Below are 143,342 nucleotides of genomic sequence, written 5' to 3' on the forward strand. Positions count from 1 at the left end.
TGCTGAGCAGGAAGGGCAGAAAAATCTGGAAAGCTTGCAGAGAGATAAGACAAACATGTTCTTAAAGCGCTCTGCAGACAGATGATCAAGTGACACAGAGTTTCTAAACCTCTTTCAGTTGTTTTTTTTATCATCCCTGCAGCCACAGACTTGTGGATTTATGCCTTCCTGTTATGATCAAAACAAACGCCACTCATTATTGTTGCCCTTGTCACCCCTCTCCTCCTATTGTGTCCAGGAAGACTCGTCCTCAGGGAGATCTCGGATGCCCACAGTGTGTTTGGTGGGGATCTGAACCCTGGCCTGGTGTCAGATTGAAATGGCATGGCGCCCAGGCTCATTATCAGCCTGATTAACCACACTAATTAGCTGATAATAAAAAGAAAGCAGGGGCCACGGTGTGTTTGGCTGATGCTCGTAGACATCCAGTTGCTCAGGTGCTGTTGCTGCCCAAGACAAGATGAAAGAAAAAAAATTTAGTGGAGCATGATCTTGACCCAAAATAGAATATGCATTTAAGATGCGCTAGTACTTTAAAGATCCCTTTTGTGGCAAGCATGCAGCATCATTTAAATTTAGTGAAGAGGAATCTCGCAAAAACGTTCGCAAAAGCGAAGAAGCTTGCAGTCATTTAACAGCACCATGACTGATGCAGCGCAACACAGCAGGGAGTCGAGGTTTGCAACCAGGTTAATAATTTATTCATGGCTTTTATTTAGTAGAGAGAATGTTTCCTCTCATACTGTCACAGTGTTAAGTATGTGGCATTAAGTGCAATATAATTTATATCCATGATATATCCTGAATCTTGACTTTGATGTTGAGGGTCACAGACGGTGAGAGGTTAATTACACTATACGGTTTATAATTAGCCCTGTAAAGCCTGAACCATTCTAATTTTTTGAATATGGAGTGGTTATTATACCTAATGTCACATTAAAAAAAAAATTTTACATTTAAGTTTTGTTTTGTATCATATTTGATACATTCGGACTTTACTGCAATGTTTTGTCCACATCATGTTTTTTTAAAACAAAAATAAACATGCAGAACACAACATGTTTAAATCCTTTTATCATCATCAGCATCATCATCTTCCCCTAACTGCTCCATGTCACTTGAATTGCCACTCATAATCAGGATATCTTCAATGCTGTACTTTTTTGCCATTTACAAAATACAAACCAAACAAATTACTGCGTATTTCTCCTCTGAATTTAGTCAATTTTTATTTAAAATCAATGACCAAAAGACAATTATTATGAAATGAGTCATGGAAACATCCAATTAGACATTTAGCATCTCAATATAGCAGGAAAATACAATATAGGCTACAAAATTTCTCAATTTCTGCTCTAAATATACCAAATTATGCCGTTAATTAGTTTACTTAAATAATTAAAAGAGTGTATGTAGCTTAAAAGAATGCATAATGAAGGATATGCAATAAAACTATGATTTACAGGTGTATACATAAATTACCTTATATACCTGCTGTATCTAATTTGATACACACACTTTCAACTCAATATTACTATAAAATAAGTTAAATATAGAGTAACTATACATTGCTTCAATCCAGTAAATATTCATATTAGTATTCAAAACAATTTGAATGTTTTTCTCACCTTAACTCCTTCAAAACTGGCAAAATCTTCCTTGCAAAACAACCTGTAGGTCACAAATTGACAACCTCCATTTTGGCTGTCTCAATTGAAGGACCTACAGTATGTTAGACGAATTTCGGCCCCCTGGTGGATTATCCGTGCATTGCATGTATCTGATTGTATACACCAGGTTTTTTTTGGGGGGGGGGGGGGGCTCTAAAACTCATGTATCATAGATGATACGCTTGGCATTACAGGGTTAGAGTACATATTCAGGTGGACGGGTAAAAGCTGCACTTAAATTATTTTTCTTATATTTTATGGCGACAATATCCACGTGCAAAACATACATTTGAAAATTTGGCAATCTTGGCACAAGCCCTATTTTGCGGGTCACACAATAAATCTAAATACTCAGCCACAGCTCTAGCAGTATAGGTTTCAAATACAGTGTGCATCATATTCCTCATTCTTCATCACTTTTACTTATTCACACAGTCTTTAGTGACTGGTTAAGGTCACAGAAAAGCCCAAGTGAGCACATGTAATCAGGCATAAATTAGGTCATCTTTCTGTCCCTCTGAACTATGAAGTCATCCTGCAAGCATGGTGGTAGGTACACTGCAAACATGACACACTGCACATGTTTCAAAGAGCCATGGAATTAAAGTAACCTTTTGCTTTTTGCCAGATGTGTTTGTGCTTTCTGCTCTGTGTTGCAGCAGCATTGTCATCTAATGTGTTGCTTGTTTCATTTTTGTCATGATCATTACCTAAGTTCAAACAAGCTGCTTACCAACATCACATCTTTGCTTTGCTGCAGCCTCCAGTCTGAATATTGCATGTTATATACTTGAGTGCAGACAAGATCCTCAGGCTTTGCAAGAGTAAGTCAAATTATATTTAAGTAGGGACCCTCAAATTCGATTATTGAGAGATTTATTTGCTGCAAGGCAGTGCATGTTTGTTCTCACGCAGGTCATAAACAAATACTAGACTGTCTCTGTGATTAGTGGATCTGAAAAACAAGCTTGAAAGCTTTTTAATTAGGATATTGTTGATGAATGCTACTGTACTGTACTTATTTGATGAAGAAGGCTGCTAAACTTTACTAAAAGCCTGTGGCAGAAAATGTAATATGCGCTCGGAAACTCTCAGTTTGAAAAGAAGGGAAGGTTGTTGGACGGGTGACAGTTTATATATTTTGGTAAAACTGTCTCATAGCTAAAATTATATAAAATTTCAGGTTGCTTAGGCTAATATGCGACCAAATAGTAATGTTCTTTTCTGTGGTTCACACAGAAAATTAAAATGTTATTATTTGTAGCCTGAATCATTAATCAGCATTTAACATATAGTTTTTCATTTCTACAGTTTTTGGTTTTGCCTGAAATCATTATTTTTGAGCTTGCAGCTTGACAATGGTAGTAATCACTGCTTTACGTTCTCTCCCTGTTAATTATGCGCCATGTTAAATGCTGCCGGATTAGGCCAGCAGTCAGAATGAGCTTAACCAGCCCAGAATGTTTGAGTTTTTAATTGCAATGCTTAAAGACATGCCATTTTCGAGCAAGAAGCTTATTTGTTGTGCCTTTTTGATCAGGGAATACTAGGCCTATCTTACATAGTCCCTTCATACAAATACTAACAATGTCTTTGTTACATAAGGACGACAGCGGCATGAAATAGTGGCATTAATTCTTGTTTGACACAGGTGGCTGCTGAGGCAGTCCGTCTGACGTGACAGTGTTCGTTGTTCTTACACACTCTCCGTCAGCTCGGAGGCGTTCGGTTAGATTCATTGTCATCCCCCAGCCCAAAACAAAGGCTGTGATTAACTGGTTCCTCCTCCGTTGATTTACTGCATGTGTTTCATAGGCCTTAGAGAAGCACACAGGTCATTAAGCACAGCAGTGACATAAAAGCCCTGATATTATGTCCTACTGCTGACTAACTCGGAGGAGCTGAACCTGAAGCAAACCTCATGGTCTCCGTCCTCGTCTCATAAATCAGCATCCATTAGATCACCATTTCCAGGTGTAATATGTTGAAATACGGGTGACCACAGCGTGTTTGCTGGGTCACTGCGGACATTTTAACTGCCGTCTTCACTCCTCACTCTTACTCAGGCAAAACCTGAGCATGGCATGGAATATTTTTCTGGAAAAAGAAGTATAAACAGGCCATTTAAAAAGAAAGAGTAATCTGCTTATGCAGGGGCCTGCTATACAGAAAATGTTAAGTGTGGATTAGTGTCAGCCTTTCTCTCTGTGCATGTTTGTTATGTGCGTATGTGTTGTGCTTACCACTCTTAATTAACTCTGTGCTGTTGCAACAATATAAAAAAGCACAATGTAAATGGGACGCACCCTGATTTCAGTTTTTTTAAAAGCCTTTTCTCAATCTGGTATCCATTTGTGAATATTATCTGTAGCGTGCCAGAGACACTAACAAGAACAAATAGTTTTTTCCTTCAATTATTTTGTCAAACAGATGTAAAGCTTCGCAGAAATAATCTGAAAATAATAACAAAAAGGGGAGTGGTGAGAGCAGCATAACATCTTTTCCTCTAAATGCTTTCATGAAATAAAAAGTCAGACAAACATTGTATCAACCTCAAATCAATCTCACTGTCTGTGGGATATCTACAAGTACATTTACTAAAGTACTGTACTTAAGTACAACTTTAAGGTACTTGTACTTCAGAACTCATAGTACAATTGTACAATATTGTACTTTTTACTGCACTTATTTAATTAAAAAGCTAATTTAATTAAAACTAATTTGCTATAGTTAATTTACAAATTAAGATTTTACATACAAACATTGCTATAGATTAAATTACCGAACAGTGTACACAGCAGTTCAAATTTGCTCCACCTCGACCAGCTACAACAATAAAATGCTACTTACAAATTAATGCATCAGTAATAATAATTAAATTATATAACTGTGATAGGGACCATTTTTCTGAATTGAGTTCCTTTAATTTTGATACCTTGAGGACATTTTGCTAATATTACAAGGTTTTACTTGAGTAACATTTTTAATTGTGGACTTTTACTTGCAATAGATCGTTGTTCCTTGGTGGTATTGCTACTTTTACTGATGGAGAAATCTTCTTCCACTACTGATAAAAATGTTAGAGCTTTGGTTGTCTCTTTTTCAAGCTTGCAACAGTTACTCGTAGTGACAAATGCTGCTTGGGTTGCTCTTAATCCTAACAACAATATCCTATGAAATCATCAACTTTTCATGAATCAGTCTCTTTGGTCACCAAAAGGCGAAGTGACATCCTGGATGGGGTCTTTTACTCTACCACCTGTCCCTCAGGTTGTAGCAGCTAGGACAGCAATGCGGCAGGTCTAATCCTCCTTATCTTAATGGCATCCACCACCACTATCGCTTGAGTGGTGGGGACAATCGACCCTTTCCCTTCCTTTATAAGCAAAAACCACTTACCTCACCAATCCTGGGTGGATGTGTACCTTGGCTCCAGGTTGTTTTCATTCGCCTTCTAATATTCCCACTGTGACGATGGCCACTCTGCAACAAGGGAGTCAACAGAGACTTTTCAGATCAGATAAAAAAGCAGAGACAGCTGCTAGCAGCGGACCATGTGGCAATATAAAGTTTTTTTTTCAAAGCTCACAAACTCTGGTTTCCCTGGACAATTGCTCAACTTGAGATAAGTGTGGAATTTGCTTTTCAAAGTCATTTTATTTTTGTCCCATACAATATGTACAATGAAACCCAGCGTGCTTTACTTTGAAACTATATTTACTCAGATAGATCTTGACTGAGTGGGTTAACGTGATGTAAATAAAACCAATAGCTCAGCCTAAATACAATTTCACTGCATTATCATATCATTATCTGTCTTATCATTCCCAGTGTGTTTCTCTTTCTTTATCCTCCACTGGAAACTAGAGATAGTTGAGGTGAAAGTGCATCACTTTCTAATCTAATCTAATAGAAGAGGATATAAAACATTGTGCTAAGAGTCCTGACTGTGGACAATAATTACTGATGATTTGATACAAACCCTCAATTTATACTGATTGTACTGTTAAACAATGTTAAACAATCAGCAGCAGTTGGTAATCTTGTCCTGTTCTATATGTATAACGGCTTATTCCAAAAATTACTCCAATACCAGACATTTAGCTAAATTCTCTGACTGGGATATATACTGAGAACAAGTCCCAGGATGGTAAAGTGAATAAATAGGGGAATTTCACCTGTGTTTTCACATTATGTTGCAGAAATAAATGTTGTGATGGATGAACTCATGCACTTAGGTATTTTATCCTTCCTTTTGTTCAGTATTTCTGTATGTTCTTTTGTTGCCATGACCTGTAACTACACAGGACAAGACCCATGCCCGAGAGTTAGAGATAATCAAATTGCATAATGGTTTATGATGGGTGATGGGATCCTGCCTGAACACAAAATCGTCTTTGTGCTCTTCTAACTGGTTTGAAGTGGGTAGGATTCGGTTGCAAAAAGGTGATGTCATGTACGTTCATGCGGCACCAATCCGAAGTTAGTGACATTTAAATGAAAATCTGATGACAGTTGTGGAGTTGTTTGCTTATGTTGTCAGGTCACATTCAGATCTGATCAAGCTACAGGCCTGATGAAGCAGATTAGAGTCTGAAAGTGATTAAGTGATACACTCCTATGTTGTTGTTTTTTAACTTTAACTTTGATTCTTATTTATTCAAGAATATTTTAAGTTATAGGGAAACAACTAAGAATTTGAAAACAAGTTTTAAGACACAGTATAGTATATCAGGAGCTCCATACAAAGTTGAACTGTGAAAAAATATCCTACCTACATCACTGTGTTGCCCTCTTTATGGGTGTATGTAGATGATTACAATTTGTTCTAATAATATATTACTTTTAGAAGATGTAGAGATAAATTATATAAAGTATTGGGCTAAGACTGTCAGTCAGAACATGGTTCTGTCAGATGGCATGTGGTTTTGGAAAATCAGCTGTAGCTCTACCTAGACCTACAGCCTATTTTTCTATTTCCTTTTGGGAATACAATACTAAATGTACAATATAGGGGCCCCATTGCACAGGACAGGAGTTTGAAATACATTGAACAAGACAAAAAGACACATATAATATTCATCAATCTTAGGGGGTGGTGATGGTGCAGTGGATAAGACACATACCTCTGATGTGAGAGTCCCTGAGCAAGACACTCAACCCCTTGTTGCGACCTCTGACATTTATAGCAATTGTAAGTTGCTTTGGATAAAAGCGTCAGATAAATGTTAATGTAATGTGCTGCTGCTGCCTAACTTTTCTCTGGATTATGTGAGTCGTTTTCCAATACTTTTGCCGGCTTTCTCCTAAACACAACTTTGATTTCATCAAAATCAAAACATCCAAATAAATTGTTGGAGATATTTTGTTTTTTAGCAGAAATAAGTAATTCCGCTTTTTCGTTTGTTTTTGTTGTTGATGTGTCCGTTATCTGTGCCTAATGAACGATGAAGCGTTCTGGCGGCAGGCAGTAATTGCTTGGAGCCCAACAGTGGGGGTGTAATTAGAGAGACAGGGAGGAGTATATGGCTTCATGACTGGCACCGTTTAATGATAATGGGGTGCAACTCCACACTACTGTGGTCAACTAATCATACTGGACTGGCCTGGACAGCTCTCAATGCAAACAAGCCGTGACTGGAATACTGAACAGCAGCTCGCCCACACGGTTCCACACCATTCACTCCACAGGGGATCAGGCATATGATTATGGCTGTGACCTTGCACCACCTGCATCACTGTCATTACTGCCACCACGGATGGACAGGTTTAATGTAAATAAACTAAAGTCATTAAGCCACCCAGCAGAGGATGAATATGTACTACTGTCGCCACTTTTACAAGCACTGGTTGTCCTTTAAGAGAGAAACAGTGCGGTAAAAATCAACATCAATCAACTATCAGGCAACATAAAATAGGGAATCAGAAAGAAATTAGGAAATGATCTGCATCTGCTAGTATCTCAGCATTCATGCATCTGATAAAATACCTTCAACTTACAGCGGCAACATGTACAGAATATGCAGATTTGGTAATGTGCAGCACTTCTTACTAACTCACTCTCACAACGTACAAGCACTCTAACCTATCAAAAAGTTCAAATGGAGATATTACATTCAAAAATGGAATCAAACTGTAATGTGCATGTGCCTTTGTTTTCTGATGTTATTTTCAGATCATCTGTACAGCAGGAGGCAACTGTATGTGCATGTATGTGCGTCATGAAATATGTACAGATTCACATAAACATATGAAAACACAAGTGGATTAGAAAAAGTGCAAGCAGAGTCTTCCGAACCATAAAATGCCTAAATCTGTCACAGACAAATGTATTGGTTAGATACAGTTTGGCCATTCAGCTAACAATGCATAACCTGATGATGTGTGGCGTAGTCCTAGAGTAATCGGTGTAAATGGAAATATCTAGTGTTTGGACTGACTGTTTTCAAAAGCAGCGTCTGACTTTTTTTCCTAATAAAATAAACTCAGAAATTTGTAATACAATTTAGGTCGGTGTGTAAACTAAGAGAAATCCACCCTACTGCTGTAAGTATGGATGTTTGAGTCAACTGGCACTATGAAATGATGTCTGTATTTTCAGTTAGGGATGTGTTCAGTTATAGATTGTATATTTTCAACCTTACTTACTTTTTACAGCTGCAATAATTGATTTTTAGCAGTGGATCAATTGTGTAATATGTGTAGTAGTAGTTGCTCGCATTGATGAACCCACACTGGCTCTGCTGTTCCCCACAGCTCTAAGGAGCATGTTATCCTCTTTTAGCTCATTGTTGTTGGTTTGGTTCAGAGAGAGAGATCCAAATATTCCCCTCATACGTTGTTGGAAACCAAAACAGTGCTCAAGGTGAGTGAATACTGGATTTATAGACATCAGGTTGCCTGAAAAACAACTCTGAATTAATGGTCCCACTGTGTATGCTGGATGTCTAAATAATGACAGTTTGCTAACAACTTCACAAAATGACTTTAGAAGGTAAAACTACAGTATGTCAATGTTGTTTACTGTAGGTTATTGTGACACATAAACATAGACTCTTTATTAGGTACATGTGCAAAAATTGAATGCAGTCCAAATCAACCACACTCTGCCAGGCCATGGTAGTAAATGAGAATTTGTTCTTAACTAACTTGCCTGGTTAAATAAAGTTTAAATAAAAAAATAAATAAAATAAAACATATTCCACCCTTACAAAGCTTACAATGGCCAGTATTTGTACAAACAAAAACAAAAAACTTTCAGAACAGTGGTAATTCAACTATATATTTATTTCTATGGTCATTATGAGTGATGTTGTTGTACTGGACTGCATTATATTAAATTGTGTATATTAAAGATTGTGCAAAATGTGTGAACACCTCTTAATATGATACAGACCAGTAACATTACTATGTTTGTAAAGGTAGAATTTATTACTGGGCTGTTTTATTGGATCACATTCGATGTTACAGGTGTGCTTAATAAAGTGGCCACTGAATGTAAAATTCAAAAGGTTGCACTGGAATAACTTAAAATGGAAATGTAATGCCACTGTCTAGGCTCTGCTGTCATTTAAAGGCATTTGGATATATGGGGGTTGTTGAACTTCACATCTGAAATTTCAAGACTCAAGTTTGAGTTCTTTCTCACATGACCCCCTGAGAAGTAGGATGAAGTGGATTTTAGTAGCTCTCTGGCAGTGCACAGTTAAAGTTGCTTTGGTCTTCTGATAGGGTGCACAAAAGGAAAGTATGTAGTATTTCTCTACATGCTATAAATCTCTGAGCAAATATGATTTTAGACTCTTATTCTCACAACTGTAACTTAAATTGACCATGAAAGGAATAAACTTGAATTGTGAAGATATGGTTTTATGGTTGTTGTTGTTGTTGTTGTTGTTGTTAACCTTGTTCAGTAGTTATGTATTTTATGTTACTCCCGGACTCATTATTTTGTTCTGGCACTCTTGCAGCTGTCCTCGTAGGAGTTTCCTCTTTGAACTGCCTGGCCTGAGGTGAATTCTTTCTTTCTACCAAATATGGTTTTCTTTTAGTATTATGTCCCCGTTCTCTGTCCCAGGGGTTGTAGTGGTACTGTTTAGGCTTAACTGGGCTTTGAAGGCTTGTTATGTCTTCAGCTGGCTATCTTGTTCTTTGTTTTGTTGTCTTTAGGTAAATTTAGTTGGGTTCAGTTTTTGTTCAAATCTTTGAAAGATGCTTCATGAATTAATTTGACCTGACAAGATTAATAATATAATTGTGTGCATAGACTGTTATTTGTAATAGTAATTATTCTATTAACCAATGGTAGAAAGATAGTCACAATAAGTAGCAACTGAGACTTAAGCATAGGTGCTATACCTAAGTACAATGTTGAAGTGCTTGATCCTGTCCACTCATTCATTTCACTACATTGTTTTAACAGCTGTGGTTTACTCTGCCGGTCTAGATGATTATTGTGCTTGGTTTTTTTGTGCTGTGTCGATATGTTTTTGTGCTGTGCCCCAAATTGCCTCTCTGAGGACATTCAAGTTTAAGATTCAGATGTTACTACAAAACATATGTTATTCTAATATAATATGATGTATGACTATAAATTTGCTCCTCCCTGACTAGCTGTAACATCTGAATGCTTCACTTACATGTAGACATTTTATTTTTGTTGGTGGTCAGTAGTGCTTTTTAATTTACTTTTATATATATTATATACACCTATTTTTTCACATAATAGTCTTATGTATTCCTTTACCTTTATTTGTTCAGCTTTGTTGTCCTTGTTCTTAGCTGTTATGTCTATTTCTGTGTAAGTACAGTGAGATCATTGAAAAAACTGGCATCAAATTCCCTGTAGGCCTGTGTGTACACATACTTAGACGATAGAGCTGATTCTGATTCTGATTCCGCACCAACACATAGGTAATTATAAAACAATAATATGACATAATAATATAACATTATTATTTCACAATATGAAATAGGAAACAGTACAGAATTAGTACTTTTTTACTTTCATCATGGACAGCTGATAGTATTACACAAAATAAATACACATTTTCAGGTGAAGCATTTGTCTCTGTGTAAGACTTTACTTACAGCATTGAAGGATAAGGCTGGCAATACTCTATATTTTTGTTACTGTCAACAAATCCCACTAAAAGCCCCCAAATAACGTTGGTTACTCCGAGTTTCTGTCTGTGGCATTCAGTCCCAAAACCATCGACCATCATCAACTTTGTCCAGTGTCACTAATCAAGTAAATAGCGCCCTCTGTTGTTCAACATCACGCCCTGTGAATGTGTGTCTGTCACTTTAAGAAAACCCTCGGATGGTTGCAAAGCATGATGGGTAGAAGGTTCTCAGCCAATCAAGTCATTGTTGTCAACGCGTTGTTATGGAGCTGCCGGAGTTTTAAATCACAAAAGAAACTCGCTGTTTGAGTCACCCTCAGTTAGATAAACGTGATTTTAACGTGGTTTAAACTTTTTAAAAATGTCCTCGACGGACCGACTGGACGTTTTACGAGAGCGTAACAAAAATTTATTGAAGCAGTTGAAGCAGCAGAGAGAGAAACTGGAGCTGCTGGGCGGCTGCAGTCCCAGCCGCAAGAGGGAGAGAGAGGACGAGGCTGAGGTAGGGAGAGACCCCGCAGAGATCCGGACCCTGACTGACGGAGACCGCGGGGCTGCCATGGCCGCACTCGCCAAACCTACCGTGAGATTTGCGGGTAATTACACAGTTTGCTGACAGAAGACCATTGAGAAGTCTGCAGCTTTTAGCTAAGTGAGCTACCAGATAAGACTTGCGTTTTTTATATACAATCTATGGTTTCAGGATGTGCCAATCGTCCAATAGGTCCTTATTTGTAAGTCTCTGCACTAAAGTCAGTCACGTGAAGTAAAAACTATTTAGTCATGCTTGAGCTTGACTCAACCAACACACAGTAAACACAGAGCTTACTAAGTGTATTTTAAAAGGTGTAAAACAAGTAGCTAAATGTAAATTAATTTTAAAGTGATGATAAATATAGTTAACTCAAGGTCCACTTTCTTAGCTTTATATTAAAGCATATTAAATGATTCGGTTGAAAGTTCCGGAAAAGTAACTGATGATATGTGATTGCTTTTTATTCATTCATTCATGTTATATATAACTGTTAGAGGTGGCCCGAATGTCATTTTTTTCAGCTTCGACGCTTCGATAGTAATTAAGAGCGAATAATCGAAGCTTCCCATTTAGTTCATTTAGTTTTGCCTTTGATGTGAACTGGAGCGTTGCCTTCACTGTTGTCGGCGGAGGTCAGGCGCGCGAAAAAACCCTCAATAATAGAATCCAATAATTGAAAATCGAATGTGTACCCAACGGTCGAATATTCGGGTCCAGCCCTATTTACATATTTAGTTTTTTTGACGTTTCACTGCAAGCCTGTCATGTGCACGTGACGAATAACAAAATCCTGTATGTTATTGATAGAGAAATATCTTCCTCTGTGTCGCCATCAGATACATGCCAGAGACAAACATCCAGCATCCAGCGCACTATTTCAACACCGTCTTTGATTTCCAAACACAGAGGCGGGACTGTTGAGCATCCAACATACAGGCTGCGGGAAAAGAGGCCAGCCAGCACCAAGTCCTGTCTAGCAAATCACAGCAAAGAGGAGGTAAGAAAAAAGAGGCGAAGACAGTCCACTCAAGATTGTCTCTGTTGTCACACACAGCCTACAGTAGAGTCTGGGAACAGACACAGATTGAACAAAAGGGCTAACACTCTGCATGTTACAGTGGGTCTAGATTTTGTGTGAACCTATATTTCACAGTAGGATGAATTATTTCTTTTACCAGCAGGTAGTGACCACTATTAGACCACTAATAGTCTGCACCACTTGTTTGGTTTTGTAGAGGGAGATGCAGAGTCGAGTCACATTTCAGTCTGATGAATGCAAAGAGATATCTGTCTCCGATAGGCGTAATTTGAAGCCTTTACTGGGGTATGACTGGATAGCAGGTACGCCTTTTTGGACTCTCTGTTTGCCTATTTCTTCCTTATACGCACAATCGTCTGATGGAGCCCTAACAGATGATGTGTGTTCCCTCTAAGGAGTCCTGGATGCTGAGGACTCCCTGATAGAGCGCTCTGACGAGTTCTTCAATGACCTGCGCATGTTTCGATCGCTCAATAAAGACGAGTGTGTCCACAGCCCACAAGCAGAGTGAGTGCTTCACACTTGATTGCGACTGATTATGTGTGCCAAGTTTACCTGTGATTGATGATGGCTTCATGAAATTACAATTAACTGACTGTCCTCATAGATTTTCTGAGGAGAACCATTCAGTCCTGCCACTGCTAACAGATAAGGACGGTCCAGAGGCTAACATGGACACTCATCAGTGTAAGAGGGGTTATTTATTTGAATAGGGTACTCTCATTTTTCTTTTTCATGATAGCTGAAGTAATTCTCATCTCTGCGTGCTCACCTTTTGTTCAGGTACATTCTCTTACAGGATTAACAGCAGACTGTTCCCCGTCCCACTTCACTCTCAGGAGTGCTGCCCGGTGTGCAAAAACCACAAATCCTCCCACCCTCACACTACTGCTGAACCAGCACTCATCAGGTAATGATGATGTGCACTTTGACTGCCTTTATCAACCACTTAAAAGCCCTTAATTTGTACCAGCCAGCAGATATTTTTAATTTGATGTACTTTGAGACCTTTTATACTGTGTTATATTATTGCAGTCTGAAACAAGCTTTACTTCTATGTATGTGTCTCACTGTCAAATAAAAGTACCTACAGTCATTGTGGCGGTTCTACCAAGGCAGTGGGTTTAGGCATCCTCAGGGATTCCCAGGAGTCACCACTAAAATTTAAGTTTAATAATAGTCTCATTTTGTTTAAATATATTTACTTGAGATTTTCCATTTTTGAGAAAGACTAATACAGTATTAGTCCTTGTGTAACACTTTTTAACATCAAAAATCATGTGATAGGTTGATGAGACAAAATTGGGTGTGGCCTAAAATGTGTCTATTTGGTGGACCATGTCATGAAAATACTTGAGAATTCCTGCTGAAAGAGGTTGGTTAGGGTTTTAAAACCAATGAAAACCTTTTACAAAGATTTTTTTTTAACAATCCATAATCAGTTTTCAAATCATCACATTTTACCACTGTAGCAACATAGATACTGTCTCATGATTTTTCTTTTTGTTTAATTTGCAAGGGTCAGCATACCTCGCTCCGCCCTCTTGCCACCTTACGAGTACAAAGCTCATCGGCGATGCAGTTTTGATCCTTCTGATAGTTTGGGGTTACCATCGGTGAGTAAAGCTGATGATAGATGGGGCAACTTTTTGACGGGGCAGTCTTGGTAGTGGCAAGTCCATTTTGAACGGATAGTGGCGGTACGGGGCAGGTGGCGGAGTGGTGGGGCAAGGGGATTACGGTAGTAATCTTTACTCATTACCATTGACGGCTACATTACCCTGTACGATTGCTCTGAAAGTTGCTCTGTGTATCATCAGCTTTAGTGTTTGAATTTGCCCACTGCATGACAATTTATGACTACTAAGTTTACCTCTGTACATCCTGTGTTAACATCTCTACGTTTAAATTAAAATAGTACGTTTTATCAATGTACCACAGTCTTCTTTTTCCATCTTCATGGATGTATCGGGTCTTGTTCAGCACTGTCTTTCAGGCTGGTCGAACACAGGTCAGGGCACGCTGCCGCCACCCAGCGGCCTCGATCTGAGGAGCAGTCTAAATATGAAGAGCTCTGCTGGGTCACAGAACAAAGAACTGGAGGTGAGACACTGCAGGCTCCCTACTGGATCTAAAACTATAATATTGGAGACCTTTTTTTACAGCAGACATTTTGACTTGTCATAGCAGGAAAAGCAGAGGTGGAACTTCCAACATTATTGATTGTTCAGTTCTATTAACGGATAATTTTTTGGTATTTTTAAAGGTGGACACTATTTTCACATATTTTGGTGTCGAAAAATGACATGTTTTGGAATCCGTGCAGTAGGTGGCTTCAGCCGGCTGCAGTGGCTGCAACATATTCTTTTGGTGAAATTGCACTCGCCAAAATTCCATCCATTTAAAGTACTAATTATTGCCATGGACAGGCTCAGACTGCTATTTGAGGTATCTGACAACATCATGGAAAGGATCCCTGTGACTCACTCCCGGGTACACGCTATAACAAGAAACTGAAGTCTCACTCAAAGACAGTTCTCCTTCTGAAACGTCATGAGAGGCGAGTTGTTGCAGGAAATGCCGGTGGAAACGATGGAGAGGGAGTTTGTTGTGTACAAAGAGGAACTGCTAGCTAGACTTATTTCCTAACGTTACTCCAACACAACAAAATCCTCTCTCCAACTAGGGCAGGACAATACAAACAATATGATAATTACCAAGATATTATCTTCCTCAATAACAGTATAACAAATGTTCAATAAATGTTTGACTCTAGTGAGATTTTAGAGGGAGATTTGCCCTTGAGCAAGACTTCTGTTTCTTGTTAAAAACAAATGGTGTCACTGGGAGTCACTCGTAGGGATCCTTTCCATGATGTTGGTAAACACCTTGTATAACAGTTTGAGCCTGTCAATGGCAAAAAGAAGCACTTTAATGGACATAATTTTGACAGGTGTAATTGGAAGGATACGCTGCCGCTTCGCAGTTGAATCCATCTACTGCACGGATTCCAAAACCTTTTGTACCTACTAGTAATTTTGACTCCAAAATATGTGAAAATAGGGCTCAGGTTTTAAAATACTTAAATTAACCTTTAAGTGTCCGAGTAAGCAATGACACTGAACCAGCCTGCACAATAGCAAGGCCCTTTAACTGGCTGATCTAAATGGAATTCAGGTGTTATTAATGCTGTTGATTACACCTGTGCTTTACCTACTGTGACATGTCAAAATGTCTGCTATGAAAAAAAGATCTAAATGGCCGATTCTCAAATGGTGTTTTTAAAATATTTTTCAGGGTCTCTCTGTGCCCAAAGTGTCCGGTAACCAGATCTCAGATATGTCTCGCTTGGCTCGTCACAACCTCCAACACTTCTCTCCCAAACGAAAACTAGGAAGCACATCTTACCCTTTGCACTGACAAACCAATAAAGGCTATTTTTAAGTGATTGTAACAGTTCCCATTTGATGCTGACCAAAATCATGTTTTAAATGTCTGTATTGTATTTTTTGTAAATGTTTTATTTCAATAGTGCTTTTCTGTATTATCTCTGCTAAATGTGAAACCAAAATAGTTGATTTTTCAATATGAAACAAACACTCCATGATCTAAATGGAGAATGGCATGGGTGCATCAACATTTCAACACAAGTGATCTTAAATAGATTCATTTGAAACATGAGATAATGTGTTTTCAAGAAAGTAATGAGTCAGAGAATGAAATGCTACATGTTAGGCTACATAATACATAATGTGATCATGCTAGCTTAATGAAATAGGAATAATTTACTTGACAGAGCAGCACATTTGTTTTATTCCAGACTAAAGATTGGACACATTTAGACTCCACATGTGACTGTCAGCAGCATTGTGGATGTGAAGCAAGAGATCATAACATTACACCACAGTGGAAAGAAAAGACCTTCAACTCATGCAAACTGTTTTAGAAACATTTCTTGTGCAACATTAAGGAAGTAATTTTTAGTCATTCCTGTTGCTGAGACACCAGTTTGTGTTTCCCTTTCCAGCTGTTTGCTTTGGCATGCATGTTCAGGCATACCAGTACTTCTGTTTTTAACTTCCTTTGGCACTTTACTGTGGAACTGAAAACACTATAGAAGCAAACACTGAGGCCAGAGTACTGTAAAGGTTGCCATTCACAGGAAACCGCAGCCACCTTTCTTAATGTCAAAAACTGTAGCGATCCCACCTATGACACATTGATATTTCCAGTTTGTGTCTTGCAGGCTAATGTATTTGAAGAAGTTGGACATTTTACACAAAATGTATCAGGCGGGTCCAGTTAAATCAACAAAAATGACCAATGTAAGGAATTTAAAGTAAAGGAAATGTAATTTTATTGTCATCATTTGTTAGGATTCAAGTTCAGTAGGAATTTATCTATGATTTTTTTATTCCTGTTGTTGTGTATTGAAGCTGCAGTACTTTTATGTCTTGTAGGACAAGGGTTGGCTTGTTCAAAGCCAAGCGTCAGGCTGGTGCTGTTATCTGCCAGGCAAGAGCGACGCTATGTTTAAGATGAGGCTTTGTGATACTATTTGATTATCTACCACAAACAGTTGTTAAGGGAAATGATGCTTCTGAAGCTCATATCATCATCTCATCATATCTTCAAATCCTCAAACAGGTGTTTTCACACTCGCTTATTTTCATGGGACAGCTACGTTGCAGTGATGCAAGCTGACTTGAAACTATGACATCCTACTGAGAGACCTTTGTCAATAACTGTAATCTAACACTCAGCAGCGATCAGATGCGCAAGTCAGACACTGACATTTTTCTGACAGATTGTTTGTTGTTGCTATCCAAGGTAGATAAATCAGGTAACACAGGAGATTTACTTTACTGTTAAATACTGGAGTCTGCAGATAATGACTATACCAGTGTCTTTGCATGTTTTAGTCAAATTATTTCAAATCATGACTACTACAAACCAGTTTTCAAAGCATGCTGTACTGTTGTACATTTAAATTGAATGTATTTTTGGACCTTTGGGTTGCCATTGGTTTCCATCTCACACAGTTAGAGAAAAAAAAACAAGATTTGATCATCCCTGCTTTACTACGCAGTAAGAATTTAAGACTGTAACTTAAGCAAAAATAAAGCCAGACAGTATGTATGTTTATACCTAAAATTACTCAACAATAAGGTACAGACTACAAGATCATTGTACCAAAACATGAGGAATAAATCATTTTCCTCTAAAACCAGTTTCACTTCTACTGGTCACGTTTTATGTTGTAACAACAAATGCAGTTAAACACTGAAGGTGTGACATTAAACATCACCTCAGAATTACACGATAAAAGCAATTCACTATAACAGACAAAACTTAACAAGACCACAGTGGACAACGGGGCTGCTACTGCTGTACTTTAGCACCAGAGAAATGTAGAGGATGTGGGAGGGGGAACTTTATTATGAAATGTCAACGTCTTTCACAGGAACAAAAAAGAACAGGGGCATTAATGTAGGCATGACATCAGCATGTACAGTACTGCGGCTGAATTATAATGAGACGACAACAGTCAGTAGTGGGTAGAGTACTATTAAGTAAACATTTTTGCCTTTGACTTTATTCACATGTCTCCCCACAGAGGTGGGATGAAAAGTTGGAGAGGATGTTCATGCAAATGCAAATCCTGGACCTCCAGTTTGAAAGGCGGTTCCTGTAATCATGAATGTGGAACAACAATAGCTCTATAATCTAACTATCAGCTACAATATCCTGCCAGAGCATAAAAAACAGAAGCACGGATCAGTTCTTCAAAAACACATAAAATTCTATCGATATCCTGATTTTAATGCTGCGATACTTATATACAATTGCTTCTGCAGTTGATGATGAAAGCTGGGATTTGTAGGACTGCATATGACATGTTTGTGTGTAAACAAGAAGGGGAAATATAATAGTCCACTTCCTGTTTGGGTAGTAATTTTCACATTTCATTTTTCTTCAACTAAGTAAAGTAAGTAAGTTGAGACAATAACTTGCCATGAAGGGGCTAAATATTTTGAATTCTAGTCATGGGACCACATTATTGGCATTGGATTTAAATGATTTCTGTATTGTGTTTTTTTTTGTGTGATTTGCAATGATACTGACTCACCAACTGTTGGACTTTCCAGACTGAAACCCCTTGACTGCAAGCAGGTTATCTAAATTTTACTAATTAATTGTGTGGCTACTTAAACCAGCCTGCTGCAGCAGCAATAATTTTTATGTTTCCTGTTAAAGGGGGTGAAGATTGGCACAAGTGAATCATTTAGATCCTTTTGTGGAGACCTGCTTTCTCCCGAAAAGGTGTCATTTAATCTACTTTAATTCAATGTTGTAAAACAATAAAACAGGGAAACTTCTAAGTGCGTCTGAATACTTTTTACAGGCACTTTATCTTCCCTCTAAACAGCTGCAGGGCAAACAAAGATGAATTCATTGTATTTTCATGATATGTATATATAACCTATAATATAAATGAGCTGTCTAACATGTGGACGTACACAAACAGCTTTACACTCATTTAAATTCTCGTCTAATGGCATGGTTCACATTAGCACAGTGAATGTAGGGTAGAGCCCGTCTTACTTCCTTCAAACACTCAATTCGAGGAAATGTTATGCTGGCCCGCCTTTGTAAAATGATCAGTGGCGTGCACATGCCAGTAGCTGTGTCCTCTACGGTCTATAATTTGCTTTAAAGAAGCAATGAAGGACATACTTTTACTGCTGGTTCTGCTGAATGCCCGAACTACCAAGGTAGGCTTTGTGTCCATCTATAAGTCTGCCATGCCTGTGTGGTGTTTGTCAGGGACTCTGGATATCAGTGTCGGGAATTCATCCGATGACCACCAACTGCTTGTAAATGTTAGTTTAAATTTCACTTAAGCTACTTGGATTACTTTAGGGCCCGTGTAGGTAAAACGGGCACTTACTTTCAAAATAAGCAAAATGTGTAAAAGGACTTTTGTGTCATAATTGTGAAACATTTTAGCTTTTAACAAGTTTCAACTCCGGCTTACTTTTGTCTCCAGTCATGGCGCCAGCAAATTTCTTATTTCTCATAAAACAATTTCTTTATTAATATCAGTTTAGTCCTGAGTGTCACAATGTTAGACTAGAGTAGAAAGTCTTACTTTAGAGATAGCATAGTTATCATAATTGTGTGGGTGAACCTATATGAATTTGGTTTCGTTTGCTTGGAGTCTGGTGAAGTTTCAGTCTGAATGTCTCAGATACCCAGTAATGAAATGATGTAGGAACCTCTTTCTACTGTATTCCACTATAACCGTGCATTTCTGATAAAGAGGATATGTTAGTTTAGGTACATGGCCAGGATAAACATGAATAAACAGTCAGTAAATGATAACACAAAGCTCCACAGAAGTCTCTTTGTCGTTGCATCGTAGCAGCAGTGGTCACGCCACATAAGACGCCAGTGCTTCTGAGCCGAGGGCTTCTAGGTTGCCGCCTCTGTTTCCTGTAATACGAGAAATACTCTGCTGCTGTCAGCATATTCCAACTTTTGCTTGTCATTGGAGGGCACTGTGGTGAAAGGCGTTCTCTCATGCACAGGACGTGTGTCAGCAAATGTACACTGTGTCATGACTTTTCAGCACACCAATACTGTGGTTCAGGTAGATAATATTTTGGTATGCGCGCGTGAGAGACAAGTCGAACCTGAGTTACTGCATGGATGCATGTGTTCAATGCCCAGAGCCTAAAGATTTTGAAGGGCCCCACAGAGAAGAGAGATACTGCCAAGGTGAAATGCACCTCCTACAAATTCAAAACAATGACTGCTTGTTTTGCTATGTGTGCAGCTCAGGCCAGCAGCATTACCAGAAGAAAAAAGGTGGGCGCAGGTGTGGGTGGTCTGATACTACTTTAAGCTACTGTTTAACTGGGTTTAAAAAAAAAATTACCATTCACTGGTTATCTTGTCCATTTCCTTCCAACCAATGACTAAATTGTTGATTTTAAAATTACTACCTTTACTGGTTGAATTAGGTGTACGCTTAAGATTTACCTCAGAGCAGGTGAATTTCAGGGAAAGATGTCTGGCTGATACAAAAGTGGACTGCAAATATTTTCCACCTACAGTAATTTCAAAACCACAAAAGTTACCTTGGAGCTCAAGGCCCCCCACAGTCTCAGTGCAGCTCATGTGTGTCAAACGGTTGTGTAAAGACTTATATGTTCTTCACTATTCTCATCTGAACAGCTGAAGATGAGTTACTTAAGTTTTGACTCTCTTCCCAATAGGTCTGCTCTCAGCCCTATGAGCCAGACTCAAATGGAACCTGTCGTGACCGAACAACAGAGTACCTGTCAGATGAATCTAACCGCTGCTGCAAGAAATGCCACCCTGGTACGTGCTGTCCTGTAAACACAGCAAAGGACTGCAATTTGTAAAGTTTCTTAAATAACGCACTTCACTCATACAAATGATCAGTTACTGTACTGAAAGACCAAGCTGCCTCAGTATAGAATAAAAGATGAATGTTATTTACAGTCACAGATATGTTGGTAAAAGCTTGGGCGTGGAGGTGTGAAAGAAGCACCTACTGTAGCTAAAGATCAGTTTTCTTGTTTCATCCTGAGAGACAAGGAAGCAAATGTATTGCGTACACTATTCATTTGAGGAAAATTGTTTAAAGTATAGCTAGATAGATAAATCTATCTATAAAGAAATATGATATCATATATATTGGTATTTGTGTAAAAGCCGAGAGGTGATGAGAAACTGCAGTACAGAAATTCCTAAAGAGATTTGAGGTAGTTTAGAGACAGTGGCACCTACATCACTATTGCAGCTTAAGTAATTACCATCAAAATATACTAAAAATGCCAAGAGTAAAAGTACAAATTCTGCAGAATGGTATATGAAAAAGTATTAAATGATTTATACTTTGAATTACTTATCTGAATCTGATCAACTAGTAACTCAAGCTGTTTAAATAAATGTAGAGTAAAAAGTACAATATTTCCATCTGAAATGTAATTTAAGTATAAAGTACTATCATATGGAAATAAGTACAAGGACCTCAAAATTGTACATAAGTACAGTACTTGAATAAATGTTATTTTGCACCACTGAAGAGTTTGCTTTTTTTACCCCAAAATGTCCCATGCAGTATATCGTGGTCACCATGGTAAACTAGCTAGTCAAGCTAACGTTAGCTCCATGAGGTGGTTGAAAATGCTTCTCTCCGACTGGGTCTTGAATGTTTCCTGTAAATGTTTTAAATATGCACTTAATTGCTACATACATGATATACTGGTAGAAGACATAGACTAAAGTTGGCAAAAAGTCAGCAACCTTGCCAGACATGGAAATAAAGAAACAGATTTGTTCTTGTATTGCATCTTAGAGCTAATAACAGTTGTAGTATAAGAAGACATGTCAGATCAGGCTTTTATTTTTTTTTTTTAGCATAACTGTTTGGCTGCTTACCTAACATAATTCATAATTAAACACTGTTTTACTAAAAATGTTACAAGGGAATAGGCTTTAAGGATGACATCTAACCAATGTGTTTGGCAAATGTAACCCTCTTGGGTAATGTTGCTGTGGTGCTAGAGTGTAAGCCGTTAACGTTAGCCTAATAGCTTCCAAGATCAGCTACTCTACCACTCAGTATGGAAATACTACACAGTGGATATGCTAACCCCACAAACTAAAGTAATTAGTTGATGATGTGCTCCTTGGCATTGTAAGTCACACTCTTTTAATCTATTCATCTGCTGTTAGAAATATTGCCAGTATAATGCCCACATTTAAAGTGTATAATGTTCATGTCTATATCACAACAGGACAGCGACAGAAAGAGAAGTGCACTGAAACTACTGAGACCGTGTGTGAACAATGTCCAGCAGGCCAGTACATGGAGAGCTTTAACTATTCTCCAACCTGCTTCGCCTGTGACAAATGCAAAGCAAGTCAGTAGCACCATTAATCTCTGTAAAAAAAAAAATTGAAATTAAATTATTTATAGTTTTGTTTTTAATACAAGCAAAACATATTTTTTCTACATACAACCAGACAAAGGTCTGCAGCCTGGCCAAAAGTGCTCCTCTACCACAAAATCCAAGTGTGTGTGCCAGCCTGGGATGTACTGCGTCTTGGGATTTGATGACCCGTACTGCACAGAGTGTAACAAGTACAAGACATGCAAAGTTGGTTTTGGCGTGTCTCAGCCAGGTACAGCAACTTCTATTTTTCAGTAATTCTTACCCTTTTCAAATTTACGGTTAAACCCTTTGTGTGATGCGTCATCTTGTTTCCATGAGGTTCCCTTATAATTATTGCAAATTGCACATATCAAGAACATAATTACAGTTTGAATAGTATGGACTCCAGTAGTGTTGTAGTCAAGACCACCCAAACCGAGTCAAACCCAAGACCAGAGTTTATCAAGACCGAGACAAGACCAAGACTTTTAGGGGCTGAGAGCAGTCGAGACCAAGACCGAGGGAGGGCGAGACCGAATCAAGACAAAGACCAGTTCCCTGCATTGCATGGCACGCAATAAAATGTGGACTGAGATCATAGGTACTTCTAAAAGTGATCTGAAATATCCACTTTCCAATTAAAACACCCACATACAAACACTAAGAGCTGAAATCAATGTAAGCATCGCGGGGAGGGGTGACAGTTGTTAACGGGAACAACACATGTTTAATTGGGGTTATTGGTTGCATTTGAAGCAATACGTTTTACTTCCAATCAAAGTTAGGATGTTAACAAATCAGACAATGCAAAAGCAATTTATTAATATTCCCATAGTTATGGTCTTGACTGGTCTTGAAATAAAATGCCAAGTCCTCAGTGACCGAGACAAGGCCGAGTACAAAGGCGGTCGAATCCGAGACGAGACCAAGACAATCAAAAAGACCGGTCTCGAGTACTACAACACTAGACTCCAGTATAAATTTTATACGAACCACATATACTATAAAAGTTATACATACTGTATGTGTCATCAAGTTAAAGTGTAATAACTGACAACATGTTTGGGTGTTGTTCTCAGGGACGGCAAACTCAGATGTGAAGTGTAAACGATGCCCTGATGGAACGTTCTCCGATAAAGACTCGGACACAGACCCCTGTCAGCCTCATACCAAGTGAGCAAATGATAGTCACATCTGTATACAGCTGTTTGGAGCTCAGATCTTTGACCTTGCCCTCTGTTTCTGTTCCAGCTGTTCCAGGAGTGGTGTTGTTAGAAAAGGCAACGCTACCTCAGACAATGTGTGTGCTAAGCCAAATGATCAGTTCACTGAGACACTGTTCAAAACTGCAAGTACAACAACAAACAAAGTCTTAGCAACCTCAGACTCCAAGGCTCCACATGGACCGACAAACCCCACGCCGTCTATCAGCCATCTGCCATCTACCGTTTCAGAGACAGTACTTGTACTTTCAACAAAAAGCCTGCCAACAAGCCCAGGATTTGACAGTATACTGGGTACGGTAACTTATTTGGTGTTTCTAAGCAGTCATTATGAGAAAGCCGAAGTCTAATCATTTCTCTCTTTGTGCCTCCGTGTTGTGTTTGTGTTTACCTCTGTTAGCTGCAGCTATTCCCACTATCATTGGATCAATACTTCTTTTCATCATCATTATTCTGCTGTGCCTTTGTAAACCCATGTGTAAGAAAGGTAACTGTATCCTGCTGTTAAATGCATTAATCATGTTATTTTTTTGAGGAAACGATATGATTGTATCTACATTATATTTAACTTGAAATGCAGTGATAATGACATTGATAAATAATGGTCATTATCAGGAACAGTTTGTTGTAGATTTTCACTACCTTACTCACCGTTACTGCATGTACACTCTGCTTTTTTTGCCCAGATGCTGAAAATTATTATCCTTCAGTAGATGCAAATGGAAATGTTGAAAGTAGCGATAAAGTGAGTCTCCCTTGGTTTTTCCTCTTGAATCCTTCTCAATTTAGTTGTGGCCATACAGAATACTGAGAATAAACCTTTTCATGTCTTTCTGCTGCAGATCAATCAGGGTTATTTGGGTAAAACCCAGTTGGATTCATTCACTGTTATGTCACCAGAACAACAGTGTCTGCTGGAGAAAGGGGAAGCCTACAGTGACCACAGTCAGAGCAGTAACAATACTGAAACTTTAACCAGAACAAACGGCTGCAGCAGCTTCGAGTCCATCGACCCTTTGCAATCCACCATACCTCTTTACAATCCATGCTCTGCTCTGTCACAGCCCATGGCTTTACTTTCCAACGTGGAGCCTGTCACTCCCCAGCCCAGCGTCCAAACACAGTCCTCCTCTCAGCCCACCAGCCCACAGATCATAAGCCCCGTGACCACCAGCCCCCACGTCAACGTCAACATCACTTTTCACATAGGAAATGGGACCTGCGGGACACCGTCTGTCCTGCCCACAGACTTGATGCAGGGAGAGTCTAAACTCCCCTTTGGAGAGGAAGAAGAGTCCTTTAGCATCCCACAGCAAGAAGCCGGCAAACAATCCCTGATGTCAGTGCAGGAGGAGAGTGCAAGTTATAGTGCATGAAGAATCCCCTTTATGAAAGACTGATAAAGCCATTTGTTTTGGCTTTGTGTCATGATACAGCATTGAAAACAATCTCACAACAAATGGCTTAACGCTTTCTTCTGTTTACATAACAAACTCATCAACTGCTACTTTGTGTGTTTATATGTATATACAATATGCTATAAATAAAGATGTGCATTTTGTCTATCCTTCAGTGAGGTAGTGCAAGTACAGGTAGTTGCAAATTAAAAAGGGATATAAATTATGACCTGTAGTCTGCAGTCATCATAAGGTAACAAGCGTTAAAATCAAAACTTTAATATTTTTACAAGAGTTTTAAATTACATTGTCACCTCTGACTTATCCAATATAAAATATATCTCACTCATGCTGTAAAAAGTACAATTTGTGTGCTTGATTTAGAAATTACAAAATTGTGTACAAACAACACAATGTTTACTTTGTGTGAAAAGATAATACTTTCATCCGATAAGATTTCACATAACGTGTTGTATATGGTAGTCAGTTGTGGCATGGCACTAGTTTTTAAGTACAGGTGTGCAAGGAGCAAAATATACTTGTTCTCAAAAGTAAAAGTACTCATTAGGCAGCAGAAAGGTTGTGTGATTGTATTAGATTACTACTAATAATGCATGACTCTGTAAGCAGCATTTTAATTGTGTAGCTCTTTGATTTAGGAATAACAAATGACTGAATGGGAAATCCTCTTGGTTAGTTTTATTGATAAAATAACATACTATTCAAAGTAACTACAGCTTTACAAAATTGTAGTGGAGTAAAATGTACAATATTTCCATCTGAAATGTAGTGGTGTCATAGTACATAGTAGCATTAAATTGAAATACTCAAAGTACAAGTATGTCAAATTTGTACAAAAAATTGATTGTAGGTTAGTTACATACAACACGTGTAGCTTATGTGATACTAAACTGGCGTCATATGTATGTAGACATTAAATTAAATTAGATAGAGATAACAGATTTTACCACATATACAAACCTGTGATTTCCCCATAATTCTCTATAAGGGAGTCTCCCTCAGCTGCATGTGTGAGTGATGAGTTTACAGGGTGTGGATGTTCTTGCTCTCCGCCTGTACTGGGAAGTGTTTTCTGCGGACGCTCCTGACACCTGCTGGCTGAAGGCTGACACTGCAGCCACGGGAAGCCGCTCTCGGTCGGCTCATTAAAACGTCTCCAGGAATAGCGACAGTCTATTTTCATGGCATTTCCTACACTTGTTTAGTTTTAAGTCAACACGTTTGTTACCCAGCCGCTGTTCGTGTATTTTAGTGAGTTTGTTTGTTGTAATCAAGGTAGCTAGGTAGCGATGCTAACCGGGAGAATGGGCAGAGAGGCGGTCTGAGCCACTCTGTTATTAGAGGGAGACAAAACTTTATAGTTATTTTATTTAAGCAAAGCCACCCACCAAAAAAACTCGAATCCCTAAATTAAATATAAATGAACTTATATTCCCTTTCGTAACGTATTTATCGACGAACTGCCGTTATCTTTTCAATATAATGTTTGAACCCCCCCCCCATCGTTCAGTTAAGTTGGTTGCGTCTGTTGCCGCTGTGTATTGCTCTCCTTCCTGAAAGACACTTGCGTTGGAGCAGCTGAAGTCGCCGGTGAGTAGAGGCTGTTTTTTCTCTATTCCTATCCATTCTGTCTTTTATGAATTGTCATATTCAAATACCCTCACCTCTCATATGCTTACTCCGGATTCAGCTTTTTTTAAATGTAGCTTACTAAATTAGTGTTTTGCCCCTTTTTTGTAGCCTCTGCCCCCTCTCATCCTCCCGCTGTGGTTTGCTGGTGGTGTCGTGGTCCTGGTTGCTTATGTTTACAAATCCAGTTTACAAGCAAGGTAGAGGAAGCCAATTAAATAGCATATATGCTAAGCTACAGCACAGATGTTGACTCTACAGTTTGTGGTAGATGGTGAGAATTAAAAATCTCAGTCCGGGCTGTTAAAACCTCTTTTCATAAGGGAATTTAAAAGGACGCTTCTTCACACCAGGGTGGGAGGAAGAGATAATACCGCTGCAGGTGTTTCCCTGTTGGTCGGTGCAAACAGTTGACTGTGAGAATCAAGAAATCCTCCACAATGTAAGAGGAAATTGATGTAGAAAGGGGAAGAAGTATTTTGATAAAAGCATAAACATGTTCAGGTGTTTGCCCAGGGAATGAGGAAGCTACCAAAGTGAAACTGGAGTGTGTCTGCACCTTTTGTTAAAAGCTTAATCAAAGCATTATAATGGAGTTTAATGTTGTTAAGAAAGCAAGAGCTCTGTAGGTTCTGTCCAATATATTATTAGATTGTTCTGGGTTTTAAGGTGATTTGATAAACAACACTAAGTACTTGAGTGAAAGTGCTTTCAAAAAGGACCACAACTAACAACTATTTTAATTAGCCATTAATCTGCAGATGGGTTTCCTCAACTAAATAATCATTTGATCTATAAAATGTCAGAAAGTTGTGAAAAATACCCTTCAAATACCCTAGGTGACATATTTACATTAGTTTTTGTTGATTAAATGTCCTAAACCCAAAGGTATTCATACTACCATATGAATTGACTTCAATTTAAATCAATTTAACAACTAGTTGTTCAAACCCTACTTTCAAATTTAGCCACTGTCAGCAGTGTGACAGCTATGACAGCCCACAGAAAACCTACTCATAAGATTATATGTTTAATGGGCTCTAATTGAAGCCCGTTTTGTCAATGTGTAACTAAAAAGAATCTGCTCCTGTTAATGATTTCTTTGTTATAAATGAATCAGACTGTGCACTGGGGTATCTTATTGTTGTTATTTGCCATTTTTCAACAGAGGCATTAAAGGCACAATCCCAAGATTCCTGAAGATCTCGTCAGTCACTCCCACATGGCAGTGAATCACGCATATGAAAATTAAACCAAGTATACTCCACACCAGAGAATTGCCCTCTTAGATGCGGCTCAGTCTCCATATTTGCAAATGGCTTGCTGTCTGAAGGACGAGCTCCTCTGTTCCATCTGCCTCAGCATCTACCAGGACCCCGTCAGCTTTGGCTGTGAGCACTACTTCTGCAGAAAGTGTATTACCGAGCACTGGAGCAGGCAGGAGCCTCACGGAACACGGGACTGTCCTGAGTGCCGGAGGACCTTTGCAGATCCCCTCCTCTCGCCGAGTCTCAAGTTGTCCAACATTGTGGAGCGCTACTCGGCCTTCCCTCTGGACGCCATCCTCAACGCCCAGAGGAGCTCCTACCCCTGCAAGGACCACGAGAAGGTGAAGCTCTTCTGCCTCACCGACAAAAGTCTGGTGTGCTTCTTCTGCGACGAGCCGGCACTACACGAGCAGCACCAAGTAACCACTATTGACGAGGCCTACGAGGAGATACAGGTCAGTTATAGCACACGCACTCTTGACAGCTTATTAGCAAGGGTGAGACTGACATTTTCTTAAAACCCATCAGCACTCTGTTCCACATTCAGGCAGTTGCACTCATTCACCCCGTGGGAGCTGCCCAGACAGTTCAGCCTCAGTCCTTTACTGCCACAGAGCGGCTCCACTAATGCAGCTTGGGGATTTTGTGCTTGGCTCGTGAGTACTTTGGGTACTGAGGAAGGACACCTATCTACTTTACCTTTCTCTCCCTCATGCCTACATTACCTGGCTCACCTGTGAGTTCAGTTGGGCGTCCTTCTGAAGTAAAGTTTTTGTTTTATATAGAAATACATGTGAAACCTGCCGTTTATTTTACCAGCAGTGGTTATTTTAAATAACAGATTTGTTTAAGTGTTTTAGATGTATTTTAGAGACATGTCTCAGTGAAGGGCTTTTGACTCTGAAAGTAAGGAAGCCTAAGTGCACCGAGCAGATGTAAAGTGTTTGTTGAAATGAGAACGAAAAAAGTTTAGATCAAGAATATTTTCCATGACAGTGACTTGGAAGATATGAGCTTCCTCATGAAGCTTATGTTAATGTGTCATAAGTGTTTACACCGTGTCATATTTTCCATATTAACAGGAATTGTTCAGTGTTTGCTTTCCTCTCGGTGTTTGGGTAATTCCATTCCCACAGAGCCAAAATCCAATAACTGTGAAACAAAGCTCCTAATCCTGTTTCGTCTTTGCTCCGGTGTGCAAAGAAACACATTCCAGTCTAATTTCATATAGTCTGTCTCATTTCTGCTGTTGCCGATGTAGATATTCACATCTGCTCTCTGTGACATAAAAACATTTGATTCCCAGTTTTCTTGGCAGACAGCGAGGTGAACTCTTTGATAAGAAACAGACTAGAGCGTTGATGGTTAACACTCAGCTATGCAGTTATTAAGGGTGTACATTCTCCCACTGCAGTTCAACACCAACACTTAGGCCACATCAGATGTAACACTAACATAATCTGTGCTTGTGGTTTCACAGTTTTGGTGATTCATAACTTTGAGTTTAATGTTATACTATCATCTTTGCTATATGTCCACCTTTTTTTTAAATGCCACAGACTCTGTAACTTTGAGCTGTACTCCATTACTCAGAGTCCTGCAGAGACGGTATCAGTGTGATTGACTATTCATTACACTGACCTCTTAAACTCCTCTGGAAATGTATCTTTGACACTGGCAAGCTCCTTTTGCCCTCTCTGCTCTGAGTCAGAGAGTAGGTTTATATGCAGGCTGCAGCTGAATAATAAACTCCATCTGATGGAGAAATATTGAGACAAAATTGATAAAAGACATTTGCTTTTGTCTTTTTTTTATGACCATGAATGGCAGAAAGTTGCTCATATCACAGTTATCAATCAATTGCCTATATCCCACATATTTAAGCTGAGAACATGTACAACAACCAATGCCATTTAACCTGAAGCTCAGCCAGTCTATCAGCTGACAGTCCAGAAGTTCATTGGTCATTCTGTAATTATTGGGACAAATAAGAAATGGCATCTTCATCCATCGTCAACCGCTTAACCTGCGTACAGGGTCGTGGGAGCCAATCCCAGCTTACATTGGGCGAAAGGCGGGGTACACCCTGGACAGGTAGCCAGTCCATCGCAGGGCCACACATAGACAAACAACCACTCATGCTCACATTCACACCTAAGGACAATTTCGGAGACACCAATTAACCTAGCCTGCATGTCTTTGGATGGTGGGAAAGAACCCACACAGACGTGGGGAGAACACGCAAACTCCACACAGAAAGGCCGAGGCAACTTGGGTTTGAACCCACAACCTTCTTGCTGTGAGGCGACGCCACCCCCTATTTAACTTATCTAAGTAAATATTGTTTAACTATATTTATGTTACATGTATATTTATTGTTCTAGATTTTAGGTCATGTTGCTCAGCCCTAACATCTATAGGCTGGTTACAGACCTCAGAAGCTGACGGCACCTCAGATTTTTCAAAGATTGAAGTAGGTCTGGTGTTGTGCTGATTGACCGCTATTAGAAAAGCCAAGCCATTCAGAGCTTTGTAAACTAGATTAAGAATTGGGACATCGGCTTCCTATGCCAGAGCCAGAAAAATGGCCATGAAAATAACAACTAGTGTAAATGAGATTGCGCAGCCATACAGGTTGTTGGAAGTGGACTCACAGTAATCGAGTTATCTGCTGCGAGCATCTGTTACTGCAGCTTTTCTGTTGACTGAAAATTAAGTTGCATGACAGATACTTTATTTATCTAAACCACTGATTACACATTTCAACAACCACACAGAACCTTACTTACTCTGTAGTATAAATTGCTTTTGTGTATTTCGAAGCTGTTGTTATCTTCTTCAGCTATCTTATCTTGTTTTTCTCTTATTGCAGTCTTACTTCTTTACGTTGCTTTTCTGACACCTGCACCAAAGCAAATACTTTGCACACATGAAATAATTCATCATCAGGCTTAATATCAGTTGCTTTTAAATATTAGTTTTTAGGAAAACTTATTCTAACCAATTAACTCCATGGTGGTGGTTGTGAGGAGAGACTTAAGAATTGAACCATGAAATAAAAGACCTGTACAATGAATTCACTTAATAGATTACATGCAACGTAGAGAGGCGGTTAGTGGGTAGTGTAGACCTACAGTTGTGCCCTCCTGTGTTCTGCATTAAATATAATTAACAGCGCTGTGAGCATCAATGTTGTCCTCGTTAATTTACAATCAGGCTCTGCGCTGAATGCCAGAGAAAAGTCAAAACTCTGTAATCCTGGAGCAGAAGTAATTAGGCCCAGCACAAGATGTTTCTCCTTTCTTGGATACCAGCTTGTCCCTCTGCTTGAAACTCTTTTCAAGGCGGTGATCTGGTATTTTGTATTCTGGCAGGAGCTTTGGAGGCATCCCAGATCTACAACAATGAAAGACAGTATGAGTACACAGAGGCCCCATCGGAAACAACCATGTCCCATGACGAGCTTGGCATGCTCGCCTTTTTACATCCACAAGTGGGGTGGTTTGTTACTTAACATCCCGTGCTTAACCAGACAAACACCAACATGAGAACAAGGCAGCAGATGGTATTTCTGTCGCATTTGTTTGCGATCACAAAGTAAATTTGATTTGTAACGTGTATTCTGTCACTGTGAACTTTATTCTCTGAATTAATTTGTTGCAGCCCATGTAAGTTATACTCTGTGATATTAATCAATGTACAAGTTAACTTACAATTTCAGTTTTCTTTCCAGTGAGCAGACAGGAGCTGTGTGTCAGATAGAAACTAATGTGTGAGAGCTGTGCCTGCAGGCAAAACTTCACTTTTAGCATGAGGCTCAACAATGCTTAACTAAAGTGCCAAAACAACAGGATGTGTTAAAGTGCAGCAGCCATTAACTCCTGAGTTTTGACTATCTGTGCCAGACAGGGTACATGCCATGCCAGCTTGGTGGCATTTTATGAAAACCCTTTTTAAAATGAACCTTTTTTTTGTAGGGTGGGAAAGTTTGTAGATGAGGGGGAGAGGATTTGGTAGGTCGAGAGCCAAAGCTGGGCCTTTTTGTGTTGAATTGTTTGACACTTTGGCACATGGGATTTGGGATTTGCCTAAATTGTTTCTGCTTCTGTGTCTCTATATGTTGATCTCTCCTCTGCCTACTTTTAACGTGATGTAACTTATCACTTGTGTGGTTTAACTCTTCTGTAAGAAGAGGAGGAGGAGGAAAATGTGTGGTCTGCTTAAAATTGAGAAGTGTGCTGTGAGTCATTATTTTGTTCTCATTGAAGACGAAAGGGGGAAAAAAAAAACCACACTGATGTCTGAGTAATAATGGTATACTATTACAGTCCATTTTCACAGCAATGTTTGCTTTTAGGTTACGTAATCCTCTCACCTCATCACCGGCTAGAGGAGTAGGATGACACAGACACCTTGTGGTTTTTAACCCATATGTCTTCATACAGCAGAACACTGACAATTATTGTGTTTCACAATCAGAGAAACAAGGATGACAAACTCAAGTGTCAGCATCTACAGTGAACCAACCCCTACACAACCATGATGAAATACAGAAACACAAGACATAGTCTGTCGTGACCCAGAACTGCTGTGTGAGTTCTTTGTCATGTCTCACTTGCCAAACAGATCTGGGTCTCAATGAGACTTGCTGAATAGGAAAAACCCTAATTTCAGTGTAATGAGGAGCACTTGAAATGTAAATACAGAATTTCACAATGTGTATGCATTCGTGGCTTATATTTTACATAAGCTTTAATCCACAGTTACAACACATTTCAGCATTCAAAGCCTTTGATTTGATATCCTCAAACAGACTAGATTCCAGAGGGTTCAGATATACAACACACTTGTGTTATGTCATGGCACCACTGCCTTAACTCTGTGTTGACGGTGTGTTTTGCTGGCCAGTCTGTACTGATGATGGCAGCCTTTGGTTGGTCTGCAGCAGGCTGTAATCTCCTTAGCCTGGCATGTCACTCCGCTGACCTCAGGCCCTGAGTCTTGTTGCTGTGTTGAGAGCTTTACCTCCTGCCGATTTGCATCCTTTTACCCCGCAAAACGGTCCTGTGGCCAAATTTGTAATACACAAACACATCCAGCACCCGACTGTTGCAGGGTGACATGCACACACATCTGGCAAACATTCACCCAACACGTAATTGCTTGCTTGCGCACATTTCTCAGCATAAAGGACATTAAGGTAGGATCGAGTAGGATTTGTCTGCGGCTCTGCTATTTGCTTCAGGGAGCAGAAATTTCACGGGGAACTAATGCATTCTGATTAGGAGGGGTTTTATTCCACCAATGTTATTGGACGGCATTAAACACCATTTAAACGTAATGTACAAGAGTAGAAAGCACTCTTAATGCAAAATGATTGCGACGTATTTAAGTAAATCATTAAACTGAGCCACAATCAGCACTGGAAATCTCCAGATTCTTAATACACACCAAGCAGTCTCATCATTTTAATCCTCTGTTATTTTGGCCTTTTCAGTTTTACGTTGAACTCATTAAATGAGGTTATAACCAGAAAGCCAGACATTCTTATCTACTGAGCCACATCCTTCACCCTGTAAAGTTCGTGCTTTATGTTCCGGGAAATAATGCCTTTTATTTTAGGCAACATGGTTAATGGTGATGAGATTAGTTTCCTCCCTCAGTTATGCTACACTTGGAGTGCTGGCGCCATTTTAAATAGAGGTTGGCTGGATCGCTGTAACCCTGATTGGAGCTGGACGAGGCAGTGCACTTATTATCACACTACTGTGGCCTGAAGTTGGCAGTCAACTCCTGCGGAGGACAATGTAGAAGCCGCAGTAACCACTGTGCCTTAATTGTGATGATCGAGACTGTCAGTGGGCTGTGTGCGACCACAGTATTGCAGGGCTAGACACTCTTCCTGCTGTCTGCTTGCCCTAGGGACTTGTTTCCGCTCTACTTGACAGCAGTGTATGACCAGATGAGAAGGGAAGTAAAACTGCAGCCCCTGGTTATCCATGCATACTTGGGGACCAAACTTTGTTCCACTGATACTATAGATTGTATAGCAGCAGGCAGTTGTGCAGTGATGCTGGTCTGAGTTCGACTAAAGCCCACGCAGCTGAAGAATTAAATGACTACTGTGGTGTTGAGTCACCCACACAGACCTGTGTCCAGATGCACCTGCATGCTGTCCCTGCTTAATTCTTTCTTATACCTAGTTATTTATCGAACCACAAACTTGAGGGTTAGTCCTGAAAACATATTAGTACGTTTCTTGTCTACCTCGCTGTAATGCAGGGCCATGTTTGAATAGGCAGAACGAGCATGCCAGCCTTTGAAGTGTTCCTCTGGTGGTTTGAAAGCAGGGCTGTCTTTCACTCTCCGACTGTCAGAGCCCAGCCGAGAGCTCTCTCTGAGCCTGCCATCAACACGCATGGCAGTGTTGCTGCAGTAATGAGTCAGGCAATTTCAAGGGCACCCACGGCTGCCATCTCCCCTGTGGCTCTCCTCAGTCTGCTCTCTCTCTCTCTCTCTCTCTCTCTCTCTCTCTCTCTCTCTCTCTCTCTCTCTCTCTCTCTCTCTCTCTCTCTCTCTCTCTCTCTCTCTCTCTCTCTCTCTCTCTCTCTTTTCTCACCTGTGTTGTCTTCTCTCTCACATTAATTTTCTCGTTTCTGAGGTATGCTTTGTTGAATACCACAGATCGTGTTTGGTAACCAATTCTTTAGAGGGGGATAGTTCCCAGTCCCCCACCTTGCTAATTTCCCACACACCCAAAACAAATGAGTTTGTCCAGCCTGGCGGTCAGTCAGGGTGGTGTGGCAGAGCCGCTGCATTCATGCGGAAATGGAGCCATGGGGAAAGACAGAACAGTCATGTTCCATTAGAGGAGTGCTGGCATAATATCCTCATCCAGAGAGAGGCAGTAGCTTGTACTGCACTTATTACTGATATCACTGATGATGCTTGAGGCAGGACCGAGCTAGGCTCCATGTTTACTTAAGCTTGTGCTGTTGGTAGATTAGCAAATGAGCAGCTGCATTGATTGGAGAAAGTCCAGCTGATGTTACGTCCATAACGAAGAACATTTTGTCTTGTTTAGTACTTTGGCTCGTGCCTAAGTTAAGTGAGTCAAATGTCGGTACATCTGTTGTACATTAGAAATGTTCATGTAGGCCTTCTGCACAGAGGAGTCTGTTTTGCAATTTGCCATATGTTTTCTAGTCAGTCAGTCAGTCAAGGTTTTTCTTAAAGTGCAAAATGACCAAAAGACATAGTCCCTATACACTTTACAAAATGCATTGAAATTAAATAAAATAAACCATAAAATACAGAATGCATGTAATAAAACACAAGATAAAATACAATCAGAATAAAACCAAAATGATTGAAAAGTGCTCACTTTAAAAAGTTTAGTTACATACTGTAGGTACCAGAGACTCGTTTCCCAAAAAGGAAGTAAGTAGGCTAAGATGATCTTAAAATCTATTTTATGAACCGTCTTAAACCTAACAGGTTTGTCCCCAAAGCATTGTAACTTAAGATACTCTTGATGGATGTACTAATGAGTACCTCCCCACCAGATAGGTAAAGATGTCTTAAGAAGCTCTTTTCAGTTTTCATATCTTCTCTTTTCTTTCATGTTGCGTTTGTTGTGTTGCCACACACTAGGTCTAATACAGATTTAAACAGTTTTAGAGAGGTGTTGATTCAACTTTATAATAATTTTGGAGGATGTGGTTTGTGGTGCTGTTGAAGTGTGTTGCATTATACTGAGACGTGTTTCTAATCTAAACTACTACTACAACTACAGAATCTGAAATGACCATACGGTAATCAACACCTCTCTATCTAATGGTTTTGCATCATCTTTCATATGAAGGTAGGATTTATTGCTGGGCTGTTGTATTAGACTGCATTAATTAGACTAAATTAGTAAATTTGAAATTCTTCTGAAGAGGTGTGTTCTGCTGAAGTGTAATTCAGCTTCTCCCACACATGACTCTATCCCAGTGAGTCATTATAAATGAATGCATTGTTCTCTGTTGTATAATATCAATATGCAACCATGTATCTGCCAGTTAAACCTGGAGGTCACACGGGTGCCGTGCGTGCTGTAACTGGTCTGACAAGCCAGAGTGGGAGATGGAAGGATCACAGGAGGGGAGAGATTTGCTGTTCCTCTCAGTGAATGAAAGTGCTGTCCTTAAAGTTTTGTGACTTAAAGCGAGGCATAATGCTGAGCCCCGGCCTCCCTAATGTGAGGCAGATCAGCAGGGAGAGCTTGCACACCAGTGACATTGCTACAAAGATGTCATTAAATGAGAAAGACTAGGCAGCGAAAGATGTTGTATAAATGGTTACTTCTTCTGCAACTTCCTTAGAGGTAGAATAGCCTTTTTAAAAAGTGGTGAATGTGAAATAAGAGGTTGAAGAAGATGAGTTTTGGGCAGAGACAATTTGAGATCTTAGTAAATGTTAAAAATACTTGAGTAGCGAGTGATTGCAGAGCACCTATTCAGGCTTCTCTGCGTTTTGGTTTGGTTTCAGTTTGATATTTGGGTGGATGTGAACAGCTGTACCACTGCAGCCATGAGCCCTGCGCTGCTTGATTAGCGGGGGAATTAAGACTGATTGTAGTCCATTGTTTTGGTGGTCTGGGCAGTGCTGGACCAGGCTGTAATCTCTTGTAATGCCTTGTCTCCATGATTTGCTGGAGATGATTTAATTAGACGTGCTCTTGATAGGAGTCCTCTTGTACAGCTTTCAATCAGCCAGACTCAGGTCTGATCCGCTCCCTGAGCTAACCAGTCGCTTGGAACCTGATGATGTTTACCTGTTAAATGCCTCTTTTGTCTAAATTAGAAAGTCAAACTGTATTCCGGTTTACCCGCAAACCTGTGATTCTCGCCCAGGTGCAGAGGGACAGGAGGTGACTGATAGGCAGGCAGGTGCTGGGAAAGCTCTGACATGCTTAGTCTCAGTCTAGTTTTAGCGCTGAGATTTGGGAAATAGTGTGAAATGAAACACAGTTCTTTCTTTGAGTAAAGAAAAAAGCTTGTTAAGTAATCACTTTAAGTGATTATGTGTGGAATCATTAAACACCCAATGAAAGACAATAAAAGTTTTGCAGGACTGCCCTGGTTTGGCCTGTATTATAATTGATATCCCCATTAGCTGTTGTAAACACCATAACTCCTACATTTCTCGTTTATGTGATGTATGGCCAATTCAAGTTCTTCTGGCCAGGCATTCTCAGAACTTGTTTATTTTCCATAATGCAGTTAGCGTGCATCTGGGGTCAGGCTGATCAGCGGGGAGCAGACAGCTGGATTGTCTATCCGGGTTCCTCTACTCATCATCGCTCCCAGTCTGCACATCAACAGAGGTTTCTGGCTCTAGCAGCTGTTTACAGTTTATGCAATCAGCAGAAGCTCTTATCCACTTCTGCTTACAATAACTGCCGCTGTAAAACAAGTGAGCTTTGTCAAGCATTGAAAGTGTAAAGCTGTCAGATAGTTTAGAGGGCTGTGGAAAGTGTTGCAGCTTTAATCAGGAAAAGTCAAGCAAGAACATCTGTCTTATTACCTTTTTTTTTTTTTTAAGCTTTCAAAAGCTCACTCTACCTTTTCAAACTTATGGCCCGGTAAATGGTCTGTACTTGCATAGAGACATTCTAGTCTTCAACTTCTCTATGAACTTTTACACTACATCACATTCACCCAGGTCCTGTTCACACACATTCATACATTGGGAGCAATTTGGAGTTCTTTCCCAAAAACACTTCGACATGCAGACGGTGGATTGAACAACCGATTTTCCGATTAGCGGGCAACCCACTCTATCTCCTGAGCCACAGCCGGTAGGGACTGCTCTTTTAAGGGAGCTGGATCTTATGGCTCCGTTCCTTTCCAAGAGCCATCTCTTTTGGCTAACAAACAGTTTTCACTGCCTGAAACTGGAGATGCACTGGATCCGTTGACAGATGTCAGGTCTATAGATTCTATTATATTTTCTCTGGAGAGCTGGAGAACCGGCCACGCAATACATGATGGATACGCCGCGGCGATGATTAGCAAGATGTCTGTGAAGGTTCTCAGTCATCCAGGTCCTAGCTATCCAATGAAGGTTGAGGTCAAGGGCAACTGGACTTGGTTGAAGATTCTAGAAGATGTTTCATCCCTCGTCCAAGAGACAGCAGACTGAAGAAATCTCTTGGAGTTGCCCTTGACCTCAACCTTCGTTGGATGACTCCCTCTCAACTTTATGCAATTTAGTCCATCCAACACAAATCAGCGGGCCTCACAAAACTCACCGCAAACTGTCTATGAAGATTCTCAGTCATCCAGGTCATAGTTATCCAACGAGGGGTTAAAATGAAGGGCAACTGGACTTGGTTGAAGATACTGGAAGACGTTTCGTCCCTCATCCAAAGGACTTCTTCAGTTCTGACTGACTGGCAGGGAAACTCAGCTATTTAACCTCAGTGGGGTCGTTATCCCGGGTCATCGATACCGCTGGTTCGTTAGTGTTCCTTGTTGCTGTGACGACAGTCGTTACAGTCGTTGAGACTACCTGTGGCCAAGACTGAACGACCATCGTTGGTATCTTCACCTGAGGCCAATAGGTTACGTTTGTTGAGTTTCCTGGGAAGTGATGAAAGGACAGCATTGTAAGTGGGGGATAAGTGGTGGCGGGTGGTGGTTGGCCACAGGTAGTCTCAACGACTGTAACGACTGTCGTCACAGCAACAAGGAACACTAACGAACCAGCGGTATCGATGACCCGGGATAACGACCCCACTGAGGTTAAATAGCTGAGTTTCCCTGCCAGTCAGTCAGAACTGAAGAAGTCCTTTGGATGAGGGACGAAACGTCTTCCAGTATCTTCAACCAAGTCCAGTTGCCCTTCATTTTAACCCCTCGTTGGATCACCGCAAACTGTAAAACTAGGAAGTGCTGATCAGATATGAATCAAGATTATTTTACGGGATTGCCATTTCTGTCCTTGAATGTTTTCAGAAACGTTTATTAGCGTACTTTTTAGCTCTAATATGAGAGAGTTTTATTTTTCAATTGCTAAAGAAGTGAAATCGGCTCTCATACGGGAGCCAGCTCCTGACGTTCATTTTTGCGATGGACATATCACTAACAGTCGCCCCACTGTGGTTTAAAAAAAAGACACTGTTTAAAGGGAGGCAGGTGTGTCTCTCATAAATTAGACAAAAGCATCTTTTGCTCTTCCTTTTTAGCCTTTCGTCCACACTGCATAGACGTTTTACGGAAAATAAAATGAAGAAAACTGAAATTTCTTGAGTCTGATGGGGGGCTCTGCAGCACTAAAGATAAGAAGACAACTGCCTGCCGCCTCTAACACTTTAATTTTAAATGTCAGTGGAGGTGTTCACACAATACAGATGATGTCAATCAGCGACTTCATGATTGTTTTGATTTTCTCCAGATCGGCGCAGGAATAACTGTTCCTCTGATTAGCAAGTAGCATTTATGAACCGCTATCAAATCACAGTCTTGTTCAGGTCTCTGGCAAAAGAAAAATATGTAAATGAGAACAACTAAATCATGAATTCAGCTGCATAACAACCCCATAGAAATCATCAGGAGCAGGAGACTGAATAGAGGTTATTGAGCTGAGTAACATGGCCGTCTGTTATACTTCTCACCGAAGGTTAAATTGCAGTTTTGATGTTAGCTGATCAAAACAGGACGAGAAAGAAAAGATTTAGCTGCTTATGTGAAACCAGCGTAAACTGTTTCGCTTTAAAATTAGCAGACGCAGAGTAGATATAGTTTCAGCCATGATATGTGTGTATGTGGTAAAAGATAAGCTTTTTTTTTTTTTCAAGAGATCGTATGGAGAGCCGCCACACTTTCTGGTTAGCTTCTGTTCCGCTAGCCTTTGGTTCTTCAAATATGTCGATTTAGAAGTTTAGCTTATTGGTATTTTTTTATCTATATTTTAAGCCATTTTAAATCATGTCAGACAATACATTTGAAGAGTGTCATTTTAACAAAGATTAAATTTCAAAGCATTTGGTAACTACAGCTCCCATGTGTCATCTTGTTTAAAGTGACTAGCTGCTCAAAGTTTTCTACTCAGTACAGTAGTAGATTTACATTCGGCATTGTCTGGCTGAATCAAGTGAAACCAACACTAGCTTTGGCTCATTATACTGTGGTAGTCACTCAAGTGTATTGATTAATAATTTACTTGGTATTCTTTATATTGTGTATTTTGTTTGCACAGAACACAGTTCATTATATTGCATATGGCCTTGACTTTCCCTATAATTAGGAATAAAACAGACATAGTGTGTTCTTGAAGTGTGATCTTAATCATATTCAGTCAATAAAGTTGTAGAAGCCAGATGGAGACCTGTTTGCATTCAAACAGGTCAATATTGTACAAATAAGACATGCATTAACTGTAAATAGATATGCTTTTTCCTGCTCTGTGCTCAAGCTGTGCTTGAAATTAGTAATTTTTTAATATGATCCAGGCTACAGTATTTTGATCATCGGGAGTCATCAGGGGATTTAATAACATGCAGACCTGACTGAATACTATACTTCACAAAAGAGGCATATGTCCCAAATGATTATTTCATCTCAGGGGAGTGAAAGAGAAGCTGACGCAGACTTTATTTGGTCAGATAGAGCTGCTGGCGAGCTGTAGCAATCACGCCTGTGAAGTGCATACACTAAAGCTACAACAGAATAGCTTCCAGCTGCACTTATATCACGAAACGAAGAAGAGGGAAAACAAATCTGTTTGTTATCCCTGCCGTGTCGTTCTGCCTGGCATGCAACCATATTGGGGGGGTTTCGCAAGGTGATGTAGGTACCCGCCTGACATCTGCTACATGGTGTCTATTAGAGGTTTCGCTAATCCTAAGAAGCTTTTTATAAAAGATGACACAAGCTTGTATTTGGTTGTGGTGAAAATCTGCTGGCAGTCAAACCCATCAAAGGGTCATTTTCAGGGTGTGTTTGACCAGTTTGACCAGAGTGAAGTCACTGTGCAGTAGGAAAGAGATAATAGTGGGGGTTTTTTTGGGTTTTTTTTGTTAAACTTTATTTATTGGTCCCTGGGAAATTTGTTAAATTCTCTGCATTTAACCCATCCAGTTAGGAGCAGTGGGTAGCCATTGTGCAGCACCTGGGGAGCAGTTAGGGGTTCAGGGCCTTGCTCTTTTGGCAGTGGTCCATGCTGGACCTGAACTGGCGACCCTCCGGTTCCCAAGCCAAACCCCTCCAGACAGAGCTAATGCCTAGTTATTTAGAGGTGTGTTTTTATGCCTGCATTTGAGTTTTCTTTCTGTGTGTTTGTCTACTGCATAGCCAGGTGGGGCTTCCAAATATAGCGTACCAGTCAGGCTAATCACCCTTTTCTTTGAAAACCGCAGTCGGCAATTAAACCAACCTGCATGTCTTTGGACTGTGGGAGGAAACCCGCGCAGGCAAAGGGATACAGTTTCATCCATATCCATTAAAAGTCAAACTTTTTAGCCGCAGTCTAAAAACTTCTACACTGTTCGCTCCTCTCTGTCTGAACTCACCGCAGCCCCTCGACTCGCTCATGGACTCGCCTCTTCTGTCGAGCCTGGACGTTTAACCCGTGATGGTCTAGCCTGTAAGGGAAATGCTGTTCCTTAAAGGATGATGAAAAAGCAGACATATTGAATAATTAACAAAATCTCCTTATCTAGACATATGGAGAGTAGCACTTGACATACTGTTGAAGAAGGCACTGTTCCCAGGCTGGAGTTTGTGTTATTTACAATTGTCAATGTTTGAGTTCGGTTGCTGCACAGCCAGGTATAGCTGCTTAAACCAGTTTAACTAATGATCTCTTTCTAATTATAGATGTCAATGATTCATGCTTGTGGTTTGTTTTGTATTCTCTAATCTCACTGGCCTAATGGTTGCCTGTTGAGATGATGTATAGCCCTCTCAAAGATTAGCATCTTGCTCTTGACAGGATTGTTGATAGCTCTTCAAAGGATGGGTTGAAACCGATTGCTGTAGTGAGAATATTCCAAAATTTCACATTAGCCCCGTAAGCATTTAAACCAGCTGTCTGTCAGATAAATTTCCAACTTCAGCTGTGAAGCTATGTATCTTGGACTGCATATTTACATAGCTATTTAGAAGCTAGAAGACGAGCTGTAACAGCCTCAGGACTGAGTGGCTTCTGTCAAGCAGACTCTTTATCACTCGACACTTTTCACATTCCCACTCTAATGCCAAAGACTGTTCCTCTTAAATGGCTTGTCCTGCTCCGTGTAGATTATCAAACTGAACATTGATTGCTTTAAAACCTGTTTGTCTTCCTTAAAACCCTCAGACAGCCAACTGCTTAGCTGCCCTGCTAACGCCACACACTCTGTTCTTCACTGCTCCTTCAGCTTAGCTTGTAGACTCTGTAGACCTTCTTCAGCAGTTCAAACATTTTCATTTTTAGGATAAAAATATTAAAACCCACATGCAGTGGTAGTGTTTTTGTTGTTTTGCCTTAGCTATTCATGTTTGGCGTTGTACATTTGCAAACTCTGCCCTTCCTCGCTCCAGGAACTGGAGCAGCAGCCTCTGAGCATTCATCATTTACATGACGTGCCCTATATTCGAAGGACTGGAGGAGGCCGCCAGCATCAGCGCTTCCACTCATCCCCACTGCTTTAACCAAATGTTTCCTGTAAAATAGAAGCTGTACTTGTGGGGGTTATTTGTGATCTAATGCTCTGATCCAGGATCAGTCATAGCAGACCTGTTTCATGTGTTAAAAAATGGTTCTTTTCTATTTCTGTCAAATATTGGACAATTATAATGAAACTGTAGCAGTAGTAGATTGTCAGCTAAATTTATTTGAATTTAATAAGAATTAAAGAATTTAGTAATTGCACCAGTAATATTTGGAGATAAAAAATATTTCTGAAACATTTAGAAAATCCACATAAATGGGAACAGAAAATTTACATTATGATCACCTCAAATACAAATACACCCCTCGCTTCAGTGCTCCCTCAGAAGCTCTGCCCCCCAAATTTAAAATGTCTGAGGTTTCTCCAGTGTTGAAACGCCCTCACCCTGTGCTTGAGCACTAATGCCACCTGTTGCTGATTGGCTGGAACAATATTGTCCACACCACTTTCTTTGTCCATTTAAAGAGGCAGGGCTGTGCAGGAAAATCAGATTTATTTTTCAGAGCACACATAAAACCCAGAGCTAGCAACCCATGAGGAAATATTCACTGAACTTAACAAAAAGTGTAATGGATTACAAACACTAAACTTCCCTTTACGCCAGAGGTCTCAAACTCCAGGCCCGCGGGCCGCATCCGGCCCTCCCTCCTCCTCGGTCTGGCCTGCAAGGTGATGTCAAAAAATTACAAAACCTGCCAAATTATTATTTTATTTAATTATATTTTATGGCTATTTCATGCCAATTCAAGCTACCAATTTGAAATAATTAAAATAAAAACACAATGTTTAAATGTATTCCGTTTGTCATGGCAAATGTGAAAGGTAAGGTGGCCTCAAATGCTCGCTATTGGCTGAAGAAAGATCGAAACGGAAGATGGATGATAAACACAGGCTGTTTCAAGAAAGATTGAAAAAGCAGTAGGCTATTTTTGTGGAGTTTAATAGAAAAGCTACCTGCCTGATATGCAACGAAAAACTTACTGTTTATAAGGAATATAATATCAAGCGTCATTACTGGAATGAAAACGGTGAGCAACGAGAAGTAGGCTGCATGGATGATTTCAGTTTGAGACCCCTGCTTTACGCCATCTATCAAGCAAAGAAATGCAATACATTTCCTAGTTCCAGCTATCCAATATGAGGATTTGCTTCTTTTTTCCCTTTGTTTGATCATTGGAAATTTAATATATTTAAGATTTGCTTCTTATTTTCATTATCTACTCATTAATTTGATATCTTGTCAATTGATCAATTCATTGTTTAGTCTATAAAAGGAAAGGAAATGGTCCAAAAATGCCCATCACAAGTTTCCAGAGCCCAAAGTGGCGTCTTCAAATTTCTTGTGTTGTCCGACCAACAGTCCAAAACCCAAGCATATTCAATTTACAGTTAAGTTTTACATTTGAGATGGTGGATCATTTGGATTGTTTGACATGTTTTGCTTGACATTCAACTTGAGTACAAGTAACAACAACCAAACTTGCTGGAATTTAATTTTCTATCAGTCGAATAATCAGTGTTTTCAGCGTTAAGTGATGAGTCCAAAATATAATCAATAATGAAAATATATTGTTAGTTGCAGCCCTGTTTGAAATGATCAGATGTGACTATCTAGAGATTGTTTCTAAACAAGAGCTCCATTGTACTTGAGAAGCGAGTGGACTGTGCAGGATTTCTGGCACACAGTAGAAACCTCTGCCATATCTTCTGTCAGTCCAGAACTGGATGTTTAGCAGTACCACAGCCTGTCCTGTGTACTACACATACCCACATACTGTACAGGCTCTTATTGTCTCAGGCTGCCTCTGTCTCACCAGGACAGATGTTGGAGGTGAATAATGTGTCTCTGTCCTGCAGCTTTCTGAGTGAGTCCTGCGCAGTCAACTCAGCTGGCCTCCGCCTGCTCTGCTGGCTGAGCTCAGGCTGCAGGGATGCACTCGGCCCCCTGGAGAGGCTGCAGGCTCTGCTGATGCTAGAGGAAACAAGGCTGCGGGATGTAAGGCGCAGCTTGAGCTCAATTTGATGTCTTGGAACAAATACACCAGAGTTTGCAGCCTGAGACAGCATTTTTGTTCTGCTTTTTGTTTCTTTTTGCAAGTTTTTGTTTTGGCCGGGGGTTTGCCGTCACACCAGACAGACAGGTGGAACGTGTTCATGATTGCCCCCAAATCCTTTGGCCAACAATTTACCATTACTTTGCACACAGCTCAAATAAATCAGCGTCAGCCTCAAACAGCCTGTTGGCTTATTCATGAAAATGATGGCTTGTGTAGCATATAAAACATTTTGAAAGGCTATGTGCTTACACAGTGTGTTGTATTCCCAGAGGTCAGTGGTCGGCATTTTAATTTTCCAATGAATGGCACTTCTAACCAGAACAATGCGTCAGAGATGAGGGGGAAATATTTAAATGTTTTGAAAATTCCACCCTTAGACCACAACGCTCATATCACAGCAAGTATTTCTGTGGTTGTGACATCAGTAGTTGATGTTTTCTTGTTAAAGATTGCAGTCTGCGTCAGTGTCTTCAGCCTGCACTCTGTTGGCATTGAGTGATGAAATGGCCGTCAGAGTGCGTCTGTATCCCAATTAGAAAACACAGCAGAATAGTAAAATTCCACACGCTTTGGTCCACTAGGAGATTATTTATGTTGGTTCTCTCTCCTGTATTTGCTGATTTCTTTCTTTGGATATCTACGTTTGTGCGTATGTTTCCTCTCAGCTGAATCTAGTAATGCCACGAGTGTAAGGGTGTGCGATATGTATCGTCTATCTTAATTCTTGTGACACGATGTATGAGCAGACATTATCGAGTAGGCTACAAAAACACCTTGTCTGTGCGTCATGCATGCAGTACATGTGTGCTAGAGTTAAACAAGTAAAAAGCTGCCCCAAAATTCATGACTAAAATCAAAAATTAGTCAACAAACAGCGCCAGGAGATAAAACATGTGACAGCACCAGCCTCGCAATCTACGTTGTTAGATTGAATTGCTAGACGTGGATCAACCTCACTGACATGGAAGTGGTTTGGCTTTGAAAAGATGGATGTTGCTCAAAAGACATTGATCTGCAAACTACGTCAAATATCGGTTGCCGAACAGGATATCAAAAATATGAAAAGCTTCAAGAGTCAGCTGTCCACGACAGGCCTGAACTAGCAAAGGTACCAGCACAAACAAACACCGCCACAATGATGATGACGACAGAATCAAAGCCACTATGATATCAGCTACAATGGCTAGAGCGACAGATGTCATTAATACTTGCACTGGTGACTTTAATGATTTTATCCATCCATTCATCGTCAACCGCTTATCCTGCGTACAGGGTCGCAGGGGACTTCAATGATTTATTGTTTTTAATTGAATTCTTCAGTTTTAAGTAAATAAGACCCGTTTTTATTCATGTGATTAGTAAGCAACAATTAATATCTATAAACAAGAGGTAGTACAATATTACTTTCACAAACACATTTTTGAAGAAAGCAAAATAACATCTAATTATATCGAGATCACTTTTTGTCAATATTGCACACATCCCTACATGAGTGTTGACGTTTCATCTTTCCTCTGTGGTTGTGTAGGATTAAATATTTTTTTGAAATTGTACACACAAATAAGACTCATTGTTACCATTTAGTTCATGTTTAAAACTGACTTATTACAAACAAAACAGGAGCTGTATGCATGAAGTCATATGGACTGACACGTAACTCAGTGATTGGACAGTCTTGGTGATGTCATCCCGCATTGTCAGCGCATGTATAAATGTGGAGAAATCAAATTACACTGACTTTACAACAAGTCATGCAGCTCTTTACTGAGCCATACAGGTTTATTTATATTCTGTAGTGTGAAAAGAGCTCATGGCGACAGATGATAATGAGCATTAAATATCGTAACATTTTGTACCATTATATAAGGGAGTGTGGTCTGTGTGGTCGCTACATGTCACATTTTTATTTACGAACTTCTAAAAGAGACAAAGAAGGACACGCGCTCAAAACACCTTTTGTTTTTACTACAGATAGGGAGAAACCTTTCTTAAAAGTTAACGATTAGATGGATTCAATAGTAGTTTTAGCTTTGAGCTGAACCAAATAGGTAAAGTGAGAAAAAACGTTAACGGGCTCTGTCTGCAGATACTAAAAGAATAAGTGTGCATAATGTGAGCACACTTTTGTGTTGCTTCCCTTGTAATATCCAGGTTGAGAGCCTTGAATTTGCAGTATGCTGCCCCTGTGTACATGGGTGTGGACGACATATTTCCGACCTGGTCCATGTTACAAACCCATAAAACTTACTGCCTGTCATGGCTGCAGTGTGTTCACTGTTTTGGTATTTGCTGGCGCACTGTTTACTCACCTGACAGAATTACACCCTCAGGTCAATGAAGGTTATGCCATACTGTCCTTATGAAAATCACTTGCAGTACATTGAGTTACTGTGGGCTCCGCTTCTCTATCTAATGGTAAACGGGTGAAAGAGACCATAATTATAAGCCTATGTAGCATATTGGCTCTGCATTCTGTATGTCTTCGAGTAAGGAGATGAGTTACAAGTTTGTTCCCTGTACATTTCTTTCCTGTCATCGGTGCATGTGCATGAAATCACTAGAAGCTAGTCTTGTCTGTGTGTGAGAGGAAGTTCTCCATGCTGTAGGCTTTTTAATATTCATGCTGTGACACTGTATTTTGTTTTGTTTGCCTCTTCATCGGGCCCAGCAGTTTGAAGCCAATAACGCTCTTTAAATCCTGAACGAGCCGCTGAATGTAATCAAGCTCGCAGCTGTAAAGAAAGTTTGAGGAATTTTAAGCCTTGTGCGCATTTTTTAAGAAGCGAGCACTGATAGTCCATTTCATTCATTTATTTGCCGGTAAATATCTACCAGAGCTGCCAACATGACAGAAGGGGAAGAAGAAGAAGGGAATGACAGCAGGATAAAATGAGTTTTAGATTTATAATCCCCCAGCCGTGACCCCCATTTCCTGCTTCTTGACGTCCCGGGGAAATGTCATGTCAGACTTGTGTTGGCCAGATGAGACGGACAGGAGAGAGACGCCTCCGCAAACAACACAAAAACACACACTCGTCTCCCACACTGCGTGCACACAAACTTCCCTGTCAGCGTCCCTGCTGATACCAGCATTCACTCACCTGCATTTTATGTTTTGTTTTGTCACATGATATTGGTTTGCTTGCCATCATGCACACTTTTCCTCTAGATAGCAGTCCAGTTCAGCTGTAATTCCTTGCCCATGTGTAGAAATGGACACTTTTTCTCTCTGTTTCTGCTCGAAATGTCATTACAGGAAATGTCCATCTGTAGGACACTCAAAGGACGATTCTTGCTTCCAGCAAGACTAAAGAGGATTATGTAATTGCACGTTATGGAGGAGGTTTTAGGGCCTCAAAGTGTGTGAAGATGATTTCACCGAGGTAGATTTTTACTGTTACTAAAATGCGGCTATGCCTGCTTAAATTCAGTGTACACATTCTCCAGTGGCTTTAACCCACTGTAGTGCAGAGGATGATGCAGATCTCCCAGGAAATCTAAAGATTTCAGACTGAACTTAAAATTTGGTTTATCCTGCAGATGATTATGGGTTTTCAGAGATGTGTGGGGTTCATGTTGATTCACCTGTCTATTGGTGTGACGGCAGCAACAGTTAAAGTTGCCCTCCTCTGACCAGTCAGTCAGACGACGTGAAGCAGGAGAGTGGAGGAGCATGTTTTCTCTGCCAGTCTGTCAGTGTTGGTCTGTCTCAGTGTGTGGGAGCGGCCTTTGACCCGCTGCAGACAAGCGTGTGGTGATGAGGCGGAAAGCCTGCTGAGCCTGCCGCACTCCTGTCATTAGCATGGAGAGTCACGCTCCCCCTCTGCACCAACCATTGTTTTCCACTGTTTCTGTCCTTGAGAAGAAACCCTCGTCTTTTCACCAGCCAACATTTGGTCTTTTTTTTTATTTAGCAGGTTATGATGGAGGACAAGGATTTTCTAATGCATCACAAATTGATGCATGGCTTATTTTTTCCTCTTTCCCCCACCCCTTGTAGACTAGAATATTTAATAATTATGTATTTTTCCTATCAGTGGAGATCCATTCTGGTGTTTATTTCAGCCCAGTAGCTGAGCGATGGCTGTTTTTGTAGCCCTGCTAAGCTGACAGTTCCATTTGGTGGATTTCTGCTGCGGTTTGTGTTCGGGGGAGGTGACACTTTGTGGATCACAGAGAAGGTGACATAGGGCACGATGCCTTAATGGGGGCATTAGAAATTAGACAGAAATTAGAAAGAGGCTTGTGTCAGGTTGTTTCCTTTGATTCAGTTTTTTGTTTTCTCCTGATTCAGAGCTGACATGAAATGATGCCATTTTTACCACCACACATATATTGTCATTTTATGTATGAGGCTTTTGATCAGTGGACAGTTTCTGTTTGTATTATAGCTGGGTCGTATGTAAATGTTCGTACTTTAGGCTCATTTGTTGTTGTTTTCTTAGAATTTGAATGTAATGGCATACTTCCCCTAATGTTCAGTTTTTTTGTTTTTTATAAAATTTAGTTTGTCAACTGTATTTTACCAACAAAAAGACTTTCAGGTTTTAATAGTCTGCCAAGTCATTAAATGATGCAGTGGTTCAGGCTCAGATCGGATTGAACCAGTATCCATGTCAGTTTGACAAAGTCGGGTCTGATTTTGGTCATCAGGTCCATGATACAATTTATTTTGATATCCTTATTCAAATTAGATTCAAACGTATCTCCAGCAATATCAACCTTGTCAAATATCAGTGTCTTTTCATCTAGTAGCATCACGATTATTTTGATTTATCCAGTAATGTGGTTTATGACCGAGCCTCTGTTCTGCTTTGTGTTTTGTGCTAATTACCAAAAGTTAATTGCTAAAATGCTAACTCAGATGATGTACACATTATACCTGCTAAACATCAGCGTGTTAGCATTGCTATTATGAGCATGTTAGCAGGTGACGACATTATTTAGCTCAAAGCATCGCTGTGCCTAAGGACAGCCTCAGAGCCACATTTGGCTGTAGACTTTTAGTATCAGTACAAAATGTCAAATTGCATCGTCTTTCAACCTCATTTTATAATGCATCATGTACCCCAATGAAAACTCAAGCAAGAATGTTATATAACTAAAAAGAATGGTTTTAATTTTCACAAGAGTTTCAGGAGATTTCAAACTCTACCATTCCTTGTTATTTACTCAGTATGAAAACATCAGCCAAGTACTGATTAACAAAGTGCAGAGCTGTACCTTGAGTCTTTCGGTTCTTTGCACATTTGTATAAACAAGTCTCTGCTTAAGGGAGGGGTGTCTGCTGAACCACTTCTGTCCTAATACCTATATCTGAGTGCGCCAGTGTTTTTTGGCACATGGGACCTGCATTAAAAACTCCGTGCCATTCGTGACAGCAGCCGTCCCAGCCAGCTCCCGCAGAGCCTCTTTCCTGCCTTGGGGAGACTTGGAGGTGCCTGAGTGGCGCAGGTTCTGCCAGCGTGTGCCTGACTAGAGATGAGACCCAGTTTTCTCTGACACAGCCCAACATCTCCAGAGATTTCATTTCATCTCTTAATATCTCATTCTCCATTTGCCTTGTTTGTTTTGTAGCTGAGGCTTAAATCTTTGCTGCCGTGTACCCAAGCAACGATCGCTATTACTCAAATAATACAATTTAAATATATAGGATAGACTTGCAAAAATATGTCTGCCAAAAATATTGACATTCTTTTTATGTAACGGGCTGTATTTGAGACATTTGTGCAAAGCAGAAGTGAAGCATTTCCCCCCAAATACATGGATTGTATTCTACTGTTCTGTTAGATTTCCAATATAGTTCCAATCACTAGTTACTGACCGGTTGTTTTGTTGTGTTGCAGAGGGAGATGAAGGAGCAGCTGGCCACCCTGCAGGACAGTGAGAAGGGACACACAGAGGCCCTGCAGCTCCTGCAAAGACAACTTACTGAGACCAAGGTACTGGACTACCTCCCCTGTTAAAAACAAAACTATTCTTATGTAGAGCTGCAGCAACAACAATCAGTCAGCTGCAAACAGCTGCAACTAAAAATAGTTTATTTTCTACATAGTTGCAATGTCAGAAAAATGGTCATCACAATTTCCCAGAGCCTAAGGTGGAGTCATGCTTTATCCCACTATTAGTGCAAAAGTATTGAGTTTACAAGGACATAAAACAGAGAAGCAGCAAATGGTTTCATTTGAGGAGCTGAAACAAGGGAGTATTTGGCATATCTGCTGGATAAACAGCTTATGATTGATCAATTAATCAATAAGTTGTTTCAGCACAAGTTGCCACTCAGGTCTCGAGCTGAAACAATTAATCAATTAATCGATCAGAAGATCGACAGCAACTGTTCAGATTTGTGTCATTTTTCAAGCAGAAATCCCAAATGGTTCCAAGTATATCAATACATCTAGACTTTCAGCACTTGAGAATATGCGGTCGCCCTGGACGTACAAAGATAACATTTGCAACAGAGAAGAAGTTCTGAAATATTTTTGGCTTACATTGGACACCATGAGATACTGCTTCACAGGGACACCTCTTATCATAAAGCATGTTCTGAGTTAGGAAGTCGGCTAGAAGACCTTCACATTTACTGCTTGGAGAAGAAGTCTTTGCTGTTCTGTGTTGGCTTCTTATTTGTGATTACTTGCTGCTTTTTTTTGTCTTATTTGATTGTAAGGCTGAATCTAACAATTATTTTCACCATCGATCAGGAAATTAAAAAAGAATATGAATATGCTGAAGGTGATATTTTTAAGATGTTCTGTTTTGTCTTAGCAGTTTGAAATACAAAGACATGCCTTTTATTATCATAGAATATTTAAAAATCTGTGTGTGTGTATGTATGTATGTATATATATATATATATGTATGTATGTATGTATGTATGTATGTATGTATATGTATGTATGTATGTATGTATGTATGTATGTATGTATGTATGTATGTATGTATGTATGTATGTATGTATGTATGTATGTATGTATGTATGTATGTATGTATGTATGTATGTATGTATGTATGTATGTATGTATGTATGTGTATGTATGTATGTATGTATGTATGTATGTATGTATGTATGTATGTATGTATGTATGTATGTATGTATGTATGTATGTATGTATGTATGTATGTATGTATATGTATGTATGTATGTATGTATGTATGTATGTATGTATGTATGTATGTATGTATGTATGTATGTATGTATGTATGTATGTATGTATGTATGTATGTATGTATGTATGTATGTATGTATGTATGTATGTATGTATGTATGTATGTATGTATGTATGTATGTATGTATGTATGTATGTATGTATGTATGTATGTATGTATGTATGTATGTATGTATGTATGTATGTATGTATGTATGTATGTATGTATATGTATGTATGTATGTATGTATGTATGTATGTATGTATGTATGTATGTATGTATGTATGTATGTATGTATGTATGTATGTATGTATGTATGTATGTATGTATGTATGTATGTATGTATGTATGTATGTATGTATGTATGTATGTATGTATGTATGTATGTATGTATGTATGTATGTATGTATGTATGTGTATGTATGTATGTATGTATGTATGTATGTATGTATGTATGTATGTATGTATGTATGTATGTATGTATGTATGTATGTATGTATGTATGTATATGTATGTATGTATGTATGTATGTATGTATGTATGTATGTAGTATGTATGTATGTATGTATGTATGTATGTATGTATGTATATGTATGTATGTATGTATGTATGTATGTGTATGTATGTATGTATGTATGTATGTATGTATGTATGTATGTATGTATGTATGTATGTATGTATGTATGTATGTATGTATGTATGTATGTATGTATGTATGTATGTATGTATGTATGTATGTATGTATGTATGTATGTATGTATGTATGTATGTATGTATGTATGTATGTATGTATGTATGTATGTATGTATGTATGTATGTATGTATGTGTATGTATGTATGTATGTATGTATGTATGTATGTATGTATGTATGTATGTATGTATGTATGTATGTATGTATGTATGTATGTATGTATGTATGTATGTATGTATGTATGTATGTATGTATGTATGTATAAATAAAAATAAAAATATGGCAGATCCTGTTTTTCAGTTTTAAGCATGTTTCACAACAAGTTAAACAATCAATTGATTAGAATAAGATAATGATAAGAATTACATTTTTCAGTAGACTAATGACGTGATTTACCAACCGTTTCTTTAATCTTTCAGTGTCATAAATGGCACGATAAATGTAGAAACAATAAAATAATTGTTAGAATTCCCATTCAGGGTGTCCGTGGGGTGTTAAAAAGTCTTAAAAGATAAATCAATTTTGCGAAAATTAAGGCCATTAAAAAGTATTAAAAAGTCTTAACAAGGTATTAAATTTTGAAGATATTTTTTTCAATGTGAAAAGTTTGTTTGCTGAAAGTGTAGGTGAATGTATTTATTTATAATGCATAGCCAAAAATACTAGACAGGCAGCGCGTAGCGACTGCATGAATCGTTTCCGTAACGTTAGGCTCAGGGATCTACCGTGCGCCTATTTCACTCTTAAACACTCCAAAAATAGATCCATGCAAACCGGAAAATGATTTACGTATACAACCGACCGTAAACTCCCACCCCGCCGGACCCTCAATGCTAATTGTCCAAAACATAGTCGGAGTGGTGATCAGGAGAAACGGGATTATGTCCTTAGGCTGGTCGCTCTATGGCAACAGCCCCGTTCCTGAAAAACCAGAGCGAGATGCACCACCAGCAGCTGAATCGGTAAGACAGAAGACAACAGGGAAAATTCAAGGAGGGTGTGGGTTTGGTTAACGTTAGCTGGCTATTTGATGAACAGATCAAACACATAAGTTAGTAGCCTGCCCAAAATCAAGGTTGGAGACTATGATGTATCCTAGAGCATTTTTCTTGCACAAAGTTAATGAATGGAAAAACAACCCCAAACTGAAACAGCTGTGATTTGAATTAATATTATATGAGTGGTTAGTTATATATTATATGAAATTATATTGAATATAGTAACTTACAGTTTACTATTAAATTAACAATATACTTTTAATTTAATGTTATATTATACTAATACAGTCATTTAGACTAGTTCCTCCTCCAGGTTGTGGCTGTGCTACACCGCCTACACTACTTACGTTATTCATCACTCAGTTTATTCTCTTCATCTTTGTTCCCTCCTGGCCTATTTGAATTTTGTTGTATTGATTGAGTGGTCGATGAAAGTTATCACACACATCATTGCAGGCAAGCTCACATTATCTAGTTTAAACCAACTAAAACACAAAATTTCACAGTTTCACATGATTTGCTGTAATGTTGCGTACATAAACGTCATAGCTTGTGTAAGACAGTTGCTTTTCACAGGAAATCTGAGCAGTCCTTCACATAGAAAACTGTTGGCCCATACAGGCTGTTATAGGCAACTGAAAAAGTTGGTGAATGCCTCAATTTGTAGGTGTTGTTATAACCTGATGACATAGGCAATTAATGTTATAAATATACTTAAATTGCTTTTAAAACCTCAAAAATGTGTGGCTGATTTAATTGGTTACAGCTCAAAGTGGCGTGGCAGTCTTAAAATATGTTGAAAACGTCTTGAAAAGGTCTTAAAAAGGTATTGAATTTTACTTATATACAGGATTCCTGTGTATATACCCTGTTGATTTAACAAGTTATTATACATCAACAAATGGCATTTCACTGTGTGAATATTTACATAAACAAGACATCCTTGTTTGCATCTAAAACGTCCACATGGAGACAGTAACACTCAGTCTTAGTTCTCTTAAAAAGTGGAAGAATAACAGACAGCTCTGTTTATCGTGTGCAGTCTTTAATTATCAGTCTTGGCTTTCAACGTGATTTGGATTGGCAGTTAAATTCCGACACTTAAATTGGTTTATTGAGTGGTTGTTTAATCTCGACACCTAGTTTTAATCATCGAACCTTGAGCATCCACTCAATATGTCAGTCCCTCAACCCCCCTCCCACCCACACACATCTCGTCTCTCTCCTGTAGTGACATTGAGGCTATTGACCAGGGAAGGGTCTCCGGCAGAGATGATGTTGTAGCCGTCAGCGTTATTTGTCATTTGGGGAGCACATTTACATTTCTCCCGTTTTTGTACCTGTTGTCCTGATGTCAAAGCATTGCTCGTCTTTCTTTCCAAGTTCTGCACTGCAGGACCCTCCGCTGCCAGAGAGAGCCAGGCCCCTGTCCATTTCAGCCCGTCCATTGATTCACTCTGACCGCCCCCTGCTCCTCATTGGAAATGAGCTGATCTCATTAGATTTACATCTATTTGCACAGTGCTCTGCCTGGAAGAGAGCCACACTGTAACTTCATTGATCTCGGATGCATTTAGGCAGTTGACAATGAAATGCCTCCCTGCATTTCTTCATCTTGCTAAATTTGAGGTTGCTTGAAGTTATATTTCTTCTTCGTTTCTAACTTATTGTTGTTAAAAGATAAAACATTACCAAACTCATTATGGGCAAAACAATCACAATCAATGCAGCACAACCAGAGACATTGCCTTTTTTTTTCTATGCATTCTTCTTCCTTCTCAAAACCTGGCGCCTACAATACCCACAATGCAACTCCGCCACCAACAGCTCTCTTGGAGACTCTTGTGTGTTATGCTAGTAGCGGCTAACGTAGCCTCGAGCTGTAAGCCTCAAGCAGAGAGGAGCCGGCTACAGAGGTCTGGAAACATCTCTTCTTTCTAACTCCACACCCTCAAATTTAAAATGTGTTCCTTTCTTGTAGTTTTCAGTTTTTTTCCCTAAAGGATGCTGGGTCAAGTGACATCACTTGAGGTAATTTAAGAGATTTTGTGTCTCCCTCTGGAGCACCAAAAGGCTTTATACAACTTTTTGCAAGTATATAAAAGTATTTCCCAAAAGCTGTAAACAGACGTGTAAAATCGGTGCAATTCCCCCTCAACGTCAGACTGAGTTGCATCTCAGTTCTTGTACTAAGATTGAGAATCTCTGCAGCAGCCCGGCTCTCATTTTCACTGAATGCGCCTGCCTTGCACTCCAATTTGAGTCCTTGGCTCGCGTGTGTCTCCGTCTGAAGGATAGACATTGTGTCCTATTCACATGTCTACCGGGGATTCGCTTGATTATCACATGCTTCCCTGTCTCCAAGGGCTGCAGACACCCTCTCAATGCCATCACATCCTGCTGGGCCAAAGCAGTAGACACATCAGAAAGACTGATAGGTGGGCTTGTGAAGTCCTCCTCCTTCTACATACCATCGGTTTTCAATTCCTAACTGGATAGGGGGACTGGGATACAGCCCACTTTTAATGTCATAGCTCTCATGCTTGCCTGAAATAGTCATTTGAATCAGTTCCCAAAGGCCGAGGGAGAATACCTTCCCCCGGTTTCTGAAAGAACAAGAGGAACAGGCCTGCTGTGTGATTAAAACCTCTGATCACAGCTCCTAAATCCAGCTCCTCCTGAAAAGTTCAGAGGAGTGGTAGGAATTCCCAGTAGAGAAAATAAACAAGTTTCATTTGAAGATCAATTTCACTGTGATTCAATTAATTCTAGTTCTTGTTCTGAGCTCCTCTTTGGTGAGCATGCTTGGATTTATTTTGAATCTGTGTGCAAACAGGAGTTCAGCTTTTTCAGTAAAATTATGACTTTTAAGGACAGACGGGAAAACTTTGGACAAAATGTCAGAAGTCCAATTGCTTTCCTCAGATGCTTCAAATTGAAAGGCTCCTGCGCCTCTCTGCGTGATTTTTGCAGGGTTTTCACGTCACCCCCCCTTTGTTCTGTCTCTCTAACACTCAGATGATTCATTCTCTTTGATGTCTAGCTTCCCATTTTCCCTCTTCAGCTACAAATCAGTTTCTTCAACTCTTGAGCTCCCAGTCTGCAGTCCCCCTGCAAATTGCTCAGCTCTGTCTGTAATAGCTTCAGCTTCTCTGTCTGTCCACCGGTCTTGTAGTCCATCGTCTTCACACACAGGATGTCCTTTGCGACCCCCTCCTGATCCTCTCTTTTTGGGTTATTTCTGTCAGTTTGTTTCTCCTCACTAAAACGGTGAAAAACCTACTTTCTCAGGTTGTTCATTGAGAGCCTCTTAGAATCAATACATGTTCAAGCTGATTCAATGAATGAATGTTAATGTAATATAACACAGTTTAGAGCACTTTATAAGCCCTTGAATTACTGGCCCGTGTCTAATTGAGAGTCAGGCTATTGTGACTGAAACACTCAACAAACCCAGCTAACTATAGTACAAAGTCTACTTCACAGTCCTGTAATATGGCATTTATTAATTGCTCAGCTGAGGGTGTTTTGGGTTTTTTTAAGTAAACTTTTGCTTCTCTTTTTCAGTCCTCAGCCAAGAGTCTGCGTGCAACCATCGGCGACGCATTTGAGCGCCTTCACCGCTTCCTGCGCGAGCGACAGAAGAGCATGCTGGAAGAGCTGGAGATGGACACGGCCCGCAAGCTGGCCGACATCGAGCACAAGATTCAGCGCTATAGCCAGCAGTTGCGCGACGTCAAGGAGGGCATCCAGATCCTGCAGGAGCGTCTCAACGAGTCAGGAAGACATGACTTCCTGGAGGGAGTAGCCGTCACATCTGAGAGGTGCTTCACCTACTGAGTTTGGCTCTAACTGTACCAGTATCATCACTGCAGTCTGATGACAAAAACGTGTGGTTGTAAACACATTTGCCTGAGAAGGATCAGGTTTTACCAACTCTAGAAGTCTTGTATCAACCCTTTATCTAACCGTAAAATATTTGCCGTTAAAATTGTTGTAACTATGATATCTCACAACATGCCAAATGTGTGTTCTGTTGGTGCTAAACATAAAGTTCCTTAAATTTTGGAGAAAGTACAGATTTGAGCAGCAGCATCAGCTAATCCCTCAACAGATGTTGTATTAGGCCAGAAATAAAGCAGCTGTAATGTTTAATCTGGGAGGGGTACTTGAGGATGATTTAATTGAACAGTTTAATACTTTAGAGCAGATTAATGAGGTTGAATGAAGAGCCAGCAAGAGTGACTGAATCAAACAGCATGTTAGCTTTTACAAAACACCACAATATGTGTAAAGTTGGAATATTAACATTTTTTGGTGCAAGTATTATTTAATCTCAAGATGGATGATACAGGGCTCTCAAGTCTCACGCATTCACCGTGAGACACACTCATTTCAGCCAGTTCACACGCTCACACGCCACACCTTGTATTTCTCACGCTGAGAAGTAAGTTAAGAGATAATGTCCTCAAAGTTGTCAATTAATGGACGATCTTTTTTGTGCCGAGTTCATAGCTTTCTCTGTAGCCTACTAAATGCCAGAGCCGTTAAGCCGATCAGAAATTAAAATCTGTTGTTTCTGGGTAAATTCTGTGATCCCGATGCAGGCGCATTCGTTACAAGGCAACATGGATGCGCGTGCACACACGGAGTGGAAGTTGGAAGTGCAAGACCCGATGGATGCGGTAACTGTAGTTTTTATTTTTTAGCATTTTGATTTTACGACTCCTGGACGAACCCACTTGCCTGTGATCAAAGATAGTGAGAGCAGGTGATGTTGAGGAATGTAGCCAAATGTGTGCTAAATGATTATTGATGCAGTTAAAAACTCTCCAACCTCTTTGCAACCTGCAGCTTTGGCTTTTTTAGCCAGTGTTGAGCAAAGTAATGTAGGCCTATTCTGATCCTTTAAAACAAAAAAGACCAATACCTCACAGTAAAAATAAAAGTAGCCTACTCAAAGCAGAAAGAAAAATGTCCCCTATTAGTGTTATACTATTATATATATATCATTTAGATTATTATTCCTCATGCATTAAATGTAGTTGGTTGAACTATTTTGTATCAGACTGCAATTGATTATTTTTTATAGTCATACAATATTTCCCTTTGAGATATGGAGTAGAAATAGAAATGGAGTTCAGTGGAGTTCAGTAGAAATACCTTGTGTACTTAAGTACAGAACTACTTTGTTACTGTCCACCACTGAGCTTAGCTTTGGCTACCTGAAACTAAGGAAAAGACTAGAGATAGTTTTCAATATTAATCAAATATGGACAGAAAGCTATCATCCATCATGATTGTGAAAATGGCTGGCCTTGAGCCACAGTGCTTCAAGTGAGAGCCCCCTACCCCTGTCATCAATGCATTAAAAGGTGCACCAGACACAACACAAAACAAAACACCATTCATAAGCTGAAACGTGTAGCCTACTCACACACACAGTTAGGCATACATATGTAGGGCAAGTTCTGCCATCCTACTGTAGTGTACAGCACTGCTGTTCAGTGGGCTCGCTTGGGGCCAAATTTCTTTTTAGTTTTGATACATTTATATTTTTGGAATGTAAGTATATATTTAAATAGTCTTTTATCAGAATGACCTATTGTTAAAATTTCTATTTGTTCGGGTCAATAATGAACTATAAAATTTAACTGCTTATAAAAACTTGACAGAATTGGCTGGGGCAGAGGGGCCGCTGCTGCAAAAATTTGAGTGGCTCCTCCTCTAACACGCTATCTCACTCCAAAGTTTTGATGAAACTTGAGAGCCCTGGATGATGTGTCTCAGAAGAGGCAGTAAATGTAGACATGATGGACAAGCAGGTATGATCAATTTGCATTTCACGCAGCTACAACATCACTGGAAGAGATAAGTAGGGCTCCTTGAAAAGTCAACATACATTTGACTTTTCCCAAAAATATGCCAAATAGGGCTGGACTATTAATTAAAAAAGTTATCGAAAACGAAAATCTGAGCCTCTAACCTACGTAATTTCCCCATGTCGGTTATTTCGGTTATTTAATCCTGGTAATATTGCGTGTGATAATGTAACTTACTTTCCACTGGAAACACCGTGTGTAGTCACATGACTGCGCCCCGTCCAATTCCTGCTCAGCCTTCAGACCGGAGTCTGAAGCACAGGGAGATGTTAGCCAGCGGTAACCGCCTTCACTTTCCAGCAGTTGTGGAAACAGACAGACTTTTATTAACGGACACACTGTGACCTACACTGTACATTTACTGCCAGGTTAATACAACTTATTACTCGCTCTCTTTCAGCGTCACTTTTTCTGCCGCTCGCGCTCTCTCATTCGCTCGTCCACTCACTCGCTACGCAAACACATTGCACTGCAGTTGAAAGACCTAACTGCTGCTGTTATAACCGCGCCTGTCACGTAGATGTCCTTTGATGAATGGGGAGAGGAAGCTAGAAACGCGTGATTTACCGTTCTCACACAGTGTGCGGTGAAAATAATTTGTTCCGCATTGATATTAAATAATAGAGTGAAAGTAGCAGTGGTCATAAGTCAGAAGCGCCGATGCGGCGAATATAGGGGAACCATGTCAACCATACCTTTTTAATTAACATTGAGATCATGGATTTGTGAAATCTGTGAATAAATAAACCCAGCTTTAATAGTTGAGCATATTTACAGTACAAACGTTGTCAGCGAACTATGAGAAACAAAATAATTGTTAAATGATCGTAATCGAGGTGAAATGTTCAATTAATCATGATTTTGATTTTAGATGAAATCGTCCAGCCCTAATGCCAAATGTCTTATTTTGGGGTTTTCTACAAAGAAATGTTTTTATTCATTAAACCTGCAATAACTGATTTGGCCATTTGCAGCTTTGTCACTCTGCTGACCAGTCGTTTTATATTGATGGGAGAGGTCAGCGACTTCATCCCAAATCACCTTGGGTAAATGTATGTTTATGCTCCCGAGTTCAAGATGAGTCATCAAAAATATTTTAATATTTTGCAAGAAGACAAAAGGGTTATTTTGAAGTAGAAACCCCCCCAAATAATTACTACAACGCCATGGAATAGTACTTAAGGAAACATTGTAATATTAATTTATTTTCACACCTTCTTGTCAGACAATATACCACAAAGAACCTTTTCGCCATACATGTTTAAGGTCCCTTTTACAGCATAGTGTACTGTTATTTTCCAGATTATTTTGTGGTAAGTAGCCCACGCAATGTCTTGCCTGAACTCTGGACTACAAGTAGTAGTGGAGAGTTATTGATGTCAGGGTACATGTTGAATCCCCCCCCCCCCCCCCCACCCCACCCACACACACACACACACACACACACACACACACACACACACACACACACACACACACACTGATAACATTCATCTCTGTTGTTGGAGATTCATGAAGCTGTTTGTCAGCTGTTAAATGTCAATGATGGCACATTTCAGAGACACATACCAGCATAATAACTTGAAGCATCGACATTGTGGGTTGAACAAGAGGCAGTATTATTCGGAAAAAACAGCAAATTGGATTTAGCACGTTATTGATCTGTTTTTCTGTCCCAGGATTAAAGGGAAGATACATGAGACCAATCTGACGTATGAAGACTTCCCGACATCCAAGTACATGGGGCCCTTGCAGTACACAATATGGAAGTTGCTCTTCCAGGATGTCTCACCAGGTATGTGAACATGACTGGAACATTTGATGTATGGAAATCAAACATGCTGGTTAGTAAATATACAGCTTTTAATGCACTATAGGTGTTAAAGGAATGGATCAACAAATAGGCTTATCTGCTCTGTTTGCAGAGATGAAGATGAAGAGGTCGATACCACTCTCATGTCAGCCCGCTAAATATAGAACTGCAGCCAGCAGCTGGGTAGCTTAGCTTATCATAAAGGCTGGAAACAGCTAGCTTAGCTCTGTCCAAAGGTCAACCAACAAACAAAATCCACCAGCCACCTCGTTTACACGTGGGTTTTTGTACAGATTCAACAAACAAGATATAATATGTTAATGAGCAAGCTTTAGACTGGCTGGTAGGAGGATATTAGTACTTTTTGGATAGGGCCACACAAGCTGTGTTCCCTTGTTTCCAGTCTTTATGCTTAACTAACCATCTTCCAGCTGTATATATTATATTTAATTCTCTGCAAGAGTGCAAGTAACCATATCTTCCAAATATGTAACTGTTCCTTTTAAAAACAGGTTGATAATCTAATTTTCCTTCAGTAGCTGAATGTTTGACTCGTAGAGTGCAGGAACTACTGTTGCCCTGCATTAGTATTTCTTGGGTGCTTTGATGGGGTTTTTTTTCACCTTCTCGGATGAGAAATGGTGGTCGGATCTGGAGCCCAGCGATGCCCTTCCGTGTTTGACAGTGCTGAGAGGAGCTCTACTCTCTCTGCCCTACAGCCATCACTCACTCACAGGAGAATATTTAAAATAATGTGCTGAGGAATTTCTTATTCCCTCTAATCAATTCTCCCATTTGAGCCCGCTGCCGGCTGAGGGGAGGCCAGTGGCAGTTTTTTGGGCTCCCCTGACTGGCTGCCAAATGGAATAATTGGTTCCGATCCATCACCAGCGGTTGCCAGAGACGAAATAAAGACATTCCTCCCATCATCCCTCGCTGTCACCAATGGTTTAGCGAGAATAACTACCAGACACTGAGCTTTTTTTTTCCTCTCCCCACTCTCATGTTCAGCAGGAAAAATGGGTTCTCCGCTGACATGTGTGTGCGTGCAGGTTTCTCTCTATGACACACAGAGGCACTCAGGTTATGAAATTTTAATGACTTGATTGCAACAAACACGGGAAATGTCATTGACTGGAGAAGGCATTGTCCTCTCCGCTGGCGGGGAGCCAGACATTCCACCTCCATTTCTCCCAGCTGATTTAAATATATTATGTGAAAGAGAGCAAAGAGAACAAGCGGTTATTGTTCTGCCTGATATGATTCCCTAATAAGCAGACATGGGTGCAGATTCTCCCTCCCTAAAACCACATAACTGCACAGAGAAACGGTCTCCTACTGACCCGGAGCCTGTGGAGCAAGCTGGAGCAGCTTCTCCCATCGCTGAAATTACTGCTTCACTGTATCGTTTGCGCCATTCATGTTGCCTGATATTGCTGAAATTGAGTTACCCTGTCAGACACTGGAGAGTGCTTGACTTTGAAGACTCTAGTTTATGCATGAAGGTAAAAACAGATTATTAAAAATGTATCCTGGTGTACTCGCAGTCACACTCCTCACACAACTCATCATTTTTCTGAAATAAGAGTCGAGCAGCAGTTGGGTGTGTCGTATAATAACAAGCCATCCGTCATCTTTTACCACAGGGCATGGCTTTGACTCTGGCAGTAGTGATATAATGTATATGCTGTCATCAGGTGGTACCATCCTAATCACGTGAACACACGTGCACGTACGTCGTGCCTTCAACTGGGTCAAGCAAGCACTTTTTACAAGCAACATATTTTAAGAGTTCTAATATATAGTTATTAGAACTATTGAAGAAAATGATAATTATCACTTTAATGTGTATTTTATTTAAAAATAAATAAAGGTACCTTGTTCAACATTAAATCAAATACAGCATAAAAGCTAATGTGTTAATTTACGCAGTTAACAAACAGCAAGATGCCAAATTAAATATAACATCAGCATTGTTTTCATTAATAGTCCACAAAAGTTCTCTTGCAGTGTAGCTGATGTGAATTCCTTGAAATTAAAAGTTAGTCTGCAATCTTCTGTAGTGGTCCCAGTAATATTTGTTCTTACTGAATCTCATCACATGACATGGTTAAGCTCTGTTTGAGACTGAGAACATGACCACAAATCCTGACATACTGAATCTGGCAAAATATTAATTACACAAATGTAAAAACGGTATGTAAGTAATCCCTGTTCACACTTTAACAAGACTGCCTTTCACTTTTTTATTTATTTTGTTTATTTTACTTCCTAAAAGTATTGTACGCATGTAGAGGCGCATAGAGCAGCATTCACAAACAAAGACTGCCATTTGCAAACCGCATGTTCAAAAACCTGCTGGTGATATAAAACCATATCAAAACACTGAATGGCAGGAAAAGCAGTTATGTTTTCTTGAGTGATTATTTTTGCTTTGTGGCAAAGACATTACCAGCGGAAACACTGTTGCATTGCCCCTGCTGTGGTCCAGCCAATCAGACGGCCCTTCTCTTCCACTTTGGAAGTTTTGGCAGCCTCTTTCTCAGCACGCGCGTTGTGCTGATTACGACACAGCGTCGTCACATCGACGTAATCCAGCAACTGCAGTTATAAATGACAGAAATACACTAAGTGCATCGCTTTTTTAGAAAACAATGTTTACCATGAAGACACCATCAGAGTTTTGTTGAGTGCTGGAGGCGAGACCAAATCTGACGCAAAATAATGATGCCAAATAATTCACACTGCAGGAAAACCCCTCGTCATTTCTCCACCAGGTTGTTGGTCTTAAAGGGTCAGTTACAAAAAAAAACATATTTTCTGACTTTCCTCTTGTGGTATCATGGCATTGAGATAATTTTTGGTTTTATTTGTCCAGGTTTAGAGATATCTGTCTTCTGTCTTTTGAAATCTTCAAGAGGTGAATGAAATTCAACAACAGCTCCTCCAATTCCAGATGGGGCCATTTTGCACTCAAAATATCAGGAAAAAGCAGTTTCTCAATACTTGAAGAACAACAAATGAAACTCAGTTCACCTCCACCGTGTTAGTGGGATTCCACATTAAAAGCTGGACGTGACACTGCCTCTGTATGGCCTGTCAGTTGTACAGCTCCTGAGGAGCTGAGGACAGGACAGCTGACTGACAGCACAATTTACCAGACAAATAAAATTTACACGTAGGCTCCATGAGGATGTATACAGGAAGAAAACAGCATTATTTTTATTCATTGATTTTTTTATTTCCCACCGTAGTCGACGTGGATTGATACATTTGACAAAAGTAGAAGTGTATCTAATCTGTGTGGTTTGCCCTTAAGGGTGGAGAGAGAAACCTCGGAGACATACAGTATTTTAAAACCTGGGAAAGTAAAACTAACCATTTTCAGTGACCTACTGGTCATAACATAAAATCTTCAGTGTATACTTTTCAACTAGACAGTGTGCTTTGTTTGAAACCCGCCGCCGGTGATGAAATCTTTTCATTGGGAGCTTTTCAGAGATCAGATCATAACCTTGACTCCACCTCTAAAGTGCATGAGCAGCCTGTATTTACTTTTCTGCCTCAGCATAAAACTGTATTCACACGCATTTGCAACAATAAAGAAAAATGAGGTCACTGAGAAGACACTGCAGTCCTCACTTTTCTGTTTGGCTAAGCTGAGTCATAACATATTGATGTGTTTGTTTTTGTTGTTTTGTTTTTTTCTTACTTCTATCCTTATATTTATCTAGACTTACTGTTTTCTCTCCACAATCTTAAATCTAAAAATGAAAAACATGCTGACTCTTTGTGCTTAAACTGTTTCTTCCTTCATCTCCCTTTTCTTTCTCAGTGCCAGCAGCGTTGACCCTCGACCCCATCACAGCCCACCAAAGACTGATCCTCTCAGACGACTGTACCATAGTGGCCTATGGGAATCTGCACCCGCAGCCCCTGCAAGACTCCCCACGGCGCTTTGACGTAGAGGTGTCTGTTCTGGGCGCAGAGGGCTTTGCGTCGGGCGTCCATTACTGGGAGGTGATGGTGTCGGAGAAGACCCAATGGATGATCGGTGTGGCCAACGAGACAGTCAGCCGCAAAGGCAGCATCCAGATCCAGCCCAGCCGCGGCTTTTACTGCATCGTCATGCACGACGGGAACCAGTACAGTGCCTGCACCGAGCCCTGGACCCGCCTCAACGTCAAGAGCAAGCTGGAGAAGGTGGGGGTGTATCTGGACTACCCCAAAGGCCTGCTCATCTTCTACAATGCAGACGACATGTCCTGGCTCTACACCTACCGGGAGAAATTTCCCGCCAAGGTCTTCCCCTACTTCAGCCCGGGCCAGAGCCACGCCAATGGCAAGAACGTGCAGCCGCTGCGAATCAACACTGTACGCCTTTAAGAACTACACACATCTGTGGTTGCGATTGTCCTGACAGATGAATCCATCATAGGCGAATTCACAGGACTTGTGTAGGTTTCAAACGATGTTCAAGAAATCCGTTTAAAAGATGTTTAATAGGGTGTTTGAAATGTTTATTTCTTTCAGTTCAGTTAAGAATTGTGCTTGATGTTGCTCTTAAAACTGCTGTTTGTTTGTGACTTGAAATGACCATACGACAATGGCCTGCGAGCCTCATTCCACATCTTTAATCGAAAAGATGATGCTGAATGGAGACGGAAGGACCCCTGGGCTCCTCCGAGGTCTGTGGCAGCAAAAAAAAAAAAAAAGAAGTGATTTCCCCGTCTTAAAGTGACTGTCCCAGGCCCACCTTGCACACTCCCAGGGGGCACCGCTCTCCTTATCAAACCCCAGGCCTGTCAGACTTGACGTCCCTTCTCTGTCCAGGCAAGCGGACTCTGAAGACTGGTCACTTGTCTTCTCTGTGCTGTACAGTTGGCTTAGCTTCGTGTGTGGAATGTGATTGACAGCACTCGGCTCCCTTTTTTTGGGACTTTTGTTTGGCCACAGTCCACCCTGAACTTGTCAAGTCCATTTTACTTCTGTCTGAGACTGTGATCTCGGTTTCTGCTGCAGGTCACACCCACATGTGTCTGTTCAGTCATTGCAAGGAAAGCTCTTGTTCTGTGTGTACCAGCGATTATCCATGTCACCTAAAACAAAGGAAATTTATTAAAAGTCGTTTATAAGCTGCCCAGTCATGTCGTAGGGAAGTCTGTTTAGAGGTTGTCCAGAAATATGCTGCTATTGATGGAGTAAGAATTTGCATGTTTGTATATAGAGTATCAAGGGTTAAAAGGAATACGTCTCATCATGCTGGCTCATGTTTAGGTCTTTCCCCTTCCAAATACACTACACCCATGGGGTTTTTGTCCAATACAGTGTTGAATTCAAGTACATTTCTGCTTCCAATCATGATGTTTGATCATTTTGTCTAAAAAATCAAAAGCCAATTTAATCATTTGGTCTGAGTAGAACTCGATTTGTAAAAGCATGACTTCTCAGATGTGAAAATCTGACAGGTTAAAGATGAATTATTGCTTAAAAATGCTAAAGACACCAACAGTTTTCTCTTATTTTAATCATGTCATTTACCCAGAAGAAGTTAAGCTGTATGTTTTGGGGAATGGCCATTATCATGGAAAATGGTGATGTGTGGTAGGACTTTAGCACTAATATACTATTGCTGTGCGGCAGGCATTCCCAAGGCTGCTGCTGTGTTACATAATGACAGAATCACTGATAATTCTTCTGAAGTTCGCCCATGTTTATTTCTTCACCCCACATGCCTCAAGTGCTCTCGTTTATCAGTAACAAGTCCTGCAAAATCGGCTCCGGTCGCTCAGCCAAGTCGAGCATATTGAGAGATGTGTGTGTCTGTTGGTGGGTGGGCATGTGCACGGGGTAGGTTTATGTGGACTGGTTCAGCTATAATTTGATATCCAGCTTTGGTTGTGCTTGATGAAGCCATACCCATGCAGTGGCCAAAAGTGAGTATGACCAAATACCTTCAGGTAGATCTGGTAAGTCCAGCAAAAAGGAAATCACATCACCCTTCATTTGCCACTGTACATCTTTCTACATCTGCATTTGTGTGTGTGTTGTCTGTGGTGTTCATTTAAAGGAAAATCAGGGCAGTGCCCTTGTTTTTGTAGGATGTGATTCTGGTATTTGCAGTATGACGCAAACAAGGGTCAAATCGTGAGTATCTGCTAATAATTCTTGGTCTTTGTTTAAACTTGAGCAGATCCGCAGGAGCCTGTTTCAAGAAGCAGGTCCACGGAGTTGTCTGAATAACGTTAATAATTAGGTTTAGACAGTCAAGACAGTATTTGGTCTTTTTACTTTTCTCCGATTGTTCTTGAGAAGTAAATCCCAACCAGCAGATGCTTCATGCAGGTTAAAAAAAAATGCTTAAATTTGACCCCAGTTTGCCGTGTTGCACATTTCAAAGTGTTCTGCTTGATTAAAGACTTTATGTTGAATGAATGAATATTAAGAAGGAGATTATTGTGACGTGGTGTTGGGTTTCTGGTGGTGGTGGTGACGCTAATGGTTAAAATGATTTAAGTTGATAACTATGACACTTTTAATGATTATAATGATGATTGTGTGTGTCTTTTGATGATGGCAGCTGTGCACCCATCATTGTGTGAACACACTCTAGTGTGCTTTTGCTGCTGGAGGTTTGTGGAAAATGTTTTAATGTACAATAAATTACTGCTGAAATCAGCCAGTCTCTCTAAACTTTGTCCTGGTTTGGATGTGCATCAACACAAAGGTTTCAGAGCCTAAATAAGATGCACCAATTAGTGTTTTTTTTCTATCCCCCATTCTGATACCGAGTACTAACCCAACACTGGTGCTCTCTTTTTCTAATTTACAATGTGTACACTCCTCTGCGTGGAACATCTTTAAGCAGGTAACAGTAGCCAGAAATTACTAGGATTTAATGAAGGTAACTGATAGCAGAAACACTGACTGGTACTGTATTTAAGGTGGATGAGATCATGTCATGGTCGATGCCCGATCCACTTGATAAGGTCTGTAATGGGATACTGATCCATCATATCGGATCAATGCATTCCTAGTTTCCAGTCTGGGGGTTCATAACCTCCAATTTAAGAAAGATGAAAAACAGTAATTTATCTGGTACATAAAATCGGTTACAAAGATTCAGACACATCTTATGCTATTTTCTTGAGAAACACTGTAGGGGTTAACGTGCTGATGTTCAGCAGTAATGTTCACAATCTGATTTTAACATGTTAATATGAAAACATTTGCTAATGATTACTAAACACAAAGAACAGCTTAGCCTTCTGGGAACTGGTTTTGCAAACATTTCGTCGTGAACTTCGTGAACCTTCTGGTGGCACTAGATGGAAAGCCAGGGGAACACCAACGTCAGTGGGACTCCTGTGGGGACCATAAATGACTGTACAAACTTTCCAGGCAGTTCATCCAATAGTTGTTGAGATATTTCAGCCTGCACATGCGTATTAATTTGCTTTAATACTGACACTGGTTTAATGTTGCTGTTTTGAGTCAGAGAGTTAACATCATCTATCACATTACACTGAGAGCAAGAATATCCACATACTTGAAACTGAAGCTCTCAAAATGCAACATATCTGTAAGGCAGACGAGTCTTTGAAACTCAGGAAGGCTTTGCCTCTGCGTGTCGATACCTGCTCCAGTTCAGTGAGAGCTTCATGCCAGACATTTTAGTTGAGATGTGCCAAACTATAAGCCATCCAGCAGGGAGGTGGGAGGTTGTGCACTCTTTTTTTTTATTACTGTTCTGTTTTGGCATTGTCTGAGGCCCGAGCATGTTATATGATGAATACAAAAGATGTCTGCATGGGTTCAGTGTTCCCACACTGCAGGTGTGCCGCAGCTTTCAATAGGTCCTCTTCATTTGCCATCTGTGACGCGTTTTAATGACTGGTTGTTAAACTGGAGGGAAAACATTGTAAAAAGAAAAAAAAAAAGTTAAGATCTAAGTCATACACTGCACCAGAAACCCAGAAAGTTATGTTATTTGTGTTACTTTGAACCCTGATGCTTTTTTTTCTTTCTCACTCCAAAGCAATTGAGGCTTGTTGCATCATGATTACAGCTGTTCCATAACAAACTGGAGTTTGAAGGAGAGTGCCGTCTATTCGCAGCAGGCCCTCAGGACAAGTGACTTCATATCCTCAGCTTTGATTTGTGAGTATTTTTCTCTCCTCACTCACGTGATAGAGGGATTTTTATCTGGGGAGAAGGTGTCCATCCTGTAATAGACATTTTTACCCGAGGGGAAAGTGTCCATTAAAAAGTCACTGAGCTCTCCTTTGAGAGACCCGTATCTGATTCCAGTCTGTTGTGGCCCTCCTGAGGCGGGAGTGTAAGGTTTTTAATCTTGTAAGTGATGGGAAAAGCAGGAATGAAAGCTCGCATTTGTCGCATATATCACTTAGAGTTAAAGAACAAGAGCTGGTGGCGTGAACAGATCTTTTGTCCCTATTATTATACATGTTTTAGGATTATGTGTTAGGCTAACTATATCTTGGGGTTAAACATTATACAGTAACAATAAAGACAAACAGGTTTTTAAGCCATTGTACTGCTGAAATAGTGGATTTGTTGATGAGTTGAGGGACAGAAAATTAATCACTAACTGATTTGTTTATCAAGCAAAAATACTAAACATTTCCTGGTTTCCAGCTTGTTAAATGTGAGGATTTTCTTCTTCTCTGTTTTATATTATTGAAAATAAGATAAATTTAGGTTTTGGACGGCAGGTCAGACAAAACAAGCAGCTTCAAGTTGTCACATTGGGCTTTGGAAACTTGTGATGTGCTTTTTTCACTTCATTCGGATATTTTGTTAGACTGAAAAATATCCATCCTACACTGTCTAGTGCCCTGGAGGATGTACATTATGATGGTAAAGTAATTAGATTAGACTTTTTACATTATAGACCTTATGAAATTAATGTATCTAGTCCAAAATCTTTGAAGGTGGGACTCAAATCGCCCCAGAAAGCAGAAAATAAAAGTTTACACATCTGCCTGGGAGTAGTTGAAGCACTTGTATGTGTCCTGTTAAAGCCATAAAATGAAACACCATTAGTGAAGGAAGTCTACCATGCATACAGCTTCTTGATGTTTCTCGTGCTATTCTCACAGAGCACAGTTCCAGCACTGAATAGTAACAACGTCAACAAGACATTTCCTCTTAATGTCATCATACCCCCAACAACAACAAACAACAAAAAATCAACAAAGACACTCTCATTAACCTTTTGTCTGTTCACACCTCTGGACACATCAGGGAATCAACAGCCTCTCCATCTGTCCTAAAAATAGCATGAACAGGCCCAGCAGAAGATCATGGCCTTGTGGTTTAATCTCGCCAAAGTCAGTGTGAGCTGCGGTTTAAGTATGTGTCTGCACAGGTCTCTGCGCTTTGAAAGAAGAGATGTTCACTCAGCCCTCTGGCTCCATCAAAAGGTAAGACAACCTAAGAATGCCCTCTTTTGTTTCCTGAATCCTCCTTCATCCCTCTCAGGTTACAAACCAAAGCTCCTATCAAACATTACAGGAGCTTCAGGGTGTCAGGTGTCAGGATGAGTTGTTGTTGTACCGGAGTGCCCTCTGGTGTTGACACCTGTGTCCCTGCTCACCCTTGGATTATATGCACTTGCCACTTCAGGCATGACCCGTGCATATCTGTCCCTACAATGTGATTACAAGACAGTTCAAGTTCAGTTTATCCAGTAGCACAATAATGTTAGTCTCTTTAAATTCACAGGAGCAAGTTACCCCTTTCATTAACCTTATGTTAAATAAGCAGAGTTAAATAAGCAGATTTAAACCACACATTTGACCATTAAATAGTAATATACCACACACGCATCTCTCCTATGTTTAATATATATAAAAGCATTGCCTGTGTGGAAAATGACAAACTGTAGTTACAGTGCAGGTTGTCACTGGCTACCCAAAGTGTACAAGGTTTTTGGGCAGATTAAACAACATATGTTAATCGGCGAGCTTTAGCTGTGCTGGTAGGCTGATTTTCTTTGTTACCTTTTGATAGAGCCAAGCAAGATGTTTCCTCCAAATCCAGTTGTTATGCTAAGCTAACTGGCTGCTGGCTGTAACTTTATATTTAACTTCAGCCAGAGTAGTATCAATCTTCTAAGTAACTCTTGGCTAGAAAGCAAATAACTGTATTTCCTCAATATGTCCAACTTTTGCTTTGTAAAAGTACCAATACAACAATGCACCATTAGCAGCCTAGCATCCAGAACCCCACTCAGTTTGTATTTTTGTTTTGTTTTGATGATTTGACCAGTTTTGGCCTCAAACTCTTATTTAAATAAAACTATCTGAGAAGTTCATAGGAGAAATTTTTGTTTGGTGCAACTGCTAACAACTAATAAGCATCTGAAACAGGGCCTCAACTAGACACTGTCTTTTGACACAAGCTAGAGAAGTTGGAAACAAGTTGTTTAATATAAAACAGTGCTTTGTATTTTATAACTATGTTTTTTAATGTAAAATCTCAAGCATAAAAGTAACTAGCGACTACAGCCATCCAAATACGTGTAGTGGAGTAGCATAAAATGGAAAGATTCAAGGAAAGTCTAGGAGTACCTCAACATTTTACTTAAAGACAGTAACTGACTGAATGCACTCAAGTTACTTTTCACCTGTGAGCAGTAGTACAATCATTTGAAACCAGCTGATTTACAGAGACAAAATTACAAAGAAGAAAAACATCTGTGGAGCCTCAAGTCAGTCATTATTTATTCATACATTTCTTTTTATCCATGTGATACAGCATCAACACACTTCATATTATTACTTTCAAAACACTATTTGCCCCTGGATTAGTCTTATTTAAACTGATGAAACTCTTTCTCTAACCCATCTTGTAATGACTAATCGCTGCAGATCTTAAGGTTCCCAACAATAAAAGCAGGCCTTCCAGCCAGCCATCTGTTTCAGTCAGGTTTAGTTCCTTTCTACTGAGCACGCCTCAACCTGTCTCCTCAGCACCTTTCAGCAGTTTCCACATATTATTCTTTGCATGTGAATGGTTGCTCAGTAATGCTTATTTACACTCCATTGAAACCAACGTTGACAGGTAGACCTGCTGTCTGCACACATGCAATATTAATCTGGTGATCCGGTTGCAAATAGCCCCCAGTCAGCGTCCACTTTTGCTTCTCGCTGGCATGTTTTTATACAAGTGTTTCATTTTGAGAGGCCGATGTGTTGCTTGTTTTTGCTGTGAATGAAACTAAAGACTTGATGCACAGCTCCAGCAGAGTCTCTATATTCCTGATCAGAAGAATGTTCACACTGAGGTTTAGAGGAAGCACAAAGATGGAGAGCACGCCCACGAACCCTATCATTACATTCAACCCCAGGGAGTGAAAGCCGCTCTGTCGCCACCCACACTGGCTCCTGTATTGTGAGTCCACGTGGTCCTCCTTGATAAATGTCAGAGGTGTACATCTCTTTGTCCTTTCATGCTCCTGTCCTCCCCTCTCTGCAGACAAACACTGGGGGGAGATGAGGACAAGGTCTCCATGGTGACACACCGACATCTGCATGCTGTTCCAGGAACACGCTCTGTGAACAGTGCAGCTGCTCTCTGTTTTCTCTGGGTCAACACACTGTGTTGCCTCTGATACAGACATCTCAGGGTTCGCAGGCTTGGAGGGTGCAGACAGTGCTAGAACAAGGCTTTGCCAGCAACTGCCGCCATTATTGTTAACTCGACGTTTCTCTCTGGCTTTCCTTCCCATCTCTGCAGGGACCCAGTGTCGCCTGTGCAGGCCCGTGCTAGTGGTTAGGAGGAGCAGGAGGAGGGAGAGGAAGGCCATGCCCCAGCATGGATTCACAGTGCTGGATATGGGGCTAAAAAGGTTGGGCAAACATCTCATGAGGGAGTTGGTTGAGTGCAAACAGGCAGTAGTCCACACTTCCTCCAGCTTCCATCGCCACCTGATGTTTAGGGCGACGACGACCCACACAGACAGGCAGCAGAAGTAGCTGACAACATGAGACAAGCTCTTTTCGTTGTCTGGGTTGTCGCTGTCCTCCTCTTCTTTCCCAGTCAACTCTCCAGCATAACAGCGTTGACCATCAGAGCCCGCTGCTTGACTCTTGTGAGCGACAGGCCACAGCAGTCTGGTTACAGTCTCCAGAGCAATCAGAGGTGTGGTCAGGAGCAACACCACACCATATGTGTGGCTGAGAAAGAGCAGGAAGCGCAGGGCAATGACATCACCCAGTGGGGTCAGATCAGACAGCCAGGACTCAAAGATGCAAAGGAAAGTCAGAAAACCTGTGGGAGAAAAAAAAGACATAGACATGTTAAAGACACAAACAATTTGTGTCCAATGTGTTTTTTCCACAAAAAAGTTAAATTACCCAGTTAAAACACATTAAAATTGCATCTACTCCTTCTCCCTCATTGAAAAATCCAGAATCTTTGAACGTGCGGATATTGCTCATTTTAAAAGTTAAACTGCTGGACATGATATCTCCTACTTTGCTGTCTATGTGCACTAAAGGTTTCCAGTGTCCACCTCACACTTGTGCAAGTTGCATATTAGCTCATACTCATGCTCATACACATGTTAAACTGAGATTTAATGTAAGCACAGAGAAGTTTTTCTCCTTCAGCAGATGAATGTAAAAACTGCCAACATATACTGTATGAGTATACATATACCCACATATTTTTGTGGAGGAAAATGAAAATGAATGGAAAGCCAATCTTCTGCTACTCTGTTATATTCATTATCAATTAATCATTCAGTAAGGGTCAGAAAATGGTGACAATGCCGTCACAGTTCCCTTAAATTTAAAGTGTCATGTTTTGTCCAGCCAAGAAACATTTTAGTTTACTATCACATAAGCTAGCAAATCCTCGCATTTGAGAAGCTGAAACTTGGACATTTTTTGGCTTTTCTGCTTTAAAAATTATTTTTTTGTTGCCGTTGTTCAAATCAATACATCAAATGAATATGAATCAATTAATCAACATGTGACAAAAGATGAACTCTGCAGATAGGCTGTCGGAGAAGCAGCCAATCAAGAATGGCACTACTCTCCCCTGCTTGCACAACACAACTAATGGTTCCAAGTCAAATTCCTGAAATTAAAAACAGCTACAGCTTGCTGATACTCACCGGTGACCACGAAGTCAGTGAAGATCAGAAGGCAGCAGCAGCAGAAGCTGACGGGACTGTGGGGGGCAGCCAATGAAGGCAGGAAGAGGAGACTGCAGGCCAGTTTACATACACACAACACCGCCGCTCCTTCCAACACTCCATCCATTGCTAAAACAAAACAGCAACGTATTGTCAACGTATTGAAAAAATGGTTTCCCCTTTTGCCTCTGGGTGGAAGAGCTCAGGAATGCCAGGTACTCTGCCGACATTAAACCCCCCAACATTGTTAAATATTTCTGTATAGCTTCTGTAGAAATGTATATCCTCACATTAATGTTTTACGCAACCGTTCCACTGTCAGTAAATGTTTCTGCACTGTGCTTGCAGATCAATATTTTCACTGTTTACATTAGCAGTGAACTCTGTTAATCAAAAATGTGGAAACTCAGGAATAAATTCAATTGTCTTCTGCTGCCAACAAACATGATATTTAAAATACTTTTAAAAAGTTATTTAAAAAGATATTTTACACCATAAGTGAATAAACAAATGCCACGAACCTCCTCAGTAATGTCAACACAGATGCACATGCACACACTCGCTGTGACCTGAGAGTAAATACTTCCACCCCCTGACCATGATACTGTACAATCATACTGGTTCAACCTGTAAAGAACACACCTCATCATCTCTATCACATGCTTACAGTAGGAAAATTCAAACTACATGTAAAAGAAAAACATAAATCCAGATCAAGACCTGCTGTGAATTGCATTAGTTTTACCTGAAGTAGGAGCCTTCAGAGCAGCATGTCAATATGAGCTTCAAATGTTTGATCCGTTTGCTTCACCTCCCCCTTTGTGCTCCACCCTCATGGGGATAATGACCCACCCCCCTCCCCCCCCTGTGCTCCCTGCACTCCCTGCACTCCCTGCACCTGGCCTGTGTGGAGGTGAGAGAAAATGTGCATCTCAGTGGGTGTGGCACTGTTTGTGCAGACAAGAAAACCTGTCTGACGACTAACTAACAGTGAGGATGCAAAGTGCATGTATGTGCGAGTGTCAAAATCAATAAGAGGTTTTTCTGGATTGACGATGTTTAATTTTCTCAGTGAATGTACAAACATTCCTGTGTTACACCCACCTTGTTCAAACTACAGTATGTTATTTCAAAGGTTACGGCAAATTCACTCATGCAGAGTGTTTCGTAAAGCAGGATCAGACTATAAATCACATAACTGTGGAGAAGGTGATGCCATTTCTTGGGGATATTATTTTGAAAGTATACTACAAACGTTTATTATTAGGTTAAGCTATATAATTCATTGATGCCTTTCAAAACTTCATTTTAACCTCAGACCTTATTAAAATGTTGTTCCCCATCATTTAGAAATCATATATGAGGATGATCGCTTTACTTTCCAGTTAATAACCACTGTACATTGTTTGGACAGGTGTGATGGTCCTATTTAACCAACAGAAGGGCGTTGCGCTGTACATAATGTATCTTTAAGGCTCTCAGATTATACATCTTGGCAAAGCTGGTTTGAAACGTGATGCCCCTAACAGATGGAATGAGATGTGGAAAACAGTTAAAATCTCATTTTCTATTTGAAAACTTTAAAACACAACAACAGAGAATGAAAGTTCATTCTTGACCTTGAAAAACAGCGGTTGAAATATAGCCCACCCCACCAGGTCGGTGTAATAGCTGTTCTGGAGCTTTTGTTGATCCTATCACTTCAGCTGATGGAGCTTGCCAAATGGTCACGAGATTTTAAATGTCTAAAATTCCCTATTGTCGTTTAAGGCCTTCTCATCCGTGTTTGCTAAAAAGACTGAAAGTTCACTCTTTATGTTTGTAATACGATCGATCAAAAGCTCCAGAAGTGGACCTTGAGTGGTGAGATTGTTTTTACTGCCGCTTCCAAGGTGAAGAATGAACTATGAAACTCAATATTTTAGCTAATATGGAACACGTGAAGTCTTAAAAAAATGCCCAGAAGAATAAAACATCCATGACATCCGGGCAAATGTCATCTGCTGAGGAGATAAAACCTCTAGAAAAGCTACCAAGACCGTTTTGTCAAACTTTATTTCAACTACTAGAAATCTGAATGCCACTTCTGATTGTTTTCTTTAATGAGAAACTAGTTGGGCTGTTTTTATACTACTACTACTGATTTCTATGCGATTAACTGTTTAAATAAAGTATTAACTTACTAACTGTACTGCAGCTTTCATAGCTTTAACACAGTCCAGTAAGGCATCATTTTGATGCATAAATCTGTTTTTTGTAAACAATAGGCTCATAGATCTGTCTGCATGATACAAAGGTTTGTGAACTGCATTTTCTTATCAGGTTTTATTGACTTCTTTTCTCATAGATACAAATGCAGTAGGAGGTTGTGCAAAGGCATAGTCATAAAGATAAAGCTCATAGAAAGAAATTCTGGCAAAACAGAAAACAAACCAGATTTGTTCTGGTCTTCGAAGGGCCCAAACATTTGTCTCATCTGATCTCGTTTCAGCTCATGAGCGGAGATTGTTATAGTAGTGTAGTAAAGGGACTGTTTTGGAAGTGCAGTGTACCTTTTCTCATAAGCAGAGGAAATTGATCCATAGGAAGGTTTTAAACATCTAATAAATACAACTGCCACTCTCAGGTTCTGCTCTACCTCTCTAATTATTTACATATGGACGCCGTTTGTATCCTCAGTCTGACTCGTGGTGGAGATATGAGATGGAGTCCTGTGGAGTTTTGCATTGGCTATGGATTTGTGAGCAGACATTTGAATGTGTGTGTGTTAATTTGTATGAAAATGCAGTTAAGAAAGATAAAAAAGCAGCCGGTGTTGAACAGTGGGAAAAAATGTGGCCTGCTCAGAGGGGGTCAACTCTGGATTCTAGTGCAGAACGACAATAACAGGGCCAGTTTTTATGCTGACGATCACACTTAAAATGACATGGCGGATTTACACAGTGGCAGTTTAGTAAGCACACATAGCTTTACTAATGAGCCTTCACAGAGGCTTTAATGTTTGTTGAAGGTGTTGATTCAACTTCTATCAGTGATCAGTGTCTGTGTCTGTTAAATTGTTCAGTGTTAGCCAACAACCACTATAGGCAGCGAAAAAGTAGGCTGATAACTTCAAAAAGAAGCAGGAGCACTTTAGAATGATGCAGTGTATTTGTGTATCTGGTTTGAGTAGGAAAGCTACGCAATAATGTAATAGTTTGTCCATCCTTATTGATATAAGTGGGGTGGACAAACTTTTAAATACAATAAATTTCAAAATGCAGACTCCAAAATGCCCACAAAGTTGAATAAAAGCCTTTCTCTAATAAATTGGCAATTGAGTGTGCAATCCATTTTTTTTTTAAAACAAGATGATCAACAAAATGCCTGCCTAAATAACATGATTTGATTGTTTTAATCTGAGCACCGTGTGTAATATCGCCTCCTGTTTTCAGGCATGGCAGCAGTGCCATCTCCTGCTGAGCTAAGCACAGAGCATATTAGCAGCCTGTCATGCTGCTGCTGAGAGGATTACACTTTATATTTACTGCCCATGACCGTCATGACCTGGGACAGGCAGACAGACAAAGCGTGGAAAGGATGACACCTGCATGCAACAAACTCTTCTCCCCGTGCATTTAATACGGGAGCTTTCTGGCGATCAGTAGCCGACAGCCTTATCTGTCTTTATTGAGACTATTGCGATGATGATACACGTAAGAGAAAGTCAGCCTCACGCGTGCCATCAAATGAATGCCATAACAGTCACTGAAAACCATTTAAAAAAAAACTTCGCGCACACAGATTTAACTAACACTGCAGCACACGGGTGAAAAGAAAGAAAATAGCCAGTGTGAAAATGGGTTAAAAAATCTGTTTCAGCTGAATTCCTCGCCTGCAGCACCCAGAAGTGAACAGCAGGCGACCCGGAAGGTTTGAAGTCCGACTGGGAGCGAGCAGAAAGAAGAGTCTAATCCTTTATAAAATATTTCTACTCTCGCTGGTTCAGGTAGGTTGGCCGCCCGATGCAAATTATCTGCCTATTTTCTGCTCTTTTCTCTCCTGTGTTGCTTCGTCGCCGTTTCTATGCAAGTCATGCAAAAGTTGTAATTAAAAAAAAACAAAAAAAAACACGAGCATTTGCGGCGCAGAGGTGATAAAGACTGATTTTTTTTCTTCTGCCCTGCAAATAAAAGCTCACGCGCCACTATTAACGTCGACTGGATTTGCGGCTCAGCGGCTGCAGAGCTTTCAGCAAAGGCATGATGATTGTTGTAGGAAGTGTCAGGCTCTTTTTTTTCCTCCTCTCCTCAAGCCGGGCTATTCAAACCTGCAAATCAAAGTAAACAATCGTTCGTACGCTTAATGCAAATATGCCACTTCCACGACCCATCGCAAAAGCGTTCAATTACACCTGGAGAATCATCTCCTTATAATATTCGGATCTGCAGAATATGGCGTCCAGTGCTTATAAAAATAAGACGGGGCTGCCATTTTTGTTTTCCTTTTGTCTGAAATTTTTTAATAAACTGTCTGAGAATGTGGGAGAGGCGGCGGACAGACCGGGGCGCTGCGGAGGATCGTTTCTCTCCGGAGATGCTCTCATGTAAAGCTGAGGGGTCTCCGATTTATACATCAGCTGCTGTTTCTTGTGGTGTTTGAACGGAGGAATACTTCAGCAAAGCAGGTACAAAAAAAAAGGGGGGGGGGGGGTAACCCTAACTTTAGTTTCAGAGATGAACTTGTGTTTCTACAGGTGATCTGTTTTCTCCTTTCTTACACTGATGCTGACATATTGCGATTTAAAAATAGTTTTGTGTCTGCAAAAGACGTACTACCTGCACATCATTGTGGTAACACTTGACCCTGACTTTCTAATATATCCTTTATAAAGGTTTAAACATTTAGGCTATATGCTAGAATAAAGTCCCTCTGAATGGTTTTCTTTTTGGTAATAATGCAGTTATACATATTAACCCATAAATAAATGATCATGGAGTTGGCACATTATAAAAGGATTTCAAGTCTCCAGGAATAAATGTTAATAAGTCATTAATAAAGGGGGTTTAATCCACTATGTCTGCTGTTGTATGCTAATGAGTGTATGAAGTTTGGCCAGTCAGTAAGATATTTTATTTCAGAACCTCAAAACCTAAAGGTTGTTCTAGCTGGCTTAATTGAGCTAAAAAGCATTTGTAAATTATTTATTAACCATTAATAAAGCCATTAGTTACAATTTACAACCCTTTATAAAGGGTGATGTATTAGAACTTACTACTATTTATTTTACAACTTTTGTAAAAATAAAAAAGGACCAACATTTTAATAAATGCATTGAATAAAAGAGTCATTTAGTCTGAACTCTTAAGCGAAAGTTGTTGCTTTTAAGACTGTTTTGAATACATCACCTTGGGCCCCGGAAATTATAATGGCCATTTTATTGATATTATCAAAAAAGTTAATCTGCACATAACCAACAATGAAAATATCCCTTATTTGCATCCCCGATGAGCAGGATGTAAGATTTTCTTTTTTTTAATTATTATTATTAAAGGATATTGAGCTCCTCTCTAATGCTTCAGAAATACTGTTCAAGTACCTGCTGGAAATACTTCAGAACCTGTTACTTGAAGGCATTGATATTCAAGCCCTGTAGAAACTCAGCTACACAAGTCCACAAACAATGCAGTCTAAACCTGACTCTACAGGTTGCAAAAATGAACGTGACACACATACAGTATTCTCTGTGCAGCGTGTCATTTCAAAAATGTGACACAAAGATGTGTGGCAGCAGTCAAACCAGTGAGCCGGCTCCCCCGAGGCAGAAAGCCTCCAGGAAGTGAAACTGATCCCCACTGGCATCATTAGAGAAATATTTTGTGGGGTTTACTGTACGCTCGTACCCCTGGACGTATCGTTTTTGTTTCTCTTGGCTCGCGGATGTGGACTGTGTTATGCCTCTGCTAAGCCAAACAGACTTAGGAATGGTGAAGTATGCCAAAGCACGCAATGCAAAATGTTCTTAAAAAGGACTTCATATGAGGTTAAGAAGAGAATCTGTGGAAAGAAATTCCTTTCAGATCATAACAGCAAGCAGCTCTCCCTGTTGTAGAAAAAAAATGAGAAGGTTTCTGTCTATCTGGCTAAACACTGTGTGGAAAAGAAGCTTCATCAAGCATTGTGCTTATTGTAGCCTATAAAAATCCAATATTCTCATTTAAAAGAGAATATTCCATGCTCTTATTGTGTAAAAAAAGGAAAGAAATAACTGCTGTGTCACTTACAAATCAACTTGGTTTCTATGCAGCATCCTCATTTTAGTTATTCCATGCTCATTATAATTAGCTGGATTACTGACCTGGCTAGGTCATTCAGGTCTTGCTGTACTCTGAGGTGAGACTGTGCAACGTTTCTCCTGTTTTCCACCAGACTCTGAACCAGTCGGGGCCCCATGTGTTGAGCAGGAGACAGTGACTCAGTGGATCTGAGTTTTAACATTTCTGTTTTCTCTGATAACCACTTCGGAGAGTTCCCTAACTAGTTGTTGTAATTGTGTGAGAGGTTATCTTTCAGGCAGCATGCCCATCATGAACTCTTGCAGTTAAAAATCCTAAGAAAAAGCTGCCGGACTCTGTATCACTCACTTAAACGTCCTCCTTTGGGAAAAAAAAAACAGAACGTACTGCTATTTTCACTCACCACAGCAACTCAAAAACATCATCTCTGTTGGCAATGGAAAGGCACAAGCTATCCTCTCCTACTTTTGAGGAAGGAGGCAAACTTAAACAGAATGTCCCAGTCTCTGTTATCACAAGACTGGGACAAGTTATCTGAAATGATCACATCAAACAGTCAGCTGCTGCTTGGGTGGAGGGCTACTGACACAAGTTTTTAACTGCTGTTTTGTTCAGTAACAAAAGATCTTCACATACATTTACAGGAGGCGGTGCATAGGAATATTTTACAACAGTGGTTCCCAACCTGGGATAAACTAAATCAACCTGAGGGGTCGCAAGATGAAAAACAGGAGAGAAGTCTGAAAATAAAAAATATTATCAGTTGCACAAAATTATAGTTATTATTTCAAATTGCCCCCTAATCTTTGCCCTTTTTGCATGTCTGAAAACACTCTGAACATAAAAAATTTAAGTTAAAAAAAGAAAATCACTCACCTATTCAACCACTGATGAGGGGTCCCAAGTCAAAAGGGTTGGGAACCACTGTCTTACAAGTTAAACTATAAATATATACTCGATACATGTACTCACCAGTATTTCACTGATGGACAGATGGAGAACCTGTCTTCGTCTTGTTTATGACCCTTGTGTTTTTATTTCAGGATGGCTGAACCTCGCTTTAACAATCCCTATTTTTGGCCTCCACCTCCTGCTATGCCTGGCCAGGTGAGTGACTCCGGTATTCACACGAATTTATGCACACGTCAACCTTAGGCAGCAATGTTGTTGTATTGTACATTTTCTGTGTTAAACGTTTATCATTATTTTTATTAAATAATGCACTATTAATAAATAAATAAATAAAATAAATAGTTGGGAAATATACTTATTCACTTCCTTTCCTAGTTAGATGAGAAGATTGATAAATAAAGTGGTTTATAATAAATGGATTGGTAAATATGAAGCTACAGTCAGCATCAAAGGTAACAAAATCTGCCGACCAGCACCTCTAAAGCTCACAAATGAATGTGTGATATCTATGGAAGATTTTATTGGACTTTAATATTTGTAACCCACAGAATACAATCCACAAATGTGTACTGTGATGCGCAAATATTTCACTGTCTACAAATATGTATTTTTACATTCGTGATGTGAAAAATCATATCCACAAAAATACAGAGTGACTTCTACACTCATGAGCCTTACAGAAAATACAGTATTTCATGCAAAAGTACTTTTGAGGACCGTAACCTTATACATAGGGTTTACAATAGCTCCTACAAACAGTAGGTACAACAGTACTTTCAAATGTAGTCTATTTATTTAAATATAAATGTAAAACAAATACAGTGATAAAATATTCAATAATAAACTATATACACCTGTACAGAAAAGTTTAGACGGAGTAGAGTCCAGTGGTCCAGCAGAAGCAGAAGTTGTTGTCTCCTACAGATGACCCTGGGTACTGCAATGGATATTCTTACAACTCATGGGAGGCAATGTTGCTACCGCCACCTGCTGGTTTAGCTAATAAACTGCTCTCACGCTTACAGATATCTGTTTGCAGATCTCTGTGATACATATCAGTCACAAATGTAACGTGACCTGATAATTGACAGAAAGCAATCTGCAAATGCGCAAAAACGGCTTTGTGTGTAGAAGTCACTCTGTATTTTTGTGGATATGATTTTACACATCACAAATGTAAAAATAGGCCTACATATTTGTAGATAGTGAAATATTTGCGCATCATAGTACACATTTGTGGATTGTATTCTGTGGGTTACAAATATTAAAGTCCAATAAAATCTTCCACAGTTTCCTAGTGTTTCCAGTCGTTGTACTAAGCTAAGCTAACTGGTTGCTGGCTCTAGCTACATAGTTAGTGTACAGGCATGAAAGCGGTGTCAACTTTCTCATCTAAATTTTAGCAGAACACGAAATATCAAATTATTCTTTTAATGAAGTGGTTTCCAGTATTGGGTTCAGGATCCCCCAAGGGGTCCCAAGATGAATCTGTGGGGTCACCAGGGGCGAGTTAAATCTCAAAACAACGTTTTGATTGAAAGACATGTTTCCTTGCAACGTTATGCAATGTTCCGCAACTTCAGGCGGCTTCGAGGTATGTTTTCTCCCGTTTGGAAAATGCAGTGCGCTTGTGCACATAACAGGGTGTTCGAGGCACCGCCGTTTCCGTTGAAAAAAAACATTTTGCTACATTTTGTCAGCGCTGAACTCGCCCTAGATTATTAAAGGGACACATTAATAAACAATCTGTTAGAGAACTTTCTCCTTCTCAAATACTGGATACTATATTCTGGCCACATGACCACACTAACATCATAACCTGTGATGAGGGGTCACATGTAGATATTGCTTTATTTTAAGGGGTCACAAGCCAAAAGGTTTGTGAACCACAGGTTAAATAATACACAATACAGCTGTGGATCTTAGAGACATTTACAGAGGCAGTTTTTGGGTGCAATGCCACGTATGAGCCATTAGAGGGAACCAGGTCCTCATTAAATTGACACTGACTGAACTGATGGCTGTTCTCTTGTCACAAATGTTGTTTCCTGGCTGTCAGCTGGATAACCTAGTCTTGATCAATAAAATCAAGGAGCAGCTGATGGCAGAGAAGATCAGACCTCCGCATCTGCCCACTGCCTCAGCCCCTTCCCAACAGACCTTACTGGCTCCCCCCAGCCAGGTGGATGGCGGCCAGCACGGGATGTCCAAAGGCCAGCAGATGCAAATCCACAACCCCTCTCAGCCTGATATTGCGCTGCACGCTCGCCCCGCCTCCAGCTCAGTCACAGGTACTCTTGACTCCTCACCTGCCTCCCCAATCCTCACCTTTTCACTGATATCATCCTGCATGATCGGAGTTGGTTCAGCTTCCTCTCAGAACCATTTTGGTACTTTATTTTATTTTTTTGTTTCATTAACTCTAATGTTCTGTTAGTGGTTGTGGAGACTCTGGACCTCTCTTTTTGCATCTCAAAAAACATGCTTCACATTGTTTTATATCACCTCAAGACTCCTAATGATTCCATTGCTTATAGACATGATCTTTACCACATGGCATGTTTCAGATCTCACATTACATTCACATTAGTTCTATTTTGGTTTTCTAAATCATGGTTAAATACAATGAGTGTTTGGGGCACTCTGGTGGTTGAGGGGCTAAAGTGCTGACCATAAGCTGCAATGTCTCCAGTAGACAACTGGCTGAAGACCTTAGTTGTATGTCATATCCAAACTCTCTCTCTCTCATTTCCTGTAATCTCTCTACTATCAGCTATCTGAAGGCAATATGTACAGTACTCAAATAATGAAAAAAATTGATTTTCATTTGCTCCATATCTTTCATTGATGTTCAAGGTCAAGGTCAAAGTTAATTTGTATAGCACATTTACAAACAGTCACTACTGCCCCAAAGTACTGTACAGATACAGAGACCAGCATAAGATAAAAAGCATAATAAATAGCCGAATAAAACCCTTCTAAAACAGAATATGCCAAAAACAATAAAAACAGACAACAGATAAACAACTATACTTAAAGCAATAACAACAATAAAATGTCACAGCTCAGCATGTGTTAAAAGCCAGTACAAAAAGATGTGTTTTTAAAAGTGATTTAAAGCTCTCAATAGAGGTAGCTGCTCTAATGTTGAGAGGAAGAGAGTTCCAGAGATTAGGACCTGCTACTGAAAAAGCTCTGTCCCCTCTGGTTTTCAGTCTGGACCTTGGACAGTCTAAAAGCAGCTGGCCAGTGGACCTAAGTGCTCTGACTGGAGTGTGCAAAATCAGCATATCAGATAAATATGATGGTGCCCGGCACATTAAGAGATTTAAAAACAAACAATAAGATCTTAAAATGGATTCTACAAACAACAGGCAGCCAGTGGAGAGACGACAGGCGTGATGTGGTCACTGCGCCTTTTCCCTGTCAGCAGGCGTGCAGCCGCATTCTGAACTAATTGTAATCGGCAAACTGAAGACTGATCAAGGCCAGAGTACAGTGAGTTACAACAGTCCAGGCGATTTGTGATCAGGGCATGCACAACTTTTTCCAGTTGACTATGGGGCAGGTAAGGCTTGGCCTTCCCAAGAAGTCTGTTTATCAAGTTTAAAAGATCTGTCAATAAAAACACCAAGACTTTTTACAAATGGGCAGCAGTTTGAGGATATTGGGCCAAGAGCACTGTTAAAACCAGAGACATCGGGCTCCCCAAAAATTACAACTTCAGTTTTTTTGTCATTTAAGTTAAAAAAATTCAGTGACATCCAGTCTTTTACTTCATGTAGACATTTTCTCAGTGCTTCAACTGAGTTTGTTTTGGTATTCAAAGGTAGGTAAATTTGGACATCATCTGCGAAGCAGTGAAAGGAAATGTTGTATTTTTGGAAGATTGATCCCAGGGGCAGCATATACAGCAAGAACAAGACTGGGCCTAAAATTGAGCCTTCTGTCAATTGGGGCTTTGTTTGAGTAAAAAGGCCCAAGGTTTACAGAAAAAGACCTGTCTGTCAGATAAGACTGAAACCATTTCAGAGCTGTGCCTTTAATGCCTGCACAGCACTCAAGTCTGGACAATAAAATCTTGTGGTCAACCGTATCGAACACTGCAGTCAAATCTAAAAGCACTAGCACAGCAGAGCTACCAGAATCAGAGATTAAAAGAAGATCATTAAAAACTTTTAAAAGAGCAGTTTCTGTACTGTGACAAAATTTAAAACCAGACTGGAATTTTTCAAAGATGTTGTTGGAATTAAGGTGCAATTGAAGTTGGGCATATACCACTTTTTCTAGAACTTTAGATAAAAAAGGTAGCTTAGAAACTGGCCTGTAGTTGGATAAAGCAGAAGGGTCCAAATTGTGCTTTTTCAGGAGGGGCTGTACAATGGCCTTTTTAAAAGCAGCCGGAACACACCCAGTTGAAAGAGACATGTTTATCAAATTTAAAATACAAGGCCCAACAGAGTCAAAAAACATCTTTAAAAAGCTTGGCTGGAAGGCTGTCTAATGAGCAAGTCAGAGAAAGGTATTGGCATAAAATCTTCAAAAACAGCTGAACATAAAGGTTTAATACTGGGATCTGGCGCATCACAAAGGGTTAAGGCCTGGATACTGGACACCTTATCAGTGAAGAATTTACAAAATCTGTCACACAGAAGGGCACTAGGAATAATGCCAGCTGACAGTAATACAACACTACCTCACAAGTGCACACATACGTATGTGTGTGTGGTCAAGGTGCGTGTGAGGATCCATGGGAAACTCCCTTTCCTGCAGAGTCACAGACGTGGGGGTTTTCTTCTGGCAATACTTTTTGTTTGGAAAAAATATTAACCAATAAGAAGATTTCGTGGATAGGACATATATTTCCTTATATGTTGTAATAACAACGCTTTGTTCTCCCTTGGTGAAACATTGTCTTGGGAATTCGAGAGAACAGCGTTGACACACTTACAAACAAACTACAGTTAACATGCATTATCACGTACAGCTCTATAAACACCAGAACACACATACACACACATACCAAGAATGTTACACAATGAAAATATATTTTGCTGAGTGACTTTATATCAACTGTAAAATGTTGGTATTAAGACACTCAAGTTGGTCAGGAACCCTTAAAGATGTATGTATTTTGTAAATGTGAATTTACATTTTACCAGGTCGTATTCTGGGGGATGTAAATTTGAATCTGGACGATAAGGCAGCTATAAAAGCCAGAGGATTATGGGAAGACTGGCATCTGCGGCAACTTATAGACCATCCCTCCAGGACGAACCACGTATCAGGTAAAACACAGTTTCTACAGACAGCTCCCAGTGTAGTACTTCCTGTTGTTGTAGGTTTGCAGTGTGTGTTTTTTTTAATTCCTCTTAGGCACTGGAAATAATGCTTGGTAATGTGGACTTCTCTGTGCTATATGTATGTTTGTGTAGGAGGTAGACAGATTGCAATAGAGTTTCATTAAAATATTTCAAATCAGTCCACACAGAACATTGAAGGCAAGATTGGACGCAGTATTTTAAGGGGTCTTTTAAAAAATGTAACTCCTCGATGATAACTTATTGCAATCATGTCCTTGTCTTTACTTTTTTCACCCATCAGGTGTGGCGCTGGCATCCAGAACAGGTAACCTCAACACCTCAGAGATCATCACCCCCACTACACCCACCTCAAGCAGCCACAGCCGGCTGGGTGGAGCCCCCACACCTCACCTCATCTCAGGGTTAGCCTGTGGCCACGGGATGGAGCCTGGCAAAAACAATGGGGGCCTCGTGGGACTTCTCGGCCCTCCCCCAAGGGAAGAACGAGGGCGTAAGAAGATCAAAGCAGAGAATGGGTCTTCTCTTTTGGTGGTACCTTATCCAATCCTAGCCTCAGGCAATGACCAGTCCTGTGTCACCATCACTGCCAAGGAGGGAAAAACCTACAGGTAAGAAAGGACTACTTTTAATGCACTTCTTTAATAATAAATGTGCTAACCAGTATAATTTATAGATGGATGCATAGATAACCAAGGTACAGTGCTTCTGACTCGTGGCTCACAATTGTTTTTTTTTGTTGTTGTAGATAGACCTACAGCAGGTTTCAAATCTCTCTCTGTACAGCCTCTGGAACACAGTGATTTAGAAGAACAATGGTTACAAAGCTGAATAAAATAAAATATAATTTAATGTCCACCAGATTGGAAAATAAGACAAAAATAATTTGACAAAGACTTGCACATTGGTAACATTCCTGAAAATATGCCAGTTGTTTTTCATCAGTAGTCCCTGGCCAGGCAATAGTTAAAAACACACATGTTAAGTGAAAAAGCAATAAAAATACAATCAACAATAAAAGCAGTAAAATATGCAGATACAAACAGAGCCTGCACTACATAAAGAATAAAGACAGGACAAACAGCTGTTATGACACAAAAAACAGTATTAGGCCTGGTGAAGTGTGGGTATTATGTTCATAGCCTGCAGTATCAGCTCTTAGACTAAGTATAATAATGACAATAAGACAACAAACAACACAAAAACACCTCACTGTCCTAATGTTCACAAGTTTGATTCCTTATAAACCAGTCTCTTAATGTTGTGGAGAAGGAACGGTAAACTGGTCTTCTAGACAATCTCCACTAGTTGTGCTTTGTTGGTTTGGCTGGTTTTTAATGTGATGTAAGTACGGAGTGGTGGAGGAGCCTACTGTAAGTAGGGTAACAGAGCACGATTATAGTATAAAACACAGTAGAATAGTGAAAAATATTAAATAATAATACTTAAATAGCATAAAATATTAAAGCCTCCCAGTGGCCAGAGTCTCAAATGGAGTAAATAAAGGATGGGAACTGTTTGTCATGATGTTCATGATGTTATCTCTTCATCTGGGATCAAGTCACAACAAGATATTTACTAAACACAGTGGTGGGGGAAGAAGCTTATTTGATTGGATACAAGTAGGAATGCAAGAAATGATGTAAAAATACTTCATAAGAAGTAAATGTTTTATTCAAAATGTTACTTACAGCGTCTATAATCAAAATGGATCAAATGACAAGGTCAAATTTGAAATGAGTCGCCTGTCGTGACAAGAGAGAATTAGCACCTGACTCTACAGTTCTTTCTTCTTTCAGGTCATTGTTTTGGTTTTCCAGCCCACATCTCTTCTGTTTTGGTACATCCCCACATTCTTGTTTCCAGTCACAGCAACCAGCTGTCTTCTGCGAAAAGCCCTAAAACACTGTACTTTACCTGCTCAACATCAAACAGAAGACAGACACTGTTAGCAACTTGCTGGTGAACATAGTGAAGCATTTAGCAGCTGAAGAGCCAGCTATTTCCCTCAGAAGTTGGTAGAGACCAAAAGCAGAACTAAAGGAGAGCAAATGTTTATACATTTATAAATATTAAAAGTAAAAGTACTCACTCACTGTACAATATAATGCAGTATATTATTGTGAACTGATTGTGTGTTTTATATATAATCTATTTAGCTGTGGAGTAACTAGTAACTATAGATGCTATATACTTGTAATGGAGTTAAAATTACAGGTTTAAATTAGAGGTTTAAAGTAACATGAAGTGGAAATTACATTAAATTAAACATTAAATACAAGAAATATATAAGTACAGCACATGACTAAATATATTGAGTTATTTTTCACCACTAATAGACACAGTCTAAATAAATAATGCTAATAGGATTGCAGCTTCAAACATACACTGTAGGCACCATGTGTCCTGTTCATCCACTTTTCTCTTCTTGTGATCTTTTTGTGTATCTGTGTCAATGTGTTCTTGATGCAGGTGTAAAGTTTGTCCGCTGACCTTCTTCTCCAAGTCAGACATGCAGATCCACTCCAAAACACACACAGAGGCAAAGGCCCACAAGTGTCCTCACTGTACTAAGTCCTTTGCGAACGCATCTTACCTGGCCCAGCACCTGCGCATACACCTGGGCGTCAAACCTTACCGCTGCTCCTACTGTGAGAAATGTTTTCGCCAGCTCTCACATCTGCAGCAGCACACCAGGTCTGATCTCTACACTCATCGCAGCAGTTTAGTCTCTATTGTAATTTCATTGTTAGCCACCAAAGGTATGATGAACTTAAGTATTTAATGTTGTGCAGCATCAATCATGTCCAGTAACATACTTTATAATCTTAGCAAGAGCAGCCCACTATACTGTAAGATATTGTTTCCTGATGAGCAAGCTGCGTAAGTAAGCTGCGGTGGAATCTGATTTAAAAGATATATTTCTTTTTTTCCCTTTACAAAACTTTCCTGCAGAGTCCAGCAGGGTAAAAAGAAAGTTTATTTGTGTGGACAAGTTTCCTTGAATTAATGATTTGTGCCCTCAATGGCTAATGTCCCATTACCCCTCTAATCAGGTTCTTGGTAAAATGTTTAATACTAAACATAAATATTTTATTTGTTGTTAAGACAATATCAAAACCTCTGACCACATTTTATTTTACTGTACACATTCAAATGTATTTTGGGAAGACATGTTTGTTTGGTTACATTCAAAAAATAGCTTCCATTTAACAAACAATGGGCCTCATGCGAGAACATTTTCGTATTCTTATAATGTCCGTTTTTTAATACAGTGGGCTCATAAGAGCGTGCCACATTTGTGATTCAGCAAACGCTTCCAACTACAGATAACTGTAAATGACCCCTGTAAACATGATGAATGCCTTTATTGCCTTAATTGTAAATTAACATAATTAACACCCCAATTATACCATATAAGACTACACGTCCTGCCCAATATGTCAGGCAGTGTTCATTCATGAAAATGACATTGAAGAGTAAAAATAAGAACTTTCAGAGTTTGAAGCCCTGCTTTTAGAGATCCATAAAGAAAAGACTATAATTTTCAGCAGCGTCAGCAGTGGAATTAAGGGAAGAGGGTTGGATCGGTGTGTCTGTCTGCAGAGTTGCAGTTCTAACAAGTATCACATTTGCAGAATGTAATATGAATTTACAGCTCTTGGTATTCTAAACTGCAGCAACACTCATTCATTTGTCCTTGCCAATATATCAGCATGCTGTCACGCTCTTCCAAGGGCCTGACGCACTAAGACATCCTAAAGATAATTAACCTTCAACTAGCGCATCATTTAAGTTTGAGTTGAGATTCATATTGTAGTGTTGTACATATTGTAGTGTTATACAGTAACATCAATAGCCAATTTAAATGATGGGTGATGTCGTTAGGCTATATGAATACATTTACAAAATATATTATTACAGAGTCAAACATTACATTACATTTACATTTATTCATTAAGCTGACGCTTTTATCCAAAGCGACTTACAATTGCTAAGCACGTCAGAGGTCGCACACTCTGGAGCAACTAGAGGTTAAGTGTCTCGCTCAGGGACACATTGTTGGATGTGTCCCAATGGGGATTAAGTACAATGTTAATATAATTTAAAGTGTAATTTATTAGGTTGGGATAAGACTAACAGCACATGACTCCTACAACAGGTCTGGACCACTCGTAAATTGTGTTCATACTTCAAATTCAAAATACAAGAAAATTGGTGAATCTGGGAAGTTCTCCTAAGTCACTCATACAAGCCCTTTGAGAACAAATCTGTGAGAAATTGTAAACTTGGACTTGATATATTTTTTTGTTATTTGGGTGAACTAAACCTTCCAAATTGTGTTAACTTGTTGCAACAGTAGGAACTGACATTTCAGGTTGTTGTGTCCACTCTGGCCATTAGGGAGGAGCATGCAGAGTGTATTGGTGCGTTATTGTTTTTTCCACCACATGTTCCTCTGATTGGTTTGAAAAGAGTTGAACTTCATTTTTCCTGTTTCAGAATTCACACAGGGGATCGACCGTATAAATGCGCCCATCCAGGCTGTGAAAAAGCTTTTACTCAGCTATCTAACCTGCAGGTAAACATTAATTGCTATCCTCTTCTACCTGTTTTACCCTCACCTCCCACCCCCCAATCCTCCAGCAATGCTGCATGACAGGAGACTCACTTTGTCTATGTTTTATTTTCCTTGCTGAAGTCTCACCAGAGGCAGCACAACAAAGACAAGCCCTTCAAATGTTCCAACTGCTACCGTGCCTATTCAGACTCTGCCTCGCTGCAGATCCACCTGTCTGCACACGCCATCAAAAACGCCAAGGCCTACTGCTGCAGCATGTGTGGCAGGGCGTACACCTCGGTGAGTTGGAAATCCAAGTTGCATTTTAAAATCTGAGCTGACTGCTCAGACGGATATGTCTAAAAGCCTCTTTTGTTTGTTTTTGTTTTTTTCAGGAGACATACCTTATGAAACACATGTCTAAACACACAATGGTGGAACATGTGCTGTCCCATCACTCCCCTCAGCACAGGACAGAGTCTCCCACCATCCCTATACGGATCTCCCTCATCTGAGATCCCCCCCGTCTCCAATCAGAGATGTCTGTTTCCTGTGATTTCTGTGCTCCTCTGATGGACATTGAACCCTTAAACAGGTTCCAGAAATGTGCCAGATTGTACAAGTATCTTGTGAAGAGGTGCTCTTTTAATGAGTATATCCTCCTTTTCTTTCATGCTGACCAGATAGTATTATCGGGGACATCCAAAGATGACTTCTCAGCACTTTCAGGCCTGGAAATGATAGGCCTAAAAATGTCTTTTTCTATGTGACTTCACAGGAAAAAAAAAAGTATTGCTCCAGGCAGCTACATGGAAAGTCTTTTTAAACTTTTGTTGTTATAACAGATTACATTGTCTTTTTTATATGGTCCTTTACTTTCTTTACTCAAATCTTTGCAAAAATGAATATATTTGCATCAGAAATAGTCTTCCGTTAGCTGGGTTGCCAAGTGAACATAAAGGTGAATGCTTATATAAAGTGTATTCATGTATATCGTATCACTTTTTATGTGAGTGTTTGCAATGTTTCACCAATCACATGGGCCTAGTTCACACATAAATAACAACAAATGTCAACATTTTTATTACATTTTTTGCCCTGTTGCCAACATCACCCTGACCAGGATGTGTGACTCATAATTAGCCAGATGGATATATTTTCTTTTACATATATTTTGTAATTCTAAAATTTTATGCTCAAACAGTCCTCGAGCTTAATCTGGCTTTCGGTCTCCTAAAACTTAAGAACTGTGTAAAAAAGTGTTTAGATACAAACTACTCAGTAACTTAATTGAAACTTTAATTGATGCAATGAATGCGAGAACTTCTGTTTTCAAATAGTTTAAGTACAGAAAGTGAATCAAAGATGTGTTTTTGTCAAATTCAGTGAAAACCTCCCAAAAATATAATAATTTAATTTGTCTTTGACAAATGTACACAGTACTTTATTTGTCCGCTTCGGACAAATTTTGATTGGGTGTGCAAATTAGCATTGAAGCCTTAACTTTGTTACAACTCCATGCTGTTGTTCTATCACTTTGAATTTGCCTTTTATCTCATTGCATGATATATACTGTAAATACACTATAATAACTGTCAACTTGTTTTATAATAAATAATTCTATAATTACAAGTCACAATTTTATTTTTTTCCTGGCTGCTAGTGAACAAGTCAAAGCTTGCAAGGAAATAATTCTAGTAAATGCTTTCACACATGTGATGACTTATTATTGAGTGTAGGAAATTATTCCTCAAAAATGGGCGAGATGATTGTACTGCAAAACAATATGAACAATTCCTCATCTGAGTATCTCATTAGATTTCATGCTGTAGGAGTCTCTCTCTCTCTCTCTCTCTCTCTCTCTCTCTCTCTCTGCTTGATTACAGGAGTAGGATCTGGTGTGGGGATGTCAGGGGACAAGCTGCTAAATGTCCTAAATCAACTGCTGTCTGTACCCAGAACGCACAGACTGAATATCCCTCTGATTTTTCTCACATCAAGAGTGCCATCACCAACCAAGACTTTCTCATGGGGCAGCATGAGGATTTATTAAAGACCACTGCAATAATAATCTGACCATGCTAAATCAAATCGCGGCCTTCTAACCAAGTCAGTTACTGCATTCATTACTCAGCTTAATCAGGAACCCCACACTCAGCCAGCTCCTCTCAACTCAACTTTCATCCTTGACTCAACTGGACTCTGGTCTTCCTGTGCCGGTGGTTTAATGTAGCCCACCATGGAGATTGATACGGTCATCCATCTCAGCCTGTTCTTTGTGTACTCAAAGTAAAACATCTACCATGCCAAGCTCTGGTCTCCATTGTCCCTTGCTGGTTCCTAGTCGCCCCTGGTTATTGTTTATCGCTGTGGACTTGATCACTGGTCTCCACTCTACTTCAAGTAAACTGTCATTCTTACCATCATTGACGGTTTTTCTAAGTCATCTCATTTTCTTGCCCTGCCCACACTTCCCTTTAGTGTGGAAACCACTGACCTCCTGTTGGAATACATCTTCCGCCTCCAATGACTGACGGTTTACTTCTGGGAGCCAGTCTTTCCTTTGAGTACCATCCTCAAACCAATGGCCAAATAGAGAGCCAGTCAGGTGATGGAGGCTTCACTCCACTAGAAGATCAGAAGCCGAGAAGGGCGGTTTGTGAGAAGCCGGTACACAGGGCTTCGGTTCAGCTGTATATCCCCTTACCAGCTTAGCAACATGGACGGGAGCAAGAGTTTCAGATTGGTGAGTTATTAATTTGTAACAAATGTATCTTTCATCCATAAAGTTTTAACTGAGCTCTGTCTCTACATCACAATAACAACTTTATGCCCATTGACTGTCTGGAGGATAGCTAATGTTTGGAAGGGAGAGGAGAGACAGTAGGCGGACATCTTGTCACTGTGTGCTGCAGCTCGGTGTTTTTCCACCGGTGCAAACCTATTACATGCACAAAAAAGATATATAACTCAATAAAGGAGATAATATCACCTCTTTAATGTCAAAATAGCCCTACTACCCACTTGAATTTATTACCTAATTAAGCATTTTCCTAATGAGTTTTTGGTCTCAATCGTTAGTTTTACGGGTATGCTTTAGGGTGGGGCTACATTGTGTTCAACAAGTCGCTACCATGGCAACCTGTCAATCAGGATAGAGGTCACTCGTGCACTGTGTAATTTAACCAGCGCCGTTGAGTCTATTAGGAGTCTGCTGTTCATTTTTCTGGCAAGTACATTTTGTTTTAAGTCTGTTTTTTGCTAGCAAAAATTTGCATCGCGGTTCAAATCACAGTTAATGTGAACTGACCCTTCACCATGCCACACCCTGAATACGCAGCTGGCCAATCACAGCGCAGTATAGGACTCGCTCTAAAACTTTCATGGCTGCGCTCCATTGACTCATATGCAACAGGAGTTGTTTTCTAGCTTTTTTTGCTGTATTTTTCCAAGATATAATCAATGCTGTTCCTGGATCACTTCAATAGTTACAGTCACTACCCAGAGAGGTTGAAAGGAGAAGTATGATTTCTTCACTTTCCAAAACCTAAAACAAATCCAGTAAAATGTATGCTGTGGGTTGTTCCTAATGTAATATTAGTTAGCTAATGCTAGCTAAGTTACTACTGAATGTAAAGTTGTATAACCCTACTGCTCTGCTTTTTAACGAATAAAGATTAACTTTTTTATTTTTCATTTATTAATGTGTAGGCCTATATCATAAAGTATTCTCTTAAAAAATTCTTTATTGTTAAATGTGTGTTGAATATAAACTCCTCTTAGGAATTTCACCATTCAATGTGAATTTATAGCAATAAGTAAATCTATTCAGTAATTGTTCCTTGGCCATCGTCATCCAAAATCCTGTTTGCGTCACAGCAAAGAGTCGTGAATCAGCACTAAGACTGACACTCAAGATTTAGTCCTACACTTAACTCAAATTACGATGCTTGATAACTGACTTAAGCTCAGCTTTGAGCCAAGAATTTTTTAACTCTTAGATCAGTTCTTAGCAGTGTTCTTATGAGTAATTCTGAGAAGCTTGATAAATACGGGCCCTGGTCTTTAGGTGTTGGGACAAGCTGCTAATCATCCCCAATCAACTCTGCTTTATATACTGGGCTTTGCAAGACTTATTCCTCCAAAATGCACCACAGAGCACCACAGGAAGTCATTCCTGCCTGTGGCCATCAAGCTTTATAACTCCTCCCTCTAAGTGTCTGACACAAGGACACTTAGTTAGTTTTTAAACTGGACCGTATTATCTATTTTTGTGCAATATGGTCTGTTTAATAATTAATGTGCAATATTCTCTGCTGCTATTTATTCACTAGTCCTTTTTGGTTCACCATAATAATTCTTAATAATGTAAATGTTCACCATAACAATTCTCTAATAATGTAAATATTGTACATACCCACACTCCTTTATATATTTATTTTATACTCTTATATTTATATACTCTTTATCTATCTACCTTTTATTACTATTTCTATTCCTTATGTCTTGACAAGTGTGCAAATGTGACAAAGAATTTCCCCTCTGGGATTAATAAAGTATTTCTGATTCTGATTCTAAACTCCAACTCACTAGACACCTTTCTGTGGTGCTACAGGTGTTGGGTTACTCTGGTTACTCTTTTCACGTAACACAAGTGTGAGGTTACCAAGGTAGGTGTGTTTGTAGAGAAATGTAATTCAAAGCTGAGGACTTGACACAACTCTTGTTCTTTCTGACCTTATATCAGCCATTGAGAGAGATCAGGATAATGTTTCGGTTGGTTTCAGAGAAGAACGAGATAGTTATGTTCCAGTAAAAAAGAATATGTCAAGCTGTACTGAATGTTATTGATAAACATATTTCAATTTACATAATGTCAGTGATAAATAGATACAGTTTGAGTTTAGCAGGAAGTGGGATTTGTACTTGGGAATTGTACTCTGCATTGTACACAGGCTGTAACAAAGAGCAACTTCCACAGAAAATAGCCTATAATGAATGGAGCCCCAAAGTGGCATTATGACAAAATTACATTATGAAACAAAAGATTAAAGAGTATTTTTAATGAAAATATCTGTAATGAAATAACTTCAGTAAAGCTCAGTTAATCAGTTAGGTATAATGAAACATTTCATAATATATAAAATTGAGTTTTAATAATTTATTGGCTTTTTGGCCTTTTATTTTGGCTCATTTATATATTTTACACAATTTACTAATGTATTTATTTAATGTTATATTTATTAATTTAGAGCTCCTATAATCAATATTTTTGTAATAAAATGATCACCTGAACTATAGCTCTCTTTGGCTTTACGGACCTTTACATTGAGTTTCAGCTTAACCTTTATAACTATTCTGTGTTTTGGCTCTCATAAAAAATAAGGGTTGATTTTGGGTCATTGTGTATCAACAGCTATACTTATAATTATATTTCTGAATAATAACAAACTATGACTCAAATTATGTTTTATTTGCAGAAATAAGTTGAATTAGTTTCTTGTGCTGGACAATAGGATTAGAAAATAAAACATAAAAAATTTAAGGTACATTTCAAAACAATGCCCTAAAACTAGAATTAAACCTGTTATCACTTTCAAATTGATTCGCTGATACTGAAAAAACTTAGCCACGCCTTTATTTTCAGTAGATTGGATTACTAAAATGGTCTATTCACAGGGCTTTCAAAACATGCTCTTCAGTAATGCCAATGTATTCAAAATACTGATGCCAGGGTCCTCACAAAAACTAGGAAATACTAGGACATCTGGAACTAGCCTACTGGCTGTCCAAAGTGTTAGAATAAAAAAAAGTGAAGCAGCATTCTGTTATCATGCAACACAGAATAACCTCCCAGTCGTTATTAGACAAGCACTGACTTTTACCACTTTTAAGTCAAAGCTAAAAACCTTCCTATTTTACACTGCCGCTTCTACCCCGTAATGCCTGAAAACCTCTTGTTAGTTTTGAAATGTGCATTTAAATGTGGGGGTATTTGACGTGTTCCTCTATCTTGTATTCTCACTTGTATTGTCACTTAGTTTAAAAATGAACTAGTTTACTTAAACATATTTTGTCTCTTTACTGTACTCTTGCACAAATTGTAAATCTTTTACCTTTGCTGTATTTTTGTATCCTGTAAAGCACATTGAATTGCCCTGGTGTATGAAATGTGCTATACAAATGTTGTCTTGCCTTACTTATACTAATGTTAACTTAATAAACCTTCCTGCTGCTGCTAAAGGTCCATTTGCATCAGTATGTTAGTGAACACAATACTAAAGCTGATCATATTTCAAAAGTTATTACTTGAGAAAATTGTTCATTACAAGCATCTTAAAAATTTTATATACTATAATACTTGCAGGCGGCTTTTATATTATTTAAATTGTCTTCATATATATATATATATATATATATATATATATACATACATACACACACACATGATATTTACCTATATTGCTAATATCAAATTTCAAAATTGCAGATGAACAAAAACTTTTTTTGAGGGACCTTCCCATGTTGGGGCCCAAAGTTCTTGGGAAAATCTCAAGTTGCAAGTGTTACACCCCTCCCTTAGGCAGTCCTGTGTGTCACATTTCAAATGAGGAACAGAAAAACTAGGGACTGGATGCAGACACCAGCTTGACAGTTTTTTTAACAATCAAATCAAAGGGTACACAGGTTTATGGCAAGGTGAGACAGGCAAACAAATCCAGAAAGGATCAGGCAAGAATGAAAAAAAAACAGAAGAGGGGAAATATTAAAATCAATTCAATTCAATTTTATTTATATAGCGCCAAATCACAACAACAGTTATCTCTGAGCGCTTTTCAGAAAAGAGCAGGTCTAGACCGTACTCTGTGATGTTATTTACAGAAACCCAACAGTTCCCACCAAGAGCAAGCACTAGGCAACAGAGGCAAGGAAAAACTTCCTTTTAAGAGGCAGAAACCTTGAGCAGAACCATGGCTCAGGGTGGGCGGCCATCTGCCTCGGCCGGTTGGGGGTGAGAGAGAGAGAGAGAGAGAGAGAGAGAGAGAGAGAGAGAGAGAGAGAGAGAGACAGGAACAGAGAGAAAGAGGGAGGGGGATGGAAGGAGATAGAGAAGGGAGGGAGGCAGCCTACCCAATATACACACAGAGGTACAGACAGTAAAGGTAATGTTGCTATAGACTGAATGAACAGTAGAGTTAATGATTATAATCGTAATGTTAATGATTATAATTACAATCACAGATCCAGACTCCACAGCTCCAGAGCCAGAAACACCTGCAGGAAGTGATAGGAGGAGAGAGGAGAGGGACGAGAAAGCACAAGACTATGGGAAAGGGGAGAAGTCGAGTTATTAACATGCATTAATGGGATGAGGTTGCATACAGAGGGAGAGAAAGAAGAGGAGAGAGGAGCTCAGTGCATCATGAGAAATCCCCCAGCAGTCTAGGCCTATAGCAGCATAACTAAGGGATGGTTCACCTGAGCCAGCCCTAATTATAAGCTTTATCAAAGAGGAAAGTCTTAAGCCTACTCTTAAATGTAGAGATGGCGTCTACCTCCTGAACCCAAACTGGAACCTGGTTCCACAGGAGAGGATCTTGATAGCTGAAGGCTCTGGCCCCCATTCTACATTTGGAGACTCTAGGAACCATAAGTAACCCTGCATTCTGGGAGCACAGTGCTAAGGTACTATGAGCTCTTTAAGATAAGATGGTGCCTGACCATTAAGAGCTTTGTAGGTAAGAAGTATGATTTTAAATTCTATTCTGGATTTTACTGGAAGCCAATGCAAAGAAGCTAAAACAGGAGAAATATGATCTCTTTTCCTGGTTCCTGTCAGAACACGTGCTGCAGCATTCTGGATCAGCTGAAGAGTCTTAATGGACTTTTTCGAGCAGCCTGATAATAAGGAATTGCAGTAATCCAGCCTAGAAGTAACAAATGCATGGACTAGTTTTTCTGCATCATTTTTTGACAGGATGTCCCTGATTTTCGCAATATTACATAGGTGAAAAAAGGCGGTCCTTGAAATTTGCTTAATGTGAGACTTAAACGATATGTCCTGATCAAAGATAACTCCAAGATTCCTCACAGTGGTGCTGGAGGCCTGGGCGATGCCATCAAGGGAAACTATATTTTTAGATAATGACGGAGGTGCTTGGACCCTAGAACAATAACTTCCGTTTTATCCATGTTTAACATTAGAAAATTACAGGTCATCCAGGTTTTAACATCCTAAAGGCACATTTGAAGTTTAGCTAACTGATGAATTTCATCTAGATATAACTGAGTATCATCTGCATAATAATGGAAGTTTTTGGATTGTTTTCTGATAATATTGCCTAAAGGAAGCGTATATAAAGTGAAGAGGATTGGTCCAAGCACAGATCCTTGTGGAACTCCATGACTAACTTTGGCATGCATGGAGGATTCATCATTAACATGTACAAACTGAAATCGATCTGATAAATAAGATTTAAACCAGCTTAGAGCGGTTCCCCTTCGAGGGAACTCGAACTGCGTCGGTGACGACACTATTGGAACGCCTCTGGGCATGGCAGGGCTGAACTATGAATGAAACTACTCCAATCCTATTGGTGTTACTAGAACGGTAGTGTGTGACGGCGTAACCGGAGGGGGTATATATAAGCACGCCGGCATATAGGACACATTAGCTTCTTTCTATTCAGCAGGCACTCTGGCTATGTTTGGAAGCTCCATCATCTTACCTGAAGTCGAGACGAAGCAGCAGATCATGTCGAAGCGATTCCGACAGTGTGTCTTTCCATGTGAGCGTTTCATCACGGAAGGTGATACCCATGGGATGTGTCTGCGTCTCATGCCTGGGGATGTCGCATGCTCAGGCAGCTCTCGAGGGGGCTGCCCGCGACCATTGCGAGGCCCTGCCCCTGAGGGTGCTGAGGTCTCGAGCGCCTCTTTTTCTAGAGGATGGTCGGATGCGCTCCCCCCGTGACACAAGCCCCGAGGGGCTGGTCCCGTTGGCAAATTTCGCGGAAGCTTGGCGAAGCCTCGTGAACATTTCCCCGTGGGTCCTGCACACAGTAGTAGATGGCTACAGGCTGCAGTTCCGGGTTCACCCCCCCTCAGATTCTGTGGGATGGTCGGGACTGCAGTACACGCAGAACAGAGCCAGGTGTTGGGACAGGAAGTCCGCTCTCTGCTAAAGAAAGGGACCATAGAACTCATTTCCCCGCCGGTCAGAGAAGCCGGCTTCTACAGCCGATACTTCCTCGTTCCCAAGAAGGACGGAGGATTGCGTCCGATTTTGGATCTGCGGTCCCTGAACCAATCTCTGAGGAGATTCAGGTTCAGGATGCTTACCATCCCCGCCATCATCAGTCACATCTAATCCGAGGATTGGTTTGTCACGATAGATCTGCAAGACGCTTATTTCCACATCTCCATCCATCCCTCTCACAGGAAGTTCCTGAGGTTCGCCTAGGTTACGAGCAGGTGCCTTCATCCCTGTCTGTATGGAGGAAATCTTGGTTCCTGTCACAAGGTCCCATGTTGGGAGCGATCTGTCACTGAACAATTATTTCAACAGACACCTCACTCATGGGATGGGGCGCGGTAATGGATGGCCGCTTCACGAGAGGCTCCTGGGAGGAGCATCATTTCTCTTGGCACATAAATGCTTGGAAATGTTGGCGGTTTTCAGAGCTCTGAGGAGTTTTCTGCCCGTCCTCCGCAGTCGCCACATCCTTGTCAAAACCGACAATACGGCAGTGGTGGCCTATTTGAATCACCAGGGGGGTCTGCGCTCGCGTCCATTATGCAAACTGGCACATCAGATCCTCCTGTGGTCCCAGCAGAGACTGCTGTCCCTCAGAGCGATGTACATCCCTGGGACCCAGAATCAAGGAGCAGACCTGCTGTCGAGACAGGGGCTGAGGCCCAGGGAATGGAGACTCCACCCCGAGGTGGTGGAGTTATTATGCGAAGAGTTCGGCCCCATAGACGTGGACTTGTTTGCGTCCCGAGAGACAGCGCACTGTCCCCTGTGGTTCTCCCTCTCGCCCCCAGCGCCGCTAGGGCTGGATGCCATGGTGCAGACGTGGCCGAGGCCGTGTCTGTATGCGTTTGTATGCGCTCTGGAGCGGGTCCGCCAGGACGGCATTAGTCTACTACTAGTAGCCCCGTTTTGGCCGGCACAAGTGTGGTTCTCGGATTTAATATTGCTCCTCGAGGGCCCGCCCTGGCAGGTCCCTCTGAGGAGAGACCTGCTGTCCCAGGCGGAGGGCCGGATCTTTCACCCACACCACGCCCTGTGGCAGCTATGGGTCTGTGGGTAATTGTGATACTGGAGTTCCTCCAGCACCGTTTCTTCGCTGGCCTCTCCCCGTCCATGCTCAAAGTGTATGTGGCTGCCATTCCACGCATTCCACGCCCCTCTGAGTGATGGGCCCTTGGGGAGGCTTCCACTGGTCATGCGCTTCCTCCGTGGAGCCCGGAGGATGAGACCCGTAACTCGTTCCAGGGTTCCCACCAGGGACCTGGCAGTGGTTCTCGAAGCGCTGGCTGAGGCCCCCTTCGAACCCCTGGAGTCAGCTGAGGCCAAGCACCTGACCCTTAAGATGACCTTTCTCCTCGCACCTCTCTGAGGAGGGTGGGGGATCTCCAGGCACTTTCGGTTTCTCCCCGATGCCTGGAGTTTGCCCCGGGGAGGGTCAGGGCCATCCTGCACCCTTGTCCAGGTTATGTCCTGGCAGGGTCCATGGTGCTGCAGGCGTTTCATCCCCTACCTCATGTGACGGCGGAGGACGGGAGACTTCATCTGCTCTGCCCTGTCAGAGCACTGAGTATTTACACTCTGAGGTCTTCCCGGTGGAAGAAAGCAGACCAGTTGCTGGTGTGTTTCGGGCCCCCCAAGGCTGGGCTCCCCGCTTCTAAACACACCATCAGCAACTGGATCGTTCAGACTATTTCCCTGGCCTATCAGGTGCGCGGTTTGCCTTCACCTATGGCCATAAGGGCGCACTCTACTCGAGGCATGGTGGCTTCTAGGGCCCTCCTCGCGGGGGCGTCACTCCAGGATTTATGTGACGCGGCTGGCTGGGCCATCCCTCACACTTTTATCCAGTTTTACAGTCTGGACTTTCCTTCTGCACCTGGCACCCGTGCGCTCTCCTCCTAGTTGTGCCGTCAGGTTCTGCACGCTGGGGGCAGGCGGGGTTTCGGCGCGGCCTAAGTGGGTATCTCATTCCCATAGTGTCGTCACCGACGCAGTTCGGGTTCCCTCGAAGGGAAACGTCTCGGGTTACGTATGTAACCCTTGTTCCCCGAGAAGGGGAACGAGACACTGCCTCGATCTGCCACACCTCACCCCGCCTGGAGTGCCTTGATTCATAGAAAGGGCTAATGTGTCCTATGTGCCGTGCTTATATACCCCCTCCGGTTACGCCGTCACACACTACCGTTCTAGTAACACCAATAGGATTAGAGTAGTTTAGCTTAGTAGTAGTTTATTCATAGTTTAGCCCTGCCACACACACAGAGGCGTTCCCATAGTGTCGTCACCGACGCAGTGTCTCGTTCCCCTTCTCGGGGAACAAGGGTTACATACGTAACCCGAGACGTTCCTTTAATGTCAATGAAATATTCCAGTCTCTGTAATAGGATCTGATGGTCAATGGTATCAAATGCAGCACTGAGATCTAATAAAACCAGTACAGAGACAAGTCCTTTGTCTAATGCAATAAGGAGGTCATAAGTAATTTTCACCAGTGCTGTCTCTGAACTCTAAATCCTGACTGAAAATCCTCAAATAAACTATTGCTATGTAGAAAGTCACACAGCTGTTTGGCGACTGCTTTCTCCAGGACCTTAGAGAGAAATGGAAGGTTAGATATAGGTCTATAGTTGGCTAAAACATCCGGATCAAGTTTGGGCTTTTTCAGAAGAGGTTTAAACTTTAAAGTACTGTGGTCCATAGCCTGTTGATAAAGATAGATTGATTGAGTGCTGACTAAGGGTAAAACTTCTTTAAGCAGCCTAGTCGGGATGGGGTCTAAGTGGCAGGTTGATGGTTAGTTGGTAAAGATTGAGGGAAGGAAAGCAGTCTAAGCATATATCTAGTTTTACAGCTGTTTCTAAGGTTCCTGAGTTTGGAGATAAGTTGGTGCCAGTTGAGGGCAGGTCTTGTTGAATTTTGTTTCTAATAGTTAGAATTATATCATTAAAGAAGCTCATGAGGTCGTAACTGCTGAGAGCTATGGGAATACTTGGCTCAATAGAGGCGTGACTCTCTGTCAGCCTGACTACAGTGCTGAAAAGAAACCTGGGGTTGTTCCTATTTTCCTCTATTAATGACGAGTAGTACGCTGCTCTGGCATTACGGAGGGCCTTCCTATAAGTATTAAGACTATCTTGCCAAATTATACAAGAATTTTCCAGTTTGGTGGAATGCCAATTCCTCTCAAGTTTCTGCGATATTTGCTTAAATTTGCGAGTTCAGTATTATACCATGGAGCTAACTGTCTTTGTTTTATTATTTTGCTTTTTTTAGAGGGGCTACAGAGTCGAGTGTCATTCGCAGCCAGCCTGCAGCACTATCAACAAGATGATCGACTTGGGAGGGACTGAAATTAGCAAAGGAATCCTCTGTTATTTTGTGACTTGATAATGAATTTAGAGCTGATGGAATCACATCCTTAAATTTAGCTACACCACTATCAGACAGACATCTTGTATAGAAATCTTTGCCCAATGGTGTGTTGTTCACCAATACAAACTCAAAAGTTATCAAACAGTGGTCAGATAAAGAGGGATTCTGTGGGAACACTATTAAATGTTCAATTTCAATACTATATACCAGAACAAGGTCGAGGGTGTGGTTAAAACAGTGAGTCGGTTCATGAACACTCTGAGAGAAGCGAATGGAATCTAACAGAGAGATAAACGCAGTACTAAAGCTGTCATTCTTAACGTCCACATGAATATTATACTTTGTCCTTTTTTGTCACGATCCTGTCCTGAGTAGGGATGGGAATTGATAAGATTTTAACGATTCCGATTCCATTATCGATATTGCTTATCGATCCGATTCCTTATCGATTCTCTTATCGATTCTCATTGGGTGAGGAAATAAGTACAAGTTTGTTTGTTTGTATTAACTCGCTTTAATTTCTGATCAGAAGACACAGCACAGAGTATACACAAATTATGTGTAACAACCTTAGAACAAGCCTAAAAGTAGGTGAGCTACTTCTCAAAGTAAAGTCCAGGGACCCTTAGCCTAGGGCAGTGTTTCTCAACCAGTATGCCATGGCACGCTAGTGTGTGTCTTGTAAGATTATCAAGAGTGCCTTAGGATTAGGAAATTGTTAATTTCCACATTAACTGGTCCAGACAAAAAAATTTATGTTTGGCTTTTTAAGCCCAACTGCCATTTTGTGCCATAAAAACTAAAAACACAGACTGAAAACAGTCAAGGAAGAGCTTGTGCCTTTTGGAATATTAACTGTGCTCATTTGGACTCAACTTGAAACAAAACAGTAGTAGAGGTCTTGACTGAAACTAGTCCAACCATCTGCTGTGATGGCTGCATGTGTGACATGTTTCAGGTCTGTGATCAGATTGCTCTTTTCAACCCCATACCAAGCAGGAATCATATGATTTTGTTAAACTGTCTCTGTTTGGGGCATTGTATTTTGGGTTGAGAGTCTTTATCATCTCCCTACAGAAAATATAAGGTAGGACTAGGAATAAATAAAACAACTATACTGACATAAAAACATGAAACGTTTGGTCATGCATTTGTTATTTTTATTTGAAAAGACATGCTGGACAAAATACAGCAAATTAACCTACCGAAATGCAGAGGCATCTACTGTGGCAAACAGGTGCAAACCCTTTACCACAAACTTAGTCACTGCTCGGTGACATTCGTTGATCCTAGCCTCGGTCATTTTATTTTTCCCTACCTCTGTGAACGGAGTAGCTAGAGGTGCACCAGAGCTACCTGCTGCAGCCTCTGAGCCAGCCAGACTCTGGCCGTCTTCATCATCATCTAAATTTGATGGACAATGACAATGAAAATTATTCGTATAATAAAGGTTTACACAATGAAATGGCGCTCACATTAACTAAGTAGACAGGGCCTGTCCTGCCTGGAGAGTTTAAAGTTACCTTCGGCATTAATAACAGATGGCGTCCCGTTAGCTCCGCTGCCGCTTGAGTCACTTGCGTCGCTAAGTAGTAGTGTATCAAACACGCGACAGTCCTGCAAATGAATTGCATGCTGTGTGGCCAAATGTTTCTGCATATTGGAGGTAGTTCCCCCCTTTGACGAAATGGAAACTTTACAAGTGTTGCAAATGACCGTATTGTCGTCTTTTCACGTGAAATATAACCAAACTTTAGAGCTCTTCTGCCTCGATGCCATGTTTGCTGCGTTCTGAACGAAAATAATGCAGCGCGTGTGTGACATCATGACGCATTTGCCACAAGCGGAACCGATAAGTAGAATCGTTAAGCAGGCGTGCTAACGGTTCCAAGGAATTGATTCACTGGGCACCGGTTCCGAAGAAGAACCGGTTCTCGATTCCCATCCCTAGTCCTGAGTGCTTTGTTTTTGGGTTTTGATTCTGAGGGTTTGGTTTTGTATCTGCATGTTAGTCCTGTCATCTGTTCCATTTAGTTCTGAGTTTATTCATTTATCAGTTAGGTATCTGTTATATAGTCTGTGGTCTTGCATCTAGTCTTCGTGATCTGTGTTGTTCTGTTTTCTTGTCTTCTTAGTTAGAATCCCTTTTGCTGTGCTATTAGTTTAGACTTAGTTTTAGTTTGCTTGCTACCTTTAGTGTGCGTCCTCTACCTGATGTTATTCTTTGTCTGGTTATTATCTGTCAGCTGGTGTTTTGGTATTTTTCTGATTTCAGTTCTGTTCCAGTCTCATGTATTAGTTTCTGTACCATCATGCTTGAGTTCTGTCTGTTTGTCTATTTATGTTCTCTGCCAGTTTCATTAATTAATCTGATTTTGTTCATTCTGCTCTAGTCTCTGTATAGCCTTTATTATTATTATCCATCCAGTGTTTACTCCTGGTCTGTGTTGTTTTGCCCATGTCTGCTCTGAGTTCTGTTTAACCTTAGCTTCTGTCTGTGTTCCTTGTTGGTGTTAGTTTATTTGTGATCTGTCTGCTTGTATTAGTTTATTTATATTACCCTGATGTTTAGTGCTGAGTAACTTGTGTTTTGTCTTTTACCCCCTCAGTAATCTGCCTGCCTGCTAGTCTCTCTGTTTCCCCCTGCTCTCTCTGCCTGCCTGTGTCTCATTGGCCTCTTGTCCCTCACCTGTGTGTCTCCTCCCAGCTCGTTAACCTGTGTATATATCCTTGCTTGTTTCCCACAGTCCTTGTCTGGTCATTGTAGCGTGTAGATGCTCTGTCTGTTGTAGTGTTGTAACTTGTAACTTGTAATGCTCTGTCCTGTGATTTCCTCTGTCTGCCTGTTTTTTTCCCACCAGTTCTTGGATTACCAGTTTGATTATTTGTCCATTGGGATTGTTTATTTTACTTTGAATACCCTGGACTTAGCCACTCTATTTGTAAGTGTGCTCACCTTTTGTTTGTATAAATCTTTGAACTGAACCTGTCAGCCTTGTGTCCTGCATTTGGGTCCTCCAACCTGTTCACCCAACCACGCATCCTGACAGTTTTAAGGACTAAAGTTGACAAAAACTCTGCAAATCCAGATAAGAATTCAGAGTACGGACCAGGTGTCTTGGGTGTGAAAGACTAAGAACAAGGCTTTCAAATGAGTTATAATTTAGTTTAGGTTTAGAGCTGATTAGTAGGCTAGAGCCGAAGATAGCTGCAACTCCACCTCCTCGGCCTGTGCCTCGAGGAATGTGAGTATTAATATGACTGGGAGGGGTGGATTAATTTAGGCTAACATATTCTCCATCACCCAGCCAGGTTTCAGTAAGACAAAATAAATCAATATCATACTCTGATATTAGTTCCCTAACCTAAGTGACCCTAACCGAGGAGAGAGATCTGATGTTTAAGAGTCGGAATGACATGTCATCACTGGTCAGATTTGGCAGGGTCCGTTTTTGCATATGTACACAAAGACTCAACAGTCCACAAAAACACTACAGGTGAACTGCAGGTGTGCTTGAATATAAAAACAAATTAACACACAGACTAAATGTAGGCTAAGTGAAGCGAGGATAACTAATCAGGGAAAAGCAGACAAACAGGCAGCAAAACACATTCAAAAGGCAGGAAGTAAAGTTACACGCAGAATGTTTCTTCGACAGGAAATAGGCTAAAACAGGAAATAACAAAGAACCTGCACATCAACAACCACAAAATAGGCCTACAACCAAGACATTAAATCAAGACCACCAAAAGAAACAAAGGCAAAAACACACATTCCCAGGCTGAGAGGCAGCAAAACCAGGGCCCTGTAGCTACCTGGTTAACTGGCTTATCCAGGTAACTTCAGGAGTAACTTTGTGACGTCAGGTGTACTTCCCGGTTAACCCGTAGGCTACTATGAAAGGTGGATAGGTGTCTGTTGCCATGGCAATTCACGCTGCATCTCTAAACTGCTCCCAGCAGGTTTTGTTTGTGGTTAACTCGAGGTTACCCTGCACGTGGATAAACACCACATCTGTACTGTTAATGATGAGATGTAGGATATTAATACACACCACTTCATAAAATATGTTTAGATGGTCCACTGCGGTTGCAATGAAGTTCTGACCACAACGGCACTATGTTCAGCCAGCGAGCCATGCAGCCTCAGTGATTTTAAAGAGGAATCTTAATTAGTCCTAATTAACGGGATAGTTTTTTAGATGTATCCCATCTGTAGTCTATAATTGAATTCTCCTAAGTGTTTTCACATATTTATTTTACGTGTTCAAAAAATATGGAGCCAGAGTTGGGGTTAATAACGGAGAAAATTTACAAGAAGAAAAATTGAAAATTCCCTGAAATTAATGTCATAAAAAATCGAAAATCACTCTGTTTTCTTCTGAATATGCCCAATCCAAGGCAAACTCTCTAAGGTGCATGATAGTGATTGTGGACTAAACTGCACTGCTAAATCCGATTGCAAAATTTAATAGGCCTATAACTTTCCAATGCATGCATAATACACGGCAGACGTGTGTGTGTGTGATGTTGCAGCCTTGCAAAGTGAAGTTTCTCTCATAAATGTGTGACTAGAATATTCAAGTTTTTTACTTGTAGGCCTAGATTAATCTTGGAAATTAAATTCTGTCTCAGATTATTACCCCTCTCCGCTGGCTCCTTTTTTTCTATTACAATGAACCTTATGTGCAGTTGCACCTTTACATCTTAATCATATTACACATAAAAGAAGAGCCCATAAAATAGGCTAGAGATTTGAACTACAATAAGAACACTATGAAGATAATTAGGCTATTTACTCAATGCCATGCCAACAAGCCACCCTGGCTTTGTCGTCCGCCACAATATTACATTTAGCCGTTAACATGTCTTTACATTCATAATTTCCTGACACTACCAATGTGCATTCCAATTTTTGAGAAGTCGTTTTGGTTTGGATCACAATAACTGCACATTCTGTGATGACCACATTGAAACTACAGAGCATTTATTTTATGAATGTATTTTTGCTAATGCTTTCTGGGAAGATGTGCATTATTGGTTGTTCCCTAAAGTTTTAAACTTTTCAAGTCTAACAAAGGAAAATGTTATATTTGGTACAATTTTGAAAGAACCCTTACATGACCTGGCTATCAATTCAATTATCATTCTCGGGAAGTTTTTTATACATAAAAACAAATTCATGAAATCGACGCCAAATTTCTATATTTTTCATAAGGAACTGTGTCTTTACTTTTCATCTCTTAAACATATTAAGAAAAAGAACGCTGTTAAGTTCTCTAAATTAGTTGATGACCTTAACCTTAGAGAAAATCCCTAGCTTTACTCCAAAACTTTGTTACTTTACTCCTTATTCTCCCCCCTATTTTATTTACTTTATTCATTATTTATTTATTTATTTTTAGTGTACATCACCTTCCAATCTTGTCTGTTCCCTTGTTAAGTATACACTGGTTTGTACTATGCCACTTTGTATGTAAATTTTTTAAATAAAGGAAAACAAAAAAACAAAAAACAAAAAAAACTATGTGCATTCCTCTGGAGAAAAGCCTCTCCCTGCATGGCCGAACACACCCCTTTTGTGCGAACGTGTACCAACTCATACAAATACCTCAAAGTAATTTTACTTCCGCGGCTGCATAAAATACCTTGTTCATTTTTTTGAACTCTTCACATCCACAATGCAATAATGCAACCAAAACTCTTCATACACACTTTCTCACTCATTATACAATAGCCTGGTCGATTTACAATTAGTGTCACTATTATCTTTGTAAAAGTATATTTATTTATTTATTTATTTAAATGTATTTAAGTGGCATAACAATATACAATTACAAAATGTTCTGGATTCTGCCTCAACTGGCCCCTTTTCTCACCTGGCACAAGAGTTTTGTATACGGCATCAAGGAAAGAAGTGTGTCCATCACTGTCCCAATTAGTGAGTTTATGCAGTGGTATTTACATCTTTTGTGTTGTGTTTTGAACGTAACTGTTACAGTTTTGACAATAGTATGTTAACGTGCAAAACTGAGTGTAATTACACAGAGTTTTTGTGGTGTTTTAGTTCGAGCAAGAAAACAGTTCATGAAATTTGAAAAAAATGTCATCACTGCATTTTGTGTGAAAGCAATGAAAAGTGACCCACAGTTTAGTCCACAATAACTGCTGCTGTGCTGAGTTTTGAAAAAGTGAGCTCAGTATAGAGAAATGTGAGTTACTGTAAAAAACAAAAACAAAACAACTCAGCCTAACAGACCAAGATTTGAGAGTTTCATTCAGCATAGGTAGCCAGAAATTGCCAGTCTGCATGTTGGAACAGGCCGCTGGTATTGTCATGTGGTCAGAGCTTGTTCACCGTGGAAAATATCCTCCCAATCCAAACTCGTTCTGCTTCTTGGATGGGTGGAGCGTCAGAATCATTATAGGCAGCCAGCTCCCCTTTGTCAAACACTATGAGAACAAAGAAGAGGTCTGGGCAGGTATTTATCAAGCTTCTCAAAATGCCATTTTAGTCTTAAGTGCTAGGAATTTCAAACATAAGTATAAAAGCAAGTTATCAAATTTCTTAAATCTAAGAATCACTCTTTCTCTCCCAGTTATACAGCTTGAGAGAGATCTCAAGTGGTTAGGAGTTGCCAGTAGGGGCTTGTGATGGCACTGTGGAGACAGAGACATGCGCAGTTGGCTATTTCAGGAGAGGAAGAATGTTTCTGAATTATTTGACGACGCGCACTTAATTAGATGGGGTCGGACAGCATTGGCATAATCTTTGTCAGCAAGTTAGTGAGGGGAGTCATCTCACCACTGACTTTAGGCAGCAATACGTTTTCAGATAAATTGAAGGTTGTGATGACACTTTGTTTACATTTACAGCTCCACACAGTCATGCGTTTCATCGACTTCCCAACAACACCTTCCCTAAACCGACAGAAATTACCACAATTTATGCAAATAGCTGGATTCACAGGAGCAGTAGGTCAATTGATGGCAATCATATAAAGATAAAATTTTATCTTCCATTTCCAATGTGTACTTAGCCTATGTACATAATGTATTCTCTTAAAAGTTCTTAATTGTCAAATGCCTGTATCTGAGAATATTCTTAAATAAGGAAATCTATTCAGTGATTAGTCCTTGCCTACATCGTCATCCTAAATTATGTTTGCGGACAGCAAAGTGTCGTGAATCAAAACTGAAACTTAAGATTTAGTCTTACACTTCACTTAAATTAGAACTATGATGCTTGATCACTAACGTTTAAGCACAGCATTGAGCCAAGATTTTTTTTTACTCTTAAGTCAGTTCTTAGCAGTGTTCTTTTGAGTAATTCTGAGAAGCTTGATAAATACGGGCCCTGGCCTCATGTGGATACCTCATCCCTCTGATACTTTGGACTGTGCATATGACATGCAAGCTTCCTTAGGTGTAATTTATTTACAATATTTATTAATTTATAGCAGCTTTAGTAGTTCATGATTTATTTGCTGTTCTAATTGAGTTTCTGTAGTGGTAAAGTTATTTCTTCATTCCCAAGTTTACACAGTAGACCTAATTGTGTCAGTTATCAGTTATCAGTTATTGAAATGAGAGAATTGTGATGTCTGTTCTCCCCTTTCTTCTATTGTCAGATAAACCAGTTTAAACTTATTGTAGCAGACCTAAATTTATTAGTTATGCATTTTAATAAATTTATGAGATTTGATACCCAATTATGAATTAAAATTCATAAAATCAAAATTTCCTCGTTAAGGGCACCACCGGAGTTGTTATAATCCTAGAGTCTCCGGACCTCTAGGTAGTTTTGAATAATTATACAATTATTACTAGTGATCAGTTAGTTAATAATCGCTCAATTATCTTAAATCAGTCAGTCAGTCTCATATCTAAAGGGTCAATTCTCTTGGCAGGAACTATAAATAGGCAACACACACAGCTCTTGATTATTTTACAGTGAATTTATTCTCTAACTAAGGTGATAAAAAGATGGTTGGATACAGGGAACATAAACATTTGCTGAAAAATGAGCCTGGAGGTTCGGTTGTGGGAAGCATTTGACTCATACGGCATAGAAGAGCTACTGAAAGTAAACTAATGCTATGATTTTAGGAGTTAAAATGGACATCTGATCACAGAACGTGTGTTAAGTCTTACTGCTTGTCGACAGCCTGCTTTTGGCCTGTTGCACGGGTCCCACGCTAGCTGCCGATCCTGGCTTTTTGCTAGGGATTCTCCAGGGTTCTCCGTGTCTGATTGAAACTCCTCCTCCGTCTGGCAATTCGTCTGTTTTCAGGTTTTCTTCGTTGTAGCTGGCGAGACCACGTGGCTTGGTCTGACCTTGGTGAAGTTGGCTCGACGAAAAAGGCTTAAAATGGAACTTGATCGTTCCTGAATTAGTCCAGTGTAACTTAACGGACTGATAACTTTAACAAACAAAAGAAATGAAGAAAATAAAACAAACTGAAGGCAGATCGATGTCGCGGCACTTCAGGTGTGTAGCTTCAGGTGAACAAAAGGCCTGTTTGTTTCGCTGGCCGAGTCTGGGCGTTGCCTGGCGAGGCACGCCACACGTGCCGAAGCGTCCAGAGGGCCGAGCAGGGTGGAAGAGCCAACAGCGAAGAGAAGAGAGCGAAGAGAGGTCACGTGTTGCTCTTTCGTTGCCTGGGGCGTGGTTCCCCAGGGGGCGTCTCAGGTTTCCCAAGGGACTGCCTTTCTAAACTTAATGTCTAAAGAAAAGAAATCTATTTGCACGTATTATAATCAAATATTTTCCACAATCGAACCTCAATGGTTGAACGGTTGTACTGTTCTAAGCATTTGGTAACAGGAAACAATTGTCACATTATTGGTCAGGATATTTATACATTTAACGGCATTTCCGACGAGGGCATGTAATACTTATTTCGCCCACTTGGGGGAGCTCAGGTTACATGAGGAAAGCTTGGATTACATTAGATGAAGGAGTGTCCTGCTGAAAATAAAAACACTGCACAAGTAACTTCTTTTCAGCACTAATATCAACAACAGATAGCAACAACAGTTAACATAACTGCTCAAATAGAGGTAAACGTAATCAGGTAACTAAAGATTTAATTAAATGCTTTGAGTCTTTGGAGACTGCAGTCCTTTTACATTGAAAGTTCAGTGTCTGGATTATGTCACACTTGGGTGAGACAGGGGTTTTCCTTTTTGATGTGGTAATAAAACAAAGAATAAGGTCAGTTGCCACGGAAACGTGTGTGGGGGGGCCAGTTTTGATAGGCTGTTCAGGGAGATGCCAATGGCTGGTGCTTGTCTCTTTGTCAGTTTAACAGTCATGCCCAGCGTTATCAGCTTTGGAATCAAAAAGGTGCCAGTTTTATGGTCGGGATAGCACTTAGAGAAAGCAACTTTGACCCCTCCCCTTCTTCTCTGGGGAGGAGAAAGGAATTTACTGTAGCTCCAAATTTATTCAATGTAACATGTACAAATCCACACCGTTGTTCACTACATTATCCTTAATAAAAAATGCTAAACGAATTCACATTTTTCACCACACTGTCAATAAAAACAGAAAGAAATCTACATAAATTAGCTAATTGGGATTAAATTTGCATAGGCGGCAAAGGTGTGACCGCATCTGCAGGAGAGAATGGCATAGTCTACCACTTTAGGTAACATTAGGGTTTAGGTGGTCATCTGTTTTGTCTGTTGTGAAACAAAGCAGACCTGAGTTTACCTGTTGACTGGAGCTTGCCACGCCCTTTCCATTGACGCTATTTCAACCTGAGGAAAGCAGATACACCGCAGGTTGCCTCATCCAGATTCTTACCGAGTGGACCTCGCACTAAACCCAGGTTATATTATTGGCCATACTTTGGACACGTTATGGATGTAGACTGGTGACAGCGACTCACAGGTGGGTAATCGATACATTTTTATGTCAGATTTAACATTTTGTAGGCTGTGTACAGTTTGACACGGTGGACAGTGTCTTTTTGGTTTACTTTAAAGATCGGGATCAACGTGTACCGTTTAATTTATGAATTGAGGGCTCTGAAGAATGTATTCTCTTTAAAAACACCTACTATTTAGGTGACGAGGCCTACAGCAATTTATCTGTTGCGTGTCTTAATTTCACCAGCTGTAGTCTATCTGCCAACGCCACGATTAATGTGTGAGACCATTAAGATTATTTAAATTGACGAGAGGATTTTAGTCTGGATGCTACACATTTCACTTGTAGTTAGTTAGTTAGCCTAGTTAGTAGGCCAAACACAATAGTTTAAATATAGCCTACTAATACAACTACCACCCGCGCTAAAGCAAAAGGAGAGAAAAGAGAAAAACCCCAACAAAACATTAAAATGGATCGAACATTAAAGAAAAACATTTTTGTTTCATTATTGTTGCTTTTCTATGGTTTACCAATATACCAAATACATTGAGACCACTATGTGCAAGCCATATATTTTATATACATGCTAAACATGTGGCATACAAATTATGGTGTTGGCAATGATGGCCTGATTTTATTCTTGTGTAAATATGATCATAAATTAAATGATGGAAACCCTTCTTCATGTATTAATATTGCAATGTTTACAAAAATGCTCCTCATCCTACATTTATTTTCTAATTCACCAATTAGCTAAGGTGCACAGATAGCCTAACAAATAAAAATTCTTAAGGGATCAAACCTAAACACTTTGTGGTACAGACAAAAATGTGTCTTTAATGTCAAACTATCAAACACTGAAAGCCTGTTTTAAATCTCTGGTCTGATTCATTCTCTTTCTAACTTGTTCTTCGATCAGAAGGTTTCTGATGTTTGCAGTGTTTCTCAATTGCTTTGGTTCAGTTCTCACAAAAGGCTTTCATGTGCAAACATTAACATAATCCAAAAGAGACAAAATGACAAAGATTTTCACCTGTAAACACAAAATGACAAACTTGCAGGCAAAATTGTAAATCGCAGTCTCAGTTCTCATCTATTCATTCATTTAATTGCTCAGGACCATAATCAAATGGCATATCAAATGACAAGATGATGGCATACTGCTTCGTAAACAAAAATACAACAAATATTACTTAAACAAAGGAAGAACATTCTTCAAAAAGACACTCAGTTTGCCAATAACTTTTGGCTTGTCTGATTGATGCAGTAACATAAACCTATACATAGCCTATGTACCCATCTTTGGCAGCTCTCAAGTTCATTATGCTTACGTTTTCACAGTCTAACAAAATACGATCCTTGTCTCTCAGACTGTTGTATATCACGTCATACTTCTAAGCTCACTTTGCCACTTTTGCATATACTGATTTTTTTCAGTCTCTGTTTGACAGTTTTAACCAGTTAATGTTGTTACACATTTGGTTAAGCCAAAGGCAAGACAAACCACCGTCACCCAGGATATGCTTAATATGCAGCACCCATGGTGACTCATATACATCTGCGTTATATAGATTCAGCAGATAGTTGAAAGTCTACCAGCCTCACCAATTAATCAATAATTCTCTTTTTAAAAGTGACAGAGTGGGAATCTTCCTAGTTTCCTGTACAAAATATTATCGCAGGTTGTCATCTTAACTTTTAGGATGTATTTTAAAAACTTGAGGTGCAGATTTCCTATATTTTCAAATCACCGCACCTAACATGCATATAACATAACTGGTGTAACTGACTTATCGAAAAGACCCAGTTTGGATTTTTCTACATTTTGCCAAGAACAGCAAACATTGCACAGTAGATATCCTAAATGACCCATTTTAATTCATTTTGACTCCAAGATTTTTTGAACAATTATGGCATATAGATTTTCCACACAAGATTTAATATATTTGTACATAATCATTGCTGCATTCAAGAATTAATCATCAATTCTGGCTTGTAACAATTTATGTCAGAGTGTATCCTGTCAGACTGTATTGGACACTTTACTATAGTCCACAATTGAACAGAACAAATTTTTTTTTCAAAATCCAGACACCCATATTGGCACATATTTCAGTGCCCACTGAATCAGAATCAGTTTTATTCACCAGGTATGTGTACACACATGAATGAATTTGACTTTAGGTTGTACATTGTTGATGTTGTGCTTACTAATTCAATAATAATACAATAATAAAATCAGACACAGTATAGAGAACACAAATATACACACTATATACTAAAAACAATATAGACTTATTGACAAATAGTGCAGTGAGCAGAATGCAAAGGATGCAAGAGTAAAATTATTATCATTAATTATGTACATGTCGGAGGTGGATGTGATATGCAGGTACACATGCATGCATACAAGTACACAGTGCGTTGGAGCAAAGTGCAAGGATGCTGGAATAAAGGAGTATTTTGTGCAAGGGTTATGAACTTGAGGTAGGTAACAATTCCTGTTCTGACACTGTGAGTCAGAGTCAGCTGTTCATCAGAGTGATGGATTGTGGGAAGAAACTGTTCCTGAGTCTGTTGGTTTTGGCGTACAGTGCTCTGTAGCGCCTACCAGAGGGGAGAAGCTGGAACAGGTTGTGTCCGGGGTGAGATGGATCTGCAGTGATGTTTCCTGCCCGTTTCTTGACTCTGGAAATGTAGTCCTGAATGGAGGGCAGGTTGGCACCGATGATCTTTTCTGCAGTCCTGTCCGTTGTAGACTGCTCCTGTCCTTTTTGGTGGCAGATCCAAACCAAACAGCGATGGACGTGCAGAGGACAGACTGGATGATGGCTGTGTAAAACTGGATCTGCAGCTCCTTAGACAGGTTAAGCTTCCTGAGCTGGCGCAGGAAGTACATCGTCTGCTGTGGAATCCTTCACAGCAGACACAGGGCTGTTGAGTATGGTGATGGGGGCAGAGTGGGGGGGGCTCCTCCTGAAGTCTACGATCATCTCCACAGTTTTGAGTGTGTTAAGCTCCAGGTTGTTCTGATCGCACCACAGAGATAGCTGATCAACCTCCCGTCTATAGGCCGACTCATCACCGTCCCAGATGAGGCCTTTGACCGTGTCGTCGGTGAACTTCAGGAGTTTCTCAGATGCGTCTCCTGAAGTGCAGTCGTTGGTGTAGAGGGTGAAGAGCAGGGGGGAGAGCACACATTCCTGGGGGGCGCCAGTGCTGATAGTCCGGGTACTGGTTGTGATGTTCCCCAGCCTCGCCTGCTGATTCCTGTCTGTCAGGAAGTTTGTGATCCTCTGACAGGTGGAGGCTGGCACAGTGAGCTGGGTGAGTTTGGTGCTGAGGATGTCCGGGATGATAGTGTTGAACGCCGAGCTGAAGTCCACGAACAGGATCCTTGCATATGTCCCTGGAGAGTCAAGGTGTTGCAGGATGTAATGCAGAACCAAGTTGACAGCATCATCCACTGACCTGTTAGCCCTGTAGGCAAACTGCAGGGGCTCCAGCAGGGGGCTGTTATGTCATTCAGGTGGGCAACACCAGTCTTTCAAAGGACTTCATGACTACAGATGTCAGGGCGACAGGCCTGTAGTCATTTAGTCCAGAGATGGAGGGTTTTTTGGGGACTGAGATGACTGTGGAGCGTTTCAAGCAGGAGGGAACTTCACACAGCTCCAGTGAACTGTTGAAGATCTGAGTGAAGATGGGGGCCAGCTGGTCTGCACAGATTTTCAGGCAGGATGGGGAGACACCGTCAGGTCCAGGAGCCTTCCTGATCTTCTGCCTTTGGAAGAGCTAACGCACATCGTCTGCACAGATCATGAGTGCAGGTGAGGGGTCAGAGAGGGGGAGTGGCGGCATGACAGTGGGGGAAGATGACTGTTTGAAGTTTCTGTTGGAGCGGGGGAGAGGTGTGACTGTGGGTTTTTCAAACCTGCCGTAAAAGCCATTCAGCTCGTCAGTCTGTTGTCGAGTACCAGCAGTGTTCAGAGATTGTCTCCTGTAGTTTGTTTCTTCAGGCCTCTCCACACTGACACAGGGTTGCTGCAAAGCTATTTTCTAGCTTTCCAGCATAGTTCCTCTTTGCAGCTTTGACCTCCTTTAGTCAGTGTGTTCCTGGCCTGGATATCATTGCAAACATAATGGGATGTATATGGGATAAAGTGGACAAAGAAAATGTGTAAATTGTTGTTTACAGTAATGTTATGTTGTATTTTAGATGACAGAATAATAAGGTTTTGTGTCTAGACTAAAAGCAAACTTTGTAGTCGAAACAGAACAGAAAAAGTCACAACTGATGCAGTCACAATCATCATTTTAATAATAAGAATGTATGATTTACTGCAGCTTTAAGCCACCAGACTCCTGACCACATCCTGAACACTTCCTTTTCTCTTCTCAGAGTTCACTTTCTTCGACACAAGAGCTCTTTGTCACTGAAGTTTGGATGCCAGCATTTTTCAACAATGGGGTATCTTGCATCTTTATTGTTCAAGCTGTGGCAAAATGAAATTTCTTGGTCAACTTTTTAATCTGTCTTGGCTTTTTTTCCTGACGCAGATCCGTTCAGAAGAGGAAGAGTATTTTGAAATGTGTGCTTTGGTTTCCTATCGTGCTCTGTGTTTTCTACATCACATCACCATCTTTGAGGTACAGAACCAAGTCCGTATTTAAACATTTAAGAGACCCCACATGCACTAAGTTGAATACGATAATGTTCAGTTCTGCTGCTCTGTTTATTATTTTATCCGCTGCATTTTTTTTTTATCAGTTAGGGTTGGCTAAATAACAAATACCTGTCAGTATAACACAATACAGTTCAGCACCACAACACCACATCCTTCAAGATGATCATACCGTTAAATCAACACCTCTCTAAAACAATTTCAACAAAAACTGAACGCATAACTTTTTTCTTAGACTACATTAGTTTAAGCCAGGTGCACCCATTATTCAGATAATTACATTCTATTATGATCATTTAATATTAATGTTTTTGATATCAGACTTTTAATAGGCCTCATACCTATGGACAAATGTTCTTTGGAAAGTGGAAAGATGCTGTCTCCGGACAACAGTGCAGATACCAACCTTGACCTTGGGTAAGACCATTGAGACCTTAAGGTCTTGCTGCATACAATCACAAGGTACAGATAGTCAGATATTAGAACATGTTTCACCATGAACATAGAGTAGGTTTCACGTGTTGTGAAGCCGCAGGTTTGATCACAACTCTTTGTAGCAACAACCTAGAACAACCTGTGGTATGTGTAGTCAAACCATGACAGTGCTGAAGGGATCTGTTTGTTTATGGATTGCGGTAAGCACCACCTGTTTATATTCTTCATTTCAACGTCTCCAATCTTTTAGACCATGCTAAATTCAGAGCATGTACATTATGCTTTATAATGCAAATCAGGATATGGTAATTGGGCTAGAACAGTAATTTCACTCTGTTTTTTTTTTCTAAATTTACCTGTTTGGGTAGCAAGATATCTTAATGTGTATATTTCTGCAATACTTGATGCTTTTAAGGCACAGCAGTGTGTAGCTGTGAGTAGTAAAATTGGTATCTTGCTGCGAAAAAAATAAAGTGTTAATAAATGTATCGGAGATGAAACAAATTTAATAGTAAAAACATAAAATAAAAACGCATAATCAGTTATCATTAATGCCAGGAGACTGAGATGGGCATTTTTAATATTTCTGACATTTTAAATACTTATCAATCAATCAGTTAATAGAGAACATAATCGGCAGGTTAACTGAAAGTGAAAATAATAGTTTGTTGCAGCTCTAAAATTTAAATTTACATGAGACTGATAGTGGTTGATAGTGTACTGAACAAAATCTGTTTACTGACATCAGTTACCCTTACCAATCTGAAAATTATACTTACAAATAGATAATACAAATATATTAAATTAGTGTAATTATTACCCAAGTGATCAAATAGGGGTCGCAAGACTTTTCAACATTTACTGAAAACTCACATTAGGCCACTTATAAAATAGTATAAGGTGGGGAGCTACATGACCACTCTCTAAAATATAAGATACAAACTTAAATAAACACATTTTTCAACTAAATTTGGATAGGCCTACCAAACTATATGCTCAAAATATTCAGCCTCGCATAAGAAAAATTAAACCCAATTATGGCTGCGACTGGATGAGTGAAACAGACTTGGGAGCAAATAAAAAATGCAAAAACATCAGTCTCTATAGGTTTAAATCGCTATGCAAAGTTTTCTCTGCCACATGATGTCATTTTGCAAGAGAACTGATTGGTCAGTAGGCTGTGTTTTTATATGGTTTATCTCTTATTTCCAACATAACCTGCTCCAGAGCAGATTCAGCAAAAGTTACCATGGGGATTTACCCCAGGAAGAAGTGAACCACCTGAAAACCCAGAGTCATCCCTGAAGTAGTATCTGTCCACACTTTTGCTGTTTTTACTGATTGTTTGATTCTTTTTATCAGCTGGGTGTAAGTAGACAGGAGCAGTAGGTGAATATGGTCTAATAGACCAAAATGGAGACGGAGGGGCTTTGTAGCTGTCAGGAATATTGGTTTTTGGTATTTGTTTTGTCGTGTAACTGCTGATGGGCTCATACAGTTGTTGTAGTGCATTTGGACAAATGTAAACAGCAGTAATTGTCTCAAGGTCGCTGCACTAAATCCAATCCTTGTACTTCCTTTTCTGATGTGTTGAGTGTATTTCTGTCATAAGTAATACGTCTTCCAGGCATGTGTCGCTGTTGCTATGAGGGGAATCTAATCTTGGCTGTATTTCAGTGAAGATTAATTTTGGATAAGTAAATTTTATTCCGTATAGAGAAATGTGTGTAAACAATTGTTAAAAAAAAACTGACAGAATCAGCAATCCCACAAAAATGGCTTCTTGCATAAACACATTTTGAAAATCCATGTTTTTATTTTCATCATGACAGGTATCTACCAAATTAAAATGCATGTGACCTATTTAATGAGAATAACTTATAAGATGGCCCAACCACAACAAAATTATTGTAAGTCATTCGCTGCGCCTGATACATATGTTTTAAACTTTAACAGTCTTCTTTATTTCAGGTCCAGAAGTGACGTGCAAACGTGTACATCTTGGAAAGCTCCCATCATTTGGGAAGGGATGTTTGATCCTAAAATGTATGACCAGATGCACAAGAAGGAAGGATCCAGTGTAGCTCTAACAGTATTTGCTGTAGGCAGGTTTGTGTACTCATTAATGACCGTTTGGATAAACTGCTGTCACACCTGAATACATCCTATACTACGAAGCAAGTTCAACATACCTAGGATATCTTATCGTTTTCTGGCTGCACTAACCTAAACAACCGCGATCAAGCAGATTATCAGCTTGGTAAGTCAACCCAGGGTTTCTCTATCCAGACATGTGCATGTTCACATAAAAGGGCGGTGTTTGCAGCAGAAGGCCTTATCGCAAACCTGGACAAGTCTACTGGCAGCAGAGGCATATTTTACAAGCCAAGAGCAAACTATAACATTAGACATATACGAAGAAGGCAAACGCACAATCCAGGCTAAAAGCAACACAACTGACTGAAAATTGCAGACGGTGTGACTGCCTAAGGCGTAGGCTATAATGATGCGTTCTTATGCCGTGTTTGAAGATGTCAGCTTTATTCTTTCAGCTTAGCTTCGTGTCGGCGTTTTAAAAATTAAAAGCCACAGTCACTGAATAACTGGTCGTTCAACTCCCTTTCAAGAACTTTGTGTCACTTCAAAAATCAGATTTATTTAACACATGTAAAAATGTGCCAAACATTGTTCTAAATGAACTACATAAAGCAAGGAAATGAATCCATTCATGCCATAAAAGCGGCTTGAATATTGGTTGAAAGATTGAATCTCAAAGCTCACCGCTACCTGTGCCCAAACAGCAGAAGGTGTAAGAAACAAATACAACCTAAAGTTATAATAAACAAATTCATATTTAACTTTGAATAGGCCTACCAAACTATATGCTCATAATATTCAACCTAACTTAAGAAAAATGAAACCCATTTATTTTAACGGCTGCAACGGGATTTGTGAAATGGACTTGAGAGCAAATAAAACGCATTTCAAAGAAGCGAGTAAGCTGAGCACTGTCATACATTAAAAGTAGGCTACAACAAGTTTAAGGCTTTAGTGCTTCAATCAGTTTCTGTAGGATCATAGTGCTATACTAAGGCTGCTCCGCGTCACCCACATCATGAAAATTACTTATAAAACGGTCTACGAGATCTTCTACAGATGGTGATGTCATTTTCTGAGATAACTGATTGCTCAGTAGGTGGTGCTTTTTATAGAGTTGATCACTTATCGCCAACATAACCTTCTCCACAGCAGCGTAACTTCCCATGTACCTTGGTAAGAAGTAAACCACCGTCGTAGGACTGAAAACCCAGAGTACCTCGCTAAGCTCAAATCCTGCTTCGTAGTACAGGCCCCTGGTCTGCCAACTTCCATTTTATTCAGTGCATTAATGTTTAAGTGTGGTAAAGATGTCCACTTCCCCCAAAGGTACCTGGATGCTTACCTCAAGACCTTCCTGAACTCATCAGAGCATCACTTTATGCTGGGTTTGCCCGTCACGTATTATGTGTTTACGGACACGCCGCAGAAGGTGCCAGACATCAACCTTGCACCTCAGCGAAGCATAAAGGTCGTCAAAGTGGCGAAGTACTCCAGGTGGCAGGACATCTCTATGATGCGAATGAAGACAATATCAGATGTCATAGAGTCGGATATTCGCCACCACTGCACACATGTCTTCTGCTTTGACGTGGATCAGGTGTTTACTGGGAGATTTGGTACAGAGGCTCTGGGAGATTCTGTGGCTCTGCTCCACGCCCACTACTACCACCTTCCAAAGACATTGTTCACCTACGACCGCAACCCGAGGTCCAAGGCGTACATGGAAACTGGGGATTTCTACTACCACGCTGCTGTCTTTGGTGGCTCGTGGAAGCGTGTAAAAGCGTTGACTGAAGCCTGCTATCAGGGTATCATGGAGGATAAATTGAAAGGTGTGGAGGCTCTGTGGCATGACGAGAGTCATCTCAACAAGTACCTGTGGCTTCACAAACCAAGCAGGGTGCTCTCTCCGGAGTACTGCTGGGACACCAGTATCGGCTACAGGAGTGACATACAAGTCAAGCGACTTCTGTGGGCACCAAAAAACTACAAAACACTGCGCACCCCTTAGCGTGTTTTGGAATTAAAGCTCATAATCACCTACTTTATTTAATTAATGAAACTGCCAGACATTAAGTTCTCATGCTCTCTGACTCTTTTTCTTATCTCGGGGTTCATGAGCACATCTGCATGTGTGCCTTTACCTAATGGAAGTAATGTGTCACTGACCTCCTGGTCTTTCAGATAATCATGTTTTCTAGGACTCTGGTAAATCTATGCAAATGCTGTCTTTGCTTCACTGTCACTATAAGTGTATAATGTGTTAAAACAGAAACATATCTAAGTGTGTTTAAAAAGTATCAAGTGGCAAAAAAGCAACTTGCACAGTTTCACTGTAGTTCAAGCAGTCTTGAAGAGCAATAGTACTATGCTAAGATCTAAAAGAGAAATGATTTGTTTGATGTAAAAATGTTCAGGTTTGACTGGTATCTACTATTAGTAAAGCTTCAAGTCTGTTTGTTATAAAAATGTAATCATGGACAAATAATTATGAAAGGTTCAATTACCAGTACCGGTTGATCGCACCTATGTGTGCCAGTTTAAGATTTCCTTCTCTCCCAGTTCCCCCTTTTTTTTTTTTTTTTTTTTTTTTGATGGACAATATTTATTGACCTTTTATAAGCCACTTGTTTGTTTCATGAGATGGAGGATAATACAACATCAGCTGCCTACATTTCTTATATTCTTTCATTTTGAACTTGATTTTTTTTATTTATTTTTTTTTGTCTGGACTTCTGTTCTAAATGGCACATATCTAGTTTCACTCAGAGCTTTAAATGAATTGCTGTTGATGAAAATGACTGAACTCTTTCTACATTTATTTTATTGGAGTATGACACACAAGTACAAATGCATTTCATGCATAGATGTATGAGTTGTTTAAAAAAAACTGAGGCATTCTTCCAAGCTGCTTTTTTCTTTTTTTGGGGGCAGGTTGAGACGCATTTCATACACAGGAACTCCTTTTCCCAGGGACACTATCTCTGTACTTGTATTTTTTTTAAGGATTTGCAATGATTGTAATACAATAATGATTATTTGAAAGATGTATTAAAAAAATATATTTGTATGTCTCTTTCAAGAAGAAATATAATATTCCACAACACCTTTAGACGAAGATGTTTCTTTTTGTTAAGGGAAAAAAAACCCTTTCAACTGTGGTATTGATATAAAAATAAGCACTAAGACTGTTGATAGTACAGTAAGCTCTAAACATACATCTCATGTAATTGTTCTACCCCTTTGCAACCCTGTAGCAGGTGGAGAGGCAGTGCTGAAAGTCTTTCTGCAACAAGTTGCAACTTGCCCAGGATATCGGGCACTCTTATAAAGCAACAACACTCAAGATGTTCCAGTGTGGTCAGTGTTTCTGATGCTGTTTATGTGAATATGGGGTAATTAGGCCCGACCTGTCGAGTAGTAGTAGATGGATATATGTTTGTGTATTGATAAAGATCATAATCTTGGTCTATTCTGACAAATGTCACCAAATGTTTAAATATTTTGTATGCAAGATAGTTTGGAATGGAGGTAAAGTGTGAAGCTGTCGTGCATTGCTTAGGTTTATGGACTTTTGTCGGAAACCACATCAGATGTAGCAACTGTCTATTCAGATGCCTTCGGGTATTGGTGTGTTAAATAGACCAAAAAGCCATAATAGAAGTATGTTTTCGTTAAAGCTGCAGAGCTCCCAATGTCAATTTAGAATCAACAGTTACTAGAGAAAATACTGCAGTTTCGCCATCAGAACCGGCTCCAGAGTGCTGAGTAAAGCAACTCATTTTAGTTTGTGCAACAGAAGAAGCCAAAACAAAGCATATAAACATAAACCTGGACTAGTTGTGTGTTCCTGAGGAAAAATTCAAGCAGTATAGATGTATTAGGTCAGATTTTAAGGCCTTAAGACATTTTTCCAGTCTGTATTTGGAATAGTTGTAAGATGAGTTTATTTTCAATATTCATATTCCAAATATTTTACAAGTGAGTAAAATATAAATGTTATGAGAAACTATTCTGGTAAGGTCCAGATAATTTGTCATGCTCGGTATGAACTTATGAAAGAGAAAGCCAGAAAAATGGATATTTTTTGTTTTGTTTATTAATTTAATTTACTTACAAATAAAATATTTTCTGCACAGTATATTCATGCTGCAGATAGATAATCTCAACAACACGTACTGTCTGAGCTGCTGAGGGCAGCCGGGGGAGCCGAGTGGTCTGAGCGGTTCTGAGCAGAGGTCAGATTCAGGTAGCCAATCTCTGCTGACTGAGATAGGGGCCCAGAGATGCAACAGTGAGGGGAAGAAGTAACTTCTGGCTGCTTGCTTTGAGTATTGTCCAATAAGCTCTGAATTTCACATGGCTCAGGCATCATCTTCACACTAGGGATGCAATCAAAGTTCATAGACATTTAATGATGTTTTAAGCCACCAAACAGGTTTTCTTAAATTCTGAATCAAAATCACTTACCTTGATGTTTGCGCAAGGAGAGATGTAAAAACATGCGTAGGATTAGATATTTTTTTCAGTTCCTAATACAACAAAACAAAAAAATGTTAAATTAATATATAATTTATTTTAAAAATGGGTATTTCTCTGTCTTGCGTCCCTGTATGCAGGATAAGCAGTTGACGATGGATGGATGGATGGATGGATGGATGGATAGTATTTCTCTGTGTGTTTAATAAAGGTGGTGGCGTGGCTCTAGGAACACTAACGTCTGTCGGTCAATATTTGCCACTTTGGTCAAGAGTCACGTAACTCAACTGTTGGATGGATTGCCATTTAATTTTGCTACACACATTTACTGTATGTTCCCCTCTGGATGAATTGTAATCACTTTGATCCCTTAACTTTTCTTCCAGCTTACAAACATTCACAACATCCATTAACAATTATTGCACCTCCTGCGATTTGAAAATTGCAGTAGTGGGAGTAGTAGGCCATATTGCGATTTCGATAAGATTTTGATTTATTATTCAGCCCTACCTACAGGCTGAAATAAATTGGTGAACATGGTAAATATTATACCTGCTAAACATCAGCATCTTAGCATTATCATTGTGAGTATGTTAGCATAGCATGCTGACATTAGCATTCAGCTCAAAGCACTGCTATACCTAAGCTAGCCTCCAGCATGGCTACGAACTGTCCTTCGTGTTCATGTCAAATAAATATTAAAGGACAACAGTGGTTTTGCTTTAAAAAAAATACGGACAATTTAGTCGTCACTACCAAGTTCTACACCATTGGCGTGTCTGTCATGTTATGTTCCACTATCCAAACAGAGAAGCAAGGGGCGGCGCGTAGAAACCAATAAGATCCGGTTGCACCAATATTATAGAGAGCCTAAGTCCGTCCCCTTCCGGTGGACCACCATGGGACCTTACTTTGGAAAAATATTGTACGGTAGTCAATGGCGAGGGACAACAAATATTTTGATCCCGTTTGAAATGTGCCCTGAATTACACATATGATGTTTGTCAATTTAAAAGATAAATTTCAAAGTCAAGAAAGTTGCTGTTTGATGTAAAACTGTTGAGATATAAGACTTTGAAAATATAGCTGCATTACCGGAGGCTGCAGTTCAGGACCCCCGCAGTACTGGGACCACAGTTCTAGGACAGTAGTTCTTTTGCGACAGTGCCATCAAGTGGATTTGTGGTGGTAATGCACAGCAACACAACGGAGGTTAACCCTGTCTGCTAGCACTGCAAGGTTTAACTGGTCGACATTTTATATAAAGTCTATGGTCGACATGCATACAATCAATAACTTAGGTTTAGGCACACACCCTGTGATGGTTAGGTTAAGGGTAATTGGCTTCAGGGTGCTGTCAAGACTAACACAGCTAGCTAGCTAGCTAGCTGGCAGTATAAAATAAGAGTCCCACAAATGCAGTTCCAGTCCTAGGATTGTGGTCCTGAAACTGCAGTCTCCAGTACTGCAGCTACAGCACCACGCCCCCTTGTATATGATATGTATATGATTGGCTGTGAGGTACTGTCGGTACCCGATGTGTGCCGGCTGCCCGATCCTGAACATGTGCATACATGGGTTTTACAGATGGACTATTAACAATACAGGGAACAAGCATTAGCATAAAGACTAAAATTAAAGTGTCAGTTGTTCAATTACTTCTTATTTCTACAAGCTAAGAGTTGAAAGAGAAAGTATGATATAAGCAATTCAAATACATAACTGACATGAAAAAATATAAATATTAGAAATATTTATATTTACCCTGTCACAAAGGTCTGGAAACATTTTTAAACTTAAACTCCTATCTTCATTAGTAAAAATGAGGACAAATTGGTATGCATGTTTCCACACCAGTAACAGGAACCTTCATATTAAGCCTACTACACACTACACGATTTTAATCCCGATTTTAACAGTATTAACATTGTCATTGTATGTTTACATTGTAAGCACTATGGATGTACAATAAGAGAATAAGAGTTCTAATAATACATCCATAGCAAGCAGGCACTAATAGAGAACTGTCTTCTTTGCATGTTTTGGCAGACTGCAATATTAAATGCCTTTTCTTTTGAACTTTGACCTAGATCCAATAGCGATGTCACAGTCATCCATTTGCCCATTGTGGGTTTACGGATTTAACTGGAGGCTCACATTGCACCCCCTCACGCCACGCCCCTAGGTCTATAGGCTGTAGCATTATGTAGAAACAGCTGATTGCGTCTCTCCATCTTTCTCGTTAAATTTGACGAGTTACCAGAAAACATGGCTCCTACCGTTTACAATCACCAGTAATAAATTTCCTCTCTCATTCCACGCTGCGTCATCTTTAGGCCGGTTTCCATATTTCCATGTCTGGAAGTTGGCAACCCTAAGCATGGCTGTAGACTCTTAGACTCCTTAATCCATCCAACAATTTTGTTTATTGGTGTCTGAGAGTGAAAGTAGGTCCTTCATTACCAAACACCAAGTTAATAAATTGAGTCATTAGCAGACTGTGAGTTAAACATTAAACTGTTGGTTACTTTAAAATAAAACTTCATCCTGGTGTTCAAAGGTTATACGTTAATATTTCATCTATTAACTTAGTGTCAACATTAACTTAGTGCATGAATCGTTAGGCAGAGAAAAGCTGTTGCTTTCAAACATTGTCCAAATCCAGTGATTTCATGGTACCTTAGAAAAGTATTTTTAGTTATTTTAAAATACAAAATACATGGCATGGCTGCTGTATTTTAGAGTTTATTTTGAAACACTTAAAATAAGGGTATTTGGTATCTTATTTTAAAATACATTTTGATGTATCTTTGCCCATCCTTACCTACAGACTTTAGCTGTGTGCATAGTTAGAAAGGCAGTGGATATAAAGTAACTTTACAATGGCCGAACTACAACAATAACAACAGCAGCAACTCCAGGGACCTGTTTCAGAAAGCAGGCTTAACAAACTCTGAGTTAATCCCTGAGCTCTGGGTTGATTGAACCTGAGGTGGGAAACTTTGAGCCTTCAATACTCTGAGTATGTTGAGCCTGATGGATGCGCGTGCGTGGGGATGAAAAAAGTCATCAATGGAGCTCCAATACTACGATTCACCATGGCAACGGGTAAATAAAGTCAGATACTCCATTTTAATAATGAAAACCTCACTTAAAACTACATTTAAGCCAATTTGCTTCAGTTGCACCACAGTCATCCTCACCCGAAATATTCACATTATCTATAGCATGATAACTTTGATAGGAATGTTCCAATCAATGCGACCATATGAATACAATATGAGAGATTACTGTTCATTCATCAATTTTATAGGTTGCATTTTATAGGTTGCATTACATTACTGCAGTGATTACTGCAGTAATGTAGCCCACAGTAGCCTAAGTGTTTTCAGTGCAACTGTCAGTGTTATACCTAAAGACGGACTTTATTCTGTGCTGAGGATAAATCCACGATATGCGGAGATCTGTCCTTACATCGATGACAGCTTGATCATAAAAGCAGTCATGTTCAAGATCATGTTTGGATGAAAAAAAAATAGCCTATCCAAACGGGATTTTAAAGTTTTTAAAGATGTAAATGCGTTCAGATATGTGCTTTGATATCGACAGTATGAACAAGGAAATGAAACGGTGTCAGACAGCTGCCTCAGGCTTTGCAGGAGCGAAGGAGAGAGAAACTGATGGTTTTTGTGTGCCTCCCAAGGACATAAGGTTCACAGAATCAGTTGCCGGAGTTACTGATCTAGAGTTTATCTGATCTTGCTCTCTGAAATAGAAAACCCAGAGTTTCCCTCATCTCGGGCTTAACAGACTCAGAATTTTCACTAATCCCGCTTTCTGAAACGGGGCCCAGATCAGAAACACAATATCCAAAGATGAATGCCCGGTACCTCAGCAAAGTGAAGTGACTGCATGTTTTGCAGGCTTTGTTCCGGGACAGCTATCCGATTGGACATGTGGAGTATTTTGTTTCTTAGTTCCTTGTTTTCCGTCTCTAGAAAATCCACCCTTGACATCAAAACAAACACCTCTTTATTGTCAGTAAACACACATACAAGTATAGCCCTAGAGTTACTTTGGCTATTTAAATATTTACATAATGTGTAAATAATTTCACCATGCAGTTAAGATTTAACAAAGTTCAATACCTGCATTTGGACAAAGAAGCTGAAATATGACTGTCTTTCTTGTTGTGCTCCTCCTCATTTAGCTGTTGTAGTAGTCTTCTCCTCTCGGCAAGTAGATTGTCATTTTCTATAGTTATACTTATGGTAAGCTCTTTTTCCTGGGAAAGAAAAACAATTTGACTTCCTAAATTCATCATCCATTTTTATCTAACCTAATTTATGTAATAACAGTCAATAGAGGGAGACTTATCGATACAGGAATTACACACTGCCTATGACTCAGCATCTCCATTGCTTACTTATACTGTGGACGAAAATAGTGGTAATGCTTTTCTTCACTGAGAAAACAGATATTATTATTATTTTTTTTTTTTATATATCAGCACAAGTAGGAATAAATATTGATATTGATTGATATCCAATTAAGTTTAAAACAAATAATGCTAAATTTAATTTTAAGCAAGATATACCTCAAACACCCTGGTTTATTTTGTGGAAAGTAGGACAAAGCTGCAGATTTACCTTTGATAATGAATGGGAACACAAGGACAGTTCTCGCTCTAGATTTTTTATCTTCTCATCACGCCATGTTGTTTCGTCATCACATTTTTGTTTGGCTCGACACAGTTTTGACTTATGTTTTTCCTTCCTCTCATGGTATTTACTGTAAGAAGATGGACAAAAATAACACACTTTATATAACCAATCCAGGATAGAAAATTATTGTACACCATAAATTAATATTATACTATAAAGGGTCATATGTAAGGTGGAACAGTTGGTGTTCATTTATACATAAAACATGTATTGGCTAAGAATAAAAAAATGTCTCATCAAACTTTATATTGTGTTTCTATAGTTTGGGAGAGACGTTTTTCAGCTGACAGCAACATTATGGGCCTGTTACCTCCGCTCTTTGTCAAGGCATATAAGGGTTTCACATATCTCCTTCTTAAGCGTCTTGAGCTCGTCTTGGGTGGCCACCAGAGTTTTTACTGCTTCTTGATAATCAGGACCTTGCTGAGGTGAAAGGTAAAAGCATCCGCAGTGACAATAATGAATGGCTTTGTTTTCTCCCAGCTTAACACATGGGCGGCGACAGTTCCTGCCATAATGTACTGGTCAACAGTCGTAGTTGTAGCCCTGATGAGTTACCAGTTTTTCCAGTATATTTGAAAATTAAAGAATTTTAGAAGTTTACCTTACACAGCGTGTTTTCCTTGTTCTGCAGCAGCTGTAGTTGTGTCTGTAGCTCTTCATCCTCTGTTTCAAGGAGTTGTGAATCTGCCTGTTTTTGCTTCCTCGGCCTTCAAACACACACAGAAACCTCATCTATGTGCTGCTGCAACATACAGAGTTGGCATGCACATACAGTAGCTGCTGGATGGTGTGAGGAGGCGGAATATCCTACTTTTGATCCTGAAGATTGTTTTCTTTGCTGCAGATGGTAGCTATAAGGTCATCCAGGTTATTATGAGAATGCTCCAGCTGCTGCTTAAGGGAATGTATCTGAAAGGATAAGAAAAAGTTTAGACCTCATGTGATTAGAAACAAAGGCCATTGTAGTGCATTTCTCTTTAAAAAATCTGAGTATATTTTAATAAATTAACTAATATTTTCATATATTGAATGGCTCACTTCTGACTCCTTCTCCAAAAGTGATCTTGACTGAGCTCTGAGTTTATTTTGTAAAGCTCTGCAGATCTCATTGTTCTGGATCAACTCAGTTGCTTGGAACTGGAAATACAAGAGCAACATTCAGTCATGTATCCACAAATCAGGCAGGCAAGTTCAGGCAGGCAACAAAGTCAATCCCAGCACATCAGCCGATCGCAGCCTTCTTAAAGGCAGTCACGTCAGCTGATTCCTCTCATAGCATTCATTGGCACAATCCATGTAAGATGCCTTATTTAGGCTGCTATAGCCTGCCTTCCCTTGCTGCTTCCTCTGTAAGCAGCTTGTAACCCGCCCTCACCCAATCTCCTCCTTTCAGGCCGTGTCTGATTAATCATGTCATTCTGTATTGATGTCTGCTCTGCTTTGTTCACTGAGGGGTCTTTGCTGCTGATCTCTGCCTCGACACCGTGTTTGACAAGAATAAGATTCTTGAAAAGACTGGGTCAGTAATACAATCCTACTCAGTAAAAACAAACTGTGTTGAACCTATGCCGTTTGATCTAAAATTCAGTTCTGCTCTGTTTGGATGGCAGTTAAAGCAGGTGTCATCTTCTCATGTAATGATGAAGGATTTGTACAGTGAGACTTACTTTATCTAACTCATCCGCTTGGTTGGCCTGCTCGGCACGCTGCTGCAGCTCCTGCAGGGCTGACTCCAGCTCCTCTACCTTCCTCTTTAGGGACACAACCTGAGAAACATTACACACAGATCAATGTAGTGGGGATGGGAGTTTCTATGCTGAATAATAACACAGGCAACAAAGCTTCTAATATTTGCAATAATTGCAAATAAATCACCTATTGGAAGTGTTGGTGCCTATATTATTATCAAGTGTAAAAACTCCCTAAACACGACTGAACTCAAACTGAAATAATTCAGTATTGTCTCAAGATTTGTACACACACATTTTTAATATACACACAGTACAGAAAAAATATCCCTGCCTCATTTAAAGTAAAAGATACTGAATGATTCTACATTTCCAAAAAACAGATACAAAAACTTTATCACTATGTTAGCCACAATTGCAAAAAAATCATGCAAATAGGATCGTAAAGGCCTATCATAAAAGCAGCTTATGTTTACAGAATCCATATGTATCTCCTTGAATTAATTATTGCAGATACATCCCATATTATGATACTTAGCCTATTATTAGTCCCATACGCACCAGCACGTACCTTGAGATCCTCGGGCAGAGGTCTGTTGTCTGTTCCAGAGTCTCGACTGAAAACTAAAGGGGACAAAGCGTTTGCTGTCAGGGCCCCGAGGCTCTGGAACAGCCTGCCCGAGGAAATCAGGTCGGCTGAGTCAGTGAACTCTTTTAAGTCCCTTCTTAAAACATACTTTTATAGGAGAGCCTTTCCAGATCTTATTTGACTTTATTTTATCCCTTTTATTTTATTGTATTTTACTAATTTTATATTTATCTGTATTTTAGTCTTTTCAATGTTTTCATGCTTTTATCTTGTATTGTTTTTGTATTATTGTCTCTTGGGTATTATTTTCTTTACACTTGTTAAAGCACTTTGTAACTTGTTTTTGATTGAAAGATTATTATTATTATTATTATATATTATTATATAATGTATGTAGTTGGTATAGTGAGCTGTTTCTTATATTGTCTCTTTCATTTTGATAGTCATTCTTCTATTTTCTATATTCATACTAATAATCAAGATCAAGCAAACTTTTTTGCATTCCACTCCATGGGAGGTTTCTGTCCTTGCTGAGGTTGTCTTAGGACACCTGCGTTACCGTTTGACAGATGTACCACGCCAGTCAAACTTCCCGCCTTCTGTTCTTGACTGTTGCAGTATTTTGTCTTTCTTTTTATCTTAATATTTTATATTAATATGTTAATGTATGTACCAAATACCAAGTACAAATTGTCAAACAGTTAAACAAGTACTTGGTAATAAAACATATTCTGATAAATATGAAATAATAATAAATAAGTACTATTTTTAATGACACATACTCTGGTAGCTTCCTGTGATTGGTTTGAATCGTGTTCACCAGAAATGAACTGCCACTTGACAGCAGTCCAAGACCACCCCTTCAAGGAGGACCAGACAGCACGTTTGGTCCACACCAGAGTTTGAGTCCAGCGTTCACAGCAACCCAAACGAACAGCGTCAAAGGGGTTAAACGCTCCAGGATCCAGATCAACCGGACTAAACAAAGTCAGTGTGAACCCGCCCTTAGACTCTATAAAGCATCTGGTCTTTGGAGTTCCAAAAAGTGCATGATACTGTATACCCATCCCAATATTTAAAAACAATACGTGTCTTTTCTCCAAGCAATTTCACTGTACGCCTGGCCCACAAATCCTGCAGGATACAGTGTTTAATCAGGGCTTTTCTATTATTTAAACTGGCTCACTGACATTTCTGACAAATTATTGCTAGCTTAAACAGACATACAAAGGCAAAGTTGATCTCTTATCTGGAACATAACCTGGAGAAGGTTCTCCATGAAAACACCACCTACTGACCAATCAGCTCTCTTGTAAAATCACCATCTGTATGAAATCTACACACTGTTCCAGAGACTTTTTTATGGGCTGATTTCATGTTTACTGCAGTGATACAGAGAAACTCTTGTAGGCTATAGTCATATCATCCAATCAGCTCTGTTGTAAAATGACATCACCATCTGTATGAAATCTACACACTGTTCCACAGACATTTTTATGGGCTACTTGAAATGTGTTAATTAATTTTTTATTTGATCCCAGTCCGTTTCACACAGCCTGTCGCAGCAGTTAAAATAAAAGGGTTTCATTTTTCTTATGTGAGGCTGAATATTATGAGCAGTTTGGTAGGGATATCGAAATTTTTAATTTAAACGTAGGCTATTTATTTTAGGTTAGTAGCAATCTAAAAGGCTATCACAGAGACTGGTCATGTTCTGCCCCACCTTTTGCCATGTGGGCACAGGGTGAGGTGAGTTTTCAGTGGCCTAAATGTTGAGATTCAGTCTTTCAACAACTATTTGTGTACATTTTATGGCATGAATGGATTTTTTGTTTCACTGCTTTATGACGTTAATTTAGAACAATGTTTGGAAAACTTGAGTGTGTTAAATAAATTTATCTCATTTCATTACACTTCATTAAAGTGTGGTGGAACGACCACTTATTTAGTGCGCTGGTTTTAATGTGGAAACGCAGACACACAGGCGAGCTGAATAAGGCTGATATTTTCATACAGCTCATAAGAACACATCAAATCAACGCATTATTATTATAGACTACGCCTGTTCATTTAGGCATTCACATTGTCTGCAATGTTCTCCCTGCATGTGTCAGCTGCAGCTGAGTTACTTAGACCATGTCGTATTTCTGTAGTGTTACAGTTTGCTCTTCGTTTGTAAAATATGACGCTCTGACGCCAGGGGACTTATTCATGTTTGTGATTGTTCATCTGCTGCTAACACCACCTCTTTTATGTGAACGCGCTCACGGCTGGATTTGGAAACCCTGGGTTGACTTACCGAGTTGATAACCAGCTTCGTAGTACCACTTATTCAGACCGCGATTGCTGGGGTTAGGTAAGCCAGATAACTAAAATATATCCTGGGTATGTTGAACACGCTTCATGGTACAGGCCCATATCACCTGTAAGACTCAACTGTTTTGGCAATAAACCTCAACTACTCACCAGTTTCATCTCCGTGTCTGTGTCTTTGGGTCCACAACCTCTGTTTCAGCCAGGTGGCTGAACGTAACAAAACCATCCATAATAACTTGTATTAGTTAGGCTGTTGCTATTTTTATGCACTCACAGTCTGCTCCTTTTCCACAAGGCATGTTGTCTGAGCAGTGAATTTCTCCTGTAAAGTTCTGCAGGTGTGTCTGCTCTGTGCCAGCTCTGCTGCTTGAGACTAAAAAAAAAAAAGAAGGAACAAGTACGTACTTTTTTAACCCACATGCACACGAATGTATTGGGTGTGTCATTTGGAACTATTTCAAGATCAAGAGGTTTCTATTGGTGATTTAGTAGAAATGATCAATCTTTCCAACCAGTCTCCACTGTGTCCACCACGTGTCTCCTCCATTAAATTGCCATCTCTGCTGTTAAATCCATGCTGATAATGGCGATAATGATAGCGATCTGTAGTTAAATGACTGACTGTGGGAGGGGCAGACTGTTTCAGTGTCAGATGTAATGCTCAGCGATCTGCGCAGTGGGACTTACTTGAGCTAACTCATTAGCCTGGTTGGCCTGAACTTGCACAGTGAGGAGCTGCTGCTCAGCCTGCTGCTGTAGCTCCTGCAGGGCCGACTTCAGTTGCTCCGACTCCCTCTGCAGCGATATAATATAATAATATATAATATATAATATATAAATAATTTATGGGACATCTTAGTACAAATAAGTTTAATAAAAAAGTATTGTTGGCCTGTAAAATTTGCATTTGTTCATAACAGCTACCTATTGCTAGATTAGACTAGTTTAGATTATAAACACAACCATTTACCATTTTGTATTTGTTTATTATTATTATTTAAAAAGGCTTTCAGTCTGGGCAATGAGATTCTTCTCTCTTGTGCTTACATGATAATTCAGGAATTCTTTGATTTAATGTGATTTAATTTAGGATTTGACAGGCTGTACTGTAGCTCTTGAACACTGGGCTACTATTTTGAATGACAGAGTGTACACATCTAAAAGAGCAATATATTTTCACAGTTAATGAGTTTGAGCAGTGAGGCTTACTTCAGCCAGCTCCGTGATCTGGTTGGCCTGGACCTGAACAGTTAGGAGCTGCTGTTGGGCTGACTCCAGTCGCTTCACCTTCTCCTGCAGAGACACCACCTAAGACAAACACACATGCAACACAGTGGCGCTGCAAATCATTTTCATCACTGATAATCTTTTCTTGATTTATAAATTAATAATTTGGTCAATAACATATCATAAAGTAGTGAAAAATGCCCATTAAAATTTCCCATCGTACAGGTAGACCTATTTAAATATATTGTTTTGTCCAGCCATCAGTTTTAAACACAAAGATATTCAGTTTACTATAAATAAGACTTATTCTGTTATTCAAACTCTTGTCACAGCCAGTGCTGCGGCTCTGGACTTGCTCCTTGTTTATGCCATGTTTCCCCTCCCTTGTAGTCGGTCTGTGTGTGCATGTGTCTGTTATGGGCATGAATAGCACCAGACAGAGTGAAACTACACTATAGTATATACTCCAGGCTTCCTGTGATTTGTGGCCAGATTATGCTAAACCTTTTGTGGTAGAGTACCTCAGGCATTTTATTGTCTCCAGAGTCCCTAATTACTCTAGTTTTTGATGATTATTTACATTTTGAAAATTACCTGTTATTTTTCTCCTGTGCTTCAAGATTCCTGTGCTCTGCGAATTCACATCCAGGACCAACAGACATTACTTCTCGGAACCAGACCTCGCCATTGCTTACCTGCCAGCCCCTTTCTTACACCTGCCTCACCTGCCTTCACTACCACTGCTAACTTTTTACTACGTCTCCTGTGTTCTGTCTGCTCTTGGGTCTGGCTAACAACAAAACCTAAAAACTCTGAAAGTCTTTGCAAAAAATTAATGTTAGTATTATGTCACCATTAATTTCTGGTCCTATGAGGAGTGTTTACAGTTAAAATACCTTATTCCAGCAGGTATCTTACCGTCTGCTGCAGAGAGCTTTTCTCAGCATCCAGGGAGCGTACCCTGCTCCTCAAGGCTCTGATCTCAAAGTCCAGACGATCGTTCAACTCTTTGGCCTTTCTTAGTTCCACCATTTCTTTTGAAGTAAAGTCAGATAATGCACTCATCAGGTTATCAGACAACTTGCTGAAGTTCAAACCAAGCATCAGAAAGGGGATTTAAGTGACTTTGAACGTGGCATGGTTGTGGGTTCCAGACTGGCTGGTCTGAGTATTTCAGAAACTGTTGATCTACTGGGAATTTCATGCACAACCATCTCTAGGGTTTACAGAGAATGGTCCAAAAAAGAGAAAATATCCAGTGAGCGGAAGTTGTGTAGACGAAAATGCCTTGTTGATGTCAGGGTTCAGAGGAGAATGGGCAGACTCTTTTGAGATGACAGAAAGGCAACAGTAACTCAAATAACCACTTGTTACAACCAAGGTATGCAGAATACCATCTCTCAACGTACAACATGTCGAACCAAGCATGGATCCATCCTGCCTCGTATCAACAGTTCAGGCTGGTGGTGGTGGTGTGATGGTGTGGGGGATGTTTTCTTGGCACTTTGGGCCCCTTAGTACCAATTGAGCATCGTTAAAACGCGACACCCTACCTGAGTATTGTTGCTGACCATGTCCATCCCTGTATGACCACAGTGTACCCATCTTCTGATGGCTACTTCCAGCAGGATATTGCACCATGTCACAAAGCGCAAAATCATCTCAAACTGGTTAATTGAACATGACAATGAGTTCACTGTACTCCAATGGCCTGCACAGTCACCAGATCTTAATCCAATGGAGCTCATTTGTAAAGTGGTGGAACAGGAGATTCGCGTCATGGATGTACAGCCGACAAGTCTGCAGCAACTGTGTGATGCTATTATGTCAATATGGACCAAAGTCTCTGAGGAATGTCTCCAATACCTCGTTGAAAGTATGCCACAAAGAATTAAGGTAGCTCTGAAATCTAAAGGGTGTCCAACCCAGTACTAGAAAGGTGTACCTAATAAAGTGGCCAGTGAGTGTAAATATATATTTAAAAAGAATACGAACAAACAAACAAATGTGAGGGTCGGATCTAGGGCAGTGGTGTGGCTCAGTTTGTGGCACCTTAGCTTCTCTTTTGGTGTGAACCTCACCAAGCCTCAAGGCCCATATGTTCATGTGAGTTTCTTCCTGCAGGTTCGGTAGCATGCAAATTGTAAATTGTCTTAAGGTTTTTAATTTGTCTATGAATGTGTTTGTTTAGGTGTGTAATAGACTTTGACTTTAAGGTGTCCCTTGCCTCTCACACAGTGCATGCTGGAATAATCTCAAGAGAAAAAAGAAAGAACCTAAGCTGTGGGGAATTGTAATAGCTTCATGAATACACATGACAAAATAATTCTCACCGTATTTCTTCAGTTTTTCTACTTCCTGTCTGAGTTGCTCTACCTCCTGCTGTGCTGCCTCCAGCTCAGGCTCTAAAAAAAATAATAGATGTTAGAATAAACACAGATGTTTTCACAGTACTCTTCACAAAGTTGCTGGTAGAGTCTCATTTTCAATTTAGAGCAGTGGAAGCTGGTAAAAACTTCCGAGTATGTTTGGATATTGTATGATGGTAAAATAACTTCTGAAAGCTAGTGATATACAATATTTTTTGAGGATTTTACAGAAATTTTTTGATGTTTTCTTTTCTAGCAGAGGCGACCGCCTTGATTTAATGATACATGAAAAAAGAGGAAGCACTGAGATAGTGGTGAAAGCTTGCTACAGTATTATTGCCATGAAATCTCTTTGATAATGCTAATAAATATCTCTCACCATAGGCTCTTTGGGTCAAATGAGCAGACTCCAGCTCATCAGTCAAACGCCGGATCTCGTTGTGGGCCATGGCTAGCCGACGGGAGCCCTCCTCCAGGTCCCGCTCCAGCCGGGAACATTTCCTCTCCACACTGCTTGCTTGGCCAGCCAAATGCCTGGCCTCAGCCTAAAGAGAGAGGAAAAGAGCAACTGAAGTGACTGCGTTACTGTGAAAAGAACCGGTGAAAACAAACAAGAATGTTAAATAAATGCATGCAAGAAGAGACGAGGGACCTTGAGAAGTGCACTGGATCAAGATGCACCAGTGGTGTAGTATCTTGAAATTCTTCTGCCATGCAAAGTTCCCTAGCTTGTACCGATAACAGAGCTTAATAACGCTGGAATAAAAAAAAGAGCTTGCAGTTATGGTGGATGCTACTGAATAGTTTTGAATGGAAAACATGCACAAAGATCCTCACATTCAAACATGCACTGTGAGACAACACAGCACAAAATGAAGTCAGTGTGGCTGATTGCGTCTGATTTTCCTACTGACCTGAGTGCAGTTTTTATTGTTTGTTAGTATGGGATGAAGTAACATTACAGTATATGAAAGGACATACAGGAATAAACGTATGTTTGCTCTGTGAAGCTTTGTGGAGTCCAAATAGTCTCTTCCATGGGGTCTGGCCATGACATGGTGCCCCCTTGTGGTAAGGCTGGGGAACATCATTAAATCAAGAATCAGAATAAGCTGTTTGAACAGAAACATCACACATGAGGGATCACATGCTTTAAAAGGGTAAACTTAAAACTTCTCTGTGGTGTTGGCTTTCTTTTCTCATATGAAGGAAACTACTTGCTTGTGCACATTCCTGAGTGCTGAGAGTTTTTCAAATTAAATGATAAACAATAACCTGTCTCTCACTTTTACACCAACTGTCTTTACTGTTAATGCTCAAATAAAGATGAAAATGACAGAAACTAAAGCACTGATTAAACCTAGCATGTTTGTCCTCTAACCTGGTGTGCATTGGTGTTCGGCGCTTGGGTTACAGTCCCCAGCGGGCTTGCCGTGTTTCCATCACCCGTCAGGTTGTCGGGAACCTCACTCGTCTCGAGTAAGGATGCTCTCTCCACCAGGAGGTAGGCCACCTGCTCGCTGGGGCTGCTGTGAATCAACTCTGTGAGACCCTGCTGGTACAGCATTTTAGCCACCTCGCTTATCTGGGCATCTATCACAACGGAGAATGGTGAAAGATTTATAATGCTTTATAATCTGAAAGTCTGTGGACTAAGGGTGTCTGAGGTCTTGTCCCAAGAAAGCAGTCAGTTTAAGTGAGCTTTGCCTGTAGAAGTACCACTACCCCGAGATAGCGCCGTTCGTCTTATCCACTGTGTGGGAGACAGCCCTGGGTGGTTCCATAGAAAAGGAAGCGGCTCTGCGCTGCTCTTTAACAGCAGCAAGTAAGTTAAACGGACATTTGACAAACCACCCAGTTAGTCTTCTCTTGTGAAACTGAAACATTTAGTTTAAAAACATAAATAAATCATAAATTTCACCTTTGTGTCGCATGTCGAAGTTTCTTTTCGAATGTGGAATGGAGTCATTGTTACCCCTCGTGGCTGGGGGTGCTGGGGAAATGCTTGATTTATTTTATTTGAAGTATTTTACATGACACTTTCCGGTTTTACATGAGAAAAGACATAGGTTTGACGTACATTCCTCCATTACAAACTGGTTGGTTTGTCAAATGTACTTCTGGTTAACCAACCCACCTCTGTTAAAGAGCAGCGTGCAGTTGCTCAGCTTTTCTATGGAACCAGTGGATGAGTTTTAATTTGCATGTTGTAAATTGTCCAACAGGGCAGGACAGCTAACATGGCTTGTTACTGAAAGAAATTGTAAATGATAATGTGAAAAGCAAAAAGTAGGAAGCCTTGAGTGCCTGAGAAAAAAGTACTATTTTCTCAAAATCTGTGCTGTAAATCTATTATAACACATAACAATTCTCAAAGACTAAAAGACATCTTCATAGTGAAGAAGAAGATCTTGCTGCTGGATTATTTGTAGGTAGTGTACAGGTAAAAATGTCCAACCCTGAAGGGATATTAGGCGTCGCAGCTGGTCCTTGAGCTGATCATTTTCGTCTTGTATCTCCTGAGCCAAAACATCTTTGTGTTGTGTAAAGACTCGGATCTGCTCCAAGGACTTGCGTACCTTACAAACAGACAGAAAGCCAAAGTCTTAGATGCTAATAGACACAGAACACATGATGTCACAGGTAATTCGGCAGAGATAACATACTTCCGCCATCTCTGCTAAGTGTTGTGAACGCTGGGTGTCCAGGTCCCACGTCATACTGCTCAGACGGTTTCTTGTGTGCTGGAGGCTGCACCATAGCAAACACAGCTGAGCATCCTGAGGCGAGTCAGGAGCAAGTCCCTCTTCACTAAACCATGCAGTGATCTGCTCCAGCGCCTCCTAGAGACAGTATGGGCAACATGTGAAAATGGTCACTGACAAACCAACATATCTCACGGTTTAAAAGGGATTTTTGTCTCACACTACCTCCATTGTTGAAGAACAAATTGAACAACTTTCCACTTAAATCTCTAATGTGGCATTATTATTATTATTATTAATATGACATTTTACCTGTGTGGACAGGATATCATTATTAAAAGATGATTTATTTTTAGGATAAGATCAAGTTGATCACAAACCTTCCTTTTTTTCTGGCAATGATAATATTTATTGCTGAATGCCCTGCAAATGTGAACCAGAGTGGGATAACTGACACTTCTCTTGGCTGTGTCTAAAGTTGTTTGCCCATTTTGGGGAACAGCTGTTTCTTTCTGTGGAGACAGCTGGCACCGCCCTTATGTTTCTGTTGAACTGCTTCTTCCTTGTGTATCTGAAGTGGTCTAATATGAACTGAATGGACGACGCCGAAGTTAGCTTCCGATTCGCAGCTTCTGATTTGGCAGTTAAGGGGAAGGTTAAGGGGAACTTAAGTGAAAGTTAACTTGAGCGACTGATTCTCCATTTGTTGCATCTCTTACTGCTGTGAAAGCTGTTAGGCATTTAAGGCAAAGCCTTAACGCTGTCTGAATCACCTTTCTAGACTTGAAAAAAAACTTTATTTTATTTGTGAAAATGAAAAACAGAGCGATTTATCTGCTTTTTTCCCTTGTGGACCATATTAGACCAGGTCCAGATCAATAACCACTACACCTAGAGCTCTGTTTTAAAGAAACCTTAGCCTGTGTGGGACAATTTAGTCCAGATTTGAGAGCTCTAGGTGTAGTGGTCTTTGATCTGGACCTGGTCCAATGTGGTCTACATGTGGGAAAAAATTTGAAAATCGCTTTGTCATTTTCACAAATGGGGGAGACCAGGTATGGTTGTAACAGTTTTTGCTTCAGTAACTATAACTCACTGAATTTTGTTAGCTAGAGTTCTCAAATTTTTATAGAGAAGAATATCACAGACCTCGTGAGTTGATGTCGAATGCAATGTGTTCCCTTGTTACAACCTACGCCAATAGTGGGGTAGGTTGTAACAATCAAAAATAGATGCCACACTATATGATATGCTTCCAAAACAGGTAGTTATATAAAAGAACAATGTTTCTCTCTTGCTGTAACAGCCTCTGTCTGATGACTCACACATGTACAGTATGTGTATGTAAATTTATCTACAGAATAAACTTACTAAAAAGTATACTTAATAAATACTACTACAATGTAATTAATTTAAGAACATCTCTGCACATCTTTAGAGTCATAGTCAGTGCTTGAAGTGCACTGCACTTCTATATTTTACTCTTTGGCGTACCGGGACTTTTTTTGCGCACAGGCACTTCTCACAAGCTGCCCATACACTTTTCTACCCTCTCCACCAGTGGAGACCGAGTATGGAAAAGGTCGAGTGACGATACACACGCCAACATGTGTACAACAGGTGAGGACTGGTCACAGTGCTGACAAATTAATGCTGGTAACCCTGGAGTGCAGGTTTGGTGGGCCCAGACTGCATAGGGCAATCTGGAAAATAATAAAATCAAGAAAGTACCTAGTTTTATGTATCATGGATGGTTGTAACACTTTTTAAAGAAGTGTTACAACCCACCCCACCCCTGTCAGCCAATGTTTAGCTACCTGTATTACCTAGTGGTTTGAAATTAGAAAGGAGAAAATGCATCACATGTGGCCTAAGAAACTATATTTCAATCTAATATAAATCAAACAATTCTTTCTGCAATAGTATGGATATTAAACAAAAAATAGTCTTGGTCAAAAAATGTACTTTCTTACCTCAAAATCAGTTTCCAGACTTGATAACCACTATGCCTGATCGGGGGTGAAGCAGTTAAATACTGAAATGATCACCTAACTCCTATCTTATCTCTATTTGGTGGAATTGGTGTTGTTACAACTCTCCCCATGTT

At 40.0% G+C, this 143,342-nt stretch overlaps 7 protein-coding genes across 18 annotated transcripts in view; 5 read left to right on the forward strand and 2 right to left on the reverse strand.

The window, feature by feature from the left end:
• The first annotated feature begins 11,075 nt into the window (after positions 1-11,075).
• On the forward strand, positions 11,076-15,828 carry LOC119885696 (migration and invasion inhibitory protein). The gene is made up of 9 exons (XM_038695887.1): positions 11,076-11,391; positions 12,167-12,327; positions 12,566-12,671; positions 12,765-12,876; positions 12,977-13,056; positions 13,153-13,279; positions 13,889-13,985; positions 14,353-14,472; positions 15,667-15,828. Exons 1-9 carry the CDS (start codon positions 11,157-11,159, stop codon positions 15,787-15,789), a joined length of 1,161 nt encoding a protein of 386 aa, XP_038551815.1. The 5' UTR covers positions 11,076-11,156; the 3' UTR covers positions 15,790-15,828.
• A 3,162-nt stretch (positions 15,829-18,990) lies between these two features.
• On the forward strand, positions 18,991-25,135 carry tnfrsf1b (tumor necrosis factor receptor superfamily, member 1B). 2 transcript variants are annotated; one of them, XM_038695885.1, is made up of 9 exons: positions 18,991-19,145; positions 20,652-20,757; positions 22,203-22,328; positions 22,432-22,590; positions 23,420-23,513; positions 23,592-23,857; positions 23,964-24,050; positions 24,250-24,308; positions 24,406-25,135. In XM_038695885.1, exons 1-9 carry the CDS (start codon positions 19,095-19,097, stop codon positions 24,937-24,939), a joined length of 1,482 nt encoding a protein of 493 aa, XP_038551813.1. In that variant the 5' UTR covers positions 18,991-19,094; the 3' UTR covers positions 24,940-25,135. The 2 variants fall into 2 exon arrangements, with proteins under 2 accessions (XP_038551813.1, XP_038551812.1); XM_038695884.1 differs by lacking the exon at positions 18,991-19,145 and adding an exon at positions 20,010-20,151.
• A 1,047-nt stretch (positions 25,136-26,182) lies between these two features.
• On the forward strand, positions 26,183-67,851 carry trim62.1 (tripartite motif containing 62, tandem duplicate 1). Its single transcript, XM_038695886.1, has 6 exons — positions 26,183-26,571; positions 27,779-28,333; positions 50,483-50,578; positions 57,046-57,302; positions 61,040-61,155; positions 65,009-67,851. The coding sequence occupies exons 2-6, from the start codon at positions 27,926-27,928 to the stop codon at positions 65,557-65,559; spliced, it is 1,428 nt and encodes a 475-aa protein (XP_038551814.1). The 5' UTR covers positions 26,183-26,571; positions 27,779-27,925; the 3' UTR covers positions 65,560-67,851.
• Positions 67,852-71,895: 4,044 nt separating this feature from the next.
• Positions 71,896-75,234, reverse strand: LOC119886243. 2 transcript variants are annotated; one of them, XM_038696842.1, is made up of 4 exons: positions 75,087-75,101; positions 74,863-74,968; positions 74,321-74,470; positions 71,896-73,470 (listed from the first exon to the last, which is right to left on the reverse strand). In XM_038696842.1, exons 3-4 carry the CDS (start codon positions 74,466-74,468, stop codon positions 72,359-72,361), a joined length of 1,260 nt encoding a protein of 419 aa, XP_038552770.1. In that variant the 5' UTR covers positions 74,469-74,470; positions 74,863-74,968; positions 75,087-75,101; the 3' UTR covers positions 71,896-72,358. The 2 variants fall into 2 exon arrangements, with proteins under 2 accessions (XP_038552770.1, XP_038552769.1); XM_038696841.1 differs by lacking the exon at positions 74,863-74,968 and having other exon boundaries at positions 75,087-75,234.
• A 2,620-nt stretch (positions 75,235-77,854) lies between these two features.
• znf362a (zinc finger protein 362a) lies at positions 77,855-93,046 on the forward strand. 5 transcript variants are annotated; one of them, XM_038696836.1, is made up of 9 exons: positions 77,862-78,329; positions 81,660-81,723; positions 83,588-83,819; positions 86,691-86,816; positions 87,133-87,460; positions 89,322-89,546; positions 91,353-91,431; positions 91,552-91,710; positions 91,806-93,046. In XM_038696836.1, exons 2-9 carry the CDS (start codon positions 81,661-81,663, stop codon positions 91,923-91,925), a joined length of 1,332 nt encoding a protein of 443 aa, XP_038552764.1. In that variant the 5' UTR covers positions 77,862-78,329; position 81,660; the 3' UTR covers positions 91,926-93,046. The 5 variants fall into 5 exon arrangements, with proteins under 5 accessions (XP_038552768.1, XP_038552764.1, XP_038552766.1 ...); XM_038696838.1 differs by having other exon boundaries at positions 83,621-83,819; XM_038696837.1 differs by lacking the exon at positions 77,862-78,329 and adding an exon at positions 78,367-79,007.
• Positions 93,047-113,316: 20,270 nt separating this feature from the next.
• LOC119885654 (alpha-1,3-galactosyltransferase 2-like) lies at positions 113,317-124,247 on the forward strand. Its single transcript, XM_038695792.1, has 6 exons — positions 113,317-113,936; positions 118,318-118,386; positions 118,476-118,565; positions 118,922-119,017; positions 121,007-121,144; positions 122,462-124,247. The coding sequence occupies exons 2-6, from the start codon at positions 118,382-118,384 to the stop codon at positions 123,144-123,146; spliced, it is 1,014 nt and encodes a 337-aa protein (XP_038551720.1). The 5' UTR covers positions 113,317-113,936; positions 118,318-118,381; the 3' UTR covers positions 123,147-124,247.
• Positions 124,248-125,216: 969 nt separating this feature from the next.
• Positions 125,217-143,342, reverse strand: part of si:dkey-264d12.5 (coiled-coil domain-containing protein 30) — a 19,168-nt gene continuing 1,042 nt past the window's right edge. The window contains exons 2-21 of one of the 6 annotated variants that reach the window (XM_038695783.1): positions 141,197-141,373; positions 140,989-141,109; positions 139,912-140,123; positions 139,512-139,607; positions 138,910-139,075; positions 138,495-138,566; positions 137,080-137,195; positions 136,144-136,242; positions 135,622-135,729; positions 135,209-135,307; positions 132,009-132,107; positions 131,380-131,478; positions 131,153-131,250; positions 130,943-131,048; positions 130,649-130,761; positions 130,264-130,405; positions 129,763-129,899; positions 129,505-129,622; positions 125,606-125,667; positions 125,217-125,517 (exon numbers count right to left, since the gene is read on the reverse strand). In XM_038695783.1, the coding sequence (XP_038551711.1) occupies positions 125,301-125,517; positions 125,606-125,667; positions 129,505-129,622; positions 129,763-129,899; positions 130,264-130,405; positions 130,649-130,761; positions 130,943-131,048; positions 131,153-131,250; positions 131,380-131,478; positions 132,009-132,107; positions 135,209-135,307; positions 135,622-135,729; positions 136,144-136,242; positions 137,080-137,195; positions 138,495-138,566; positions 138,910-139,075; positions 139,512-139,607; positions 139,912-140,123; positions 140,989-141,109; positions 141,197-141,373 (2,457 nt within the window). In that variant the 3' untranslated portion in view covers positions 125,217-125,300. Of the gene's footprint in view, positions 125,518-125,605; positions 125,668-127,893; positions 128,050-129,504; positions 129,623-129,762; positions 129,900-130,263; positions 130,406-130,648; positions 130,762-130,942; positions 131,049-131,152; positions 131,251-131,379; positions 131,479-132,008; positions 132,108-135,208; positions 135,308-135,621; positions 135,730-136,143; positions 136,243-137,079; positions 137,196-138,494; positions 138,567-138,909; positions 139,076-139,511; positions 139,608-139,911; positions 140,124-140,988; positions 141,110-141,196; positions 141,374-143,342 lie in introns of those variants that run through there. The other 5 variants (XM_038695786.1, XM_038695784.1, XM_038695785.1 and 2 more) reach the window with 5 other exon arrangements.

Source organism: Micropterus salmoides, unplaced genomic scaffold (genome assembly GCF_014851395.1).
Source record: "Micropterus salmoides isolate LMB-PRFRI ecotype aquatic unplaced genomic scaffold, ASM1485139v1 Ms_hic_scaffold_4, whole genome shotgun sequence".
In the NCBI taxonomy this organism is placed as follows: domain Eukaryota; kingdom Metazoa; phylum Chordata; class Actinopteri; order Centrarchiformes; family Centrarchidae; genus Micropterus; species Micropterus salmoides.

Excerpts from the sequence above, each read along its gene's own strand:
- LOC119885696 (XM_038695887.1), top strand. The coding sequence starts at position 11,157 with ATGTCCTCGACGGACCGACTGGACGTTTTACGAGAGCGTAACAAAAAT. Across the intron at positions 12,672-12,764 it reads GGGGTATGACTGGATAGCAG|GAGTCCTGGATGCTGAGGAC; the intron begins GTACGCCTTTTT and ends GTTCCCTCTAAG. Across the intron at positions 14,473-15,666 it reads CACAGAACAAAGAACTGGAG|GGTCTCTCTGTGCCCAAAGT; the intron begins GTGAGACACTGC and ends AATATTTTTCAG.
- tnfrsf1b (XM_038695884.1), top strand. The coding sequence starts at position 20,083 with ATGCATGTGTTCAATGCCCAGAGCCTAAAGATTTTGAAGGGCCCCACA. Across the intron at positions 23,514-23,591 it reads CCCTGTCAGCCTCATACCAA|CTGTTCCAGGAGTGGTGTTG; the intron begins GTGAGCAAATGA and ends TTTCTGTTCCAG. Across the intron at positions 24,309-24,405 it reads ATGTTGAAAGTAGCGATAAA|ATCAATCAGGGTTATTTGGG; the intron begins GTGAGTCTCCCT and ends TTTCTGCTGCAG.
- trim62.1 (XM_038695886.1), top strand. The coding sequence starts at position 27,926 with ATGGCTTGCTGTCTGAAGGACGAGCTCCTCTGTTCCATCTGCCTCAGC. Across the intron at positions 57,303-61,039 it reads GTAGCCGTCACATCTGAGAG|GATTAAAGGGAAGATACATG; the intron begins GTGCTTCACCTA and ends TTTCTGTCCCAG. Across the intron at positions 61,156-65,008 it reads CTTCCAGGATGTCTCACCAG|TGCCAGCAGCGTTGACCCTC; the intron begins GTATGTGAACAT and ends TTTCTTTCTCAG.
- LOC119886243 (XM_038696841.1), bottom strand. The coding sequence starts at position 74,468 with ATGGATGGAGTGTTGGAAGGAGCGGCGGTGTTGTGTGTATGTAAACTG. Across the intron at positions 73,471-74,320 it reads CACTGACTTCGTGGTCACCG|GTTTTCTGACTTTCCTTTGC; the intron begins GTGAGTATCAGC and ends TTTCTCCCACAG.
- znf362a (XM_038696836.1), top strand. The coding sequence starts at position 81,661 with ATGGCTGAACCTCGCTTTAACAATCCCTATTTTTGGCCTCCACCTCCT. Across the intron at positions 86,817-87,132 it reads CAGGACGAACCACGTATCAG|GTGTGGCGCTGGCATCCAGA; the intron begins GTAAAACACAGT and ends TTCACCCATCAG. Across the intron at positions 89,547-91,352 it reads CATCTGCAGCAGCACACCAG|AATTCACACAGGGGATCGAC; the intron begins GTCTGATCTCTA and ends TTCCTGTTTCAG.
- LOC119885654 (XM_038695792.1), top strand. Across the intron at positions 119,018-121,006 it reads GATACCAACCTTGACCTTGG|GTCCAGAAGTGACGTGCAAA; the intron begins GTAAGACCATTG and ends TCTTTATTTCAG. Across the intron at positions 121,145-122,461 it reads ACAGTATTTGCTGTAGGCAG|GTACCTGGATGCTTACCTCA; the intron begins GTTTGTGTACTC and ends CTTCCCCCAAAG.